Below are 119,175 nucleotides of genomic sequence, written 5' to 3'. Positions count from 1 at the left end.
CAGAAAAGATGAATGTGTATTTGAAAGGCGAGTTTGAATTGACAAATTATAACATGAAATAATGATGAAACGATGAAGCATCTTTTTGTAGATATTATGTGCATGGTACTCTAATTTTGCTTGTATGTCAGTCCCTAAGCAACAAATAAACAGTATTTCACTTTTAATGCATTAAACAGCACTGACATCGATCATGTCAATATAATCACAATAGCACACAAGAGACACAAAACTTTTAAGAAACAGTGCTGCGTTAACGCTGATGTGAGAGTTAGGAGAAGTGCTGTGTGCCAAAAAACTGTTTTCCCACAAAGAAGAAGTGAAGTACTTCAGGAAATCCTGATGCACATAACAGGTGGTACCAAACAGTATGAGGCTCTTCTTGTGAGTTGGCAGCAGCTCCGGTGTGAACAACTGCAACGCTGAGTCCAGAGTCAACAGTGAGCAATATTACAGCTTGGGTGTTACAGGATGCAATATAATACAATTGTAAAACAGCCTTTTTCCAGAACCAACTGGTCGAACTCTATGAACTACATGATTTATTTTTGTTTTTTCAGGACTGAATTTACTTGTTCTGGCATAATGATGGGAGAGAAGACGGGACTTTTTAAAAGACTTGAGAAGGTAAGTAGGTATCAGGTAAAGTAAATAAACTTTATGGACTCACTGCTGACTAGATGACAAGTTAACTATTACCCGTTCTCATAAGTGACTGTCAGAGATGTACAGTAACGTGTAAGAAGAAAATCGGGCATAGAGAGATGAGGTTCAACATGCAACTAACAAAGCAGGTTGGACCATGACATGAACCAAGAAGTTGCCAGTCATGAACAAAACCTAGAGCCAGCTAAAACGTGACTTCAGTATTTCTCTGTATAACCATTTTTAGATATTATGTATTGACTTGATCTGCTTTATCAAGACTGCGTGAGTGTGTGTGTTTTGATCACATTAGATCAACAGTGACTAAATCACCATCATCTGAAAGTACTGATGCATCACTATTGGCACATGACATCACCTTTCTCTAGCCAAGCCCTGCTGTGTCTAACCAGGATGAAGAGCACAGAGACAGATGCAGAAATCTCTCATGACAAATAGTTGATTCGTTTTCAGGCCTGAGAATGAACCATTTCCAAGAAGAAGATTCAAACAGACTCACCTATATCGTCACAGCAGAGCTCCATGGAGTCAGAAGAGCAGTCACTGAGTTCATCCAGGGAAGCATCTGTGTTCTCATGGACCTGGAACCTGAAGTAAATGAGATAGCGAAAAAAAGTGTTACTAAAAGTGGAAAGAAAATACTCTTTAAAACAGAGCTGGTGATGTATAGAGGAGATGACGTGAGCCAACATCATGCCCAATGCGTCCTCATATGAAACTGCAGTGTCTGTGCATTTTTCCCCATCTTAAAAGGTGAAACACTGCCCTCACCTGAACCTGAAAGGAGCGACAGCAGCCATGTTGACTTTTCCAGGCTCACTCCCTCTGCGAGGCATGTTGAACGACTGATAAAAAGACTTTGACTTGTCACTGGACGCCTCTACCTCAGAAGCTCCCAGCTCTCGGTAGGAAATGTTTCTGATTTCCTTTTGGAAGTTTCCCGTTCCACCTGAGGACACTCCTGATATCTCATTTCCATTTGCACCTTTATTGTAAAGCAGACGCGCTCTTCCCTGGCCTTGCTGAGCATTCGCCGAGAGCCTGCAGGCAGCATCTTGATCTGCATTGTCTACGCTCCTCAGACGATATTTTCCGAAAGTCCAGTTCTTGTTGACATTTCGTCTTAACTGGAGGTCGCGCAAAGCCTTCTGGGTCAGCGTGCTGGTGCGGAGGTCCAGTGTATCTTTAGAGCGCAGCACTTCTTTCTTTGGTATCTGAGGGCTGCTGTATGCTGAGCATGTTCCATCAGTTCGTGCTGTAGCTGCTGGGCTTCTATGAGAGTACATGCCAGCTTTTTGCTGCAGCAGGTGGTTCTTTAAAGCTGTACCTCTCAGCAGCTCTGCAGAGCCTGAGGAGACAGACAGCGAAGAATAGGACAGCCGTCCTTTGGCGACGTGCTGATACCGTACCGTGGGACTGGGGAGGCCGCTGTGTTGTTTTGGATCCATCTTAGAGAGTGGCATTATGCTTCGAAGTAAAGGGAGACTGGAGACGACACCGGCGCTCTGAGATATGACTGAGATTCACGCCACTACTCAGGACTGCAGAGTGTCACTGGGCTGAGATCTGGAAAGGAAAGCAGGAAATTAACATTTACGGGGAACAAAAAAAAATTCATTAGAGTTAATGTAGCTGCCTGGAACTGACTGATGGAGATGAGTTGTTAAGAAAATTTTGACCTTTGGAGAATAAGTGTATTATCATTTGTGTATGAAGTAGAAGCAAATATGCACTGGCAGCCTGCTGAATTAGCTTAGTACAAAAATATCTGGAAATAGAGGGAATCATTTAACAGACTCTTTGCAAAATGAACAAGATTCAACAACAAGTTCCTTGTTTCTAAATGTGGGTGTAAATATTTTTTTAGTAAGTAAGTGAATAAGTGTATTTTCCAACATTTCAATCATTTTAGAAAATACTGAGGGTTTGAAACTAACGTATGACTCAAAGGTCCAATATATTTAGTGTTGCATTACCAAAGTCTTTATATGAAGCTCTTGACACTGTCGACATTTATCCTGCAAGTACTTTATTCTATGCTGTAGAGAATATTGTTTGTCATTCCAGGATGTGTGCCTCACACAGAAAAGGTTTCTAACCACACACCGGCTCAATGTGGGCATGAGCGAGTGGGTAAGAAGAAAGAGGAGAAGATGGTTTAAGGGGAAGACCATTATACCATTACGTCTCAATTACAACATCAAAGTAGCTGCGAAATCTGGGAACCAATTTAGTCACCGGTTTAAATTCCTCGACTGGTAAAAAGACCGACATCAAAAAAATAAGAAAACTTTACTGCCAAATGCTGTGTAAGGGAACTCCAGTTGAGCCAGTGTAGCAGCTGATCTGAGGCAATGAGAAATAAAACCTTTACACAAAGATTAGAAATTAATCCTAACAGGAAAATTTGACTTAAAAGAAACCAAAATGTTTTTCTAGAGCAGCACATTTAAATCTTATGTTTAAAATTAGACTATAAACAGATCAAGCTGCATTGCACAAAATCAATCAACACATCAGTTGCATCTATAAAGACGGCATATGTTTCGACAGATTTGCCTAATGTATTCCTGGTCCTTTACCCACAATCTCTAGTGTGAAACATGCTGTGAACGACCAGTGGCAGACTGACACCACTTGGCACGCGAAGCAGGAGAAAGGCTCCTTTCAGGCCATGCCAGCACCGGCTGTCTGCACCTTGGCCTGCAGACAGCACCTCCAAACATATGATGGCAGGAGCTCTACCACCATCCATCCTGATAATCAATAGGTTAAATAGTACAATTATCTAAATGATCCTTTATATCAGTCCAGACCTCAATGCAACATGTTGAAATGACCTCAAGAAAGCCACAACAGAAATAAAATGCAACTAAATATGATGTTTATCATAATTCATAGATGAAAAACATCTAAAAATCAATCAAGAAAATAATCTGCTTTTTTTATCCAAACGGAAAATAAGATTTTATTAAGTAATCTTGACTTGACCATTTACTTTTACTAATAGTTTTAAATGACATATGCAGTTAAGTAGTAACATTTTTATCGCAGTGTGCACTTCAATATCTGCCTCCACATACCAGTTTAAAACAACAGCACAGTTTTATGGGTCATACAGACAAAAACACATGCTCACATCAAGTGGAAATGGACACAAGGTATGACTGACAAGAGTGGACAGGAGAAACATCAAAATAAGATAAAATGAATGCACATTTATTTCCAGTGTGGAAACAGAATGCACATTCACGTCGATTCATCAAATCATTCAGTACAGCCAGGTTTTCCACACATTTATAACAATATAAAACAACAAAAAGTCATGTTTCTCTCATTCTAAACGATCATATTTATATGAGTTTAAAGGTTTTTTTTTTTTTTTTTTTTTTGGTCTTACCTGAACTAAGAAGTGTCCAGCATTAGTCAGTCTTCAGCAGAGACAATAATGAGACAATGGTATGGTGCAGTGCAGACTAACTTGCTCCCCACAGAGACGAGCTACACTTAACAGTCTGATGCAGTTTACAGTAATATAATTTAGACCTATGTGCTGCGTTAAAGTGAGCGTGAGCAAATCGATGCTGGATGACAGCAGGCCAGGGAAGAAGCTGAAGGGGAAACTACATGTCTTCACATGTCTTAGTGCTCCTCACTCTCCAGGTTTTGCTTTCTCCCCTAAGGTCTCACTCACACAGACACAGTTACTTCACATACCATGAACAGACTTATTAGGGACTCATTTCGATCCGTCCCCGATGACATCATGCTTTGTTTCCCCTGGGGCTCATTTTTCTGTCACAGTTTGAGTTTGAGTTTGACCTTGAGTTTTTTCCCCCTCAGCTTTTCAACATGGCATCATCAAAGCATCCAGTCAGTGGTGGATGAGCTAAAACTGCCCCAGCCCTCCAAACCTATAATCAGCATCAGGGCCTGACAACATTGACCAACAACATGTCGGGAAAGGATCTCATTACTCTTGTGATGTCTTCTCAGTCTCCTCAGAAGCCCTGCAGCTGTAAGGGACTGTTAATCTGGTCATAAGATATTTGAGGAGTCATGTTCCTAAATGCTATGAAACGCCTTTTGAAGATAACAATATATTAACATATAGCATATTATAGCAAATATGGAAAACATCATAGTTCAGTCAACCAATTCAAAAGATTTAATGACTCCTTCTAAACTTGCTCTGGGCCAAATATTATAAAAACTATGTTTAATTTACATGAGTCTCAGTCTGTGTTCCAGTTTCTCTTCTTTCTAGTGGAGTACCAATATATAATAGAGGTGAATGAGTGCATCATGATCTGCATAATTTCCAATTTTCTCAAGACTGTTCCATCTAGTTTTCAATCTCATTTTTAAATATAGCACCAAGTCCCAGATTCCTGATTCCACTGCTCCCTCCTGTGCCCTACAGTAGCTTTGTTGGAGAGGGATTATGTCGACTGAGGTCAGTTCACACTGTATCAAAAGTATGGTGACACACGGGCATATGCACACAAAACAAAAAGTATTGTATAATAATTGTGTATAATGTACATGTACATTACATTTTCACTGTGCAGGTGCCAGAACTGAGATTATGAATGTTTCTTAAACAAAATAACACACTGTCACTATTTTAGAGATGTAACAACATAAACAGACAGTTTACACAGTAACGTGTTAGCAGTGCACGTTTCTTGGTACAGAATTTTTTTTACTATATAGTATCTGCAGCATTGATAATAGCCTAGATCTCTTCCTCAATCCATCACGGACCCTAACAAAGTTACAGCACTCTGCAGCAGCACTCAGCACTGTGCGTTCTTACAAAGGCATGTGCATCGTTAACCATGTTTGTTGTTTCTGTCTTGTCTCTGCCTACAAACCTTTCTTATGAATACCACGGGACCAAGGATTATCATAAACCAATAAACACTGACATATTGTCATTTTCATTATAGCCTACTGTCATTTTTGTGGCATGCAAGATTAGAGTGGGCATTTAGGCAAGTGAGTTAATCTGTTTGCCCATTACGGGGATTTGTCCGTTTTAAGTCACTTCAAGTGATTAACCACAGTCACTAATGCCATGACATCATCAACATCATCAAAATCCTGAATAAGGTTTCAGCTTCAAGCATCTGTGTTCTGCTAACTGAAAGTTATCCTACAGGAGGAAGTCCATACTGGATGAGATTCTGAAACACTGCCAGGCCCCAAGTCGGATTTAGACCTTTATGCTTACAATAGACTGTGTTGGATAAGTACTACAGTATAGCTTTATTAACTGTAGCTACATGGTTAAGATTAGGGATTAAAAAATTAAGTGGGCTTCAGACAGTTCAGTTTGCTTTAAGGGACCGTTTTACACAGGAACACCAGAGACAAAATAAAGTTCAATGAGCCAACTGCATCTTGGAGACAGTCACAGGCTAAACAGGCCCACACACTGAAGTTCAGGTTTGAGTGACGCACAATAAGCTTTCTGCATTTTTAACAACATCTTTTTTGTTTTTCAGTAGATCTAATACACCAACACATTTCAATCATGCAGTGACCCGATTTTCTTTTTACCAAAATACAAGCCTAGAGAAACTTTAGATTATTTCTCATTTCTGAAAATAATTTCTGTAGTCCAATTAAACAGACTCATTTAAACTTGCAGTGTCAGCGGGCTGACAGATAAATTGGGACAATTAGGCCTTTTTCCCAGCGTAACGTCCCAGGTTACTTTGCTGCTCTGATGTAAAACTTTTATTTTAACCTGAAAACACAAGTAGACATTGGCCCTTAAGGATCAGAAAGGAGCACAGCAGTACTGTTGCACTGTAAAATCCCTCATGAACAGAGAAACAACCTGCCTCTGCTGCAGCTATGCTGCTGTTATGCAACTGGCACAGATCTCTGAAGTGAACTGAAGCTCGTACAGGAATAGGAAGGCAGTTCACACAGCATACTGCAGCACTGTGATGAGTCAAAGTGTGGGCTGTTGTCTGTAGTGGACCATCAGTCTTTCTGTGGACTGCGAACTGGGTCATTAGAACAGACAACAGAAGTAGTACATTAGAAAAAAAAGACAAACTTGACAACCCTTCAAACTATCCAGCAACAGCTACTAAAATAGTACAAGTGATTCAGTTCATGCATAAAGAAAACACGGCTTTTTACTTTCAGCCTAAAGGCTCAGAAGTAAAAAAACTGCAGTAAGTAAAAATGTGCACAGATTCTGAACTCTGATTTAAACAAAAAACAAAAAAAACATGGGAGAAGATAAAATAAACACTGTGGCACCTGCCTTAAATTTAATCTTTAGGCAAATTAATAATCATCCTTACATTCTTATAGAATTTATATCCACATTTATCGAGGGTACAAGTACATTATGGCTCATTATGTATGTACTTTCAACTGCCACAACATGCCATTATATGTGGCATGTATAATCTAATAAAAACTCTGACACCATGATAAAGTGTGACTGGATATAGTTACTTACTTGAAAACATAAAGGACCCTATACAAGATACACATCTGTAAAAACAACAACCAACAGAGACAAGCATCATCTTCACTGTCAGAATCAGAATGACACAAGTGTTTCCTTCAGTTGCCACAGTCAAAGTCACAATTTATATGACCTATTGAGCATCTGCTCTTTTTACTCCTGCAAGCTGCCACCACTGTCAGTTTGTCTCAGCAGTGAAGTGGGCGTTAGAATAAACACAGGGTTTTTCTATTTTTTTCCCCCCTTCTCCATAGAGCAAAAATGGAAAATGGTATCATATGGCAGGGTGCTACAGCATGTGAAGGGCTCTGCAACAATGGGGTATGATCAGGCATGTTTTAATTTGTATAAAATTAATATAGCAGCTGACTGTAATACACACACACACACACGGGAGAAACTAATTCAGAAAAACAGTTTGCTTGGAGTGAAAACCTGAACACATATGGTTCACGGTGGGACCACTGAGCTCCATCTTTTAACAGAACAGACCCAAAACTGACCACCTGAAATGCTGAGCGTCTCCATCTGTCACTTTTATCAGCACAGGACCAACTGAACTGTCCTCTAGGAAGCACATTTGATTCTTGTCGAGTCATGTTAAGTCAGCATTTATTTACTAACTTGGAACCATTTTATCTGATGATGTGTGATCTTTGGCATTATCACACTAACACTGCTGTACATCTTCACTGCTGCAATTACTTACTCTTCACAATTCTTATTTAGTTTTTTAACTAGTTAACCAGATCCAATCAGATTAGTGGACAGTGTGCAGCTTTACTGCACCAATACGCCGCCTTGCTGTTCTATATAAACCAAACCAGAGTGTGCCGATCTTCCTCTAAGCCGCCTACAGATGTAGTGTCAGAAATCCTTTTACACAGAAACCATGCTGTTGTGGTGACAATGTGGCTCCTTCTTTAATAAGGTGCCTTTGCCCATTCACACACAGCCCGGTTTTAGCAGTCTGACATTTAACTTAATGTCCAACACGATGTTTAACACAGGTTTAGGTTATAAATCGCTTTCAAAACATTAGTGGTGGAGGAACCACAATGTGCTTTTAATAGATTTGCTCATTTAAAGCAAAACTAAATTCACTTTTTGGTCTTTTTTGTACATGTATGTGACTCTAGGGTGCATGTACACACACACACAGGTTTTATATCAACCAGTTCCTGATTGCTATATTTAAAGTACGGGCACCTAATGACATATTGTCGAGTCTCAGCAGTTCAGCATTGTTTTTCTTTCTAGGCCGTTGTCATCTTATGTACTGTATTACATGGACTATGCTAGAGGTATATTTGCCATTAGTCTTTCCCTGCAGGTACATGTTTTTGTTACAGGGTTAGGGCTGTAGAGCACTTTAGTGTGAATAAGGAAAAAACATTTTGTTTGGGTTTTTAAACAATTGCTTGACCATAAGATATCCGACATAATAACTTACCATACTGTAGATATAGGAATAAATTATTTAATTTGCCAGGCTGACATGCGGTGACCATATTTCTCAAGCACTCATTCAACATTTTTTCTGCCCCCTGGACTTGTGAACACACAGGCTTTCATAAGTTGTCTGACTTCAACAGGATTCAAGTGAGCAGCAGCTACAGCAACTAAAACGTTGTAACTGGGCCGTATCACAGCCTAAACCCAAGAGCTCAGTTCTGAAGAACCTGGACTTTTACTGATGCAGGCTGAACATTTCACATGAAACATAACATGAAACAGTTGTGCTTTAGCCAGATGTGTTGGGTTATTGCGGCGCTGTCTCGTGGTCTCTCAGCTCAACGATATTTCCCACATCTGGGTTTCATCTGTTGTGCTCATCTCCCACAAACTGTTTAATTTAGCAGAGTCAGCTGTTTTAGCCACATTCCCAAAAGAAGAGGACCTCCACAAGTGTGGACACACGTAGAAATGACCATGTTGTCAAATTAATCTGAAACACAGTGTAGACAGTGTTATTACTGTAAATAACTAATGTAGCTGTTTATTAAAGGAATATTTACACAAACCTACAGAGCCGACGTCAGTACTGTCTTCTAATCACATGTTCTGTTCTAATTCAAGTTTATACACCTCTACATCTCACTTAGGAGATAGGAGATAGGAAGCTTTAAGCTTGATAGAAATAGTGACTTAACTTATTTCAATACTGACTGATAAGTAAATAATGAGTGCAATAGAAATGTTGACTCTAGCTTGTGTACTTCATACACCTGTGTATACAATGTAGGATCTGTTAAATTCCTGAATCTCTGCCCCAAAGCCACTTATTGAATAACATCTACATTGATCTATACAGTGTTGTCACCACTTGTGGTATTGGTTTAATTCAGCTGCTGTTCACTGTGGGGGGGGGGCTGCACTGAAATGTCAGTTCTCCAGGGAGGAGCACCGTCTGCATCATTCACTCAACAGCTGACAAGACGTTCACAGTGACACAAATTGTAACCTGAAGTCTTAGGAACTACACTTCATTAGGTTTCTGCAAGTCGATGATTTTAACCTCAAAGCAAAATAAATTCAATATTTACTTTTGCTTTCGAATATTAAAAATGACAAACATCCTTCACCTCACTTGTCTTCACTTCATTCGTATTTAACTTGATGTTTGCTTTTCTCCCACAGACCAGACTAGAAACCAAACTTTACAGATCACCGTTGGCATTTTCACCCAAAATCACTAACGACATCTGAGCCTCTGGCAGCCTTTAGACCGTGCATAGCCAGCCCTCACATCTCCTTCACCTCATGTCACATGTTGCATCTGATCTCTCACCGTGCATGTACAACATTGTATAACAGCTTTATATGGAACACGTAAAATATGCATCAGGTTTTCCCAAGGCTGGCACACATGTTATTTTGGGTTAGCCAAGGTGGAATATGTCCGCCGCTGGAGCATGTCTGAGGACTAGACGTTCCAAATCATTTCAAACCACACACACACACACCCACACACCCACACACCCACACACCCACACACGGGGACAGTTGGGTTCAGAACACACTGACACGTGGCATTTATGTAGTTGATCTTGTTGGGCTACATGTGTTTCTTGTCTGTCTTGTGAAGCACTTTGTAACATATGTTTAGAAAAGTGCTCTATAAATACATTTATTATTTATTATTATTATTTACAAGAAAACGTTGCTGTTTGAACTTGATGCTCTCTAGCATTTGAAGATCCTAAAAATAGCACCACAGATGCATTATGATGACAATTATAATCATAGTCGTTTTGATGAAGCGTAATTTGCAAACAGCTATGAATTTACTGTGTGATCTCAATGCTTGCAGTTCACTGATGAAAAGGCAGCTACAAAAGAATCAGCTTTGCTCATGCTGAGATTCTGAAAGCATCCTGGACACGAAGCAGGCTGTTGGGAAGACAAAGCATTATGTATTCAGCAGCTTTTTCACCATCGAGTGACGTGGATTTCAAAGTGCAGAAGTTTAAAGTAGTTAAGTTCAACAGTGAAGCAGGCCGTGCACACGACAGCTCTGTTTTATTGGCAATGACATCACCCACCATTAGTGGTATTCCCAGGGTCATGCATGGACTCCGTATGTAGAACTGAATTACTTTATGGTCTGTGTTGTGTGCATTAGACCATGCTAGTATGGAACTGCAATACATTTTAGTACCAACCAGTATTTATCAATAGGAAAGTGCCAGAGTGTCAAAAACTGATTACGAGGGATATCTCAACATCTATTAGCCGGACTGTTTGAGATATCTGTAGTTCGCAGAGGATAAATAGCTCTTTAGTCATCATCTAGCGCCACCATTCAAGTGAAATTTAAATATGTGCATCTTTGATTTACAGTATACTGTAACGATAAAATGTATGATATCAGCCACAACTTTCCTTTGTATTTGCTGCAACTTGCAAATGTTAAACTAAAATATTAAACATCTGATGAACGTGTCAGTTAACAGCATAGGAGCACCGTCACTGTGAGCATGTTAGCATGTTGATGTTGGAAATTATCTCTAGCAGAGCTGTAGACTCTCTGTCCCGCATGATCGGACAGTTTCTGATCCAAGTCTTGCAGCAATTTTCCTGCTTTTGTGCTGCAATTTAGTTTTGGCAATGTTTTTGTACGAATGTTTCTTAAGACAACATTTTACATTTACCTTTGTTTTTTTTTTAAATCTGCAGCATCTGCTTCTTTTATCACTCCTGTCAGTGTAAATGTACATAAGTATCGTGAAGTAGCTTCATGCAGTGAAAGACTGGTACATGCTGGTATGAGTCAGCAGTACATCCTAGACAATTACTGGGCATACGACTCCCATCCAGGGCAGGACAATAAAATTCCAGCATGAAACCACAAAGTCTTTATAGCAGTTAGATCACCAGCCTGACTGTGCCCCATTTCCACCGGTCTCTCCTTTCTGCCTGTACTCGTACACATGACAGAAACACTTCAGTCAAACACAGGATTCTGTGTTGTGGTAAAGAAACTGACAACTACTCACATGCTCAACACTTATCTGAGCTGTCTTTGACAACAAGGTCACTGGGGAGAGTGGAAAGTTAGGATTCATCACAATATTATTATAAATTATAAAAAATAACTGCTGCTGACAAACAACTCACAAGGAAATTTTACATTCTGTCCTCAGTGCTCAGTAAATAATGCAAACTTACCTAAAAGGAGGTTGACATAACTTAGATTGTAACAAGTAAATTATCTTCAGGTGTCCATCAGTCCTTCTTGCTTGTGATCTAGCAGTGCAGAGAGGCTGTTCGTAGCCATGTGCTGTCCGATATGCAAATTCCCAGATGGGACAGCAAACAGCAGCCTCCAGCTCAATTAGCATCGAGGACTGAAGCATCCCAGCCTCTGTCCGATGTCTGGATCAAAGTGGAACTGCTCTCCCTTCCTGCTTGCATAACAATGCTCTAGACAGATCCTCTGCTGCAGTTGGTGCCTGTGGATCAGACTACTTAGCCGGCAGGCGCTCTCTCTGACTTGTAAATGGACCTGGCGCTGCTCCAGTCCAAGTCTCTTCGAACAAAAGTGCTGACCTAAAACAGGGTCGTACACCTGAAATACTAAAAACTGCTTCATACTCTGCACTCACTTGTCTCTTGCTCTGCCGTCTCCTGCTTGGCGGGTTGCGTATGCATCTTTTCTGCTTAGAGCTCAATGTCCCGAGTCACAGCCAGAGCCAGTGAACTGAACTGATTTGAATTGTCACTGCATGTTTGTAGCTGGCTGCCTACAGGGCACAGGCTACCTCAGCACGGCCCTCAGTGGGAAACTGGGCCATAGGAAGCCAACTCAGAGCAATCAGCTCAGGGGGGAGAAAAAAAAAAACAGGAGTGATGACATGGTGACAGCACAGGCTCACACAAACCCATCATATAATCTTTGAGGTGGGGATTACAAACTGTGACTAAGACAACCATTCTGTGTGGCCACATATTGCAAAATGACTCACAATATCAACTTACAAAGCAGAATATGTGCAGTTCAAGAGCATGTGGCACAACACACATGCTGGTGTAAAGATACAAGGCAAATACACATGATCACATCACGTGGTGCGATGATGGGATAGGTTTCATTCCCTCTTGCACATCTGAGAAAATTGCCTCTCCTTGAAGTTAAATCGCTCTGCAGGATGACTAAAGTTCATGAGGAGAGATTATAGACTGAGGCAGTTTGGAAATTAGAACCCTATCCTCTGTCGAGTCACAGACAGGAGATAAGTGCGGATTACAGTCAAAGATGTGGACTGGCTGGACATAGAAACACTCCGAAATGTGTGGTTAATCTGCATAGAGAGAGTGAGACTGTGCACATATGCTGTCTGACCTTGAGAGATACAAATTGCTATCTGCGTTATTAGATCCTGTGCACAAAAACGAGCATGGTCCAACCTTAATTAAAGGTGTCAAGATAAAGAAGCTGTGTTCACAGGGAGCTACAGAGAGCGAGCTGAACTGATAGCAAAGTCTTTCTGCCTTCACCCGACTGTCACAGCTCATTAACTGTGCACTTCACGTTGTGACACTCGCACGTTCTGCTTCAGTTAATAAGCCTCGGCACCTTTTTGCATCAGGAAGGCTTACAGCAGTAGTGCACACCATAACACAGGCAGGGAGAAATAAGGGTGTGTCTCAACATCACTCCAACATAATCTCTGCCTATATGTGACCTCTACTGACTCATTTGTGAAACTGCAGCTCTTAACCTCACATTATGGAGTCAGGAGAGTGCCCTTTAAACTCATTCAATCATCAAACCGCTGCTTGTAGAAACAGGCTTAACTCGGGGGTCCTGCCAAGTTTTCTCTCCCTTCCACCCGGTGACTGTATCTCACTTCTCACTTAAAGTTAATCTGTGTTTATTGGATGGATGAGGTTTGTATTTATACTGTATATCCGTATCTATCCTAATGACATTAAAGGAAAAATTCTGTATTTTCATTACTTGCTTGTCTATGTCCCCTTAAAAACAAACCTTGAAAGTCAATACAAGTTTAGGGAAAAACAGCGCTTAAAGTACTGAATTTAAATCAAATAATCAAATAATAAATTAGTAAAGTAGAACTGCTACTAAAGTTTTATTATAAATCATTTTGTCTTCTTTTGACCCCTAGACTTAAGAGCTGGGAGTCCAGGAAAACCTGCACATTTTTACATATCATGTAAAATTCTAGCATTTCACAAATAACATTTCTATCCACTAGTTTCTGTTGTAGTTTAAAAAATAGGTACACTTGGAAGCTGCTAAATTAGCCAACATGACATTATTGAAGTGGCACAACAACAACAACCATGCAACAGTGTGCACACAACATAAAAACACTAAATGCACTGACAGCCAGTTGCTAAGCAAACACGCGACAGCGTGGTCAACTCACCTCTTCTAGCCGTCCCTCCTCACCTGACAACTTGGGAAAGATTCTGTGAAAAATGAGACCATCAGCAGGAGAGGAGTCCTGTCTTTAAGTCAGGTCAAATATAAAAAGAAAAGGACGAATTCCTCCACAAGACACCAATGAGACACCACTCCTCCATACACTGATAGATGGACCACAGCCCAGCCCCGTCCCTGCCTCTGCCTCTTATCTTGCTTTTCCTCTTATCCTCTCCTCTTCCTCTGGATTTAATCCACTGACTGTCACTCTACTTCTCCCTTACTCTCTTCTCTCTCTCTGTCATGAGTGTAATCACATGCACACATTCTACACAAATAACCAAGGCGGATGTCCACAGAGCAGAAACAGAGGGCTAGTGTTGACCAATGGTGGGCTATTAATAGGCTTCTTCGGTTCATCATTGTCTCTTCCTATGATGGTGAAGAGCCTGGAGGGCTTGGAGAGAGGGAGGAAGGCAGACCAGGCAGCATCACTCTGCTGGCTTCTACTTCCCTTCTTGTATTATTACAATTTCACATTTCAACAATGCTGCAAGTGTTAGTGTGAACGCTTTTGCTGACTGATTTAAAAAAAAAAAAAGATAAATGCCGAAGGATGTACAAGATTGTGCTTTGTTGTGGTCAATAGCAGGATGACTTTAGTTTCACAGACCATGCATCCATCTATTATTGTGCAAAGGTCACATGTGTGATGTGCTGATAGTAAAGTGTGAAAGACAGGGAGCCTGTTTGTGCACCATCGCTGAATGCCACAGTTCACAAGATCACCAGCTAAATGCCAACGTTGTCAATAATGTAGGTGTAGGAGTATTATGCATAGATAATTGTTGTTGTATCCTGTGTCAAGTGACCACTCCACACACTCATAAGGCCCCAAAAATATTGTTATGGTACTAAAACATAAAAAAGAATTAAAAATCTACATACATACGTACATCGCAGCAACGTGTGTGTAAATAGACAATTACAACGTGCTCTATTAAATCATGTCTGTCCACTCCCATAGTCCAGTTATATACTCAGTTCATGAGTCCAAGCGAATGTTTGTATCAGAAATGAAATAGTAGCATTTGTAATGTTTAGTGTACTTCAGGCAGTCCAGAGATGGGACAGTGAGGTCACAGTGACCTTGACCTTTGTTACTTTGAAGTCATCTCCTCAAAACATTCCTGACACCGTGTTCTCCAGAATGGAACAGTCAGACAACCTGAAAAACAGGAAGAGCATGTTTATATGCACAGACCTTTGCTCTTCTTCTCCTCTTCTAGGCTCTATGACTACAATCTGCTTGAATTATAAATAATCAACTCACCAGAATAAATCATTGAGATAAAGGACATCTTACAAAAATTATATACATCAAGTTCAAATCGCTGCATCACCATCTGCTTACAGCTTTGCCAGATTCATGCAAAATATGTGTCAAGTTAACATTGTTACAAAGAAAAATGTGACTCTCCAAGTCGCACGATTTACATCAAAGAAGGTGTCTGGTCACGGCGAGTACTGTAATCTATGTAGAAAGGAAGTCATTCCATGCTTTCAGAACCACTTTCTAAGACAGCAGAGTTTCATCTTCATGAACAATGATATTAGCTGCCCAAACTTTCGGCTTCATCAATAGTTGTCAGAGACGGAGCAGCAGGAGTTGCACGCGTCCAACACACAAAGCCAGAGAGTAGTTTCATGAGGACATACATATCAGTCTGCATACAAATAAATAAGGACACGGGCAAGAATAGTTGGATGGCTGAAAGCAGAAATTACTTAAAACTGTGTCATAAGATGCTTATTTTGCTTCGAGCTTGACATCAATTATATTCTTGCCATCAATTACTTCTCTTGAAATATCTAATATGCCATAAATACAGTGTGACAGCTGGATTTAAATATTGTAGTTTAAACAATGTGATTAAAGTGAAGACTTTTAGTTTTTAGAGTTTTGACATTGTGCAGATCCATATTTGGTGAACAACTAGAACCTGTGGCCCATTTTATTTCACTGGGTCCTGGTTTTAAGCCAATTCATCAAGACTATGATACTAAGCAGAACTATGGGGGTTTTATGCCAAATAGAGGAATGCTCCTGACTTGCCAAATCAGTCATCTGACCTCAATCCAACAGATCATGTGTTTCACTTGCTTAAGACCAGACAGATGGAAAAAAGGAAAATTCCCTCAAAACAAAAAGTAAAGAAAACTACAGTACAGTGTTTTACCAGGTTACTTCCTGATTAGCTGCATGCGGACTGAATAGGATTTGAAATTAGCATTAGCTGCGTTTTTAGCCACTTAGGACAGCACAAACTTTAAATAGTGATCATCACCCCCAACCCTGCCTTCTTTTAATTAGCACTTTGTCGGTCTCCTGCTTGATGCCATGAACACATTTCTGTGGAAAACATAGTTGCAACTTGATTAAATTATCTCCTAACATAACGATCATAGGCCTGTATGTTCACAGTTAATGTAAATACTGTTTCCTCTTTTTACCATTTGGGGTCACTGATGTGCAGAATTACCTTGAAGCTCAAAAGCGTGAGTACCTTAGTAGGTATGACATGTCACTTTTTTTAATCCACCTGCTCCTTACATTTCAGTCTGAGCATTTTCTGGCAGGTGATTTGTGATTTCCCCAAGGTAAGTTGCAGATACATTTATTGTGAAGCTCTTTTTGTCCTCCATCCTCCCTGCTCATCATTAAACACTACATCTTTCTCCTCCTTTTCCCTCCCTACATCTCTCTCCCTCCGTGTCTGTGTCATAACTCCTCCCTCAGTTCAGCCTAGTGTCCATTCAGCTTCACTTTTAAGCCTCTTCAGACAATTGTCTCTTCTCCACTCTGTCATCTCATAGCATCGCTGAACCAGAGAGAGGAGCACCCTTTCACCTCAGTGCAGGTAAGAGGTCAAGTTATGTTGTCATTTGTAAAGATACAGGAAAGCATGAAACAATATATAGTTTATCTGATTTTATTTCACAACAAATTAAATAAGTCTTTTCAAAACTATAATTCCCTGAAAGTGAATAAATTGTGCTAAAATTCTTTATTTGACAGTGGACAACAAAGTTATCTTTAATCTAACATTTGTACAGTGGTGTTGATTAACTTACAGTTAAGTGGCCTGACTTTAAAGATAGGAAATATCCTGTTGTCTTTGATAGGAGGGGTTTATGTTGCAAACATTTTCCTTTTCAACAGGAAAAGCACGAGATACTGTAGGTAACAACCCTGAAAAGGTGCCGCTGCCACTGCTCTGCCAGAGTTTTGCATGTAAAAATAAGAACTGAATGCAGGTTTAAACTAACCTTTTTCAGAAAATTCCTGAGATTTGATATCTGAATTATTACAGTGTTTTTCTTTTGGTGATTACTAAACTAAAATGCAGGGAATTTCCTGTTTATCCAGAGTGATCTAACAGATTACTGAATTACTGAGTGGACAACAAGCACAGGGTAATGACATGTGAAACTAAAAACTAGTCACTGGTGTCTATACAGGATGTATTCTGCCAACATTTTACCTGTAGGAGGTAGTTTGGATGCTATCTGAGTCACACCACTTTGCATTTTACAACCAGGGAAGGACAGCCCTTCAGATATCTACCTATGCTGGTACACTGACACGAGAAGAGGGGAAGAATACCCAGTGTATCATAGCAAACTGGTACTTCTCCTTTTATAGGTATTCTATGTGAGTGTAGCAGATGGCCTCTTGTCTTTTGGGCGACACTGTTGTGAACTCCAGAAGAAACTATTATATACACAATGAATGCACCATGTATACAAGTGCGTCTCCTGTATGCTCACAGAATGCCTTTTGGAGGAGGAAACAAATGTGGCTGCTGCCAGAAAACCGTCTACTTCGCTGAGGAAGTGCAGTGTGAAGGAAAGAGCTGGCACAAATCCTGTTTTCTGTGCAGTAAGTGTTTAAGTTCTCAGGTATTCCACTTTTCTTTTTACTTTAAAGACTCAGAAATCACAAGAAGTACCAGAAAGGAATGCAGAGCATTTGGCATCAGGGCAGGAAAGTGAGCATCTGCAGGTTTTCACTCGGACATCTCAGCCCTTATTTGGATCCACTTGAAACATTTGACAAAGTATTGGTTCCTTATATGGCAGAGGAAGGTCCTCGCACTCCCCCTCTAGCAAGAGTTTATCCGAGTCCACTAGGCACATTGTGGGCATGCACTCTTCCTTACAATGTCATGCATAGTTTTAGTAATATCATACCAAAACAGGAATAGAAACAGGGAATCCAGTTTTCTTTGCAGCACTGTAGGGGTGAAAAGATTTATGGATTTAAACTTTTTGTTTTTTTTTCCCCCCTCCATTTTTGTTGTGCTAAGTGGTCTGTAAAAAGAACCTGGACAGCACAACAGTGGCCGTTCATGTGGATGAGATCTACTGCAAATCATGTTATGGGAAGAAATACGGCCCGAAAGGCTACGGCTTCGGAGGTGGGGCCGGGACTCTGAGTATGGACACGGGAGAGGGACTGGGAATCAAGCCTGAAGCGTAAGTAAACACCACCCTCCAGTTAGTCTAACAGAATTAAGTTTCATAATGTATATCCAAATTTATAATTTAAAATAAAAATGTGTGTGCAAACTAAAATGACTTCTTGTCCTGGATCAAAGGTTTACGCTGAACAATTAAAAATAAAAAAAATTATCTCATATTCGTATCAGCATTTCTTAATAAACTGAACATCACTGCCTTACTGCCTTCTTTAAAGCTCTGTTTTTTCTTGACAGACAAGCTCCTCATCGCCCAACAAACAACCCCAACAACTCCAAGTTTGCTCAGAAACCAGGAGGCTCAGATCTTTGTCCTCGATGTGGTAAAACAGTGTACGCAGCAGAGAAAGTTATCGGAGGAGGCAATGTAAGAAATATCTTTACTGCTATTTCAGTATTTTAGGGGGGTGGGGGGTAATGTCATCTGTACTCTTAATTTGAAATTAAAGTTTAAGCTTTAATTTAAGGGGTTTGACATAAGTGTGGCATTAACCATTCAGAAACACACCACCCATCCAAAAGTCACTAATATTTGTTTGGACCACCTGTAGCTTTGATTTCGGCACCTTGTCATCTTTTTTGTGTGAAAATGATGAGTAATGCTCCCTGAACCACTCTTTCACAATTTGAGCCGAAAGAAATCCTGACATTGTCATCTTGGAATATGTCCGTGACATCAGTGAAGAAAACATCCATTGATGGAATAACCTTGTCATTCAGTATATTCAGGTAGTCAGCTGACCACATTCTTTGGTCACGTAACGCTGTTGAACCTACACCTGACCAACTGCAGCAGCCCCAGATCATAGCACTGCCCCCACAGGCTTGTATGGTAGGCAAGAGGCATGATGGGTGCATCACTTCACCCTCCTCTCTTCTTACCCTGATGCTCCCATCACTCTGGAACAGGGTAAACCTGCACTCATTAGACCACATGACCTTCTTCCATTGGACAGTTCTTCAGTTTTAGTAGTGTCATCAGTCTCCTTAAATGTTTTCTTTGCTTGATTCATGCCAATAATTTGACCCTTCTAAAACACATTAACATCTTTTCCACAACAACAGGATGTATCTTCAGACATGGTTCTTTAAGAAATTAGAAGCTACTCACTGCATCAGTTAGGGTTAAATAACTTGTTGGCTGCTCAAACATAATCATCCATGCAGTAGTAGTTACCTATTTGCTTAGTAAAATCTAGGTGACTTTTTTTGGACAGTCAGTGTATTACAGATGTACAATGACAAGACTGAAGGCAGAGATCCCCAAACAGGATTGCAAAGGATTTTCATCCAAGTATTGAAGGCAACACTTACTGTATGTTTGTAATTGTGTTAGCTTGTTCCATTATTTATAAAAAGGTCCCCAAAAACCAGAGTGTGTACAAAAATGGTTGTAATTCCCAAATGGTTAATGCCCCAATTTTCATTTGAAATTCAATGTGGTGATGTACAGAGGACAAATTACCAAAATACATATCTTGGTTAAATTTCTTACAAACATGAATGTAACTAATAAGAAAAGTGGATAAATTCTCTCTCAGTTCTTTCATCAAATTCTTTGCTCTCTCCTCAGTCCTGGCATAAGGGCTGCTTCCGTTGCGCCAAGTGCGGCAAAGGACTAGAGTCCACAACCCTCGCTGATCGGGATGGGGAGATCTACTGTAAAGGTCTGTGTTGGTCAACCAGCGCTGAAATAATAATAGATAATATAGCAAGTGTGTGTGAAGTAAATGTATCAGCAACCATTTAGATAAAAACAGTGAGGAGGATTTTTTGGATTTTGGACTGTTGATCTGAACAAAAAGAAGATTACATTGAGCATTTTGAGCTTTCGTAGCTTAGTCATTAGTGCAAGAGCAATAACTACTGCAATATTTGTAGATGTTTCGGGATATGCTGTATTACTTGCAGACAGTTCAGATTAAGAGTGTGTGCAGAGTAGAAATATTTGCCCTGAATTACTTAAGACAGAGGCCCAATAGTTCAGACGGCCCTCTGATCTTTTGCCATTTATCATAATTTTTTCAAGAGAGAAATTAATATATAGGTCATAAAATTTATAAATAATAAACCCTCCAATTTTGTGATTAACTGATGTTAATCTTCACTCTGCTAATGTCTTACAGTGTTTATAATTCACTGTAATTTCATTCACAGGTTGCTATGCAAAGAGCTTTGGTCCTAAGGGATTTGGCTTTGGTCAGGGGGCAGGAGCTCTGGCTCATTCCCAGTAAAGCCTGAAGCTTCAGCACACCTGGAACTGCAGATATTCCTTCCCGGATCCTCCTGCCTATTTTAATTTGTCCTTTCACTCCAGCTACAGGCATCACAGAATCAAAGAAGCACACAGCTCACACGGCATTTTGTACATGTGCAAGTGGATTTTGCTCTATGCTGTATGTTGCATTGGAAACAGGTTAATAATCTTCTAGGTTAAGGCACATATGTAAAACATTCATACAGACTGAATTCTAACGTTGTTTAAATGTGCACATTGTTTGTAAACTGACACGTACTGGGGCGAGTTTCAGCTAAAAGACAAAACAAAAAAGGAATAAATTATACATATGTACAGTAGTTTGAATAGGAGGAGACACTCGTGTTGTAATAACGGAACTGACTTTGGCAAATGCTGAATTTGATTAACATCTAAAATAACTAAGGACAAAATGTTTTCCACGCTGTACTGACAGCTTGTATCACACTTCAGTTCCAGTCAAGATAAAGCCAGATCTACCGTCTTAAATGTCAAATGCTGTACATACTGTCTTAAAACATATATTATTGCCAAGACATACAATAAATATCAGGCAGCAAAAGCAGTGGAATTTGTCTTACTCTTCACTTGGCACGCTCTGCACAACTGCCATTGTTATTTTTGTGGTGCTGATCTGATGAAATCAGTGTGTGTGTGTGTGTGTGTGTGTGTGTGTGTGTGCACACGCTTATGTCTTGGACTTGTTTGCTACTGCTTCTAATCATCATCATCATCATCACACACACAGCAAAATGCCAGCTGTTGTGGTGAACAACAGAGTTGTAGTGTTCAGCCCCATCCCCGCCTGCACCGCGGGGCTGGCACACTGACTGGAGTGCCAGGCAGCTGTGGCGGTGACGGTAGTGGAGACTTGTTTGTTTTGACACCGATTATAACATGCATGAGTCACAGCAACAGCCACACTAGACCTTAAATCTATGCAAAGATGAATGCATTATACTCAAACCACAGATTGGTCCCAGACCTTTAATGCATTTAGATTTATAATAAATCAAAGAAAAATGTGTTTCATCTTCAAAAGTGTCAAATATATGAAAACACTATACTCCAGATTATAACCTGTGGTAAAGGTAGTTTCACGTCAACAGTCACAGAATGTATGTAACATGTATTATATAACTGCAGTGCCTACTTATTCTACTGCACTGCATCATTTACTTAACAGAAATTTGTTGCATGTGAGAAATGCTCTACTGTAAATTGCTATATAATCCAGTGGCATCTGAACACATGACTTTAGTTTCCAAGAGACGTTGCAGCAAACTCACAAAGCACTTTGTTAATCCTGCTGCCATATATACTGTGGAATTATAATCAGCTGCCACGAGTAAACACACTAGGTCTCGGTGTCGTAAATCAAATCAGCATCCCAGACTTTAAAGTCCTGACTCAGCTAAAATAAGAGAATAGCCCCCCCACTCCAAAAATAAATTAGTGTGCATGTGCAAATGCAATTACCTTAGACGTCTACGTCTACAGACTAATTTCACTATAGACACTGATTCATTGCTTTTCTTGATATTCTCTTAATTTGCACAGCACGTTACTAGAAATATGAAAATAAACAAACCAAATACAAGTGATTATTCTCTTGATTATTATCGCGTGACTCAACTCAGACACACAGACGGTCACGGAGACACCTCAATCTACTACTTTACTTTGTACACGCAGATTCACACAGTCCCCAAACACACCACATGCACATATTAAATCAAACCGGGACCCTGCATCAAAGAGTGGCAGCATCAGATGGTGCTGCGATTCGTCTATGTTTAGTGGCGAAGCCTTTGCCAAAAGTACATTGGAAAATGCATTCCTGCCTTAGAGCCATGGCTTAGCATTGTCTGCAGCTATTATCCTAATCAAGAGGCCCTGCAGTCTCAGAGGGGGTGCTTGAGGAGGGAAACGTCTCCAGCATCACTCTCAGAAAATCATCTACTGTACAACAACAAGACTCAACTTGTTAGTGTGTTAACATAAAGAGTAGAGATGATCCTGCAGTATGTAACAGTTAGATTGTTAATCTGTGTTTTACTGAACAACCAGCTGAAAACTGATAGGATGTTGTTCATCCTGTTGTGGCACAGAGAAAACAAACACACTCATTATTATTAAAATTAAAAAGCAGAGGGCAGCGACCTGTCAACAAAACATGAGCATCACAATCTTGTTATCCTGAGACCACCCCCTCTGACTGGGGAGGTGTGTGTATTTCCATTTAAGTCTTCTTGTGATACACAGGAGGGACAAAGGGGAGCAGGAGATTAATATCCTGGCGTTCTTCTCTCCATCACTTTGTGTCCGTCCAGATCGTCACAGAACAGCATCACACACACTAAGGTAAGGCCACATTACACTACAACCACATTCCTAATATTATCCAATACGAATGTAATTTTACTGGGTGAAAGTAGTTGCAGGTTGATCTGTTGTTTAAGTCACCAACTCTTCAGTTTTATCTGAATTTAAAAGACGTTCAAATGAAAATGAAACAATATTAATTATATTTCTACAACAGTTCTTTAAATCACTGATCATTGCATTTAATTATCACTTGATCACACGTCATTTAACTGTCCGACGATGAATGGATGCATGAATGAAACCTATCGTACAGCTACTGTAAAAATAACACCTAACAAATCAAGGTACATCATCACACTCATGCTAAAATATATTAAATATTACATATTAAATATACATAATATAATGTGATAATTAGAAATCATTGACAAAAATAATCTCCAACCAACTGCTAGTAATTATTTTACAATTACAATTGTAAAATATATTCTCTACTGTAATTCTAATATCATTTTTCTGTTTTCTCTTTCTAATATTCGTTATTTGGCCACTGCTGCTACAGTCAAGTTCAGCTCTGTTCCAGGAACCGGGCACTTTGTCTATATTTGTGTCTTTATCCAGTAGAAAAGAGGGTCAAAGCAAGAAATGTTATCTATCTGGAATAGCTGCCATGTTTTGAGGGGGGGTCCTGCATGTTTCTCCCTGTCTGCCATCACTTTCTGACGGGGACGTGTGCCATCAGCACTGCGAGGTGACTGCTGGATTCTGTGCAGCCCTTTGGTTAAGATGCAACAACGACTGATAGAAAACAAAGAACGTTTGTCATGTCGTGTGAAAAGTTACGCCCATGAATGATTTAATAAATAACATGTAACATGGTCACAGTTAACCCAAGATTACAGTTCATATCTATAGACACTGAATTTCTATTCTAGTAACATTGTGCAGTCGACTGTAGAGGAATGCATCTATAATGGAACCAAAATGGGAACCACAGAGTTAGGACCAACTGGGGGTCTAGACACAAGTGGTCCCCACTGTTGAGCACTTCAGAGGCAAACGGTTTTATTTTTGTCTTCCAGGGGGAATTGAAATAGTCAAGATGCCTGAGAAAGCGTAAGTCTGTTATTGTTTCCCCTTCCAAATCTGAGTATCAGTTTCATACAGCAGATGGGATTTATCTATAGAACTGCAGATGAAACAAAGATAATCACAGTTTTAATTTCTTTAATTCTTTGTTATCCACCGTTTGATTGTAATGTCTCTATGTTCTTTGTCCCTCTGACTTCAAATTATTTTCTATCCACAGGCCAGAGGTAAGATTTCTTAAGGCTCCATCAGCTACGAAAGATTATTTATTGCTGCCACAGAAATATTTAAATGCCATAATATTAAAATGCCAATTAAAAAATATATACTCCTGTTTTACAGAGAAAATCTAAAATCTCAGCATCTCGCAAGCTGATGCTGAAGGTGAGTCCTCAGTCACGTGCACAGACAGCATCAAATTTAAAACGAGGTAAATTAAAACCCCTGGTGGTGCTTTCTGTGGTGTCTCAGAGTCTGATGGTAGCCAAGGCAAAGGAGGAGCTGGAACAGGAGATGGAAGAAAAAGAGAACCAAAAGGCAAAATACCTGGAAGAGAAAGCTCCTCCAATCCAGACCAGCGGCATGTCCTTAGCAGAGCTGCGGGTATAATTTACATTCAGCATAAACATATTGAAAACTAAGTCTATTGAAATAACAACACGTGTTATTTCATCCAGGAAAGAGATCAAATTAATCTTCTCTTCATTTCTGTACAGACGTTATGCGACGAGTTGCATGCAAAAATAGACGTGGTGGATGAAGAGCGGTATGATATTGAAGCTAAAGTGTTGCACAACACCAGAGAGGTAACAGAAAACTGATGCAGATAATTCACATAACAGCAAATGGACATAAACTAAAGCTGAAGTTAAACTAACAGCTGCATGTTTTGAAGTGACTGCAAGTTTTTATCTCTTATAAGTAACTCGCTCAGGTGAACTTTCAAGGGGCATCAAACCTCCTCTGTTGTTTCCCCTCAGATTAAAGACCTAAACATCAAGGTACTGGACCTTCGAGGGAAGTTTAAGAGGCCCAACCTGAGAAGAGTCAGGGTTTCTGCTGACGCCATCCTGCGCTCTCTACTGGGCTCCAAACACAAGGTCTCACTGGATCTACGAGCTAATCTCAAATCAGTCAAGAAAGAGGACACGGAGAAGGTGGGAACTGAAACATATGTAGTCAGAGTTAAGACGAAGGCGTTTTGATGAAGATATAAATGCACTAAACTACTGATGGAACTGTAGCAGACCCAACATAAACTGATAAGTCTTAAAATGTTAAAGCACATGTGCCAACAGAGCTTATTTCTAATAACTACTGTAAGAATCCAGGTGAGCTACACAACACACTGAGAATAAACAGTTTCCCCTGTCTGCTCTGTGCTGCAGGAGAAGACAGTGGAGGTGAGCGACTGGAGGAAGAACGTGGAGGCCATGTCGGGCATGGAAGGCCGCAAGAAGATGTTCGATGCAGCAAAGGGCCCCAACCAGTAAACACAACAACTGGCTTTACAATTTATGCCGAATCCCACCACTTACAGTTCACCGAGTTGAATAAAGTACAAAACAACAACACCAACTCTTCAAGGAGTGAAAAATATTTTCTGGTTTTTCATATGTTTTTAGCTTAAATCTACATTTTCTGTGTTTTGCTTCATCATCAATGAGATAAATTAAAGAAAATGCTGTTTTTTTTTTTTTTCAAATATTTTCAATAATAAAAAGTAACACTTTGCATTCATTCACTCTCATTATTCCGATGTCATTTTATTAGATTTGACATGGTCTATGTCCTTTGGTCGACTGGACCAGTCTCTGCTGCGAAGAGCCAGTTTACACAGAAATGCAAAAGACCAGAAACAAATGAAATGAGAAAATCTAACCTGAGTTTGTATTAAAGAAGTTAGAGACACGACAAAAACAACCAGAAAGTGTAAAGTGCTCCTGCACAAGGCCTCAAGCTCCAGGTCAGTCCACTCAGCATCCATCCTACCTGGAGCCTGGAGGAGTGGAGCTCATACCTGGCGTCTCGGTCGGGGATCATCCTGTGACAAAAGGTCTGAACAGCGGGACAGGAAATCCGAGTCTGTCATATGCTGCATTTACCGTTTCCGTAATCCGACTGGATGTTTGCACGTTTGCTCCGTCACGACTCAGAGCAGCTTAAATAACCCGCCTCTCTGCGACGGGTGCGTTTGATCTGCGCTGCTACAAGTAGAAGAGACCATGTGACAGTGTAGCAGGGAGACAGCTGCTGCTCCATCACTGTCAAAGACATTGATGAAATGTTTATATTACAATGAATTAGTCTCATAAACTGTGTTTTATCTATATATGACTGCTGTTTTAAACCATTTCCACTCCCTATTTATCTGATGATACTTTTATTAATTGAATTGTTGATCATTTCTCAAATTGTTGCCATCACAGTTTTCCAGAAAACAAACACATTGTTTCATATTAATAAAAGAAAAACTACAACAAAATAATATCAATTAAATAATAATTTATAATTAATCAAATATCAAGTCTGTTTAGTAGCTTAATAATCAGTAGTTGATTGTTGTCTTAGCCATAATCTATAGTGTCTGAACACATTACAGTTACATTAAAAGTGAAATTACAGTAACACTGTGGTGAGTCCGTTGTTTTTATTTATGCCACAAGGTGGAAGCATCGGCTCACAGTCAGTTCACTAAGATAATAATTAGAAATGTTTCTGTGTCTCCACCAGGAGACTGGACAAGAAAACATGCACCAGAGTATTTTCTTTTACATTTAAATAAATAGAATCCTTATAGAAAAGTTTAGTATTAGTATTAGAATTAATGATGCATCCTAAAATGATGTATGTCAGGACAGGTGGCCAGTCAGAGATCAACAGTATTAGGAGGTGCAAGTGCTCCCTGGTGTTTGTTTAAGTTGAGTCACATGCCAGACGGGTGGAGTTTGCAACAATGCAGTGAGGAGACAAAAGGGTTATCAATCAAAGAAAAGTACTTGGAACTTACTGCTGTGATTGGCAGACTTCCTGACGCTGCATTACAGCCTGCATCCCACTCAATAGACAAAGGTAAAGTGACACAAGCTCAAATTCAGCACGAAAAAATCTATTTGAATTGTTTCATGAAGCTACATTGTGAGTATACGTCATGCGTCATTTTGGATAAGTGTGTCTGTCAAATGACTCCATGTAAACCTAAATGTAAATCCTCTGTGAACTCGCTGATTCAACTGATTGCTTCACTTCTACATAAATAAATCAGGCTTTGTCCTCCTTCCTCAACACCACAGGCTTCCCGCAGTAAACTAACATGCCACTTTCAACACTTGAGGGAAAAATCCTCCCAGAGGCATCAACTGTATGTTGATGTAATTGAAGGTGTATACACAGTGTTTTCTGATCCTCAGAACAGTGTTGACATGCTAATAATTTATTTTTTAATGTGCAAAACCTCTTTATTGCATCAACTATTATCTGGAGTTGCTCAACTCTTCATGTAAACGTCAAAGGCAGATGTCAAACCATAAATCTTAAAATCTGAGCTACAGACTTGAGTCAGACTTATACTTTATAAGCATTTGCTTGTTTTGTGCTCCTGATTCTAGACATGTGACACAGTGCACGCACTGCCTGCAGGTACACTGTTACATAATTGTGCTACTTAGAGAATTACATCTGCATTGAACAAACAAGTTATACACACATACATACACATGTACAAAATTCCTGGGCCTTTGTTTTTAAAATACGTCTTGGCAAAGGAGTCGGCAGTGTGGCAGATTCTACAGCAGTTTCTAGAAGCAACAGTACCGGGTCAAAACTAATCAACAAAATCAAGACCACCAACATATGTCTGAGGACTTAATTTCCTAAAGATGTAGTTTGAAAATGGAAATAATCAATTGATTTTGTAAAATATTAGATAATAAAGATAATGATAATGGCCTGTAGGATTGTTTGAGACTTATCTTGACTTGACTGATGTGGACCTGCCACAGAAACACCACCAGCTCCTCTAGGACCCCAAGTCAGAGCTGGGATGTGTGCAGGGGGACTCACATTTGTGCTTTGGCTCATGAGAGACAACTGGTGAGTCACAATCCCAAATGTGGGGTCAGATATAGTATTCACTGCAAACACTGGGAGTATCAAAGTACTTGGCAGAGTCACAAAGGTGTTGGTTGTTGAGAACAAGTCGTTGCAAGTGTGGTTGCAAGATTCAAGATTAAAGGCGAGGTACTGGAGATGGAGCCGGTGAAGGGAGGGAGATTTCTTATTCTGCCCTTTCGGTTGGAAACCTGTTGTGGGAACTTTTTTTTTTAATTGCACAACACGTCCAGTTTAAAGAGTAAACTTCACTTGTTAAATAATGCTGTAAAGTGTAAACTTCTAGTAACTAACATCTGTCCATTTTTGGAAACCAGAGGAGCTTAAGCTGTGTCTTTGTGCGTATTTGTGTCCAAACAGGAAGAGGATTATATCTTGCATTTCCCATATATGTCAGACCTGAGACACTGATAGCAGTAATCCTCTGCCGTTCAGTCTAGTCAGAGGAGAATGCGTGTTTTCCCATTCAAGTTAATGCCAGCTGCCAACTGTTTGCAGGTATGTGCCCACCCATTGTGCACATGGGCAGCTTTCCGCCATGTGATCCACTACTGGCTTTAAAAGCTTATGGGCCACAGAGAAGGGCACAAGATACAATTCCCCACTGAGCCACATCTGAAGCACACATAGCACTAACCGGGTGAGTCTGTCTTTCTCTTCAGTGTTTTAAACAGAAAATTAAGGTTTCAGTTTATATTGTCAGACATGTCTTTAAAGTAAAATGCATTAATAATAATCTCACACTGTTGCTGTTATAGTGAATTGTTCTTTCTTGGCCAGGTGCTGCATCCTAAACATGTCAGACACAGAAGACACCACACATGAGTGAGTAAAGGCATCGTCGTGTGTGAAGTGGAGACTGATAACACAGTGATGCTGCCACACACTGAATGAACTGTAACATTATTTTTTGTGTCTTTCTTTTTCATTTTTTTTTTCTCAGGGAACAACGTAAGTCACTTTATCTTTTCACTGAACCCATGCACTCACAGGTGGTATGAGTTTGCACAGCGTCGATTAGGTGCTATAGGTTTAAATCAGTGCAGGCTATAAATTGGGACAAGCTTTCTCCAAAAAACAAACAGATGCATGATGTTGATCATTGTGCTGCATGATTATATGTCAAATGCATTTACACCCCTGCTTAATGCAGCTGTGAAGTACACTGCCATAGCTGAGCTCGACTCTTTACTTCTCTAAGTGTGTGCGGTGTGAAGAAGAGCAGCATATTGTTGGCATGCACATCACTACACACAACTGTATTCATAAAAACTATGCAAACCTGCTTCTAGATGCATCAACTTTAAGAGGCTGGTTGTATTTTTTCTGCCATGTTGTTACCTGCTTTACACACTTGAGACTTGCATTTAAACATCCTCAGTAACTTAACACACTGCATCTGCTAAGCTGCTGGCTTCACCGCACAGCAAACTGTATTTTTGGCATGTTGGTGCAAGTGCAGAGGCAACTGCCGTCCTTCGGCTTTTCTGCCAGATTGACCTTTGGCCGCTCAGTCAGTCCTCTCTGGAGACAATTCACTCTGAATAAATATCCCAGTGGATGTGTCCTTTCATTTCAAATAGTGCAATGGGTCAGCATCACAAAGCTAAAGGGCTGTACCTCTATTTCTGTCTCCTTTGTGAGGCTCTATCATGTGAGCCACTATACAGCCCCACTGTCCCTGAAACTAAGCAGCACCTGTCTTTCTCTGTGTGGAGTAGGGTTGCTGTTGGAGAGCAATGTAGGTCAGCTAATGTTCTCCATAGAGGACCGTAGGGGAGATAGTGGTGGACGCACAATGCTCACTTTCATTTTTCTGCCTTTTAGAGGTCTCCTAAATGCAGATTGGCTTTTCAGGTGTTTGCAGTGGAAAAAGGTTGAGTTTCTGTCTGTGGCCAAAGGCACTAAAGGCTTAGTGTCACCTTTTCCCAGCGAACAAAGCAATGTTGAGAACAAAAAGTACAGCACTAAAAGTACTTTGCAGGTAGTGTAAATATTAAATACAACAAAAAAAAAATCACTTCCCTGCTTCAGTGAGGTCCAAGTTTTTTTCAGAAGAAGCTAAAACGTTTAAAATAAATGTAACAGCAGGGAGAAAATAACATCTCAAAATAACAAGTCGGACTATGAGAAAATGTCACACAACTCAAACTTTTTCTTCGCTTTTCAAGACACTGTCAAAAATACATGTAGATGGCAAAAATAATGTGGATCATATTGTTTGCTTGCTAAAGCTACATGTTTGCTTTGCACAGAAGAGGAGGAGGAGGAAGAGGTAGTAGAGGAGGAGGAGGAGGTGGAGGAGGAGGAGGAGGAGGAGGAGGAGGAAGGTAGTACTGCATGTGCTAATATGTTTGCATGCCAGCTATAAATAGACACGGCTTTGTCTTTAACACACTGTTGGAAAAAATTAGTGGACGACAGGTATAGATGGTGCCGTGAAAACTGTGAGTTGCAAGAAGCTGCTTTGCTCAAATTACCTCTGAGGCTGATTTTTACAGCACAGTCTCCATTAGAAAGATCTTAGTGTAAAACCCACTTTTACCTTAAGTCAAGACTTTTACGAGTTCTCCACATGTTGCCATGTCACTCGTTCTATTGATGCTGCCTTTACACTGATCACCTCATCTTTGAACAGATGCTGAAGAAGAAAATGAAGGAGGTATGTTCAGGTTGTTTCTTACAGCTTGTGTGACAGAGGGAAAGTGTTACTCTCAGTTGTCTCATAATCTCCCGATTTTATTTTGCTTTTTCTTGTTACGGACATGCAGAAGAGGCAAAGCCCAAGACAAAGTAAGAGCAGTTCTAAAATGTTTCCATAACTTAAACTCTCCTCTGTGGGAGACGAGCTGAACTCAAAGGATTCACTTCATTTCACTTCTCTGTCAGGCCAGGTTTTGTGCCCGGATTGGCGCCTCCCAAGATCCCAGAAGGAGAAAAAGTGGATTTTGATGTGAGTTCATCTCTGGACTGACAAACGTTCCACCTGCCATCTGCTCTTTGTGCCTCTGAACTCTCCAGCTCACATTTCAGTTTCTTATTATAATTTCAGGATATTCACAGAAAACGAATGGAAAAGGATCTGACTGAGCTCCAGACGCTGATCGAAGCTCACTTTGAGAAGCGTAAAAAGGAGGAAGAAGAGCTTCTCAGCCTCACAGATCGCATTGTGTGTTCATACCGTCGCTCCCTTTTTAGCTGCAAAGTCTGATGTGTCTCCAATTTAAGCCAAATCTGTCATCAAGCATTACCTTTAAGTCACATTTTATGTTTATAGGATTAGTTTTGTAACATTTGCTTCCTTTCCTACAAAAGGAGAAACGCAGGTCAGAGAGAGCAGAACAGATGAAAATCCGAGCAGAGAGGGAACGAGAGCGGCAGAACAGACTAGCTGTAAGTAAAGTTATTGATAACAAGAGTTAATGGTCACAAGACTTGATGTCTCTCAACAAAATACTATTTTTATTTCTTCAGGAAGAGAAAGCAAGAAAAGAAGAAGAGGAGGCCAAAAAGAAAGCAGAAGACGACGCGCGGAAGAAGATGATCCTGTCCAACTTGAGTTTCACTGGATACAAGGTAATGATTGTGATAATCATTAAAATGTCCCAGAGACATCCGACGCAGTGCACAACATGCTGCCACATGTGTCCTTTCCCTGTTCAGCAGACACAGACCGGGACAAAAAGGCAAACAGAAAGAGAAAAGAAAAGGAAGATCCTAAATGATCGACGCAAGGAGTTAAACATTGACCACCTGAGAGAAGACAAACTCAAGTGAGAGACACACAGGTCATTTATCTCTCAGTTCAGCACAAGTATTTTCCACTTTTGCACATGAAATACAACACTTTCATTTTTCTGTCTACAGGGAAAAAGCTAAAGAGCTTTGGGACTTGATGCGCCAGCTGGAGGCAGAGAAATTTGAACTTCAGTATAAGCACACGAAGCAGAAGTACGAGGTGAGATGACACATTACTGACAATCACACAGTATGTCAGCAAACTATCATTTACATGGACAGATTCTAGGAAGGAGGCCAAAATAAAGTGAGTAACTGTGCATCCAAAGAGAAGTTCTTTACTTACATTCGTATAGTGACAACCTGTCAAAAGACAGCACTTAAAAAGTAAGTGAACTGGGTGAAACCAGTAGACCCTATAAAAACAAATCAGATTACTATGGGAAATTCAGACACGCTCAGCCCCATCGACACCTTAACACTTCAAACATCTTTACAGATCACTGTGCTGAGGAACCGAGTCAGCGACCATCAGAAGATGTAAGTATGTTGGAAGCTGCAACATCACACTGCATTTCTGACATTAAATGCTCATCTGTGTTACTGGTTATATAATATTTTACACAACAAAGCAGCTTTTTCAGCAGGAAGACACACAAACTCAAAATAAAACAGATGTATGTAAGGCAGGAAGCCGCCGTCGAATAAGCAGTGCTCAGTAACTCCCTATTTACAGTCATAAATATGGCCGGATATTGACTCAGTGATGTCATTATGTTTCCACCGTTTTCCATTACAACCCCCCCCCCCCCCGGGTTTATCTTACACCTCAGTGTCAGTAACAGAGCTGGTTGTGCCAGCAGGATGTCAGTTTCCTGAACTAAACAGCACTGGAAAAACAAAAAGGTGTACAGGGTGCTCTGACAAAGGTCAGGCTGATCTGTCTGTACGACACGCTGGATATGCTTTCAGTCTCTAAGGAGAACTCGGCTGTAATAGAGCAGCTGAGAGATCTGCTGCACGGTGTCATCTGCGTACGTACTGTAGCTCACAATAAAACAGTGACCGGCCCCCGCTGCCATGCAACTGTTGTGAATCCTTTCTCTCACTCAGGCTAAACAAAGCTGTAAGTTTTCCTGCAAAATATGGTTTTACATTTGCAAACCAGAGATATCGTACTAGTGATAGATCATTTCCAATGAGTGACACTTTGAAATGCGGCATTTTAGACAACCACTATTTTTCTAAAAAGATCATTTATCACAGTTGAACTTTTGCTATTTTGCTTTTGTTTTAATTCATAGTGTAAACTGCAGGTGTCAGATACCTCGGTAGCAACAGAAGATAAAGATAGCTGTCAACTATAGCCTGGCAAATCCCCTTCCAACAACAGACAGCTGTGAAAAGCTTTCAGTGGCTTCAGTGTTTGAGGGCGGCAGCGTTTTGTAGAGAAGTGGTTCCCAATCTGGAAGTGAAGATCCCTGGAAGGCGTCATAAGATGATTATTTGGGTAGAAAACAGATAATATATATATAATATATACAATGTTAAATATGCATTACAGGTTAGGAAGTTCATATAGTTTAGAATTTCTGCTGACTTTCACTTTATTCTCAGTTCAAAAGGTAGCAGGAGCAAGCGTGGCCTGAGGAAGTAACATCTGTCATCGACCGGAGGAGAACTGGTTCATCTGACATGAATAAAATCACAGAGTCTGAGACAGAGTCTGTGATTTTAAATACAAAATGACAGAAATGGTATCTGTGAAATCAAGTGTAGTAGAGAGACAGTTTGTGATTGCAGCTTATATTGATTTAACAGGGATTTGACTGAAGTGTGATACCTGTTCTCATGGCTTTAACTACGACGGGATTTTCAATTTAGTCTTTGTCCAACCACTGAATGAGTCACTTACAAGCTAAACTGACACTGATTCACTGACTCTTGTGTGAACAATCGTGTGGCTACAATGGAATAAAAATCTTTATTTAACAAACCAAAAAGAGTCAAGTCTTTCTTTAACTCGTGGTAACTTTAGGATGAGTTTCCGCTTCAAGCTAATTATAAAATAAACCACTTGGGTCACTTCATCCTGGCTGTAAACCCCAGTTTTCTCACTATATAGGCGTTTAGCGAGCCCGGAGACATACCCACAGCATTAAGTCTTCTATAAATGGCGACGTATGGGCACATAAATCTATCAGCCGAAAATGAATTGATTATGAGCTCTCATAAATCTAAATATCAACCACGGCCCCAGAATTCCCTCATGGCTTATGTGGTTTGAACTGTGGAGGTTCAAAGTTCAAGCATTACATAATGCACAGATCCTAACAACAGCTGCAGTGTCTGGCTCTAATCACTCGCTCTTAAGCCTCAGAAATAAATCATAAGGGTGGATCCAACAGAATTGGAATGATGTACTGCTAATCTGCCCAGAAGCATTTCAAACTCTGGAACCAAAGCTCAGAGGGGTGTGACAACATGCGGGTGAGGTTTGACTGAAGCCTTTCTGCAGCTTTTGACCAATAATGAAGTCAAATATCCAGATGCAGTGATATATCGTCATGTATAAGTTGTGTTTGCAGCTCAAAGAGGAGATTTCTGTCACCTTTATTGCAAAAATGAATCACATACATATATGAAAAAGATGGATGAATCAAAAAAGAACATAAACACTTTACAAAATATAAACACACATTACTTCTTAAGGCAGTGCATACTTCTTATAGCAACCTCGCAACCTCTCACACAAACACAAAAGATGTTCTGTTCTTTATGGGCACTTTAAACAATCAAATTTATTTATTTTTTTTACCGTTTTTTTAGTTTTAAAATAAAAATGAAGAAAAAAAAAAGAAGAAGAAGAAGTCCTAGTGTTGTTTATTAAAGTAAAATCACTATACCAGTTTTCAGAATGCAAAATTAACACATCTCACCACAGTGAAAAAATAAAGAAAAGAAAAAGTTGCAGCAAAGAAGCTCCAAGGACATTTAAATGTAACCTTACAGCATGTACAGGTACAGGGCTATGCTGTTGTGTGGACACATACAGTTTCTCTTTGGGAAAAGGAGAAAGGATGCTGCTCAGCCTCAGTTCATATCCTGTAGACGGGCAGAAAACTTGCAGGCGAGTTGCTTTGGCAAATGAGTTTTGGAGTTCTCTTGAGGCCTTCGCGCTAATGGACGACTTGAACCGACTTGTGCGCCGCCATGGTGATGTCATTCATGAACGCGGCCTTACTCATCCCTTGCTGCAGGACAAATAGTTAAATATAAATCAGCGTCCCACCTCAGTAATTACACTAAATTTACAGTAAGTGACAGAGTGACAAACACAAATAAAACTATGCTGAAATGCGTGTGTGTGTGTGTGTGTGTTCACGCGGAGTTGTTAGAGCACACGCTGCCAATGTGCTTCTGTACATGTGCAAACAAAGTTCTGTGAGTGTTTCCACAAACCTGAGCTACTGGATTCCTCAGCCAAATCACTTTTAATGTCTCATTCACATTCAGTGGGCATATTCTGAGAACGCTGCCTAATCCTTCAACCTTTCTCCCTCTGTTTCTCACAAATACCTGAGAAAGGTGTGGACCTTGAATTGGCGGTAGGAAACAGAAAGGACACACCCAAGCCCTGACAGATCTTGGCACTCATGATTAAGCGCCTACTCACCTTTTTTAGGAAGCTTTGCAAGTCTTTCTCTGACCACATGTTGTAGAGCAACAGGGCTGCAGCTTTGCTTGATTTGGGGAAATATCTAACAAAGAGGTGAAAACAGTTGGTGTAGATTAGTTTTCACATAGATGCAAAAACAAACCCTGATCCCACGTTGGCTGATATTATCTATTCTTATCATATGAAGGCACATTCCCTCCATGCACACATGTAGCCTCACTTGTTTCGGCTGAGATCATCGAGTGAGTCTATCAGACTGCTGTCTAACAGGCGCTTGCCCATCTCAGGTTCCTTCATAAGTAGGCAGTTGGCGGCCTGACAGGTCATGGCCAGAGTGTCATCCGATTCATTCCCTTTCTTGGTGCCTGTGCGGAGGATTTCCAGTAGCTCGGGGAGGGCTTTGCGAGCTGCAGTAAGAAGACAAGGAAAACCCACAGGCTGTTTAATGCAAAGAAAACATAGAACTTGTAGAACTCGTAGAAATGACAATGACTGTTTCAGATAAGGGACACTTAAGATGCTTTAGATTACCTAAACACGCAAGTCTACTCTGAAACAAGATTTTTTGGAGGTAAAAAAAAAATGTTCTTTAACATAAAGAGAAAATATAAAGTCTAAATTATTTTATAAAGAAAAACAGGGCGACTTTCTTTGTTCTTCTTACCTATGGCATTGTGGAGGTTTCGGTTCTTAGTCAGGTTTCCCAACAAAGCCACTATGTTCTTCTGCAGGTTGACTTTGTCAGACCTCAAAAGGGGGCTGATGACCGACAGACCATTCAGTTTCTGCACAATGGTCTGGCTCATTACACTGGAGACCTGTGAGGACAGAAAATCAGATCAGCCCCTAAACACAGGAAACGAACTGTATGGATTTATCTGAATAGAAAAGTACAGTTGACATGTAAGACATCATTTCAATGGTTTCAGATTTACTCAGATGAGTTATCACTATCACTTTGTCCTTGAAAACTGAAACTGGGGTTGAATATCCAGGAGATGTTTTTGTTTCTTACAATGCCTTCATGTGCAGTGAGGTTCTGCATCGCTCCGCAACAGGCTTCCAACGTTTCCTCTTGCTGGCTGGAGCCGAGCAAAGACAAGTAACTCTGCAGAGTTTTGGAGTGGAAAAGCCATCCTGGTCCAGTAGGATGTTGATCTTCAACAACTGGGAAGTCAAACTGATACTGGACAAGAAAATAGAACAGAGTTTCCTCATCTTTCTCTGTGAATCGTATGTTTCACACGTGTGCAAATTGGCAAATGAAGACAAACACTGAAGCATTGCAATATAAATAATACATACATATTTAATTTTTACCTAATTATAATTCCTACATTTACTGCACACTAGCCTTTGCAGCAATAGTCAATACCAAGTGAATGAAGTCAACTCTTCCTTAAGAAATACAGACGTACACCGTGAGATTTAGGCTATAACAAAAAAAAGGAATGATTTATAAAACACAGTGTGTCTCACATGGTCACTCTAACCCCTGACACGACACTCTGACAGGTTCTGTCTAGATAAACTGACAGATACTTGTAAGTAATTGACAAGAGTTCGTAAAAGCATCCCCCGAGCTATGGTGAACACCTTCCTCGTCTTACCTCGTGTTCTGCTGATTTGTCCGGTGAAGCGAAGCAGCTGATCGCGCCGGCTTCGCCCTGGCTGTTGCTCCTGTTGACATTCTTGGCCAGAGCTGTGATCCTGCTGAACAGAGTCGGCGCCTCAGCCTCCAGCTGGAACGTCAGGTTGTGCAGGATGCACACGCTGTTTTCTACAGACTGTTTCAACAGGTCGATCAACACATAACATAAGAACACATTCAAGACTCTGAGTCCTGTGCGTTTAGATGCCTCCTGAGAAATACACTGAGCAAAATAATGACTTGAGCAAACATGCAGGGAGGGTGGATAGAGAAAAGGCAACATCTGTGTGATGAAATGCAGTTTAATAGGACTTCTCAATAATTTCTGCTGTTGTGAAACTTGCTCAATATTGGTTCATGCCAGTTGGATTCCATCACAGGATTTTATAGGATTTCTCGTGTGCATTTTATGTGATTTTTTTTCCAGAAATCACACAGCTTTTTGTTTTTTGGTTTGGTGAAGCTGTGACGTGCATGTGAGTGTTAAAGAATAATGAAGGTTGAAGAAGAACACATTACCTTATGATCGGGTTTTTCTACTTCCACACAGTCTCCAATGTAGCTGACCAAGGAGTCGATCAAACCCTGGCTTTTTCTCATCGCCTGTCTGTTGTTTTGCTTTGCACTGCTGAGGTTTCTGTTGAAAATGTTTTAATGACATCCAAACAGATACAGTTACACATACATACACTTTTATTAAAAGAGTAAAATAAAAAAGTTCTATCACTTTAATTAATGAAGGGTCTTTTCAAGCAAAGTGATTTGCTGTTTGCTCAGTAACAGTACAATCAGCGCAGTCTCGCCTTCCAGACGTGATTTAAAACGAAATCTAGAGCTTGTCTGAGATCAATTACACCCTGCCTTGAAAGTAAATAATACTAATCTTGTAGAGAAATGAATTAAACAACAGACAAAAGTCAAACAACAGCGGCTTTCTCAGAACAAAACAGTCAGACAGTCATGGTGGTGTAGTGGATAACAGATAAACAGCTGCCAAGCTAAGATCACCAGTAAGTGAGGTTTGACTCATGGCGATGTTACACATTAACATTCACCAGGGCCAGAATCGCTGTGGCCAAACAAGAGTCCCAGCCAGAGAAGAAGTGATATCAATGATGTCAGTTATAAATGTTGAAACAGTTCTCAGGAACTTGGTACAATAGAAAATCACAACCACAGACTCTAAAATAATGATGACCTTGAGTCACACCTCCAACAAAAACCTATAAAACATTATGAGGGAACTGTTCACTGTACTGCTCTATTGCACTAGTCTAAGCTTAACTACTAAACTGGCAACTGGCAAGAATATGTGCTTTTAAATATATTCCTGAGCCCCAACCACAAAACACACAGATGAAAACACAAATGGACTCGCATCAGTAGCAACGCTATTACTATTACTCACTAATACTAACAAGCTGACAGGATTGGTGGGTGTTTCAGTGCTCATCGTACATTTACATCTTTCCTATCACTCATTCACTCTACTTATAATAAGTCAGCATATTCACAAAATAAACCAAGTCTTAACCTGCTTATCACACGTCATATTTGTAGAGTAAAATATTTCTAAAACCTAAATTGAGTAATAGGCTGCTGTTAGAATAACTCCACTGCGCCAACAGATGAGCAACACACAGACAATAAGAGCATAAACCTTACGAAAGCTGAACAAAGGCTATGAAATGATATCTAGCGTATTTTGCTCACCTTAGACATCCGGTAGTGTGAAAGAAGACCTCGGAGTCTGGGTTAATATCGTTAGTCCGATCAGGATCTTTCGCGTAAGGTACGATTACACGCTCCACTAAGACAGGCAGAGCGCTCCGCAGCAAGTCTGGCTTCAAGTTGTCTGCAGAGGACAAGTTCCACAAGAGGCCTGGAAAGAAAATGGGAAATAAAAAAATCTTTATTACGGGCAAATCTGAGAATTCCCTCAGTCCCCTCATTAAAACTCCTGATAACAGTTTCTGTATGCATGTGATGTGCAGATGCAAACATGATAATAAATGATAATGATGGAATAAAACTTTAGTAGCATTACTAGAACAGCATCTGGTGGTTTTTCAGAAACCTTTCAGTGCAGCTTTGTAAGTATGTTCTAAACCACACGTGTCTCTTTGTTTCACTTGTTTACATGTTTAGGAGTGTCAGGCTAAATGTACCCTCATGTTTGTACCTGTCAGTTGTTTCTTTATCTCTACAGAGTTTGTGTCTTTGAGTACAGCCACAGTCTCTGTGATGCCACTGCAGCGCTGGATCGCCTCCTTGCAACTGTCGTTTTTAAAGGACAGATTACGGAGGGCGGCTGAAGCTGGCACCGCGACTTGTGAACTGGGGCTGTGCAGCAGATTCACCAGGGGCGGGATCCCATTGAGTTTTAACACCTGCCACACAAGAAGGCTTCAGGGGTTAGCACATGTGGGGAACACAACAACAGACCACAACACCTGACTGGTAATAAAATGACTAAAACAGTTATGTGAAAGTAATTAATTCATGTTTTTAATCATATTTAGGACCATTAGTTTACCAGTAAGGGCCTTTTAATGTGTTTTCTTCCTGTAATTATCTTATTGTTTAGCAGGTTTCATTGTTAGTGGCCACACCCACACATGAAGGACACAGGGGAAATGTATTCCTCCCTGACATCATCCTCCCTGTTTTCTGTTCTGCATATTAAGTCGCTCGCAATGGAAATCACACACTTCCTGTTGTTTTAACTTAAACCTTCTTTGATTTGCTGCACTGTCAACCAGCACCACAGATATTCCTCTTTTGTGTTTCTGACAAGCGGGTTTGCTTGGTGGTATTAAACAAAACACACGGTTACCACAGTAACCACCGCAAAAATACAAATACAAAACAATCTTGTGTGTCTGTATTGTACGTGTTTAATCCACTGTAATAAATATATCACATTGCCAGCCATAAACAGCCTGACAGTGTGATAAGAAAACAAGATGAATCACCTCCTCCTTAGCTTTGTCATCCATGTAAGCGTTGTGCTGTATGAAGGAAGCGCCGCAGTTCTGATACGTCTGGTCCTCGCTGGAAAGACACTCCACGGCCTCTTTCATAGTCAAATCAGTAACTCCAGTAGATCTAGAGCAAACACATTACAATCTAAATGGTATATTCACTTGGAAAGCACACACACTTTAAACGGTTTCTTTTTGCTCGTCTCCACTCACCTAGTATCTACTTTGTTCTTGGATGCACCCACAGTGACTGGAGGCTTTGAAGGAGTTTTGAATGAGTGGATTCGGCTGCATACGAACTGATTGTTAGATGTGTTCTGACTTGTGCCGTTCCCAGTGTACAGAGGGTAGTATCTGGTCTTTGTTATATACTCATTGATGGTCATATCTTTCCTGTAGTTGCCCATGTTGGAGGAGAATCTCTGCAGTGGAACAGAGCGTCTGGCCCTGGAGCGCTGCCAGGCCAGATCAGGCTCGCTGCGGCTGCTGTTGGGTTGATCGACGGCCATGGAGGGGGCAGAAACGTAACTCCTCTCATGCAGGTAGGTGGAGGCCGATGCGTTCCTCTTCACACCGGATCCCATGGAAATATTAACTATATTCCGGTTGGCGTTTCTCTCTACGTTTTGCTGCAGAGCCAAAGAAAACAAGCATTGATAATGAAAGATAATAGTCTGTCCTGAAGGCTCACTAGTGACTGAGCAAGTACTGAGTGATATCAGAGCCAATGCAAACAAACGACAGCTTGGTAAACATTTCTTGTGAAAGGAGACAGAGAGATTCTGGAGACTGGATCAGTATTTCCAAGAAAGGAGAAACGGGACTTCTGGCTTTGGAGCCTCTTTTTGTTATTGGTCAAATCAACAAACTAGCAACTAGCAGCATTTTTTCTTAAGATAAAATGCCTTAAAGGCAAAGGTCTAACAATAATTTGACATCCAGGACTAATAAATGATGTCTCCGAAACATTATTCTGTAAAAAGAATACATAAATAACACCGTTTATTCTAAACACCTAAATCAGCCTCACACAACAATGAGTCTTTCGTGCAAAGTTGTTCAATACAGTCAACAGATGAGCTGTGAAACTTACAGCTTTTGAGAAGCCATTCCCATAGAAGACACTTCCATTAGCTAAGCCCGACTGTGACTTCAAGGGATCCCCGAACACAGAATCACACGTAGGGCCTGAGGACGAATGTGGATTATCAGTTGTTATCATATGTACCTTACATCTGTCAGATCACTGCCGCTGATTTATTGTCTTTGACAAAGAAAAAACTGCAGATCACAGTCACACAGATCCTTTGTGGATCTTTGGTCTATATGCTGTTGAAAAGGGAATAACAGCTTTAAAACATGATGCAACATAGAAAACTGAGCAGAAATATAAATTATGGATATGGTTCTCTTAAACGTAATGATCAAATCTCAGTGTAGAAATACTTCAACATGGGCTCTGCTACCATTGCATTCAAATGATGGTTAAAATATAATTGTAGTATCAGCAGAAATTACTTGAAATACAAAAGGTAAAAGTACTTATGCAAAATAACTCGTTTTCAAAGTGGCCTACATTATAGTATTGATGCATTAAGGTTACATCACTGTGTTGTAGCTGATGAAACTCAGTTTATTTTATTTGTTTCATTGCTGATGTGTAAGTGAATATTTCCTGGGATAAACACCTATATCCAGATATACATTAATTACAACCTTAACCAATTTATTTATGTAATATCAACCAGAGTACCTGGCACTGTAGCAGTCAAATCAATGCAGTGCTGTAAAAAACACATTTCCTCCTGAAATCTAAAAGTAACAAAATGGAAATATTAAAGGGAACATACCTCAGACTCGTACTTAACTAATTACACTTATATTATTTCCATAAAACACCCTGTGTATTTCCTCTTGTGTATATTTATAAGATATATATTTATCATGATTATCGACCCCTCATCATCACCTCCCTGAATATTAACACTCTTACTGGTTGGAGATAAGGAAGCTGATCCACTCCTGCTGCTGAACTGCCTCGACTTCGTCCTCCTCACAGTCTGCACCTGTTCCCGGACGCGCTGCTCTCCTGATCGGAACTGGTTCACGGAGGGCACGGCCAGCGAGGTGTCGTCCACGTCCCCGATGGAAATGACGGATTTCAGCGGATCCGCACTCGTCATTTTGCCTTCACCCGTGTGGGAGGCCCAGCTACATCCGAGGGAGGCTCGCACGGGAAGCCCGTCAGCTGCAGACTGTCGGTGTCGGCGTGGAGCCGCGGAGGCGCACCTTGCCCTGCCCTGCCCCAGCAGACCGCACCCATCCAGGCACAACACACCTGCCAGGCCAAAGTCCTGGGAGGTGGTAACTCTCACTTTGCACGTTTCCTTTCTTGTCTGAACAAATAACTCTCGATTTTATGTTGGAGGTGCCACTCGACCTACTTGTTTACTAGTTGTAGCACATCTGTGGTCAGGCCCCTTTTAAGAGATTAAAAAAATAAGAAATAAACGATGACTCTCTGTGTGGTAAGCTGTTCTATCGTATGTTGTGTTTAGATATTTAATCTTTAAAGCTATTAGTACAGATTAGAACAACAATACAAGCTCCTGTGCATTAGAGCAGAAACATAAAGTAGCTCCAAGTAGAAATACTCAGGAAAGGACTGAACACCCCACCTGTGGATCATGTAACACACACATTCATCTGCATAATAAGTGCATCTCCTTTTTATCCTTAAGTATAGGGTTGTTTTGCTATTAACATTAAGTTCTTAGCTAAAATGATGTATGCATTGCATTCTGCTGGTACTTGCACCTCAGGTATCGAAGTACCTTTAAGTACAGGTGTAGCGAGGTGGTGCAGCTGGTTCACACGATCTAGGAGCCAACTCTGACCTTTACTGACATTTTCCAAGTGAATCTGAGCTTCGACATTACATTCACTATGAGCAGTGAATGTAATGGTTTCTGAAATTTTTACTGTGTGAATTTATTGTCCTGCACTGCCATAAAATGGAAATTAAAATGCACCACACCCATGTGTGATGTTGCCCTGAGGGTGTACTGGTGCCAGCTGGCACAGAGGATCCAGCAGATTTGGCTGTGGCCTCCTCTCTCATGCTCTGTCACCTTTATTCTGCGATTGCTTTTGAGGAGCCAGTTTGTGCTTCATTGTTGACAGGAACTTCTCATTTGCAACACTGACCTGCCAGATGCACTGACATTGCTCTCTAGTGGTGAACGTGTGAATCAGTGAATATTATCTGCAGCTCAACGTGCATATGAAGTCTTTATTGCTTTCATAATCATGCTGGAATGAACATCATCTGAAATTCTGAGAACCTTAATTAAAATTAAATTATTTTCCAACATCGACGTGACTGTTAATCAAATTAAAAAGTAATCAGTCACTGTTAGTCTCTTATTCATAAGACTTTTTTTCATAACATTACAATATGTATTAAGCATACATACTAGAAAGTGATTTACCTGGTTACTCTACTGGGTGCACTGCACATTAAATACATACTAAGCATCTGTTAAGTTTCTACAGTACAAGATGTTTAGTAAAAGTGATTCAGTCATATGACTGACCTGACATAGGTCAAAGTTAACAGTACATATTACAGAATATAGTACATTCCCACTGTTATAAGTGAGTGGAGTGTACATTGTCTGACATAAATATACTTTCAAGTGCAAGATAAACTAAACTGGTGCAACAGGATCCTAATGAAAGCTCTCAACCCACTGTTGTGCAAAAAAAGACTTGTTAAACTAAACATACAGTAAACCTAGCTACAGCCTCTTTCTTCTCTGCAGCGTTGACCACTTCTTAAGTATGTAAGAAAAGAAAAACCACTATGATTGTGTGGCGGACACTAAATCTCAAAGGAGAAGTATGAAATCAAAAACAGAAACAAGTGGCCCTGGTGAAACGACTGTAGGGTGGAATGCCAATTTGACCTAAAAACGGTCATATTTACTGCATAGCAGTAGCACAGACTACATAATAGGAAGTGTATTTGCGAAATGCATAGATGGAAATCTAGGAGTTAAAAAGGCTAAATTTGAGAATATAAAAAGTATAAAAGTGTTAAAGATTGATTGTGTCCTGCACTAATATTAGAATATTCAATTATAGTTAAACCTTCCTTTTGCAGTACAAATCTAAATCTCTGTGAAAACCACTGAAAGGAGAAATAACCTCTAAAAAACATTCATTTTAAAGCTCACTTCAAAAGATTAATTTCACTTTGGCCCAGTTGGCTCTGAGATTATTCCTCTGGTTCAAAGGCAATGGGCTCCTGAGCCTCAGGGGAACAATTGTGAGCTTGAGCTAGAGGAAAGCCCCTGAGCCTCTCTTGCAGACTTCCTAAGGCAAGCCTCATTTCATCTTCAGCTTCCTGAAGGGATTTAAGCTCCATGGTATAAAAAATGTACAGCAGAGAGGTTGTCACTAAGATGGCGAAGCACAGCGCAGCCAGCAGGTAGAAGGAGGTACGAGGGAAAGGTTGTTCAGCTCCCAACGCCAACCAGGGTACTGCAGCGATGGCCAACTCCAAAAACAGCAGAGCCAATCCCATCACTCCAGTGCGAGTCGCTGTGTAGCGCATCCTCTCAGCGCAGTGCAAGCCCACTTTAACTTCAGTACGGGCCTCAGTCACAGTGTTGACCAACTCAGCCACTTTCTCTGAAGATATAAAAGACAGAAAGGGTGTGTTTAATACAAATTACAGTGAACAGTGAAGTACCAACGAAAAAGAAAAGGATGCAGGCTGTGCTTCACGCCTGTTCAAATGAGATTATGATTACTTACAACATTATATTAAATATTCACAATACTCATTCAATTAAAGTCATTGTTCTGATCAGGACTCTAGCCATGAAGTAATTATAGCTTGTAACAATGCACTGTAATAGACATGGACATTCTGTATGATTAGCCAGAAGAGACTGGTGGTACTTATCTAAAGATGTTAATAAAACAGTCCATGGTGACTTGCTCTTGTGATAACTGTTTTTTTTTTTTTTTGTAGCTGTACTGGTTTTAAAAAGAGTCCTACTGGAGAAAGTAAAAATGAGTCTGGACTAAAATTAAGCCACTTAGCAGACAACCTCCAAGGTAGTATAGATAATAAAATACCTGCAGCAGAGTCCTGATCTTTTGATTGCTTGTGTCTTCCAGCTTCAGGAGGAGTGTGTGACTCCATCCGCAGTTCAACAGTCAGAGCCTCGTGGTCAGAGTATGGGAAAGGATGGCCAGGGACAGAGCCTTTGGTGGTGGACATGGAATCACAGTAAACGTTTGTTTTTGAAGATCCCTGCAAAAAACAGAAGTGAAATGTGCTTTAGGAATTCAACGAGCCAATAAAACCAAATCTTCCAGTCAACATGAAGCAGATACAAAGCCCACTGTTCACCCACCTTGAACAGGACGTAGTCAATGCGGATTCCCTTCTCAAATGGGACAAGATCCTTTTTATTGATAAAAAGGTTGTCTGCTATTAAAGTCATACCATTCTCACATCCCTGCAACACAAAACACTTAACTTAGATTGTACAAGTTCTTTACTTACTAGCTCGATTTGTGAGAAATGCAACCACAATGACACTGCTGGATGCAGCCTTGCAAACTAAATAAATAAATTTGCATTTATTTTCTGACCATGCATACAAACACAATTTCATTTTTTATTTAAGAGCTACCTCTATTTAATTGCTGGTCAAATGCAAATTCAAAACATAATAAATAAATAAATAACATCATTATTAATCAGAATTATGGGGAAAATACAAGAAAAGTTAATTCTTTAATTCCTGTATTTTGGCAGATAAATGAATCTTTACACTGCCATTCTTTTCACTACTCACATCAAATTGAGCAGTTTCTAAATACGAGTCTCTGAGTCCAGTGTAAGACCTCAGTAGTCTGCTGCCAAGGTCCTGAGGGTGCATGTTGAGGTCACCACCTAGAATCACCACATCTGCTCCAACAGAGGTGTTTCTAGTAGGCACGGAAAAACACATAATGTTTGCTGGATCAAATACTGTCAGATAAGGTAGTGCTGCTGTAAACATTTGAACTCAGCTACAAACGGAAACAGGTAGACTTCACCCGAGACAAACATAAGCAAATATATGCCAGAGTACACAAATAGTGGCTCACACTGTTCATGCAGATAACAAAGACAACATACCGAACAAACTGCTGCAGCTCCCAGGCCTGAACCACTCTGTGAGGTAGATAAGAATCTTTCTCTCTGCAGTACTCTGCATGCAGCTGAAATCAATCCACAATAGTGCACTAATCAATAACAGTTTACTGTACGTTACTGTGACATTTTATTAAATAGACTGGACATGTCATTGGCAATAAAGGACAGAGCAATTTGTATGAATTTGTTCTTACCTAGCAGATAAATTCCAATTTGTTCATGTTAACATACACTGCAGATCAAAATTAGAGGACAACCTACAATTTCCCAAATATCAAGGTCACTGCTTCGTCCTACTTGAATTTATTTAAACATAATAGTAAAATAGTAGTAGAAATATTATAGAAATATTTCAGAAATTACATATATTCTGACATTCTGTTCGTCCAGATGAAGGTCAAAGGGATGCTATCATAAAATTTAGTTGTAATCTTTCAAACACTGTTCTAGTAGCACGGTACAGCCACAATAAAAAATTCCTTCATATGCTGAAGATGAGATTATTTAAGGAAAAATCCAGTGTTCATAAACTGTCCTCTAATTTCTATCTCTAGTGTATATTCACTAATCACATAGTTACTCTGGATGTATAGCTTTGGCCAAAAGAACTGATGTGAGAAATCTCTGAGTTATTTTTGACCCAAATTTTTCTAGTACCTTGCATATAAAGGGAACCACTAGAACTGACTTCTTCCACCTGATGACTATTGCTAAAATACTTCTACACTGGACCACTGCAATTAACTTATTAAAAACCCTCCAGTTAATTCAAAGAGCTGCAAGCAGAGTGCAAGTTCTGACTGAAGCGTTTCTTATTGCTAAAGACAACTAGGGGATCTAACTTGCAGAACCACTGAGCTCCTCTCACCATTTAATTGCCACCATTGCATATCATCAACATTGCGTCTCTCTGCAGTAGCTGTGTTTCGTCATCTCTGCCTGAATCTACTGGACATTTCTTCCGCTAAAGACAGTTTTTCCTTTCAACCATCACCTAGTGCATTCCCAACCTGTATTTATCAGATTTTTTAAATACAAATTTATATAATCATACAAGTTTTCTATACAATGTCGTATAGAGAGCTGAAAATTTATGAAAACTTACATGAGTGACATAGACGTTTGCAATCAGGCTGCCAATGTTTAAGATGGCCATGCCAACAGCCTTACCTCCAAACCAGTCTCCATGATGAGTCTAAATGTCAGGAAAACATAAAAAGCCAATAAACACACAAAAAAGGAGACATATCAAACTGCAAATGGATTTCTGAGTGTTAGGTTAATGCTTTAGGTTTAACAACAACCTTCATCTTTCTGACACCTCACCAGAGATCTGTGTGAGTCATTGGCTAATAATAAGATTATTCTGCATATTCATACATACATTATGATCTAATGTTCTCATGTTCAAGTATTTTATGGCCGATAAAACTAGTGAACTGGAGATAAATGTTTTCTGTTGTGAACAAGATGGTTATCATGATCATCCTGCAATCACAAAGGCCAAGGTTCGACTCCTATTCAGCTCAGGAAAATGAATATCTGTGTCTGTGGTTTGCAGCAGCTTCACGCCCCCAATCTCACATGCAATTTCTAGAGAAATTGCACAACTGCTTCTACTTGCTGTTGACTTTATCACATTGTTTTTGGAATAAACTAAACCGGTGGTTGAAGTCCATTTATGCAGTTACTACACTTAAAAATAATGACAACTACATATTTTGTTGTGTTTCAGAACACACACCCACCAATCTAAATAATCATACTCCACTGCAACATTACATTTTTAGGACTCAGTTATTAGCAAAAATGACTTGAGGTTGAGGTTTTTGCAAAGTTATCACAGAAAAACTACAAACAAAATTACACAAATGGATAAATGTTTCTGTAATCCAGTAGTAACTTTTAACACCGTGAAAGGGGCCATTTATCATTTAAAGCACTTTAATTACATTTTGTTAGCAAATATAAAGTAAAGAATCTCTCCATTTATACAAAACCCAATTGTCGTGTTTTCCAGACTTACCATGTACGGATAACCATTCAGTGAGTAGCGATAAATAAAAGTATCATGGATTCTATGTTTGGAGAAAATGGCCAGCCCACTTCCTATAACTCCACTGCAGAATAAGCGGAAAAACAACACATGAGAAGAAGTTGTATGCTCCAGAGTAAACACAGTAAACAACATATGTAGTTATTGCTAAAAAAACATGAAGTCAAACCCCTGATTTTCCATTAGATCGTCATCATACTCTTGTAAAAAGCTGTCACCAGAAGATGTGAGAATACATCTACTAGATTTGACATTTCTGTGAGGTGGGTCCTTTGATTAATCTCAGTCTTGTGGTCTGGTAAAGAGGTCAAAAAGGAATTAAGCTCCAAAAGTTAATCCTTTAGGTAGAGGCTATGCTTCAGTTAAATTTTAAAGATGGATCAAAGTCCATGCAAGTACATTTTTCCTACAGTGGGGTACTTTGGGACCCCTTTGAAGATGTGACAACTCATGAATTTTAATCGCAGACTGAAAGACGGTCAAAGGTAATAAGTTGAGAAACCATTGTGTAGCAACCTTTGGATGAGAATACAGACATTACCTTTTGAAATAATGAGAGTGAGGATGACTGCAGGCAAGTTTCTTTTTCAAGGAGAGGTAGTCTTTCTCACTCCAAACCTGAAAAAAATGATACATAAATCAGAATCTCAGGTGTACGTACCTAATTAATATTATTCCATTCAGTTGTAAATTGTATTCATTTCCGCTACTGGTCGCTGCTGTTTTGTGTTTTGTGTTCTGTTTTTGCACTGTCTTCTGACGTCTGTCTGCACTTTTTCTTTGTGTTCTTGCACTGTTTGCACTAGGTTGCACAGGATGCACTTTATGTGTTTTGCTAGGACAACTTAGCAGTCCTCAGCCCCATGTTTGTCTTGTTGCCGTTTTATGTAGCACCATGGTTCTGGAGAAACGTTGTCTCATTTCACTATGTACTGCTTCAGCTATATGTGGTTGGAATGACAATAAAGCTTCTTGACTTGACTTGACTTGACTCCAGCAACTTTAACTTTGTATAATGATCTTCCACCAACCTCTTGTAATAAGACAATATCATGCTCTTCCTTACACAACATCTCTCCAATCATGGTAAAGCGCTCATGACAGTGTTTAGTAAGGTAATGGATCCCCCTGAAAAAAAAAAAAAAGAACAATTTATTTAAAATGTACTATGACATTAAACAATACATTAAAAGTCTCTATAAAGTGCATCAACTGACCAGCAGTTCAGAGAGAAAACCCGCACACTGACAGTGTCTGTGTTAGCCATGCTGTCAGTTCAGTGGATCAAAAGATGATGATGGAGCTTCAGATCAGGACTGTCCGATGACTGGAACAGCACGTGACACATGGAAGCAATGTTAGTTTTCTTTTGTCATCTAATCACAAATGGACACATTAAGCAGCCTCTATTGGAGCACAAAATGTTCGATATAGACACATAAGCAATGTAATAAAATCTGAATAATTCTGAAAGAGTTAGTGAACTTAATAATAATAATGATCCATAAATTAATAACATAAAAAATAAAACACAGAGTAATCAGTCTGTAAGAAGAATAAGGGGAAAAGACAAATATAAACTGCATAGTAAGCAGCAAAAGTGCATACCAAGCAGCCAGTAGTATGACTTTAGTTCCAGTTCTTGGACTTGGACTATTTTCAGGATCAGCAATTTTTCCCTTTTTAACAAATCATCTGTTCATCTGGAACTTCTATGACTATGCAAAACTGTCTTTGTGGTTGAAGTACATATATGATATACTGTATATGTAAGTGTTCTGTTTTGAATAATGTGTTATTAAAACAGAGCAGATGACCCTGGCTGCCCTCACTGTGTGAGGCCATTGGAAAATGTTGATTTTTATTAAAAAGGAGCCAAAGTAAAAGGTGGATAAATTCCCTCCTTTCTCCTGGGAGTGCAACAATATGCCGGCCCCAAACAGAGTGCTGACATAGCTTTGCTCTGTCTGGAGAGAAAACAGGGAACCAGCAATGTGGTGAAGAGAATCAAAGGGCTTTGTTGCCAGAAGTAGTAGTTATTGTGTACATGTAACACTGGCTATTCACGGAGTATCAACACATTTCCAACATTTACTTGCAATTAACACTAAAATTAAATTAAAATTACACAATGCATGTGTGTGAATGTGTAATCTCATTAGTGTATCAGTCACAAACAAGTGTTCAGACACACTTTTGCCTGCTAACACAGACAGTAGCACAAACTGTGGACTTTAAAATAAAATCAAGGCAAATGAATTGATTTAGTTCACATTTTGTCACGTCATGTGCCTGGATCTTTCCAAAGTCTAATTATTTCACAATAAGTACTTTGTTTTGTATGAAATATCATTAAACATAATTATTTAGGAAGCCACTTGCAGTCACTCATTTTAAGTGCCTCCATGGAGATTTCCACTTTACCATCATATAGAAGATTTAAATACTTTATTTACTATAAAAAAGTGGAGGTAAATGGAGTACCTTCAGGTTTTGGACTGTTAAGAGGACAAAATGTTGAGTTGGACTGTATGAAATTATAACAGAACATCAAGATAATGACCGACATGATAATAACAAATAATCAGTAATGAAAATAATCACTAGTTGGACCTCCAAATAAAATGATTATTTGATGAGCAGGTTAGTGTAAGAGAAATTAAATCAGCACTGACAATTAATTTCTTATTTTATAAAATAATGTCAAATAGCAGCTTTGATGCTGCCATATGATTTTAATATTTAATGTTTGTACAGGCTTAGATTTCAAACAAAACCTTTGCGATTTAAAAACATCACCTTCAGTTCAGTGATGTTTTCAGTGAAATGTATAATTTGTTTATTTATTTATTGAAAAATATAGATTTTTGATCTTATAACTAAAGGTGACTCAAACTATCCAGAATAACACTAACTTACACTAACTTGTTGACAATATGGATTCAGTTTTATAAAGTATTTCGACAGCTTTTAACCTTCTCAGTAGTTTGTTAGCTTAGAAAAACACAGTGTTTAAAGAAACCTCGTCAATGAACAGCTTTGAAGCTACAACAACAACAACCAGTTCCAGCTAGCACTTTGGCTAGTCTCAGCAACATGAAGTGTAAATATTGCACCGTTTTCTGTTGCCTTGCTCCTGAAATTATTAATTAACTAATTTAACTCACCTCATAAACCTGTTGACGTCGACTGAAGTGAACCGGACCGTTTGCAGAGCTCCTCTAGTTACACTGGCGTTGTGTTAGTTTTGGCAGCGAACCCAAATACTTCCTGTTAGCGTGCTGGCCAATTATTACTGTGACCTTAGTTAATTATTATCAAAAGCACACAGTGTTGATCTGTCAGCATCTCAGATAACGTTAACAAACACTAGATTACACTAAGTATTCTCTGCTCAGACACTTCCATCGCTGTGGCTCTTCCTGCCGGCTGGGATAAAAATAGATCTGACTTCCGGTTGTGTTTTCCCACAAAATAAAACAGGAACTTTAGTTAAAAGCGTAATTTAATGATAGGTTTCGTTAAAACACATGTGTATAGTACATTTAAATAGTGCTGGTAGTAATTCCGCATGATTCACAGCAAAAAGTCCATTTCAAATAGGTGAAACAAGCAGTTGTTTTAATGCTACGTTGTATTTTGAAGGCTTCCTTTCCGGTTTGACTCGCCCTCAGCCGCGATGAATTCTGGGACGTGAAGTTCTTTAAGCCAAATGCCGTGTGCAGCCGCTCTGGCAGAAACACAACGTTACCTGTTTGAGAGGAGGTAGAGCCAGTTCCAAGGCTGGTTCGGATTCATACCAGTCCAGAACTGGTTCCAGACTGGCACCAACAGTTTGGTGTTAGGGGAGCAACAAGAACTACAATGCTGCTGTAAAGATAAGATATAGATGCGGTGGGATTTATAAAACGTGGTTGATGCTACTTTTCTAGCTACAGGCTAAAGCTAACACGGGCTAGCACTAAAATCTGGGGCTCAGTATTAACTTGAATTTAATGCACGACAGACATATGTTTTTTTGAAACGACTTACTATTTTGACTGTTTCTTTAGTTAATTATTTGACTGATCTAATGACTTATAAATACCTTTATCAGCACTGGAATGAAACATAAGTTTCGAGGTCCAGTCCAAGAATCTGCTAACAATTTAAAAAAATGCTCCTGAAATGTGAGGATGTCGTACTTTTCATTGTCAGACGTGGTTGTAAACTAAATATGTTTAGATGTTGGACTGTGGGAAAGTCTCGCTGCCAAAGCATTAACTAACCTACATGACTTAAGGTCAGAACAGATTACTGAAAGTCGTTAGTGACTTGTTCTACTATAGATATAGACACAAAATTTGCTGCCATCATTGATTTCAAATCCTATGAGACCATTTCTGAATGTTTGAAACTCTATAATTTTATAATTTCAGCACTATTCCCACATCTGAAAATTGCCTAGTTAACTTGTTGAAGACCAGATTGAAGTGTTAAGACATTGGGCTATTTGGCGTCCCATGCCCTTTGTAAGATTGAGAAAGAACCACCATGGACGAAACAATTTTACAAACATGTTTAATACGTTTTCTGGGGGAAAATGGCCCCAAAGGCACCATGCTGTTTTTTTTTTATTGTTAGATACATTTGTTTGATTACATAGTCCAAACTCTACTTTGAAGTATAAAATTGCAATGCACAATGGTAACAAAGACAATGGTACACCACCTTAAACCAAAAACAAAACAACAAAAACAAAAAACCTTCCCACACCATTCAGAATATGATACATTAGATATCTCATTATTAATTATCAATTATCAGCACAATCACACATTATTTTCAGTGAAGCATATGGCAACCACCGAAAGTCAAAAGACAACATAATCAAAACAAAACATTAATCATGATAATGGCAACAACAACAACAACAACAAAAAAAAGGTCTGTATAAAAGATAAAGTGAGAAACCTGCTATTGGAGGAGTGTTATTGTGTCTAGCTTGTGAAATATGACATTCAAATCCAGGTGCAATTATTCTGACATAAAATATCTTAAATTTTAACTTTAATAGCAAAATTGTCCAGTGAACCACACAGAGTAGACACTCGTCTAGCAGGACCCATGGGATAGCAGTTAATCCTGTCTCTAGCATGACTCCTGCAATACTTAACATCTCCATTGTAATGAACACAGATCAATACATCTCCGCGACCCCTCCCCTGCCCTCCCGCTATATGCTTTACAACCCTATAAATAACAATCAATGGTCATACTCCACAGCACAGAGACGACAGCTCACATTCAAGACAATTATTTAGTTGGATTTTCAAAACGATTTCATGTGTAAAGTCAGTAAAAAAAAAAATGTCTTAAATATCAAAGCTGAACTTTTATCAATGAATGCTTCTCCACACATTACACGGAGAAGGGTGAAGCAAATGAACCGGCTTCACAGCATACAATCTCTTTTTTAAACAAAAGAAACAGTGATTAACTTCTCTCCACTTTAACCACGGTCTCTGTGCTGAGTTACTTGATCACAAATATGAACATAAAGCCCCACCCTCCATCCCCCCCCCCCCCAAAAAATACTCCTATGTAACACATATTCCTTTAGATTCCACTGACTCACAGTACAGAAACATTTGATTTTTTAATTAGGCTACATAACTCAAGGCAGAAAATAAGCACTGCTGTTGTTTCACCCCACTTTTTGATCTTTTAAGTGCAACCAAGCACACGTCTTCAAACAGAGAGAAATAACAGGGGATCTCCTAAGGATGGCAAAGCCCTGGCTTTATGTCAGGCTAGCAATGGCACGAGACATCCTTATTGTCAAACATCAGTTATAGTGTCAATAGATGCTTGTAAGACCTGATTTAAAAAAAAAAAAAAAACGTGTAATAAAACATAAAAAAGCAGAACCTTAATAATACGGTAACACAATGAACCTTCTTGCTGTACACTTTGACTGTAAAACTTCGTTTTTTTGTTTGTAAAACGACAGACTAAGTAAAAATTAGTTATTCCATCCCGTTCCTTTGTGTGCTCCAATACAAAGACTGTCTCAGAAGATCTAGATCTGAAAGGTTTCTTTCCAATTTCTTTGACAAAATACACCTTTTTTATATTCATGTGTTCATTTAAAAATAAGAGGTAGTAAAAAAGGCAATCCAAAGTGGCAGGCAATGATATCATCTTTGGAGAAAAGGCACTTTTTCTAACAAACCTACTGCAAGAACACCACTTGGCTCTGGTTTTCCTCTTCGGTGGTCCTGTCCTCTCTACTTGTTCAATCTTATATAAACTTCTCTAATTTCTCAGAGTGCATTCCCTTGGAAACCATATACATTTTTTTATCCTTAAACACATTCTCAGTCCCTCAATAAAACATTTCAGGCTCCATCAGTTACCTTGGCAAAAGTGACCCACTTCATCTAAAGCATGTTTAAAACACATGGAAAGTAGCTACTTGTTCGTCAAATCCGTAATTCTTCAAAAATTTCTTTGTGTGTCGGCACATTGAGATTCACTCTTTCTTTTCCTTGCGCACACTTTTAAAGCTTTAAAATGTGTCCTTGTTAGTTCGGTCGAGCATTGTTTGAGTGTTTTTGTAGTTTTTCCTGGATGGTTGAGCTGGTTGAAGAGAGATTGTGTCACGCTTTCATCTGGTTTTTCCAAAACCTCCCTGAAGAGCTGTTAGTCTTTAACAAGTCTGTAGACATGATACTGAGCTCCGTGTTCACTCGTGGAAACCTCAAAAACAAACGCTATACAGAGCAAGGTCTCCTGGGTGTCACGGTTCGTCACCACCTGAAGAGAAAAGATTAAAGGAATTGTTTAACAACTGAATTGAATAAACTTTCAGTTCCCTATCATACGTATGTACTGTAAATTTCCAATCAGTATAGATGACACATTGTAGTCTGAAGGGAGTTTACTGTATGTGTTGTGTTTCCAATGTTTTGTGCAAATGTAAGCTAACCAGCTGCTGGCTGAAGCTTCGTATTTACAGAAATGAGTTGTGTTGATCACATCATACATTATAGAAGATGTACATTTCTATATAACTGTTCTGTTTACAATCTGATAAACATGACTGTGTGTTACCTGTAGGATAGTGAAGTTTTCAAGAACACTGTTCATCATGTATTTTTCAGGCAAATGTTTGAGTTTGTGGATAAAGTTGATCATGTACTCGCACATAGGAGAGCGGTGGATCCTGTAAACACACTTTCCTCCCTCTAGACGGGCATACTCGGTCTGCAACACACACAGGAGAGACAGAAAAACAGAAATCAAGCTTGAGTTAGGCCAGCACCATCTACAATCTGGTCGGTCTTGTAATAATTGTGCTTGTGAGGATGCGTCATAATAGTTTGTGTTTTACCTCTACTTTTTCGACAACCTGCTTGCCAAATGAGCAGACCTTGGTCGAAACAGTGATTGTCATGTTCTCAATGCTGCCGTACTGGCTACTGACACCGTAAAAAGAGCCAGGACCATCCTGCATGCCGCTGCTGTTCAGGTCCGCCTGCAGATGGCACACATTTTCTCACATTAGTGATGATCATTACATGATTTTACACAAACTCTAACAAAAGCACCTCATGGCATGTGAGTCGTCAAGTTGGAAGATATAATGTTTGCTTCTTCTTGAGACTAGATGTTGAGGGACAACATATTGAGTACACAGTCTATGGGGCAGCACGATGTGTGTAGAGACAGAAAGAATGAGAAATCCAGTGGACATGATGAAGCAATACATTGTGAAATGACCCATCTAAAGATAAGTACCTATCTTATGAAAAGGAAGTGGCTTGCATAAGCTGCTACTGATTCTCACTTGCAAAGTGTGAAGTTGTGAATAAAAAAATAAAAAAAAAACACTAACTATAATAGCCTTGTTGTCAACCCTAACATACAGTATGTCCAGAAACTACTAGAAACCCTTAACATGTTTGGGTTTTTCTTTTATTTTGTCTGTAATACATCACAATTAAACATCGGTAGCATTTATTAAAAACTACATTTCTACAGTTGGTGATCTGATTTTAATGGTGGATGTTGGAACTTGGTTGGTTATTTTCTTCTATTGATCTACAAGATTGTGCATATTGTGGATTTAAAGTTTTCGTTTTGAAATTACATTAAACATTAATTTAGAAAAATTGGAAGACAAATGCACAATAAAAACACGAGGATGACAACCCACCCAGAATTTAACCAGGAAGAAAGCGTTCTGAGGGCCTTTCTCATAGAGCTCTTTGAGTCCACCCTTCTTCTCAGGGAACTTGTCGTAGATCTGCCGGATGTCCACAGCCTCAAGGAGTGGGTCACTGTAGGAGGGGTTGGTCTGCCCAATGTGGACAAACAGATGTTTGCTGTACTGCAGTGGACAGAGATAGAAGAGAGAAGGTGGGTCGATGTGATCATCAACTACATTATCGGTTCAGCACCAAACACCAACTAAAGATGCTGCTGTTTTTACCCTTTGTTAATAATTTTTCCCTTATCAGTGTCATTCATTACTAAAATTACTTTTAAAAGATTCTCTGTAACTAATAAGCTTCATAGCATTTAGTTTATTCCCATATATGAAGCCTTATTGTAATCTCTGACTCACATTGTCGGGGTCTCTCTGGACCTCCATGAAGGCTGAGTACTCCAGCATCCGCAGCTTAGAGGAGGCGATGGTCCGGTCCTGCCACACTGGCACTGCAGTGGCAGTTGGTGCAGGAGGAGGCGCCAAGGGCTCATAACCTGAATAGCACACACACAAGAGTAAATGCAATACCACCAACATATTGGTATTGGCAATTCAATCAGTCCACCCTTAACACAAATTACGGCTTATTTTCTTCAAGGTACTCTTTCAGATTTCTTCTTCATACTCACTTGTTATGGGTTGTGGTACTGGACCTGAAAGGCTTGGGTATGGTGGCTGTACAAAAGGTTTGATACTGAAAGATAACGAACGGCATCATGAGTCAGAGACATATAAACAATGCAGAGACATCATAAGGGCAGTAATCGTTTTTTGTGTTTGGCACAAATGGGTCTATTGTAGTTCTTTTCTGTTAGTATCAAAGTGTAAGCATGTGTTGCTGCACCAGCTAGGCGTAAGTCCACCTGCTTCACTGCTTGTTAATGATGCAAAGTAGCATTGTTTGTTTTGGATTTTATTGAAAAAATTGATTCATATTTGTATATAAGTTTGGTGCTTTTACACTAAGCTCAAGATGTCAAACAAAGATTTTTGTCCCTATTCTGTTTTCCTCAATCAACTTTGAAGCAGTTTATTTGCCTGGTGGTGGTTCATATCAGTGCAGGAAACATACAGTACAACACAGTGTAGAACAATAGTTAGTGCCGCTTTGTGCCCACTGTGGGACTTTGGCTAGGGGGAACTTACGCATGGCTGGTGCGGCCAAGCCCAGGAGTCCTTCCCGGGTTGAGATCTAGAACCAGCCTGGTGTGCAAAAACGTTATTTGTTAACCATGCCCTACAATATCCACGTGACATTAACCCTAACTGCCTCATTTACTCTCTCATTCAAGCATTTACTCATCTCACGTGACAGTATCTCTCTTTACAAATCACAGGGTTTCCCCACTGATAATCTTGTGGGATCAGGGTTTACTCACTCCTGAGAGGGTCCAGGCTGTCCTGGGATTGTAGCAGGCCAGAACTGGAGAGTAAATAAAAACAATAAATTGTTGACTCAAATTAAATGTTGCAAAATCCAAAGTAATATTTCATTATATTGAATCCAAGCAACAACCACAAAATGTGGTTACAGGCTGTAACTGTATGAACAATTAAAAGAGGTCTCACTCTGGTTGATTGATAGGGGGCAGGAGGCAGCGGTGGAAGATGATTCTTAATCATACTCGGAGAGACGATCTGAGCGGACGAGAGTGCTGCCATGTTCTGCAGGGCTTTGTCTTTAGAAGCCTGATCCTATAGATGGACAGGAACAAATGGCATCAACCACAAGGTGGAACCATAACCATACACAATTATCTACTCCTGCAGGACTGTAAGATCCTAAATTATCACAAGAAAAACTGTGTCTGAGTGGTATTCTCTACATATCACTACCACTAGATATGACAGTAGTAATATGTCTTTATTTGCAGTTGTGAAGCATATGAATTGAAAACATTTATTTATTCATTCATTCAAATTGAAAGAGCAGCTTAACAGACTACAGCAAAGAGAAGCATGGAGACAATAAAGCAGCATCACCCCAGCAGTATTTAAGCTTTGGTCACAAGACAAATTGAAGATCAGTGTGTTATTAGGATCACCACAAGGAAAAAGAGAATGATGAGAGAGCATTAGCTTAGAATGCAGTTTTGCATTTGCAAGTACCTCTCTACCTGGATGAAAGTGGCACTATGTATGTAAAATAAGTAGCACGTAACCGTGGTGCGTGACACCGTAGATGATTTACATGATTTACAAAACAAAGCAATATTAAACTTTTGGTTTAATATTTCAACCTTTTGGTGTAACTCATGTTTTTAGGGAGAATACAGTTCACCTAAATTAACTATGACTTTAAAGGAAAGCTGCCTCAGAAGGTAGACCCCCAATCAAAGAGCGAAACCTTGTGCAAAGCAAGTGAGAGTTTTTTTTTTTTTTTTGGCAAAGACGGAGGGGATTGCTCTACATAAGGCAGGATGTGCAGCAGTGTTGTGCTCAGAGCATATTTCCTAAGCATTGCTTCATTATAAGATAGCAATGTAATGGGACGACATGCCAGCAGGGGGCCATAGCAAGGGGACAGTGCACTGGTGGTGCCAAACAAAGGCAAGGAGGGAAGCATATTACACAAGTCAGATTCACTTACCAAATTCATCGCCTGAATCAAAAAAGAGAGAAACCATTAGTGCTGTGCAGTACTAGTATTTAGGATTTATTAAGTTTTTTTTTTCCATAGTGTAGACATGGTTTTCAACAACTCAAAATTCATACCACGAATGACAGTTTAATAAACGGTTTAATAGCTCTCAGGGATTGGGGCAAATGTGGGACAACTTTCAGGAAAAAACAAACTTCTGAAAACCAAATTATCCTCATATTTAGGAGTGGGTGTTTTCTTTATTTCATCAGGCAGCATCGGAATGATGACTATCTTTATATTTAGTATATAATAAAAGATTTTTTCTCCTAGAACTGGATGAAAACGATGCAAATAGGAAAAGTTCAAATCGCTAAAGGTGTATTACTTCACACACCTTCAACATTATAACATCACTGGATCATGTTTGTCAAATGTTGTGAGAAAGAGACATTGAATAAGGATGACAGTATCTGAAAAGAGTATTATAAAGAAGTTATGGAGGGAAGTTATGGCTCACTATGAATAGTTGTATAACTTGTGTTTAAGATGACGTTCCTTCTTTACTACGCTACTTCCTAGTCTATTACTCTTCAAAGTTTGTGGATGTTTATCAATTTCCTTGTAGGTTATCACACTATGTCCAACTAAGTGGACTAAAGTGCATATCGCATCTTTGAAAAGATGGATCATTAATGTATGGGAAATGCAGCTGCAGATGTTTACGTCAGTGTTTACATGCATCTGCATTATGGGCTCTATATGTGAATATGCAAAAACAGAGGCAGTCAAAACAAGTAAAAAGCAATTATATGATGATAACAGTGAAGGATTATTCTTAACTTGTGTTGTTTCATAGAAGACATTACACAATGACACATTAGAGAAACTAAGAGGAGCAACTAAAAAGTAAAGTCGAGAGAGTTTTAGGGGAAAGGGAAGTCTCAGAGAAGTACAGTATGCTGCAGACGCATTGCGGGTACAGATAACAGGTAGGGAGCTGAAGCATCATGCAGCTAAATGACTTTTCACTCAGCATGTCATAACAGCATGTTTAGATAAACTATAATACTAAGATTTTAGGTGTAAGATTAAATACTACTAATGCTCCTCAGGCTTACAGTACAATAGAAGTTAAGTGTCTGTTTGCTGCATGCACGGCACAAAGCAGGACTGTAGCTACTCCTAATCAATAAATGTTCCTCGCCAAGCTTCTGTCCACTTATCTAGTAGGAACTGGCCTTGCATCAAAGCAAAGACTGATAATATGCACAAATGAACTGGTTAGTGCAAAGCCAAGCTTTTACCAGCCCCGCTGAGCCCGCGGTGAAGCGCATACCTTTAGCTTTGACTGGATCTCGCGAGATTTTCTCCGGGCGAGAACCTGCAAGTGGCTAGAAACCTGCACAGAAGAATAGCCAAGAGAAGAGAAGATGAAAAGGAGACAGGAAGAGAAAAGACAAGGGAAGAAAGAGAAAAGCCGTAACCAAGGAGGAAAGAGACGCCCAGTCAGTGTTGCCGGGTGGCAGGTTGTTTACACCTACCTTTATACCCGCCTGGTATTCGCGAACTTTCTTCCGCGCTAACACCTGTATGTGACTAGACACCTAAAAGGGTGTGAAACAGTTTTGAGCATAAAAACACAACATGCTCTCAAATGCATGCACACAACTTGCCTCCAAGGACACACACATGCACAAAGTAGGAATTCTTGTGTATATGCAAACAATAACAATTTAGTGAGTTTAAGGCTGGAGATATTCGATATTTTTCTTATTAGGACCAATGTCCTGCTGTCATAAATACTCACTAGAGCACCAAATGTGTATTTATCTATGGATCAAAGCAATGCACTATTTACTCCAGCTGTACTAGAGTGGAATTGCCATTATACTGTCATACTGCTGTGTTCAGATGTAATGGTTTTAACTAAACATGAGGAATTTTAAATCCATTCATAAGTTGTTGTTGCTCTAATGGACAATTCTGTTTTTTCTTGGAGTATCAGTAACACAGGCTCAAATCAAGCATGGTTATTCAAATTCAAATCACTCTTTAAAACTAGTTTACCTGTTTTCTCGTGCGGGTCTTTCCTGTCCTCAGCTTTATGTACCTTGCTATCAATTCATTGCGACCTGCAAACCAAAAACATTAAATAAGGTCACAAAACAGACGAACAGAAAAACAATATACACACACAAAAAAACATTAAATAGAAAGTATCACGTCTAGATGAATGATTATACTCTAAACTGGACAGAAGGTGGCACTGTAGTTATACCACAAATTCATGTCTCATGTCAAAAAACCAGTGACCTTTCCCAGAGATCCCCAAATCCAATGCAAACACACTTTTGTCACGATTCACAGGCCACAATAACACCTCTGTTTCCTACGAGAGACCTGCATATTAAAGTGTATTTTATTATTTAAAATAAGATACGTTTATGTTGATTTCTTTTTTCCTCCCCTATAGTTGTCAATATCTCATTTCACACTTCCTTATTGTCTGCTCACATGGCCCTGTAGCCTAACTACAGAGAGTGCTTAGAAAACAAAACCATGTTTTTAATGACATAACATCTGCTCTCGACATTCTGCACAAACAGGTTGTGCAGAGAATAGACTTCTATTCTGGGCTTTCATAGTCCCCTTTACATTCAGTACGGAGCATGTGCTTCAACAAGCGCTGCCTTCTCAGCACAAGTACAGCTGGGATGAAGTGAAAATCATCTGTAGCCTATGAGAAGTGCAAAAAACATTATTATGTTGTCTCATGGGAAAATCAGTCCTTCAGTCTTTTTGGTTCTTTTTGTTGCCAAGTCACGCTTACTGGGTTTCTGTGGCTGAAAATTGGGCCAAAGGGAGAGGTTGAAGCGTTGTATCATTATTATGAATAATGACCTGAAGTCTTCTAAATATGCTGACAGAAATTTTCACCAACGAAAGCTGGTCGAGATATGCTGTCTTAACCACAAACAGATACACACAATAGACTGTGTGTCTAGGAAGTCAACAGTTTAACAGCTTTCAGTATCCAGACACATAATGACAGGAGAAACAAGCACTTGGCCTCCAGAAGGCCCTGGTTAGTGCAATTACCATAAAAGTACTGCAGGCCATCTCCTTGCAGCACTCACCGTACTCTCCAACCAGTCATCCCGGCGGTTGGCCAACAGAGCAGAGCTCTGAGCACTGTCTGCCGATACTGAGGTAGCCCCTCCCCTTCTTCCCTTGGCTGAGGATGGACACGCCTGCTCCAGCGCCTCCGCATTCCTAGCATTCCTCTAAGCCTGTCACATCTGTGCTAGCCAGTCTGATTGGCCTGGGCCTGCGAACACAGTCAGAGCTCAGGCGAACACACACATGCTCGTATGCACTTCCAGCTCCGGCAGAAGCAGAGGTTAGAGCCGGGGTGAGGGACGTTGGATTCGAGTAGGGGGGTTGTTGGTTAAAGGGGCAAAAGGGGCAGCTGATGCAGTAACTCTTGGAGGAAACACAAAGCCATCACTGTCTCTGCCAACAACTGCCACCTGGCAGCAAAGCAGCCCGTTTTCCCAAAACAACACCACTGTGTGACCCCGCTCGCAACAGACAGCAACACCTGCTGCCGACCATCCCAGCAGAGGATGGCAGAGAAAGAACAATGCCAGTTCGACCCCCACCCAACTGTCACCCTCAATCTCTTTAGCTGAGGTGCAGAGAGGGTAAAGCATCACACTGTCCCAACCTCAGAGCCCTGCTATCAGTTTCACAGAAACAGAACCTCTTTGCAAAGGATTATATGTTGAGATACAGGTGCTGCTAAATGAACTTGTTGATGAGGCAAGCCCAGGATTATCCAGAGCTGGTTCAGCCGTAGGTTCACAGCACACTTTCAAAATAAAATCAAAGTAAAACCAAACAATCTGTTTTTACAATTAAAGTGGCTATATATGTGATAAAATATAGGAGAATATATATTTTCTGTTGCTCATTTGTTGAATTGTGACGTTTTGTGGCTGTTAGCTGACGTGATATCTCCAGGTTTTCCACAACTGACTGACATTTGTGATATTTTAACCAGCAACAATGCATGACAGAAAATGAGGAGCTTTGCAGCACACAGGGCCAAAGATTTTTGAAGAACTGAGGTCACAAGCACCACATCCTTCATCCACCACCTCAAGATTTTACAGCAAACCATGAAAACCATAATATAAAATACTTTCTGAGTAACATAATAAAAAAAGCACAACAAAAAGAAATCCCACAACTTTATTCAGTGGAGGGAAAAATAAATAAATAAATAATGTATGGACATGCACATTTTATGTACGATTAGTATTTCTGCCTGGTTTGAACAGTGACCCAACAGGACAGGTTATATTAGTTGACCATATTTGAGACACACTGCTCTCACAAAGCCTGAAGGATAAAATATCAAGGACATGATCTCAGTGTCATCAGTCTACAGCCTGGCAGCCAAGAGTTGCTCAGACTTGACCTGGTGGGGGGTCAGAGCCACACAACAGGGGTTTATGACAGGTGCATACAAACAGATACAGACACACTTGTACAATCCCATACACAGCCTCAATTATTCCCTGTCTCTTATTTCACCCACACTCGCTGTCTTTCAGTTTCTCTACCCTCTTTTCGAGCAGCTTACGAGTCCCTAGTTGATTGCTCAACACCCACAGAGATTGCTGTAGGCTGCCATTCTTAACCTCTTCCCTGACAGAACACGCCTATCTTTTTCTTTTACTACATGTCCACTGGAATTTTCCACTTCCACGCTAAGATAATGAGCTAAAAGGTAATCTCTCTTCACCCTCCTGTACCTCTCCTCCCCCACCTCCACCCCATCGCTCGCCCGTCGTGTTTTCTGCTCTGCCTCTCTCGTGTACCCATTCTCCACCCTTCTCTGCCCTCCTCCCTTCTTATAACATCGAGGTAATCCTAAATTGCTAACACACTGCTCAGCCATGACTGAAAACATTCCTAACATCTCAGTGAGGGGGCTGACAGGGAAGCACCAGGCCTGCTCAGTCATCATTGCGGGCCTCTCTGTCCCGTCTGTTATACTGTTAAATACATTTTGTTTCACAACGCTCTACATGCACTGAACCTGGAGCTGATTCCTAATGTGACATTCAAAGGTCAGAACAGGCACAAGTCTCCCTCTAGCACTGAAATCTTTTTTTTTTTTTTTTACTAGTGATTTGCAGTCGTGACAGCTGCACGACCCGAGAGAGAGAGAGGCCGTGAGGTGTGTGCTTGGGGTTTGACACACCTGTCAAGTCTAGAAAACGCAGGTTGCAAGGCAACATGTCAGCACAGCCCTAAAGCAAAACAAGACAGGTCACATTTTTTTACTTATGCATTTTCTGAAGATACTTCCTGTGAACTTAGGTGTACAATGTGCCAACAGTTTGAGTCTACCATGACAAACATCTCTGAACCGCAGTAATTCTTTGGATGTTTTACTTTCCGTGAGTTAAACTTCAAAAGACACCGCAGATAATCACGCACTGTACCAGTGAATTTTAACTAGGAGTGTGCTAATTATCCTCAGGAAGAATATGACTGGAAAATCAAATAAATCTAAAGTTCACCATTTTGGGAAGCAGCCAATTTTATATTCTAGGTTTGTTAGGTGCAGTTAGCTTAGCTTTGCATAAATACTGGGGCGACGTGTAGCTCAGCTGGTCGAGCAGTCGTCTATAAACCTCAGGGTCAGTGGTTCCTCCTGGCTACATGTCGAGGTGTCCTTGGACAAGACACCGAAACCCCACAGTAGCGCTGTCATCTACTGCAGCTGTCCCAACAACTATTTCCCCAAGGGTTTAATAACGTTTGTCATTTTATTCACTCATTATGTGCTCGACAATTTCTCGGCTGAAGGCAGTAACTTCCTGGTAAAGCACCTAACAAACCTGTTCTAATGCAAGATATAACTTTTAATTTAATGAGCTTAAGAGGAACTTGCAAATGCATTTGTTTTTTATTTATTATCTAATTATTGATTAACTTCTGAGAGTTCTAGTACAGTTGACTAGTTTAAAACACTTAGCATGTTATAATATAATACACATTTTATAAAAGAGCTTTGACATCCATTGACAGATTTTCTTTAACATCACAAACTACAGTTTAGCCCCTTTAAGTGTTTTTCATGTTCAGAAACAACCGGGGTGATTATTAACATGTGTGAATTATTAAATTTGAGTGTTATTTTCCTTTGAACTCTTTATCACCCCTGAGCTGCGTAAATGACTGGCAACGCAGCTGGGAAGTCTAGACAGGTTTGCAGAGCAAAGAACACACATGTACTGCATAAAACAGTGCTCTCGCTAATGGGAATTTGCAAAGGTTTCCCAGCAAATAATAAAAAAAAAAAAATAAAAAAAAGAAAACTGGCAGAAAAAGTGGAATTCCCAATGGAAGCGATGACATGCCTGCATTTGAAGGCCACTGGGAGTCTGGGACTGCAAGGTAGACTGTGTTACATACAGTGCAATTGTTAACATTCCCCTAACCTCACGTCAGGGCAGTTTTGAGATGTCTGATGTAATCACCTTGTGAGAAGGCTTCTTCTGGGGCATGCCTTGGTTCTGCCAGCACAGCCTTAGATGACTTATTGTAAATAGAGACGGTGTTTAGTGCTCTAGAAAAAAAACAGGCCTCTTAAAGGGGTCCTGACAATTTGTTGCTAAGGGGGCAGGTTTATGCACAGACTGCTGCTTTGTTGACATTCTCATGTATAAGACACAACACTGCCCTGCTAAACAGGGCTGAGTTATTTAGTTTTAAATTTAGGCATAACTGCTCATTTATATTTAATGTACATAGACTAGAGTCATTTTGTACTTCTGTGTTCAAGCATGTGCCATACAAACCAAAATGGTGATAATTAAAATGTAATGTATGTCATACTCGATCACTACAGTAGTAGTCAAATACATCAGAAATGCTAAATCAATTCTTATCATTTGCAAAAGAGTTTAATCCATCTTTGCATTTGTTTTTCTGTTCTAGAAACGCTGCAACAGCGGCAGAGTTATCTCAGGTATGAATAACCAAATGTGCATGACGAATGAGAGGGTGAGATTCCATCTTGGATGCATCACGACAAAAGAATCCCATCTGACGCGAAGCGAAGAAAAGCCAACCCAAAAGCAGTGCTTTAAAAACAAACACTAATGCTTTTAAAAAAGACAGTCTGTCTGAGACTTTGGTGGCAATGAATGATGGTTTTTGCGGTTACACTGAAGTCAGAATTGATTTCAAGTTTTTCAGACAAGATGGACAATAATTAAAGGGTAGGAACTTCTTACAAAGCATGGTTTGAGTTACGATGGCGAAAAAAAAAACATAATTTCACAAAACCAAACAGAGGTTTGTTGAGGACAAGGCCAAGAAAAACAGTGAAGAAAGCAGCTCAATTCCCGTCAATCAACATTTATTACTGTTCAGCAAAATGTCTAACTTCAAATGCTAAATCTAATTAGCAGAGCGTGCGCTGTCTCAACAATAAGAACGGGAAAGCGGGTTCGAAATAATGAATCACAAATGTGTTCAATTTCTTACACCTGGATGCCAGTGAACCAAAGCTCCAAAGCACTTGCCAACTTATCCATATGGAGTTTTTTCAAGACATTAAGGGCTCAACACCTGCAATTTAATGAACACACTGCAGGAAACAGCATAACTATTCTGAAACCATGTGCATGTTTAAAACCTTTGACAGAACAACATCCCGATGGGGTGTTTTTGTTTTGAGTCTTGAATCCCGCTGTGCTAATTATTGCTGATTTAACCGAGCCATTCAGCATCAAACGCAACACTTCTCTAGAAACCAGCTTCAACCAGTCACCTAAAGGCAAAACTCTCCCAGTGTTATCAGTGTGGGAAGAAACAAACAAACCAAAAGAAAAAAAAAAAAAAAAACTAAGAGCAGGTTTTGCAACTGAAAGCGTCGTGAGGAAGAGAAGGAGCCATAAAACAGTGGGCAAGCAAACAGGCTGTAAAGAAAAAGACAGGTGTAAATCAAGCAGAGAGGAGCTGAGATGCTCTCAGAACAGCAATAACCAGCTCTGAGAGTGCTGGTGCGACTGGAAGAACCTGCTCCTGGGTCACAGCACAACAGGCTGAGACTTGTTAAGTAGGACTCTGCGTGGTAAGAAAACATTCACCTCTGTGTCGAAGCTGTGAAATCAGTGCAGTCAAAAAAAAAAAACCTGCTTTTCTCCTTTCTTTTTAGGACACTATGGTGGATGTTTGTTTTCTTTCAGCCACAAATCTTTGTGGAATGGCTGGTTTTCTCATTTTTGCGCATTCATTATAGAAGTGATTTCCATGTAATGGCTGTTCTCTTATTCTTCTGGCTGTTACCCAGTGTACTCACCATACATTTTTCCCTCATCTGACAGGATGATTTTCCTTCTGCCACAGGGTGGGTAGATGGCAAGGGCCTCCTGGAAGCTCTGCTCAATATCTGGGCTCCACACGCCCTCAGCATCCCCGTCCATGGTCTTGTCTTCATTGTCCCCGTCCAGCCCATCTTCTGGGCTACCGTTGGCACTCCACTCGTTGGACGCAATGGTGGCGGCTCCCCCTGGGCTCAACCCCGAGCCCCAGTATCAAAGAATCTGTAGGAGGATCTGTGGAAAACATGATACAAGATGTTTAGATGTTTTCATTCAATGCATGACACCGAAACAATGTAAGACACCACATGTGACGCAAGCCGTCAGCCTTGGTTGGCCTGAAAGCAAGTTAAAGGATAAGTTTGGTGTTGTTATTGTGACCAAAAAGAATTATCTGTGTAGCCAAAATCTGATTTAGTTTATTTCCCTGTGAAGTAATGCCCCGTTGTTGTGTATAAATGATTAAAACCCCATCAGTGGATGACTAATGACATTCTTTATGACAGGATAATTGTTATTTCTTTTGTGTTATATACACCATCATGCTGCTGTTAAAGCTTGTTTGCAGCAAATCGCACCAAATCCATAGCTCAAAATAGTCTCCAACAAATATTTCTAGTTTGAGTATCAAAATACTTCTATGCTATATTTGTCACTTATGTTTAAATATTTATGGCCCCGACAGAAAGGTTGTGGCTTTCAGTAATAAAAGCAAAATAACAAATATTATTATATTCCCTATACTTTAAGGATATATTGTTTATCCAAAGGGAAACAATCACAAAGTCAGGCCTCATTCAATATTTTCCCTAATCAAAAGCATTCTTATCTGCTTCAACCACAGTTTGTACAGCTGCCGGATATTACAGGTGTTGCAATACAAAGAAAGTCAGTCAAGAGAATAAGTAGCAGCCAGACCAAATTCCATCTCAGTTTTGTAGCCAGATTTATGCTGAATGATTGAAAATACCAGCACAAACTGGCCGTATACATTTTAGTGAGGTGGCCACAGCTAGAACTGCAGGTCATCGAATCAAATCAAGTCAGTTTGATATGACCCAAAATCACAAATTTTCAAAGGGCATGTTGAAAAAGTGTCACACCCAATAACTACAGACACTTGTACTGAGTTTGGCAAGAATGTGGAAACCTGAAAACCTTTGATGTTTGTGTTGAATGACCAAATTTCATTCATTCATCAGAGGTCTCAGCATTCATCTACAGCAGCTTTAGACAACAGGTCAGCACAGTGAATACATGTCTCACATTGTGTCCTTCTATTGAATTTATGATACAATGACCATAATATCCGGAAAATGTTTTTAACTGGTTGTCAGTAGGATCAATAGAATACAATTATTATAACTGTCTGTATTTATGAATAATTATACATCCAAAAAATACAATTATTTATGTAGCTGCAAAGAAAGTTTGTGTAAACTACAGTTAATGATCAACTTGACTTAAGAACATCATTCTTCTATAGGTCAAAGCTTTGGCTTCCTTTTACATTTTCTTTATTACAGTCGTTAAATTGGTATGAATAAACAATGCTAACTGTAATCATTACTATAATTTCCTCGATTTTATTTTTCTGAAATGGCCAAATGAATTCAAGATATTCCATAAAACAAAGTTTAAAGACCTCACTAATCAGTACTGGCCTCAAAAATTCTTGTGGTCTGGGAACTGTGTCCCAATGTGGTTGGCTTATGGCTGACTGCAGGCGAAGATCTTAAGTATTTTTCAAGCTGCCTTTTCAGCATTGTGTTGTTTCTGAAATGGAAGTCTATGAGGTAACTGTGAGACTCCGAGGATGCTCCTATTACTTCTTCAGCATTTCTGCAGATGTTGACAGATATCATGTAACAGATCAATATAGAAATGTGTGTTTCAGTGGATAAATTGCAATCATCCAATCAAATGTACAATTATTTTAACTTTACCTCTGAAGAAATCTGACAAATAATATTGAAAAATATTTTAACTCCCATGTGAATCAATAAACATGGCATGAAAGAAAACCTGCTTTCTCTGCTCTGTCCATCTGTTATTATTTGAAAACATTCAGACACGTGAATTGTGTAGTTACACCGAACCATCCAAAAACCACAAACTGCTGAAAAGGCCGAGGTGGAGGATTAGTGATGCTTCCTTTCCCTCCACATCATCGTTTAGAGGAATTTACAAGAGATCAAAGGCGAGTAGCCCGGTATTAGTATGTGCTTCCATAGAATTGAACCCAAATGATAGTTTGACAAATATCCACAAGTCAAGCTGCTAATTTTAGCTGAGAGAGTCGAGGTTAGGGTGGATGATTTTCAACAGGGTCATGGTGTGAAAGCTCAACACTGAAACTGAGCACTCATCAGTAGCTCAAGTGATCCATCTCAGTCCTCACAGATCCCACGGCTGGATCCCCACCCGTGCCTCCCAACTACATATGAATAGAGTCAGGGTTAGTTTAACTGTAAGAATAAATGATACTTTACAAAGTGTCCTCGGTGTCCCAAAGACAGAAACCAAAAAAGAAAGTATTTTATTAATGAATGCACAGGTGCTGAGAGGCAACAGCTACTGGAAAGATGGGAGAGTAACCAAAAAACTTGTGGCACAATGAGGGAGGAAAGGGCGGTTGCTCTATTGTTTATCTCCAATTATAGGAGAGAAAACACAGCAAACCTCCTCTGCACAGTGAGCTGTTAAGAGCAGCAAAGGACGCTGTGTGTAACACACAGATCTGGAGCTCCGGCGCTCCGAGTGCGAACAAGAGAATGCTCAAGTGAGGTACAGCAAAAAAAAGAGGCTCTCCTCCGATAGACGGGCCTGAATTCCAGACATGTCCTTATTAAGAAAGGGCTGTGAGTGCTCACTGTTTCGCCTTCTGCCTCCCTTGTGTCAACCCAACACCCTCCCTCCTCCGCCTCCCCCCTCTCCACCCAGCACTCAGAACGTCTCTACCCAAATAAGGACAGGAGACCAGGGGATGTGTGCATGGGAGGAGTGGGTGGTGGGTGGGTTGGTTGGTTTGAGAGCAGAGGGGGAAAAGGGGGTGTGTATGGGGGAGGCGTCGGGGCGGTGGGGAGGGGGGGTGTTGGGGAAGGTGGGGGGTGTTGTCCAATTTAGGCGTCCACTTTCGGGTTTGGAAAACAGTGGGATTGTTCCAGCTGGAATGCAACATCAGCAGTGAACATGCTCCCGCTTCGTGACGTTCAGAGCTCGAACTAGAGGGAGAGCATTGTCAGCGGAGCCGTTTTTCAATACATCCTCCAGTGGAATCACAGGATTCAAATCAGGACCACGCTCATGACTTCATGATGAGTGGTACATAAAGTTACAGGGACAGTTTTAAGGACTCAAATGCAACAACTAGTTTGACGATTGCACAGAGCACATTATTTGCAAAGAAAAGCAGTAAGCAACATTGATTAATTTATCATTTACAGTTTTCATTTTACAGTTCCAGCTTCTCAATAGTAAATATCGCTTACAAAGTTAAGAATTATGTCCCCATCCATTGGTTTTAGACTGGGTGATCAAACAAAACAATGGAAATTTCACTTTATCCTTTAAGAAAAACTAATTATTTTCTAAACCTGTCTATTTTATATACCACACAATTAGTCAAAATCACCTGAATGCAGGGTATTGAATAGTGCTAATAATTATCAGCTGCAGCCTTGGTTTCAAGCACAAACCTGTCTGTGACTCCTTCAGGCCTTTGTCAGATGGGAGAGTTTATTACATATCTTGACTGAATGACATGCAGCTCTCACATTTAACACAAAAATGAGGGACACACCTCCCCTCCCACTTTCTGGGAGTCAGGCCACGGGACTCTGAGACCAACATGCTACAGAATTCCAATGTGTAGCAGGAATGTAAATAACCCTGCAAAGCTATGCTCCTCTCGAGTTCATTCAAACGGCGCCATTCATGCCCCAGAATCCCTTTTCCCATTTTCCCAGCACAGTGATCACCTTGCAGTCTGTTTTCAGCAGTCGGCTTATCTCTGCTCCAGCTCCATCTATGAACCGAACTGAGTTTGTTAGCACCCATACTACATTTTCTTCTTTCTTCCCAGACGGGACTGTGTGTGGTGAAATGACCCAATGAATTCCAGTAATTCTACTGAGTCACTGTCAGGCCGCTGGGTCACATGCAGGAAAGCTGTCAATACAACCTAAATCAGGAAAGGGATTCCAACACCGACATTTGTTTAGGTGCGTCACAGAATGTAGGAAATCCCTTACAAACACCTACAGGCAAGAACACAAACACAGTCCTAGTGTTTCCGTAATATCAACTTCACATTTTATAGGTGAGGATTTCTATTGTTTTACACTGGTAATTTTTATTCCTCTATTTTATTATCCACTAAGCATGAGATCATTTTGGTACACTCAGATGGACCAACCAGATGGGTTTTTACTTACGCAGTGGAATTCAAAGACCTTGAATCAAAATGACTCTGTCATGTCTCCTATTTTATTTTTTTACGGCCTGATGGAAACATCTCTTCTTCAGTACACTGGTGGGAAAAGAACATTTGTCGGACCTACTGACGTTTAAAGACTAAACAGAATGGGTCATAGAAACGTATTCAGAGGCTAAACGTGGCACCATGAGAGCCATGCCACCGAGTTAAGGAAAAACCAGTTAGACACAGTGTGTGTGCACTAGATAACTAATAGGTGGTACATTTATTTATTTAAAATGTTGCTGTTCATTTCACATGTTATTAGTTTGATTCTCTAGTCCCACTTACGTGTTTCCCCACTTGGTCTGCGGTTTCTCACAGAATTTCAACAGAAACTGGCTTCTTCTCTTAAGCAACAGCCAGAGAAACTTTTATTTTAATGATGTCAAAATGCCCTGAGCTAGATGCGTAAAAGCAATCTTTTTGATGTTACTCGTTAAAATGCTGTAAATACCAGAAGGAACACAAAAAACAGCACATGCATGTGTTTTCTCAGGTCCGACAGAAAGGTCAGTGCATTTAACACTGTGGGACCTAAAGAATCAAATGGCATTTATATACATCTTCACCACTGGAATGACATGCTCTGTAATAAAGCAAAAATAACATTAACATTGGGAATATTTTGTTGAGGTGCTTTAAGAACTGTGCTTAGGTGCATCAGTTTTGTTTATTTTATTTTGTATTGGCTTTAATAGGTCAGCATGTTGACTTCTAATGACATTAGATAAGAAAGATAGATAGACGTGTCCTCTAGAGCTGGTAGTGGGTTTCAAATTTAGTTATAAATAGAAATAGATATTAGAAAAATCTAAATCTAAGAAGTTTTTTGTTTGCTTCCTTTGTTAAATATGTGCTAACACACTGAAACAGTTACAGCATATAATAAAAATTTTCTTTTTTAAATGTATTATTATACATTTGGGGTCATGTTTATGGTGGCTAATAATTTGTATCTTTGCTCTTAAGTTTCAGTTAAAGCTTCCACCAGACATCTCCTAACTTTGTCGATCTTCTTTTTGGAGGCAGTGAATCTGGGCTTTAGGGCTGAAAATGGAAGAGAGCTCAGGGCAAAAAGAAGATAAAAAACAAAACAAAACTGCAGAGTAGGTACGTATGATACCTCTCCACGTATTCATCATTACAAGCATCCTGTTCCAGATTACACATAGTCACGTTTTCTGTTATTAATGTAAAAATACTGATTAAAGCATCTTTAAGGTGACGATTGAAACACAGAAAAACAAGGAATTTCTATTACGGGTTTTGATAATACGTATTGTTTATATTATGTACTGTTTTCAGGCTAAATGTTGATTCGCACACAAACACTATGTGGAAATCAACTTCCTTCATCTGTCCACAACCTACCATGACTCAATTTCACTGACTCATGTCCTAAAGCAGATTGTTAACAGATTTCCTTCAAATCTGTCTCTTCCACTGTTGATCTATCAAGGCTGTTGTGTTTGCTTTTCTCTCCATCTTTGCCCGCTGGCAGTATGTATATATATAACCCCATCTGTTTGCTAAGTGATAAACAAGATTTCTTCCTGTCTTTAAAAAGTCTGACTTTGTAAAGTTGCTGCAAGCTTCATTCTCAGGGGAGAAAAAAGGCAGTTTTCATCTGGATGGAAAAAAGTCTCCTTTCTGACCCCCAACAATAAACATAATTTATGAATGCAGCCAGCTTAGCGTGGACATCATTGGTGTTTGGACACTTGTTGGCAAAGAACAGACCCCTGCTGGCAGTCAAAAGCCCTCCTGCTTAGCTGAGAGTTAAACATACCTTCACTGGACTGAACTTTTACACGCAGTAAAAAGAAAAAATCCACCGCCTAAAACTCACATCTTGTTAAGGCTGAAGGGTGCTCACAGATGTAGAGCTCTCTCTCTGTCACCCTGAAACCCCCTCCACACACCAACAGCCACACAAACACACACTTGACAGGGGAAACAACAGGACTTGGCGGCAGAAGGAGCAGCTGCTCTCTAAGGTCAGATTACAGATAAAGAAAACATTTTAGGTTCCAGTCCAGCAAAGCTGCTCTCTGACAAGAACTGGAAGTGCTGCCTTATACCTCCTGACACAAATACACACGAGCAAATGTACATGTTTATGAGTATATAGATCCTTTATGGTTTACGGGATAAATTAAATACAATGTGCTGGCATGAGAATGGGTCTGTCTGCGCAACATTTGCTGCAGACACCGCTGCCTTCCTCAGACTTATGAAAGATCGTGCCCCATCTCCCAAAAATCACAGTCACCACCCTCCCCTTTCCCTCCTGTGTTTGGCCCTAATAAATTCTCTCCAGCTCCTCCAATAACTTCCTCCTACTTCCTATCTGGCACGGTGCTCAGGAAACAATCAGAGCTGAGAGTGAGAGGAGGGACGGACGGCCAACAGCTCACACGGCAAGAGGCAGAAAGAAGTAGAGCAAAAAGTTGAGAGGCACACACACAACACATGCACCCCTTGTCAAGACAGATGCATGCCCATGAAAAACAACAATGCAAGGAATGAACGTTCTCTTTTTCTGTGTCAGAATCGTCCGACTTGGAAGAAATTTCAAGCGTTTACGCCATAAAAACCACCACATGTGACCCTTATTTGTTGTTTTCTTGTAAACAAATGACACAGAGTGGAAACAGACTAACACACTCTGAGGTAAGAGGAGCTTACTGGTTTCCTACGTGAGTCACGGTGAGGATCAGGCAGATAAATAACAGCACACGTCGAGCCAGAGTATGTAAGAACATAAGGCCTGATTCATTCATTCGTTGCTCTCTTTTAAAACTGGATGCTCCTGGCGATGCGGTCTACCTTGAATTGTCACACTTTCAGAGAATTAAGCCTTAATCCAGCTGAAGAGGGAAAGACTGACACAAAGAGACGCGAGTGTGCCAGAGTGCTTTTTTTTTTTTTTAACAGCCTGAATCAGCATTTTAATCGGAAAATTTCCAAGGAACATAGCGGAGAGGCCATTCTAGCCTGAATTGGTCATTTTGTGGTGAGGGGAGCGGTTTGAAGCCATAATCTGTGAAACCTTTAAGACATGCATAACTTTGCAGCAGAATGCACCAGCCAATAACTCATCTAACCATATAAATTGTGGAACAAGGCATTTAAAGCAGCCGCGGCTTTCATCAGGGCCACATAGAGGGGCTTTTTACAGGGGAAAAATACAATTAGACATGAAAATCTGAGCCAGGGTCAATACTTGTTGCGCTGTCGCACGTTCAACGCATGCACACGCACTCAAAAAGGTCCGACCATGCTCAAACTCACTTGGACACCTGTGCTGTTTTAGATTACTAACACCCAAAAGAAATAACTCTGTGCTAAAGAAGGAGATCAACCCACAGCTCCAAACACTCTGAGCACAGGGATTAAAGAGGTTTCACATGAGTGCCCTTGGGTCACTAGAGCTCTAGTGCGACACACAGGCCACACACGCATCTCTGAAACACCAGACGGGCCCAGTGTGAGAGTGAGTCTACTGTTATCTCTAATGGAGGCTGGAGTGGCCACAGACACTGACACACATACTCTCACTGACATTTCTTTCCGAGCTTCTCCTCTTTAGAACATTTTTATGTGGAACATCACTGAAAACAATTGGTCGCCACAGAAAGAACAACTGAAACGTTTTGCAACTTGGGGACAACTGACACAAAGACTACACTGTTCTAGGCCACTCCCTGGCTCCTCCCCTGAGTGGTCTGAACAGGAGGCCAGAAAGCTTATGTGTGAAAACCGCATGGTTTGGAGGATATGTAAGCATGTGCAGTGCATTAGCGTGAATACAATGTTGATAAATGGGACTCTGAGAGCAAAGTAACCGGTATATGTTTAAAGATATACTTGATTAAATTGGGTTGCAACCCCTTACAGTTTGTTTTCTTCTTCATGAGCTGTATCACTGTAATAAATCTCTCAAGGCACAATACGATCTTCATCGCGATAACTGCGCTCTTTAGCCCAACATCTGCTAGTGAGGGTCAAACTGCATATTGTCATCAATGTTCTTCTGCTGAAAGCTGCAGGCTTTTCTCTGAGGCCTCCTGTGTGCTCACCACACAGTTATAAGTGGTATTTGTTCAGATCTGGGTTGACAGAGGGCTAAGTGTCCACCATTTGGACTAGCACTTGTGAGGATGGTGCTAAAAAGCAGGCTACACAAATGGGCAGAAGCTCATTAGCCATTCTTCTGTGGGTTTAACACAAACGGGTGAAGCTGCCGCTGACAAACGGTCAACAGACCTGCATCCAAAGTAAACACTCTCCAGTGCAAAGAAAGGATGTGCCTCAGGACCGGAGTGAGCAGAATACTACATGTTATCTGGAAAATCCGCAGCATCTCTACAGTTTGATTACACATCTTTAAAAATCAAAAAAACATCATAAAGTTAAAGACTGTTTAACCCTCATCAAGAGAACACATGCTCATTAACTCTTCTCTCTGACAAACAGCCTGAAGGAAAGCAGCTGGAGAGAAAAAAGAAATGAGAGAAAACGACCACTTTGAGGGGATATTACCCCAAGTAATCTAATTGACCTCCGTGACACGGGTGAGGTTGTAAAACTTTCTCCTTGAATTTAAATCTCACACAAGCATTTATGCTGAGTCCACAACGACTGAGAAACATGAAGTATGTTCGAGGAAAAAAAAAAGACCACATTGTACATTCGAAGGCCTGGTGCGTTCATGCTGCATGAAAACAATGAGGGGGAATCTGTCGGAGCAGCAGAATTCTTAATCCTTTCCAGACTTACCCATCAGCATTGAAATCTATTATTAGGCATCTTGGCGTGTCTCATTTACCAAGAGCACATTGTTTGGTTGTACTGGCTGCTTGTTTCATTTCAGAACATCGTTTCCACATGTTAATAGAAAGTAGCTCATATGAAGGGCTCAAACTGTAGATTTGGCCTCTCAACCGTGACCCAACATGACCAACTGGAAAAAAACAGCTTGGCCTAAAATATCTGATCATCCTTTTAATCAGAGTTGCACAATAGATTGTGACACAAACAGACAGTTTCTTGCTTCAAAAACCTCATTAGGCGTCTTTAAATTTACCAAAAACAAAAAACCCACCCGTCTTCTTTAAATTTACGGTCACATGGATAACAGACGGAGCAGTAACAACTGCTGCAGAGCTTTGTTTCCCCACAAATCTGGTGAAAATCTCTGAGAATATATAAAACATTTACCGGCATGATATTTCATTTCATAAGTTTAGGGACCGCTGCACAAACCCACACTAACAGTTACCAAAAAGAACCATTAACACATTATTCAGCTTGCTGTAACTAACCTGACGGACTGCATTCTGCTGTTTAGACAAACCTGTTGACTAGCAGTGATTTAAGGCTGCAGCTCATGTGACCGTACAAATTTAGGATGAAGGAGGTGCTAAAATGTCGTCTCTAACCGGCTGAAACGTTTGGCACTGTCAAAAAGTTACCAGCGCCTGAGCTAACAACACAGCCCGAGAGCAGGTGTGAGCTGAGTTGGGCCTCATGTAATTATACAATTAGCCTGCATACATATCCATGCATCTCAGATCCTCACCTATGAATTATGTATTTAGTGGGACTTTGCAGAGTATCACCACATGTCCTATGTGTTGGCTCAAAATAACTTGTAAAGGAAATAAAGATATTTAAACAGATGCTGTAAAGTCATTTAAATGTTTATATATGTATTATAGAGTTTTAGTAATGTACATATTATTACACAATAAAATGTCAGGTGAAAGATTTTAGAAATTAAAATATATCAACTCATACACATTCCTGAATTTACCTGAATTTTGTTCTTCTTTAAGCTGTAAGTCACATTTACTCCAGTTGAAATGTTAAAATTATGTGTAATTTCCACCCTGTATTTACTTTCTATTTGCCTGTACCATTGTAAATCTGATGGGTTTAACTTTGTGCTTCATATTGTTCAATATATCCATGTGCATGTGCAGGATGTGTTCATAAATAAAGTCTGTGTATGTATTAAAAAATTGAACAAGTAGATCTAAATGTGTGAAAGTGTTTTATTTTCTAATTTAAACTACATAAATTTAAAAATGAGGAATTTTCAATCCCCGAGTGCCACTGTTTAAATATTGAACCCACTCCTGATTTTAAAGCTGTAAAGAAATTGCAGTTGATGTTTTAGTCTTATTTATGTCCTTCTAGCAGTTCTAGTATTTTCTCATTTATTTCTTTGAATTTATTTTTCCCTGTCTTGCTGGAAACCAGTAAACCTGCTCTGGACTTCTTTGCGGACGAACAGCAGCTGAACTTGTCTCACCTTTGGGTGATGCACAGGTCCAGACCAGACTGTGGAAGTTGTGTGTATTCCTCAAAATCGCTGTTGTGTGCCTGTCTCCGTGTCTGTCGGCAGTCTCTACAACTGTTGAATTCCCCTTGAGGAGCGACGCTGGAGGAGCTGGATCCAGGTATGAACTGTGCGACACAGAAAACAAACATATTGGCCCAGATCTCTGCTGTCAAAAGAAATGCTATTTTTCAGTGAGCGCTCTGCGGCTGGAAACAGGATTGTATAGAGTGTGTCAAAGATATCCCTGCACCCTGGGAAAGTCAAACACAATAGACTATCAATCTGCAAATGTTTTCTTCCCTCCCAACGCAGGGAGCTCCACGGAAAAATGTAAAAAATGACAATGATCTGAAAACTTCACCGAGTCAAGCGGCATGAAAAAACTCCTCAGGAAAAAAAAAAAAAGAGGCTCCAGACAGAAAGAGGAGAGATTTGTGGAGAACTCACCTTTTTATTCTGGCAGTCACCTTCTTCTGTTCAATGAAGGCAGCTGGTCAATTTAGGAACTTTGTTATAATTTGGCGCCGAGCAGTTTTCCGTAATATTTCTCAGAGGTTTGACAGTATAAGTGGAATGTTAAGTATGACTTTGGTATGAAATCAACGCACTACACTGGAAAACGAAGGGGGAGGGAGGAAAAGACAGAGGAGGAGCCACTGGTGCGCGTCAATCAACAGGCTTGGGGGGCAGGGACTTCACTGCAGGACCCGCCCCCCACCCCCACCCCCATCCCACCACCCCCCCCACCCCCAACCAAACCATAACCAGTAAGTGCAGCTTCCTGCACCAAAAAACTGTCCCAGTGCTGTGAAATGATCATGTTCCTGTGAGACAAGGACGAAACAAAAACACATCCATACTGAGGAGAAGACTGACAGCCGCTGGAAGTTTGTGTTTTACTATTCTGCTGCAGTTTTGTAGTGAAGTTTTGATAACAACGTCAGGAGCTGAAGGGAAACATGACATTACATCGTTACAGCGAGAAATGATATGGAACGGGATTGTTAATGAGTCCTGCGTCTAGATCGAAACACTAAGCTCCTGCCAAGCAACGATCAGTTCAGTTTCATTCTGTTTGACTTGTGTCAACCCTAAGTGCTCGGCTCACGCAGGCTGACAAGACACCATAAATATAATAATAATAATAATAAACTTCAACATTACATTACATCAAAAAACATCACTTCCCATGCTGTACAAATAAACTTCTCAAATCACAATTCAAGTTTCTCGTAGTTGTTTTTAATCCAATTCTACAACAAACCAACAAACTTTCAGAGTGATCACTCCAGTTGTCATAGTCTTTCCGATTCCAAACCGTTTTCATAGAAAAGGGAAAGAAAAACATATAAAATATCTATGTGTATGCATTGGACTAAACACTCCTAATTAGCCTCTCTCCACTGGCTCCAATTTAAAATCCTTGTTCTTACCTACAAAGCACCAAATAATCAAGCGCTATCATATCTTAAGGAACTCATATCATCAACCGTATCATCCAGAGCACTTTGTTCTTACAGTGCAGGTCTACTTGAGGTTCCTAGAGTTCCTAAAGTGTAGAACGGGAGCCATGACCTTTAGTTATGAAGCTCTTCTGCTGTGGAACGAGCTCCCAGTTCAGGTTTAGGACGCAGACACCCTCACTGCTTTTAAAGAGGGTTTCAAACTTTCCTTTTTGATTAAGTTCCCTGGACACATGAAACTCCTCCTTATTGAGACCTTTATACTTCTATGTTTTTTATTTTTACTTTAAATTCTTCAGAGGGTTCCAAAAACAGTCTACTAAATAGTTCATTCTAAGTCATACTTAGTGATTATTTATTGAATAAAAGCTTTACGTTCTTGAAAATGTGTGCATGACAGTAGAGAAAACTTATTCCTTGAACACATCTCCATCCAGCAACAGCTCCTTCTGTTGGACAACAGCATGGTTGCATTGTTTAAACAGTATATGTATTTATTCACCACTGGCACAATGGAAGCAGAACTACTGTATATACAGAAACTGGCAAACTTACACAACACAAGTATTAGTGTGTACGAATGACAACAATAATCTTGGAGGTTGTTAGGCTGGAAGTCACGTAACAGAAAAAAAAACAATGGGGGGAAGAAGAACTCATCCTACAGCATCTGTCCTGATGAGCTGCCAGCTTCAGGCTTCATTTAATTTGCGAGTTTGGACAACTGCCTGAGCAGGTTCAGGCAGAATACACACCTCTCACTTACTCCGAAGGCCCTCAACTCAAACAGGTTTTTCATCCTAAGTAAAGCTGCTCTCGACATGTCAGGTTACTACTAGAGAAAGGCGTGGGTGTCTCCCAAAACCTGCGACTGCTAGAAATCTTTCTGATTGTCTGCCAGCTGCGTGCTCACAGAAGATGATACTGTCAAAAACATATTTAAGGGCAGCTTAGAGTACAGCACAGACTTAAAGGGGGTGATTGTCTGCAAAATCCAAGCACTTTCAGGGTTAACAAATTTAATTAAACCAGAGACACTGTGTTTTGTTTTTTGATATGCGTCTACACTACCTGGCTGCTAAATGTCCCAAATCCATGAATTCCTTCTATAACAATGTAAAGTTTAAGACTTTTGGGCCACAGACACACACACAGTAAGTGAGAAACAAGGAAAGACAGATATTATTTAAAAAATAAATCCTGACTTAAAGGTAACTCAGTTTGCATGCTTTATTAAACATGATTATAATGATAATATCCTCGAAGTGCAAGAAATGGCAGTGTTGAGAAAAATAAATACATTTTACACGAAACTCGAACCACAAATCACATAAGTAGAAAAATCTACAGGAGGTCAAAACAGACCCAGAAATTAGAGGCTGATAAAAGTATGAACTAAATCAGGCTGAATATTCTGTAAAAACATTCTTGTTAACAGTAGCTATCAAAAACTAAAAACATATGTACTTTTGTTATTTTACCAAAACCTAATACCTGGAACTGATCTTTCAGTGTCACTAAACTGTGGCCAATTAATCGTTTGAGGTTCAAGCTTCAAATAAAAGTTTTATTTTATCAGACTAACAGTGTGTCGCTTGTACAAACCGATGTCTCAGATAGTGTAGCTGTAATTTCATTTTTGGTGTTTTAAGTATAGTTAAATACACAGAAAAACAATGCAGTAACACAGCACATAGTCCAAACATGACTTTAAAAGATGTTATTGATCTTGGAACACCTTCATCAACGACGTGTTCAACCATCCTCTAAACCTGTAACACCGGGTATTGGAGTTCTTTCATTTCTCACAGAAATTCAGATGTTTCCTGGACTCTACTGTGCCGTTCTTTGTCAGATCAGATCATGACTTTTTTTTCCTGGAGGGAATCACACCCATAAAAGCAACAACGCAACAGCAGGTATTGTCACATTCAAGGACCCACTATTAGTTATCGCTGCGTATAACAGGAAGCGTTGAAGGCATTTTCAAACACATGGGCTGGTCTGATGGCGTGTGGGTGTGTTGCGTTTCAGTATGAACATACAACCGGGAAGCTTTCTGTTATTCACAGGCGATTTTGCCATCAAAGCTAGAGAGTGCGATGGCGAAGGCCTGCACGGCACAAAGAGGGTAGTTGAAGTCCAGCGTGAAAATGTCATCAGCTATCCGTCCAAACTGCATCACAATGTAGTCCACTGAAAAAAGGCAAGAGGGCGTTTCAATACGGTGTCGATCAGAGATGACAAAACATGTGACTGTTATGATAATTTGACTGTTAATTCAGATTTGTACAGTTTCACAGTGGAAACAAAACCAATAGATCTGACAGACAGATACTCACAGTCTTTGCTATGGACGATCTGGAAGTTCTTGATGGAGGCCTGCGTGACCCTGCCATTGAAGTTGAGCACATGAGACGAAGTTTCGTCGTTCCACACAGGCGTCTTGTTGTGGAGCTCAATCAGATTGTCCAACCTTCTGTTCTGGTATCTTATCAACAAGCCGTCACAGTCCTGCAAAGAATTGGCATAACAAAGTCAATGAACACCAACAAATAATTGTTTCCACACAGTTTCCACATTGGGCATGTGTTGCTCTCATAATAAACAGACAACATACCATAAATCAAGCTGTGGGCAGTATGGATAGCATTTGTTGACACTCTGCATATGAAGAACTTCTGATTTTCCTAATGAGTCATCTCATAGTTTAGAAGTATATAAACATACAGTATCCACTTTTTTGTTCAGCATTGTCCTGACTGAATGCTTAGGGACACTGTTGAAAGGTAAACTGTCCTCAGTCTCATGTGGAAGAAAGATTTCTTCACACATCTTTCTATATTTTACTTTTTCTCCCTGTCTGTGAAGCCTCACAAGCACGATGCTGCCATCATCAAGCTTCTCTTTGGGCATTGTAATATGTGTGGCATTGTGCCAGTCCAGGGGATCTTTTTCCTTAAGCTCTGAGTCCTTTAAATGTTGTTTATCAAACTCTAGTAAGTAAGCTGTCATCTGCCTTTTAGTCAAAGTGGCTGCTGTCTAGCCACTCGACCATAAAGTCCTGATTGATGGAGTGCTGTTGAGATGGCCATCCTTCTGACTTCTAAGGCTCCTGGCTTCTGTTTATCTCCCCTACTGCTATAAGTTTGGTTTTATACACTATGTTCTAGAGAAAGCATTAAAGTAAAAATAAAGTCAAATAAAAGTAAAGTTTTACAAATGAAGGATGAACGAACAAACTGAAATCTTACAGTTCTTGGTCGGAGTGGGACTCGCTCACTGTCCTTGTTCATTCCTGGAATGATCACCGTCATCCTACGAGGCCCTTTCATTCCTAAAACATTTGTTTCCTGATGCCAGAAAGAATGAAATCAGAATTCCACTTTCACACTTTCAGTTTGTTTATAAAACTAAATGTAGACTAAAACACTATTGATGAGCAGCACCACAGATTATTACCAGCTGTAAAATGACTTACATAGATGATGCCTGCTAACTCCTGCCGTGCATTAGACATGTCTGGAAGAGCTCTGTCTGGATTCAGTGCATTGTCAAACACTGTGAATTTAGTCCCCATTAAATTTGACCTGGGTCACAGATAAAAGAAATTAATGAATTGAAAACTTACAGCATATTTATTAGATAACTTTGAACAAACTAAATAAATTTCACACCGTACCTCAGTTTTCCAACAAAATTCTCTCCGCCTCTTGATAAGTCTGTGGCATCAATTGAGATGAGGTAATTAGAAGTAGTGCTTTTCTTCCTTTTCCTCCCAGCCAACAAGAATGTCTATGATAAATAAATAAAAGAATAAAGAGTAATCAAATGCCCAGCTATACTGGAAACTGTCCACGTTAGCAGGAGTTTTGTTCTCTGTTTGATCTGAATCTAGCTCTCTGTTGACTTATACTGCTCACTTATACTTCTGCTAAAGTTAGAATCAGTCAGTAACTATAAAGTCTAACCTTTTTTTCATTGTCTAGGTGAAGGTAATATATAGGGTAGAGGCTCTTATCCATTCCTCTCTGGTCTCGTGTCACTCTGCATTTGACGGTGATGCCCTGCGGAGCTGGCTGCAGTACAAACTTCTCCAAGTTGTCAAACTCGATGTCAGGTGATGGAGATCTTGCCTAAAGTAGATTTTGATTAAATCCATTAATGTTTGCTGCCTGGCTCATTCACAATGAAAATAAATATTTCATTGTTTTCTTTCTTGTTCTTTTGTGGGTTGGATTATACCTTTTTCTTCTTCCCTTTGCCTTTTTTCTTCTTTGATTTGTCTTCTTTTTCTGAGTCAGAATCATCACTTTCTTCCACCTTTCCTGAAACAGACAATTGATTTATTATTTAATGATCAACTTCTCAAACAGAGGAAAACATTATTGGAAAACTTGCCTTTCTTTTTTGTTTTCTTGTCTTTGTCCTTCTCTGCTGATGCTTGGAACATAGATGAAGAGTTAGCAGTGGATTTCTTCTTCGATTTGGTCAACTTTGTCTCCTCTTCGCTGTCGTCACTGTCTGATTTCACAGCTGCTCAAGAAACAGATGTGAATATATTCAAATAAAGCACACTTTATATATTCTTTGATTTATTTAAGTATCAATTATGCAGTAAAGGGCAAACTTTAAAGTTTATCAAAGATGTTATCACCTTTCTTCTTGCTTTTTGAGTCTTTTTCTCCATTTATCTGAAACATCGAAGCAGGTTCCTTCTTCTTATCCTTCTCTTTCAACTTAGACTTTTTTTCTTTTCCATCAGAATCTTTATCCTCTGAAAAATGACAAACAAACTTTAAAATCATACTATCTTTGAATATGACTAAACTGTAGAATCACGTGGGAAAGATTTTTTTTTCAAAGGCAAATGGACTTGGAGAAGAGTGTGAAGCAAGCTCCAAAATCACCATGCAAAGATTTGAGATGATAACAGAAACATTCTAAGCATGCAATCCTCATTTTGTGTGTGCTCATTGTGAAATAACTTTTCACTATTTCTCCCATCTGCATTATAAAATTCTAAGACTGTGAGATTGATTAAGGCGTCACATCTAGCTAGTAGGTTAGGGTCACGTCTTTTATCGCTGGCAAAATACGTGGCAAAAAGCTGCCAAAGCACACTGAGAAGTAGACTGATATCATCTGCAAATATTTTGTTTATAGGCAGATGAAAATTGGAGTGAATTACTTGGAATGTATCACAGAGATACAGTGGCAAGAAACATCCAAAAAATCATGATGTTTCCTCCATCATATTTTACAGTTAAGATGATGTTTTCATGAAGATGTGCAGTTCCCTTTTTACATCAGATGTACAGCTGTGTGTCCTTTCCAAATAGTTTAATCTTAGTTTTGTCAGTCCAAAATAAAACATTTTGCCCATACTGCTGTGGAGTGTTAATGTACTTTTTGGCAAACGTATGCCAAATTCCTCTCTCAAATCTAGTGGCACAAGTATTGTGCCGTCCAAACCTCACTTCAGTCATGCTACTATCAGCGCTTGCTTTTCCAGTGTCTCTTGTTATGACAAATATGTCCAAACGTTCTCTCACATCATGGCTTTGGGCTGTTTGTGTTGTCTGTATAGCTTTGGCATCAATGAACTAATGGTTTAAATGCACAGTTAAATAAGAACTTCGGCATGTACTAATTCCTCAAAAAAGATCTAGTAGCTGGTAAATATTGTATTGATTAGCCCTCTTTCATCTACATGTACAGTGTGACTATATGCTTTTATATGCTATTATAGTAAGTCTTAAGTTATATGCCTGAATTGGCCACTTGGGAGCAGCAGAAGCACATTTTAGTCTCTAATTTTGGTCTCCACCAATCTGGTTCTTTTAAAACTCAGGCACCTGACATTCAGGTAGTGACATAAAGTTTTTAACACTATTATGTATTTCTGTGGCTTTGTCCAAGAAAAGTAGTCATGTGACTCATTAATTAGAGAAATATCACTACCAAATTAATAATTGTTAGTGTTTTCTTTGCAGCAAATTCAGATTTTTAGTTATACTTACTAACATACATTAATTTAAAAAAAGCAAAGTAAACCTTCTAAAGTAGTTATAAAAATATTGACATAGCTCAGTGCATAAATTAAATTATTGATATAATATAATGTATTTCTTTGGTTACCATGAACAGAGCAGGGAGCTACAAACACAAGTTTGTGCAGGTATTTCTGAAATTCACTTCATCTGCAATCCAGTGTGATGTAGGTTGAGAGAATCTGTCTTGAGAAACTTAAGTTACTGTTTGGATGCACTAGACCACTTGAATTTCATTCATTGTAATTACTGGTAAAACTGCTGCTACAGAAATCTGTAGATACGTGCATAAAACAGGGAGTACAGCTGTAGCAGCTCTACAAGGCTGTATTATGGCCAATGTCAGCATACTAACATTCACAGTAACACCGATGTTTAACAGGTATGTTTAAAAAATCCATCAACATTTGCTAACATTTGTTAATGAACACTAAACAGAAACAGCTGAGGCTGATGGGAATGCTATTAGTGTATGTTTAGTAGGTACCTTTTTTCATAAACCAACGTACAGGACAGGTTTTGATCTGATAATAACGCAAAATGAAAAAAAGTTTATCTGTTGTAAATGTGATGACAATTCACCCAAATGCTGTAACGTCTCACTCGAAACCAATAATCTTTAAACCAAACCTAGAATCAACTCCCACTAAACTATTAAGTCTGTTTAGACAGCGGTTGGTGAATTAGCCAGCTGGTTTGTTAATTAAAGTTATGTTAAGTGAGAGTTTGTTCTACTGTTTGGAAAAACTAATGTTTTTCTCCAGTAAAAGTGATACACAGAACAGTCCATCCAGCCAAATGATCTTTGTAGATTTAACCACAAATGTTAAACAACATTAAAGAAAATTGTCAGTGTTGCAGTAGGTGTAATTACACTTTCCAGAGTTAATTATTTAAGGGAAAGGTAGTCACTGCTACAAAGTCAGTGTTTCCATTCACTCACCATTACACAATAAAATCATCTAATCCTCTTAACAACACCGTCTGGTCTTAAAACCGTTGTTTCGGGTACATTGCTAATGTCATTAGAAAGCTGTTTTCTACTTCTCACTGTACCTTTAGATTTAGATTTCTTTTCTTTGGCAGAACTTGCAGAGGGAGAACTGTCCTTTGTGGTCTTCTTCTTAGTTTTCTTTTTGGGGGTGTCCTCATTGTCGTCGTCATCATCGTCATCATCAGTGCCTGAATCTAAAGAAAGAGAAACATTTCCATAAAACTAGTTGTAGTCTGTTCGTGGGTCGTTTTTAAAATCTGTTCACATTTAGAGATGAGCTATCTCCAAGCTCTTCACACAGCCTGACATCAACAAAATGCCTTGAAAACTGTACCATTATTTTCTTTGATGGAGAAGCCTTCAACTACTTACCTTTCTTTTTTTTTGGAGCACTTTTGGCTTTCTTTTTAGGCTCTTTCTCTTTTTCCTTTTCTGGTTCTTCTTTTTCCTTTTCTGGTTTCTTTTTCTTCACTTTTTTTCCATCTATAACGTTGATAATTGCAAATAGCAATATAACCAAATTATCATCTTATTAGCTGTATTCTTTCAATAAAATGCTTAAAATTTCACAGTTTGATTCTTCAAAGTTCCTCACTTTGAATTGCTGGGCTGTCGTCTTCTGAGACATCTTCATTTTTCTTGGTCTTTGTTTTTTTGGGCTTCGCCTCAGTTCCATTCAGTTTAGCGTCCACTGAACCATTGGCCTCCTCTTTCTTCTTTTTTGGCTTCTGTGGGAAATGTTTAATTTAAACATCTTAGTAAAAGATAACTCACTATTGCAAAGTCATGTGCAAAGGAAAGTACGGACAAAAGGAAAACAAGAAGATTAACGAGAATTACCACTGCAGTAAGACAGTCATACCGTACTAACAAAGGCAGTAATTATGTAGCTTCTGGCGAAGCTTTACATTAAGCTGCTAATATCAGCTTGTACTTACAGTACTACAAGTAAACTGACTTAAAATGTCATGTTTATTTACACCAAGTGACGGGTAATATTGGTTACAAAGAATGATGAATGTAAATCGTACATTTCTGGAAGTGAATAACTCACTTTACTATTTTTGACAAAACAGTTTTGTAACATAAGACAGAAAGAAAAAACAAAACAAGTTTTGTAACAATTTTACATAACTTGTTCTTCCAAGAAAAGTATGATTTGTATGATCACCACAGTCACATATCACAAACACACATTTCATGTATTAGCGGATGTACTGCAAAATTATGAAACACAATAAAAAAATGAAGGAAACGACAAACAAGCCAGCTGAAATGGCTGAGGAGAACAAATGAAATTGTTGCACAATGTTGAATGTTTTGGACTTAGGCTGTTGTATGTATAAATCATAACTCTTTGTATGTTCAATGCCTATAAAATTATTATTTATAATTATAAAAACAAGCCAAAAGTAGGTGCATTTAAAAATGAGTAAAAATAGAATTCAGTTTTGTTTTTACTAGGAATTTTTTAAAGCATGAAGACACTGAAGACTAAAGCACTGACCTAAATAAGTGGAACATGCTTCTGTCAGTGTGATTGCACTCAGCAGAGACAGTGAAGGTAATCCTATTACAGGTAGATCCTGTATTGATGGAGGCCTATTTGTGTCCACAGACAATCCACAACCCAGAGAAATAAGTGAAGCTTTGACATTTCATTTGACATTTACATCATCCTACTGTAATCAACATTTGACAAAGATTATTTTTGTTTGTTTGCTTTTGGAGAATTACTGTTTGACAACAAGTTACTAATACCCCAAAGTCAAAATGCTGCTGGCCCTGGCTACTGCAGGCATAGAGGAATACAATTAATCATGGGATGTAATTAACATAGTTTAAAGAAAACTTTATATTGCTTTGTAAATACAGGAAGGGCTGATATACTGGTTAATTATAGCAGCTCACTGAGTATTTACATGTAGTGTTATGACATATTTTGTAAAAACAACAAAGAAGCTATAGCTTATATTTTGATGGTACACAATTTGCTCGACTGTAAAGCTAGAGGGGCTAAGGAAAGAAGCTGATGGGAATGCTCAGTAGCACTGTAAGTGGTTTGGGTGGTTGGATTACTGATTGCCTTCAATCCCTGACGAGTGTTCTCACACGCATTTCTCAGCAGACAAGCTCCATAAACTAGATAGATAAAAATCTATGCTGTGATGTGAAGACAACTCATACTGTAGCTGCTTACAGAGATCATTTCCAGTTTTGTCTGAATATTGTCTCAGTTAGATGAATTGTCTCCCTGCAGTCAAATGCTTCAGTATAGAAATCAGTTACCTCACATCTGGGTCAGCGAGTATTTACATATCTATGTCCTCAAGACAGGAAGTCTTTGATCTAAACCTAAAAATACTCAAATATTCCACATCACAAACAAAAATTTGACACAAAAACAAAACTATTTAAAAGTCACATGAATACACAGCAACCCAGCAACAGCCAGCTCTAAAGACTGCATGGGTAGTCCAAATGTAAATATTGCAAAAGTGTTAACAGACTCTTATTAAAGTAATTTTTGTGATCCGTCAGGTCTCACTCTCAAAATATCATTACATGTGATTACTAGGCAGCTGAATAAACACTGAGAAGTAATCTTATTTGAAAGTCTATAAAAAAAAAATCCACAAAACCACAACCCCACCCTTTTACCTTCTCTGCAGACATGGTGTGGTCTCCAACTTCAGCTCTACCACCACTTCTCTTTAGAGGTTAGGAGGCTTCTCTGTGGAGATAATGAAAGAGTGAGAAAGCCCTGTGCTCACTGCTCATCTCCATCAGCAGAAAGTTGTTAATAGGATTTATGTGTAAAGCCATCTGCTCTGCAGAAACACGTCAACGGGAGAAACCAACAACCTCCTGGAGGAGGGAGAAGACTTGTTTATCATGTTTCCATTATGCAGAGACCTAAAACTAAATGTGAATTTTTCATGCCTTTTTTATTTATACTCATGCCATCCTGTCACAGCATGTGACAGCTGTGCTTCATGCTAACGGCAGCATCTGTGGTTACATTTAACATATTTACTGTTTCCAGTGTAAACGGAACCAATGAGATTTTTAATATTTACCTGAACCTGCAGCTGCAGTGCTGAGGGAGAATCTACACCCTCCTCAATCCTGAGAAAACGTGCAGTAGGCAGAGGCGTCTGTCATACAAAGTATCACAGTTACGTTTACGGGTCACACAAGGTATAGGAGCTGGGCCTAAGCAGGTCTGCCTGACAGCAACGAGCAAAGCTTTCCCTTGCTGCTAATTGGTTTAGCACCACTTGGCTGTCAATGACGGAAAGTTGGTAGTAAAGCAGTAATAACCATTCAGAAAATCACAAGGCCACAGATAGGGCTGGTGGAAGGCAGAAGCAGACTATTCAGCATATATGAAACCTGTTGCATGCCACTGTAAACATATCCACATACTGGGCTTATTGAACAATCACAAGAAAGAGAATGGACTGGGTGAGAGTTTTCTATGTGTAATGGCATGAATATACAGTAAATATAAGTAATAATACAATCTCTCACTAGGAAGTGTGATTACTAGTCTCCATCCAGTTAATAAACACTGGAGTAAAGCTCCATACACATCCTGAAGCCCACAGAGAGCTCACATGACCTGACTTCTAAGAGGATTTTTAACAAAGCAGCAAGTCCCCCATCGGCTACCACACAACCAGGATACCCTGACCCTTCAACTGGGATTACTCTAATCAGCTACCCACCATCTGTGAACATTTGTAGGGTTTTTAGAGAGAAGGTGAGGAGGTATCCAAAAAAATATGTGTACTGTGTGCAAATCTGGATCTGAGGAAATTAAAATGTCCCTAAAAGTTAAAGAATAGTTCATAGCTGATCTCTGGTTGAAAATCCTGGACAGCTGAGGAAATCTAATAGTAGAAGAAAGGAAGGCTCCTTTTACTGGGAAATTTGCATTTATACTGTGTGAGTAGCAGGAGGATGTTGAAATGTGTGAACCTCCCTAAATCAACAGATGAAAAAATAATTCAAACAGCATGTATGTTACTTCTCAGTCAGCCACCAGATGCTGCTGTTCCCCAAGAGACACAAACACAAAGCAAGAAGCAGCTGTGAGGCACCAGGGGGCACACGGAGGTACAGTAATTTCATTTAAACATGCCTATTTTGAAAATGACTTTAATGATTTTAAAAATAAAATAATCCATAGACAATGTGGATTTCTACAGGCTCAAAGCTGTCTCAGTCCTGCCTTACAGTAGCCTGACAACTAAGAGAGATGGGATAATATGTGTCAGGAAATCAAGAGGGTTAGGGTTAGTAGTCTTAGGTAGTTTTATAGGGCCGGACCCTTTGTGTCTCCGCATCAACGTACAGCTCACAGTGCCCAGTGTGCGGTCTGCTGAAAAGGGTCTAGACTAATAGCTTTGCTGGCATTTCTGCAAACACTTGACAGTAACATGGCAGTTGGCCGGCGGCCTAAGGAAGGCCAGCGAACTCGAGGGAGCAGCTGAGAAGCCATCAACATCTTAAAGAGACAGAAACCGCTGTGTTTCTCTCCATTGTGTCTTTAATCTATTTCAAGACAGTATACAGAGAGGCTGTAAACTCAGCTCTTACTATACCAACAACTGTAAGAACAGGTCTGAATGAGGTAAAAACACATCATTCAAAGTTATGGTAACACAGGGACCATTCAAAGCTACTGCACTAAGCCAGGAGGAATTATGGTACATGTATAAAGGTCGAGCGTATAGTGGCTATGACCTGTGTTTGAGGAAGGGGTAGGATGATCATATTTTAGCTCACTCATGGGTTTAGTTCTGAAACAGCACGTTAGTGAGATCGTGAACCCAGTGGCACGGTAAAGCTGGGTGAATCATCAACTCAGTGAGGGCTCATATCTCAGGAAGGACAAACAATGAAGACGCAACAGGAAAATCTGGGTTAAATAAATCTATCCCCAACGGAGGGATTGTTCAAGGAAGGTGGAGGTGGAGAAAAGAAGACAATAGCAGGAGGTCTCACACATTCATTGCAAATGCAAAGATGCTATTCAGGAGCAAAAATAGTCTCTTGTGCTGGGTTATAAAATAAATGAAGCTTTCAAACTGAACACTTATTAACAAGGTCACATCACCTGTTTCATACAGTGCCCCAAACTTAAAACTCTTAGGATTAAATAAACTAATAACACTAATGATGACGCTGCAATACTGATAGCACAATAGAATGAATGTGGTTGAAAATGTGGAGATTGCTTTGCTATTCTTAGATTGGAATCACCACTGGTGGGAAAATATACTGCATAAACACCAGTTTTTGGCATCAAACATGTCTGTCTCAGTTCTACATTGTTAGATTTGGCTCTGCTTTTATTAGCTGTACTTTGTCTTTGTATTTTAAGTTCTTCTAATAATATTGTGCTGAGCTCCACATTAACAGGCCATATAATATATATATGTGTGTAAAAGCAATGGATTTATATAATAAAATAAGTTAGGGCATCCTCCATAGATAGTGCACTTTCTCTACCTGCTTTCCGGCACTCGCATTTTTAAGTAAATGGTGCGATCATTGATCTAAGGTGGTGATTAAGAGAGGATGTGTAACATCTCCTGACAGCCCTCCAATACATACTGTAAAGATATAAATGTTACTGTTTGCAGGAAAAAAAATATTCAGGACCTCTGTAAATTAAATATATTCCTTCTTGGCTCTTTTTCATTGAACTAAGTGCTTTCATAGACTTTTCAAGAACCGTAGCTACACAGCTATTCACGTGCAGTAGTTTGCCCCGAGTGTGAAAATAAACTGTCAACAGTTTCATTTCTATGGCTGTCTCAGGAGCATCTATTACTCTCAACATAAAATGATCTCTTTATTTGCACATGTGCGGTCCTTAATGGACCACCAGAGTTGACCAGATTTCGACAATATCAAGAGAGATGATGCTGAAACAAGAGTTCTGCATGAAGGCTCAAGCAGCAATGAGCCAAATCTAATAAAGAGCCAATTGAAAACACTCCTTTACTCAGAAGCATATCTGATATCGCTTCCTTGATAATAAAATCCTCTCAGCAGTGTAATATGGGATCATGTTATGACTATATAACACACAGTGCATTGCTTGCCCTTATTAACCCATAAAGGGTAGAAAAAAACTGGAGCTGAGAGCGGTGATGTGTACAGTCCACAATCAGTAGGTGATGACATCATGCTGTATTGTAAGCAGACTCTCAAATGGATGACCCAGTGGAGAGCCAGTGGCGCCATGGAGACTATTAAGGCAAACTCAATCCTCAAAACACAAAAACAAAGGCAGGCAGATGCATACAGATGTGCAGGCGAATGCAGTGCACATATAAAGATACACTTCCACCAGGAGATCTGCATAAGAGTACATTTGTGTTATTGTCACAGCCTGTGGACTTGTTCTTGACTTGTTCAGATACAGTTTGTTTTAGCAAGCAGCTTCATAGTAATAGTACTAGTGTATGTCCTTAACATGATCCCAGTAGTACAGACAGGTTTTACAGTAAAGGAGAAATCTTACACTTAGATGATGATGATAACTGTTGTTCTTGGTTTCCTACATGTGAACACAAACCTCTTTTGTGGGTTTCAGAAAAAAACATGCCAATTGTAAAATGCTATAAAGTGTCAGACGGGAAACAGCGATGAAGATTAGTTGAGAGTCCCTGAGCCACTCAGAGCAGAAATGCAAAGCAGTAAGACCCTGTGTGAACTGTAACACAAGCAGTGCTGAGTCTCGTGAGATCCTGAGATTTGAAATGGAGGGCAAAGTATCCAGGAAATAGTGTTGTAGCTTGCATTTCCTGTTCAGTGGGTGTCTGTGACAGAGACCGGCCTCCCCGGAGATCCAGACTAGTGTCAGTCCTAATACATGAACAGATGCCTTAACGACTGAGCTGGCATGAGAAGGCATTACCCTGACAGCAGAGAGTAAAAGTCCTGAGAGCGGTCACTGCCCTGAGTACCCTGAAAGCGAGAGAGTGTGGCGGGAGGGAGAGGGAGAGAGAGAGAGAGAGAGAGAGAGAGAGAGCAACAGCATGCCCCTTGCAGACTTGTCCCCTCCGCTTTTTCTGAAACAGGCAGTGCTCTTTTGAAACAGTGCCAGTGGAGGCTGGCCCAAGCCTTTGCAGCTGAAACTTTTACAAGCTCAGTGTTCGTAAGCAGGAAGAGAAAGACACAAAGTGAAATTTGTAAAGGCAGTTTGCAGATCCTCTTCTCTTCTCCAGCCTGCCTGAGATGTGAGCACCACAGTTCATGTTGACTTGTTCATTTACACCTAAAACCCTTCAAGAAAATGCACAAAGCGATCTGAAGAGAAGACTGCACGGGGAGAGGAATGATTTAAAGTATATGCAAGGACATAATTGCTTATAAAAAATGAAGAGTGTGTGACGTCACACAGAAAGCTGTCTTGGATATTGCCTGAGAAATAGTGTGCACTGCACTCTGTGGCACGGGCACACCACAAATTATAGTGTTATGCCCTTTTTAAGACTCAAACATCGGATTATCTCAGTGATTTTAATTTCCTGGTGATGATCCGTGTGATGCATTATCTTTGGATTTCTTGTTCCCCGAGGGCGACTCTTCCCTTGCCCTTATTTTCACTTCAGAGCTCCATGACTGATTTTGTTACTTGAGGATGTGTTGCAGTAAATATCCCGGGCCACTTGTTTGGTCTGTTATGTTGACAGTAAACACAGCTTTCCATTCACTACTACAACCAATCAGAACAAATCAGAACCTCCGTGGTTACAATTTTCATCTATCTGCTGTGCAACAAATCTGAATAAAAACACAGGCAGGTGCAGAACAACTAAAGACGTCCGGAGTGACTACCGAAAATGGGAACTGTGAGGCATGTACTACCTGGGAATGATGCCAACTGCTGACAAAAGGCTTTACTGCACGGCTCTGAGAGAAGCCTTTAACTCATTTGCTCTGAAATAGCTTTAAGAATATCTGGCAATGAATTGTTTGCCCAACTGCACATAAATCTGTCAGACCTTTTGGCTTTGTTACAAGACAGCATGTAAGTACTCACTTCTGATTCCTTTATCTGAGCTTATATCTCTGTCTCTGTTTCTTTCTCCCGTCCCAGCCCTAATCCCACCAAATGAGATGACACATAATCTACAGTTCGTGTAACTGCTCCCCTGGATTCGCACACTGTCAAAACTGCTACTTCCCCTCAAAACCAAAGTCAGTCGTCTTTAAAGCGTATTCTGCATGGATTGCATATCTTTAGCAGGAGGGTGTACGAGCAAAATTTAGTGACTTCATGATTTCTTTTCCTGCCTCCCTTTCTCCTTGTTGTCTCTCCCTCTTGGCAGCAGGGTAAAAGTGGGCAGGGAGAGAGGAGGGCATGTTCGAGTGGGGTTGCTCGCTGGTACACTACTCAGCCTTTCCCTCGTCTTGCAGGCAAAAGAGAGGGATGTGGAAATGCATTCTTGTCTCCTTCCTAACACTCCTTTTTTTTTTTTTTCGCCGCCACCATGCCCTAATTCTCTGCGGGTGAACACTAGCCTGACCTGTGCAAAAAAGTGATCACCTACAGGTATTTCAGATTTTTGATTCTGCTCTTGTTTGGGCCTTAATATGCCTCTTTGTAGTGACGTCTCCCTTTATATGTGTCTGTTGCACTTTTGCTGCCACCTTCCACTCTGTACACGTGTTTGCTTTTCTTGCACCGAACACGATGCCTAAATCTCCACCATTTTCACTCGACTGAGACCCGCTGGGATTTGGTTGCAAAAAATGTTGTATCTCGGGTTAAATGCATTATGGAGTAATTACTCCGTAATGTGTTCGCATTAACAGTTTGTTTACATGACACCGCTCGTTATGCACGTGCCCGAAGTAAAAAGATAATTTAGTGGTTGTGTATTTGTCTCTTAAAGTACTAGAAGTAAAAAAGTAACACTGAGTCAAAATTTACAGCATAAAGACACATCCAGTCGCTTGCTAAAGACACATTTCAACCCATCAAACGCGATTATTACCTTAAAGTTTCAAACAGGAAATTCTCTGAGATATAATCTTCAAGCATTTTTATTAAACATTTTGGTTTCTGTGTTGTAGGACTGCTTCGTAGTTGCGAGAAATCACATGCAACATAAAATCTCTGCTGTAAAGTGGCTACTGTTTGCCATCTCTTCTACCACAAAATTAAAAAGTAAACCACACTTATAGACGAAGTATGTTGAAAAATATGTGTTTTCTATCTCTTACAGGAAAACCATATAAGTCCTGAAGTCTTCTCGAATGCTGCTGTTTCATAGACCTGTTCAAAAACCAGAATGAACCAGATCCGTCTGTAAATAGCATTGTTCTTTACATGAAGGGGCTTGTATTGTAAGATTGCGGGGTCTCGGTTTCAGGTCAAGCCTTTTCGGTTTGTTTGAGTTTTTGTAGCAGCACGAGAAGCACGAGAGCCGTGTACAACATTAATATTATTCCTTACGTTTACGAAAACAACAGCGTTTTCACTCTTCAGATTAAACTCACGTGAAGCAAACTGACCCAACTCAAACACGTAAACATTTGGGTGTGTGCTAGATGACGTGCAGCTGTTTATGGTTTTGTTTGCATACAGTCGAGTCAGCTTTTGGGTTCATTTTTGAGACTGTGATAACGACAGAGTATGGCACACTCTACTGTACAGAAAGGGTGAATGAAGAAAAAAAGAAGGGGTGGGGGAGGTGGGCAGAGACACACAGAGAAAATGAACTTACTGCCTCCTCCCCCAGTTCTCCTCAGATGAACTTGCTATGCTGCTTGATGACATGTTGTTTGGAGCCACTTCTTCCGCTATTTGCGTTTCTCTCCTCCCCGTGGTTATAGTGACTCTGTGGTTACCAGGATCAAAGTCTCTCTTTTTTTTTTAGCTGTTGCTTTTATCAGGTCACTCTGTATACACACATTCAGCTCTTCATTTTTGTCAGCAAAAGGAATTCATGGACTCTTTACCATATCATGAAACAACTTCTTAAGTCCATTCTAGTTAACAAATGCAAACAAGAAAGAAAATCTATGTAGAGAATGACATATGGATGGTCCAGCTGTTCCATGAGTGTCTTAGCATTTGTATTAGACTATGTGGGAAAATTAGATTGGCTGGTTTCCTATGACAGGATACAGCTGTGTATGATACTAGTTAACTAAACCAACACTGAACTTTCTGGTCCTCGTTGTACCGACATCAAGCAGAATCAAAGAAACCATAAAAATTAGCTGCAAAGATTTCTTCAGCTACGGCTAATGAGAATGTGACTGTGTGCACAAAGACCTATATCTGTTGTGGTAAATACAGCAGGATGTGAGTATACTGGCCTCGAGACAGTCGTCTAGCCTCACTGTGATATAAACTAACCCAAAATGAATGCAGAACGCTTTGCATAGCATAAAAAAAGTGACAAGCAGTGGTGTAAAATGCTATTTTATAGCCTATTTTTAAAACACTAACCACCAATGCTCAATAAAATATATATATATAATGGATTAAATAGATAATTGTAGAATACAATCAAAAATAATAATAGTAACAGTTACGATATTTAATAGCATTACATGTAATGTGGCATTCATATTTTGCAATTAGTAATTTAGACACAGATACAGCACATCTACAGTATCGTGTCCAATGTTAAAACAGTGCCAAAACCTTTTGTCAATTTGTAAACCAGTTTAGCAATATTTGTCAATGTGTCCGACACATGAAAAATTATTTCTTATATAGCAAACGGACCTGTAAAATTATTCAAATCAAAGCTCTACGGAGTAGAAATGAGTCTTTGAGCTAACTAGGAATCATGCAACCTGTGATAAGAAGTCACATAAATTGGCTTGTATTAATAAGTCAGAAACAAAAAAGATTGGGAATCACTGGTGCAGAACAGTTGCTAACCTTAAAAAATTTATATTTCCTTATCCACAACTGTGCTTTTTTTGTAATTTGTATTGTTAAACCCCCAACGTCTAAATCATAGTTTTGGAAGGAAATGCTACAAAAAGAGAATCGAGCCAGACACCAAACAGGAACATGGCAAAACAAAGAAGGAACTTAAAACTAAAGATACTGTGCTACTTTCTGGGGCCCAATGTAATCAAAGTAACTGTCTCAACAGTTCAAACAGCTGACTTTTGTAAGGAAATCTAGAGAGCAGGTCAGTTATTTGATGCTTCATTGATATTAATATGGAATTCATGTTCTAAATAAAGCTGTCAGGACTGTAGCTGCCTTTGAAGCTGTATGGCAGAGAGAGTCGGCGAGCCAGATGGATGTAAAGTCCTGCTGACCTGAGTTTATTAAACAGGATGTGTCACAGATGATGAGATTGAACTGAAGCCTCGGGCTCATGCAAAACATAACCAGTTGTCCGACATATGGACGAAGTCTGCTTATGGAACAACGAACCTTTCTCTAAATATGTGTACACCTAATTTACATTGCACAGGCACGCAGTGAACATCTGGCAGCACGCTATGCCATCACACCGTACTGTATGGTGTCATACCCCCTTTCTGACATGGCATCCTCTCATTGCTTGGCTGCCAGTGTTCTCCTCCCCCCCTCTGTGGTGGGTTCTGCCATGCTGCAGCCACATCACCCCCTTTTTGTCTCATTGAGATTCAGCTTGGCACACAGACAGTGCCCATTTCTTGGCACCAAATATTGGAGAGAGCTGCATAAGAGAACCAACCGCAGTCTTTTTCCCTCACAGTCGTCCCCCCTGTTTTCCAGCGATCATCAAGGACCAACGGCAGCTTGCAATGGGTATTTTTTTTGTGCCTTTGTCTACTAAATTCTTAATTTGTTTGGCACCTGGGCATGTGAAACCACGGATATCTTTGATAAGTTAAATGTTTCTCACTGTAAGACGAGCAGCTCCATGCATTTCTGTCGGAAGAGTCTGTGAATGACTGCGATGGGCATGTTGATTGTTCTGTGTGAGTCGTAGATGAATGATCACGATTCAAGATTCAAAATCTTATGGATTACCAACAGTTCTCCTTCAGTATACTCTGCCACGGGGCAGCCATTTTCCCATTAGCAGCAATTTGGGCAGATGCTAAGAAATCAAATAATCACTTTTGGGTGTAAAAACAAACAAACAAACAAACAAAAGAAATATTTAATTTAGTTCTCGGTTGTAACACAACCCACCTCTCCATATGAATCTTAATGGAGGAACCAGTGTTTAACTCTAGCGCAATATTTGTTAAAAGTTGAAGCATAATCACTAACAGGATATTTGGACACAATCAAGGTAAGAATGAAAAATCAAAGTGCAGTTTGCATGCCGTACTGGCCTGATGAAAGATGTGATGTGTTTATGAATCACAACCTATAACTTCAGCTATTATGGCACTTTAGCATTTTTCAGATCAGATCACATAGGTTACTGAAACGTGTGAAGCTGATAAACTGCTCATATTTTGATATTATGGAACAGTGTGAACACTTATTATTGGTTATTTTCAGTTTGTTGCTAATTCTCCTCTTGGCCAAATCCAACCTCATTCCATAAATTTGTTAAACTTCCTTTTATTTATTTCCTGCATGTTTATTTTTAGCAGGGCTTTAAGGTGCAGACACTGAATTATGATGACAGAAAACATGCCCATGCAAGGAGAAGTGGTTTGTTGTGAAAACGTGAATTGAGATCCGACCATTCTAACAGTGGTTGTAGAGCCTCAGATAGGAATTAGATCTGGGAGTAAGTACTGTATAAATAACCCACATCTGAGGAAAAACAAAAACAAAAAGGTTTTCTTATGCAAATGTTGAAAAAAAAAAATCTGATCTGAGTCACTTATGGGGACATTTGGGCCTCTTCAACAATAAGAAACAGAGAAGTGTTTTGCATCATGTGAAATAATGCAAATGTGGCTGTGGTCTGTGAATACACCACAGACCAAAGCTCAAGGAAGACAACTGAGGAGTATGGTGGTGTAAGCATCGCCATAACTTTGCTGTGTAACAAGTCAGTTAATAAGCAGGTATGAAGTTATTAATGCTTCACCAGTAAGCAAGTTAAGTCAGTTTTATTTATATAGCACTTTTCATACACAATGACAACTCAAAGTTCCATTTGCATAAAAGCAAATTGACCAATTATGTAATTAATCAACATTGTGAGACTAAATCAGCTAAAATTAACCTCACAACATGATCAAAACCAGCCACGATTTGTTTGTGGTACACTCAATTTTTCTTTTTCTATATAAAAAGTTTAATTCAGTCCTGTGTTGGCCAGCCATTTAGAAGAGTTTGATACCATTTACTGTCTAATTAATTCAACATCTCAATTAAGGCCTCCCACTCTCTGATGCACTGGTGTCTTTTCATTCTGGCCCAACGAGCTTGCCCTGGCACCACAGCCATAGCCTACAGTCTGCCAAAACATTTCAATCACTGTCTGCATTAATTAGGACAAAGAGGAATTCAGAATGTTAATGAACCGCCTAGCCAGTTTTCACTGACCATGGTTCACATGCTAATTTATGTAAAGCGCCCAAGTCTTTGCATGGATTGACCATAGTTGCCCACCGTAACAATGTCTGGCCTGAGTCTAGGTTGTCAAAGCATGGTTCTTTTGGGGTCTAGACAGCTCTACCCAGACCCTAGCTGGACTCTGGTTCAGACTTTTCAATAGACTGGAAGTGGCGTTCACACTGGGTAAAAAGACAACTGAAGTCAATCTTTCAGGTTCTGTTTTAAAAATGATTTTTTGGCATTTATTTGTGAATCAGTAACATAGGTTATGTACAAGCTGTTGCCTTCTAGTCACTTTTAACTTCCCAAGTGCTCACTTGGAGAAAAATAAACATTACATCTTATGGTTGAAGATTGTAAGGAGGAGGCAGAAGTTAACAGGTTGCACCACAGATGTTGGGTTCGGGTGCCAAACAACTCCCTAAAATGGCAGAGGCGCTGCCATTTTCCATTTTTCTTGTCATTTGCTTTGCTTTACTTTCTTGTTCAAGAGACAGAAGACTCAGAAATGGGAGAAGACATTATTTAACTCATCGGTTTTCTTTTGGTTAGTCGACCTGGAAAGACATTAACTAAGTTTGAGAGTAAAAGTGGCACTAATTCCTACACATTCTTTAGTAACAGAAGTTTCTTTAATGTGCAGATTATTTGACCTTTTCCAGTGAATGTTAATGAAAAATCATCATCTGAAAACACACATATCAAAATACATTTTTAAGAACATTTCCATTTAATAAAGTAAATTCTTTCTGGACTACCTCACTCAAGAGGGCAGGGGTCACTTGAATAATGTTTTTCTCTTTGTTTGTCTCACAGTTTGACCAACAAGTCTCTACTGCTTCCTACAAAAAATATCTGTCCTTAAGGCTGAGGTAGTAGATTGAATAGTTGTGGGGTTTCTGTCCCCCCATTGAGATAACTATACAATCTACTGTCTTCCCTAAGGAGACAGGCTGATCTTCTGCAACGCCAAAGCTTGTGTGTACCATGGGCAACTCCATGGATGAAGGCGCTCATGGACAGAACAAATATTTAACAGATTATCAAGCTCTCACGTCTAGGCAAGAAATTCCAGACCTTATAGATAAAGACCTTTTATATTTACCAGACCCAACAGAAGAACCGGTCCAGTCAAACGACATGTTACAAATTTTGTAAATGTTGATTGAAGTCTTGTTTTTAAGAATACTGTGCTTGAAGTTGAGCCTAGCAAGGTGAGGTAGTAGGTTGTATAGTTTGGGGGATGGAGTAAATCCTACTCAGGTGATAACTATACAGTCTATTACCTTCCTTGAGAGGTACAATGAATGCTTGGAAGGAAGTTCACTCACAAAGGCTGAAAAGTGAAGCAGCCACTTTGATGCCATCTTGTGGCCAAAGTTAGAGGAATTACAGACCAAGATCTATTCACTTTCAGTATTGTGTTTTGTAAAAGGATAACAATCGATAGTGATTAAAATGTACCCCATAAGCTGTATGATGTTTTTGTTTTATGAAGTCAGCAACTTATAGATTTCATATTGGGCTAGCAACAATTACTTTTGAAGAAAAATGAAAGTATAAAAGGAAAGCATTGATAACTTTATTGACATTAGTGTGTTACAAAACACACTACTATCAATAAAGTTAGCCTTAATGTTTAAGAAATAATTTAATTTCTGATAGAAACTTTCCCCCAAAGTCAAAGTGTTGCATATGTGAAAATAGGAAATGAGTCATTGTGGTTTGAGTCTTTGCGATTAAAAATCAGTCACATCACATGTAACTCTATGCTGCCTATTGGGAATTGTTTGAAAGCGTAGTGTGTTGCAGACTAAAAAAATATGTTTATGATACACTTTAACAGGTACTGGCCATTGATAAATCTAGAACTGCTGCTGAAACGGCATGGAGAACAGCCACACATCCACTTTAAGATCTGGTGAAACAGCAGTGTATTCACCACATCCTCTTCCTCAATTTAAACAATTACATTTTGTGTAATAGTTTTTCTGTTTTCTGTAAATTTTGCAGATTCTATTTACCATCAGCTTTTTAGTGTAAGTTGAAACACCATAGTCACAAACATTAAATCTTTTTTTATTTAACTTTAGCATAATTACATAAAGTAAGATAGCAAGAGGAAAGGGAGGAAATGTAACTTAGAGATTAACACAAGCACATCTCATAATGGATCTGATTCATTTACAATACAAACCAAATTAAAGAGGAACAACTGATTTTAACAAAAATGTAAGACAATCAAGCATACACAAAAACAAACAGCTGTAAATTAATAGAAATGGTCAAAGACCTGTCAGACACAGTCTCATGACATAAAATAATGTTAATTAAAAAAAAGAAATAAATAATTGTAAAAATTGTTGCAGCGCTCTTCTTTTGGAATACTTTCATTGTACACATAATTTAGTTTTCTAAAACACGTAGAGCTAGTTCCATACACTAAATAATTCCTTATCACAGGCGATCTGCACTACATGTCTAGTGTAAAATTTGTACACATTTATGTAATAGCCCTTCTTCTCTCCAAAACAATTTATAGACAGAGACACATGCTAACCCACTGAAAAAGGGTACACAGAGATTCCTCAACTTAACAGATAACAGTGATTTCAGTGCCCTTTGCTAGATTTGTTAACCATATCTCTAAAAATGCATCTGATCACTTTTAGTGCACTTCAAATTTTGCAACTGGCTTATTTTAACATTTGCACAGTGTTTTATACAACATTTTATATAAAATTATAGACATCGCTGTACCTGTCCTGTCATACGGAGTGCCTTTCTCAGTTGCTTGCTCTGGCCTTGTAGCCACTGGCTGTTATGACTGATGCACTCATGTGAGGTCCTCTCATTGTTTGACTGCTCGTATACTCTTTTGAGTGATTTAGTTTGAAGTGGTTAAAAAGGTTTGTTGGGTTGCCATCCAACGTGCAAACAGTTTTTTGTGTTGTTCAAACCAGTTCCATATTACCAACACTGAATTCTTTTTAGAGACCAACTCCTCATCCGTGGTGTCATACATCATGACACCTGCTACGTTGCCATGTAGGCAAATTAAGGTTGTCACTTTGCAGATTTCATAGGCCGTCATTCATTGCTGCCCGCATTAACGTTGCGGGCAAGATTGCTGTCAGTCTCCTGACTTGTCTGCGATCCTTGATTTTCTTCTCCACATGTAACATACTGCCTCCATATCTTCAAGTATGCAGTCTTGATCTTTTCTATTTTGAAAGCATAAATAACTGGGTTCACAGCTGAGTTCGCGTGAGAAAGCACAATGCCAACATGGACAGCCTCCTGTGGTACAGCATTCTCTTTACCAAAGTAAGCAACGCAGTTCATTATGTGGAGAGGGAGCCATGAAAGGGCAAACAGGGCTAAGACCAAAGACAAAGATCCTGCAAGCTGTTTCTCTTTCTTTAGGTAGTTCTGAGACTGTTTCTGGAAATTGTTTCCTGGTTTCTCTCGAAGGTTTCCTCGAATGGTACAGAACACAAAGCCGTACAACACAGTCATCACCAATAGAGGTGCAAGGGTGCACAGGAAAAAGTTGAAGTAAACCAGGTATGACATGGGGATCACAGTTATAAACTGGCAGACAATGGTAGAGTTGACAGAGTTAGACAGGGTTTCATGGTTGTACCATCCAAGCATGGGAGCAAAACTCAGTGGTATTGCAACAAGCCAACACACTGCCACTGCAAGCCATGAATGTCTCTGCGTTACAGTCCTTTTGTACCTGTAGAGAAAAACACTGGTTATTGATAAAATTGGTAGCATCTTAAATAAAAACACATAAAATGGTAAAAAACACTCAATTGTTGTGATGTACTGTAAATAAATAACTGTGTAGCGCAAAATAATAGCAGATTACAAAAATGGGTAAATTATAAAACTTGACTGAAGAGTCTACAATTCAATTCTTTCTTACCCAAATAAAGCATAAAACTAAAATCTTACCTGAGTGGGACATACACCCGAAAGTAACGGTCTACAGCAATAGCTGCAAGACACAATACGGAGACCAAGGTTAAAAGGATGACCACACAAGCTGATGAAGAGACAGGTGTGGAATGAAGTCCTGACTCGTGCATCCACGATCACAGCCAACGGTATGGCCACGCAGCCAACCAAAAAATCGGCCACAGCCAGAGACATAATAAGACAGAAGGTGGGCTGCTTTAGGCTTTTACTGATCCACACTGCTAAAATAACCAAGATGTTACCCAAACAGCAGCTAATAGCAATCAGCACCTCCACCAATGTGTAGATCAGGTCCATATTCATTGTAGGTTCATTTTCTGGCGTACTGTCTGGATGTGAATTTTAGTCTGAATGCGCTGTGTATCTATCATTCATCTCACTCTTGTGAAACTTTTGAGGAAGTCCTTAGCCACTCTCAACCAGTGAGACCTTCCTGTAAGTACATTTTCTGCAGCCTCATCTATTAGTTTTTACTTGCAAAACATTTTATGGGTGCAAAAAAAAAACCTCTTTATTTCTATTAAGAAGAAAATTAGACTTAGTGTTCAGGCAAACACAACACTGGATCATTTATATACTAGTGCTTGTCCTATCAAGTAAGTAATTATAGCTGCAGTTTCAAGTTTTGAGTTGTGCAATTTTCAACAGAAATGTGTCACCGTGTCAGGGACTCCTTGTTTTAAGTACTTAAAGCACATTCACACTAAGATCAAGGTCAATAAGTATAAATGGGTTTGTTCACTGGCTATAGTACAGTCAGTTAAGACTGAGTTGACAGGACATATCATAGATATATCCTTTGTGTGTTGCTGATTACATTAGTTCCAGTGTGTTAACCTAACACAGGGTAGGAGTATGCAGAGCAGTAAGAATATAGACGCTATAATGTAACTATACTGTAATAACAACCACTACAGCCTGCATAATTCAAATTTCAATGGTCACCTAGAGTATGGGTAAATAAACTGTTTTCAACTATTTTAAAATGTGCAATACTTTGTGGTTTATGTTTTTCGTTGTCACGTTATAACAAGATGTTGCTTTATTACATATATGTTAAAAACTGGCAGGAAACACATGATGTAATAGTTTGCACATAATGTTGGTCTAACAATGCAGTTACATCCTGATTCTAAACCAAACATGACTGTTCATTTTTGACTTCACTGATGTGGTTTCTTGTGGTAATCCTCTGGTGGTTTTTAGTGACTTACAAAAGCGACTTGAAAACATCCATAGAGGTCTGTAAGAGCATTTTTGATTTGGCTTATGTCTCTATATTGCCTAAGAGATAAGCATAAAGCTATTTGCTAAATGTTATAACTGAACAAGTTTATAAGGGTGACTAGAAAGCATAAGTATTGCATGAAAAGCATAAATATAGCCCAGGTTTTTTGGAGGCTATGTATTTAGCAGATATAACAGGTCCCTGAAGTCCCCAAAATGTGCCTTTACAGTGTCAAGCTGAAAAACCGTGTAGGTTAGAGTGAGCGGTCAGACTGAAATGTGCATGAACAGACCCTGTTTGTGTAACTAGCCAAAAAAAATGTTCCTGTTTCTGTCTGAGTCTGAGAGAAGCTAAAGTTAACCACGTTAGTCGTTTAGCATTACTGTGCAGCTAATGTGGCTACATTCAACAAGCTAACCCAGTAAACAAATAAAACACTTATAGCTTGAAACTCAGAATAAGACACCGGTTTAGGTCAGCAACAGAGTAGAATCGGCCTTCTCACCTTTGAGTTTTAGTCCTGACGTTAATCCAGAAGCCACAAACTGGTTGGAACTTAGCATACACACAATTATACTAGGCCTTTCTGTCAAAAACAAATAAATCCACAGTTTGTTCAGATAGGATCCTGATTTCTCAGTTTTCAAGATGTAACAGACAGAAAGGTGATAATTCTACTATATGTTTATTACTGAGATCATAGTCAGTGGTGGGGTGGTACATATGAAGTGCATTGTGTTAAAGGGAATTTCAATGTTTTGGCCACCTCACTCACTTTAAATAGGTTGGCCAAAACATTAGAAACATCTCCTATTAGAATACACTACAGTACATCACCACCAGCCAGTGTGACCTCAATATAACACTACACACAGTAGAAACAAAACACATTCTAAGACAGCTGGAGGTAAAACTGATGTCATGATACTGGAAACTACAAATGTGATATAAAAGATACGCACTGTTCTCCTGCTAATTTACACAGTTTATAATGAAACTGATTGCCATGACATTGAGCAAAAAATTACTCACTTTTCTGATGTAAGCTGTGCACGCCTGGACAGGTCTGGAACTGAAACTTGTTGATGCATCAAACACTATTTCTGGCTGTTCCAGATGAAAGATCACCAGATGTAGCAATATCTCTGGTGATGGCTCAGAAAAGTTGTCCTATATCGATTGTGAGAGAGGTTCAAAAATGCAGATTGTCACAGTCTTGCAACAAATGATAACCTGCAACTTAAGGTAAATTCACATAAATTCTAACTAGCAGACTAAAAGGAAAATAATTTTTTCAAAGCTTACTTTTTTTTTAAAGAAAACGTGTCAGTATCAGACTTTAGGAAAGCTCTTCATTGTTAACAACTGTAGCAGTGCAGATGGATCACACTCTGAAGACATTTTATTGACTTGTGTCATAGCCCACGATTCAGTAGGTTATGATCAGTCTACATACATGAACATTTATGTCGTTTGTAAGTTTATTAGATCATTGTCTCAATGTGGCATTCAGTAAACTTAGAAGATTGCTGAAATCACACAGTACTTAGGCACCTTAAAGCACTAAAAATCAACATAATTAGACTTTACAGGCAACACAGTTGGTCTGTTTCAAAACAACAAATGCTGTCAAATCCAGCCAAATATAAACTGACAATATAAAGGAGAGAAAATGCATTTAGCAAATAGACCAGATTGACCAAAGTCTTTGGCAGCAAAACACAGCAAAAAATGCATTGTTATGCCAAAACTTGCATTTAGCAAAATGAGTGACGGTCACCATGACCAAACCAAGCTAAGTGAGCAACATGACTCCATATTTGAGCCTCTAGTGACACAACATAATAATATAACAGTCCTCCGAAGTGCAGTGTTTGTCTGTCAATAACCAGTTCCCTTGTTTGTTTTTTTGTTCGTATGTTATTGTATGAAGCTAACTAAGAACTAAAAATACAAATGGTACATGACATTATTGTTTGAAACCATCTTCACACTTCACAAAGCGTTTTGATTTTGCATGGCATTGTATGTCAGATGTATTTTCATTGATGATAAATAAAACCACATGACAAACAAATGCAGTGTGACAAAAGGTGCCTGTGTTTGTTCTGCTCCACAAAAATGAAAACATAAACAATTTGTACAAACAAAGAAACTGCATATTTAAATTTTTCTGATCCTAAAAAAATGCTTTCTGCTTGAACTGGTACTTTTCAGAGTGATAAAGGTCTGGAGCTAATTTTAAAGGCCGTACCTTGTTGATGCTGTCCGTGTGAGTATAATGCCAGGAGTAAACTGGCTGGATTAAACAGTTACAAACCAGTAATGTTATAAGCTTCTTTTGTGTTTCTCGTGTAGGCTGCTTTTAATGCATATGATGCCTTTTTCATATAAAAATTATAATCTGTAAAACCTCAAACATTCTTTAAAATCTGAAAAATTGTTTAAAAATATTTCTCTTGTGGGGGTCTGTGAATGGACGGGAGGTGTGGAGGTACAATATTAGAAATGAGAGATGTGAAGAACTGCACGAGGCTATCAAAGGAGAGGCAGTGTTTTTAATGTGCTGTATGGAGCCCATCAGGTGTCATGAAAACTGCAAAACTACTTAACCTATTGCAGTAATCCTGCTGTCAAATCAATAATCAATGTGTACATTTAAACAGTCCAACATAGGTCTAATGGCTTTCAAACTAAAAGTTAGCTATCCATGGCTGCTTTGCTTGATTATTTTGCATAACATCAATTCAGGCAACACAATGACGTGCACATGATAGGCCTGATAGTAACCAAAGTTGCTATTTCTGGCTTTACTGATTTGACTTATCATGTGGCCTCATAATAACTGGCTTTGTGTGAATGGGAAAGTGCTTTGTTATCTCATTGCATCAGAATTTTCTGAAATTTATCAGGTGAATTGATTCTCCAAAAATAAAAAGAAGTAGATCTTATTTTATGTACCAGTGTCTGGTACATAAACATACACAGTACTAGATAGGGACCAGACACAAACTTAAAGCCACCACAGTTTTTCTTTATTCAACTCCATTTGATTTATTAATTTCTCATTCATGTCCTTTTGGAAACCTTTTAATATAGCCACAAAAAGACAGCATATGTCACAGTGAAATCAATTTTGTATTCAACTGGTTTACTGGTGAGGATGTTAAGAGAATAATTTTGTTGACTGAAACCGGTAATAGAAATTTCACTCTCTCATAATCCCAATGGCACAGACTCAAGCGGATCTCTGCATGACCATAATCAAATCTCATACTCCTGTTTATAATTAATGATTTGTTGAATGTCTTCTGCAGAATAATATGAGTCGGAGAAATGATGGTGGCGCACTTGCTAATGTGTGTGTATTTTTGTGTGGTGTGCGGAAACTATAGACAGTAAATCTACAAAATGTTTTAATCTGTAGCAATTACATGGGATTATATAAGGGCAATTGATAATCAGTGACTAATAGTAGAAAATAATCACATTTCTCATATTATATTAATTCTTAATATATAACCCCGCTGCCGTGTGAGAGAATTGTGCCTTACTGAATTACATTTTTAAGCCCCAGGGTGCTGGAAGGTGTGGCTTGCTCATCAGGCACTAAAATTAGACCAGACAAACATTGTTGGGCAAACTACATGTGAAGCATTGTTGTGGTTGTGTTAAGGCTTTATCTTTTTAAATAAAAAGACAAGCACAGCATTTAATTAACTTTTGACAGGCTAGTATTTGTAGTACTTCATTGCTGGACATTGTGTACAGTCTGTAGGGTTTAAGAGGTGAATTAAGATGATGAGGAAAAAAAAACTAAGAGCAAAAAGTCTTCTGGTGGGTGGAGCAATATATATGTTTGAGGTGATCAGTGAACCAATTCAGGGGGATGTCTTTGTCACGTTCAACAGTGCTTGAGAACAGCATGTACAGCAGATTCCGTCTAGATCTAACGAGGGCTGATGACAGAGGCCTAATAAAACTGATTCAGTGTCTGCTGATGAACACTCTAATGCGTACACCAGAGACTGGGATCATAGGCAATGTCCCAAAACAACATCCTGAGTCATCACGTTCTTTAAAAGTGATCAAACTGAATATTTACAGGCGGATTGAATCTGCTTCCATAGGCAACTGAAGACCATCTCAGTGATTGCTTGTTCAGTGATGCTTACTGCCAAAGTGTTTTCAGGCTTGGATGGACAATACGTTTTTGTAAGTAATTGGATCTAATTCCTTCCTGCAGCTTACTCTGGAGACTCCAAGTTCTAGAAAGAGAACAGTAGTGTAGAGAACAACGTACAGCAAGTCTTTAAAGTTAAATGCAAGCCTATCACACCTACAGTGACATTTATTACAGTATATTTTTTTAAGAAAAAAGACTTAAATGTGGACATTCTATTAACATTAGCCTACTTCACACTGCTCAGTAATGACAAAGGAATAAAATATTTTTGCAGAAGTTGAGTAGAATTCATTATACCTGTAATTACATAACTCCTATTAACTGCAGTCTTTCATTAATTAATGTTGCATGATTAAAGTGGAACATATGCATAATTATATTATACATATGACTGGATGCACCTGCTGTGGTGATACTAATGATGTGTAATAATGTATTCTAACAACAACTGAACCACATGACACATGCTACAGGCCTAAAATCAGGATCCATCGTTCATTACATCAACAAATTTCAGCATTTAAGAGTGATAAGGATATATCCAATACACAGTCTTTTTAAAAGCTTGATATTACCAGAACTGTCTGATATATAAATTATTCTGTGTGATACCACTCCCACTTCTCAAATATTTCTGTGAATTGCACTCTTATCCACTCACATACAGGACATGTTGATAGTGCTATTATAATAAGATAAAATCAGCTCTAATGCACAACTATCTTCAGTTGAGCGCTTGTTATATTTAACCCTCTCAAAAACCACATGCATACAGATACACAAAGGAACATTGAGTGTGAGCAAAACTAGTGCTGCAGGGTTCTGCAGAGTAGAAAGTCCCTCCCCTCGATTTTATGACTCGTTTTTACTGGACTGCATAAAAGAGAGAGAGTAAGACTAAAGGGTTGTGATGCACTGGTACCCAGTCTTGTGCAGAGCTTGAACAATATGCTGAAGATTGATCATTCACTATGCTTTAATGAGCACAAGAGGCAACTTTTGTGTAGATATGGGAGGGCGGACACTTTTTTCAGTTAGTAAATATTCAAATGGGAATTCTGACTCTGAAGGAAAAACCCAAGTGGAGGCAAATAGTTCCAACAACTAATTTAAACTTTTTTACAATCTGAGCAAAGGTAAGCCACAGCTGTGAAGAGTGAAAATGTCCTCCTCTCCTGGTATCAAGCCTCAGGAGCATGTGGACATGGTGTACATCTCCATTGAGACAGCTATTGCTCTGGCTTCTGTGGTGGGGAATGTGCTTGTGGTGTTGGTGGTCTGTGTGAACCGGACTCTCCGCAATACCACCTTCTCCTTCATTGTGTCTCTAGCTGTGGCTGACATTGCTGTGGGAGTTTTGGTCATCCCTCTGGCTATTGTCATCAGTTTGGGATTAAATACTAAGTTTTACACCTGCCTCTTCTTCTCCTGCCTGCTGTTGATCATCACCCAGAGCTCTATCCTTTCCCTGCTGGCTATCGCCATCGACAGATATCTACGCGTGAAGATTCCTACCAGGTGAGGAACTGTTGTTAAACCACAGGAAGACCAATACGATATTAACTCAGAAAAATAGGAAGTAGGTGTTGAGTCAGTTTGGTTGGTGATATTATTTCTTCAGTCCATTGCAGGTTTGAGTAGAAATCAGCTGACACTGCATCTCTCCACTTTGCAAGTCAAATTAAGAAAAATAACTTTTACTTCTGTTGCCCTAATTAAAAATTTGGCTCAAGCAACATGTTCGTGACAGTCACTGAATTTATTGTCATTCACAGCAAAACCTCCTATTTGGCTGCTAAAAGCACATTTACAAGAATTTATTAGTATTGTTAATAATCTGTGATTCTAATGTATTTATTGCTCTGATCATCAGATATGCTTTTAGCCTCAGAGACTCTGTCAAGAGGAGGTTCCCAGGGTGATGTCTGACATGGCACCATATAGATCTTTGTCTTGTTTAATGCAAATCAATGGACTGGCCATCAAGCCTTTTAAATAAATTGAAATGTCCCTGTCTGCCCAAATAATTGACATAGGCATGGCTTGTTAAGGAATTTGGCAATCACCCACACTAACCTTTGTTTGCCAGTTTGATCTTGATGTCAATAACTCTTTCTGAAGAATGATCTGTAGCCTGGCATTTGTTGTGCAAGTGCTATCACAGCAGTAGAAATATGTGTATTTACAGTAAGTAATTGGCAAGTGGTCTTTATATTTTTCTTTTTTTTTTCCAATATCAGGTACAGTATCATAGTTACCCAAGGAAGGATATATGTAGCAATTTGTTCGTGTTGGATCCTCTCCTTCGTCACTGGATTAGTTCCAATGTTTGGCTGGAATACGCTTGATGCACATGGAAACCTCAGTAGTTCCAGCGAGATTGTCTGCAAATTCACCACGGTCATAAGGATGGACTACATGGTTTACTTCAATTTCTTTGGCTGGGTGGTGGCACCACTCACCATAATGATCGCTCTATATGGGGAGATTTTTAGGGTGATCCGGCAGCAGCTTAACCGTCGTGCTGAAGCCACTTGTGACGCAGACAAGTACTATCGAAAGGAGCTGAAGCTGGCCAAATCATTGGCCTTGGTGGTCTTTCTCTTTGCTGTGTGTTGGCTGCCGATACACATTATGAACTGCATCACTTTCTTCTGCTCAAAGTGTTACATACCCGAATTTGCTACATATGTAGGGATTTTCATGTCCCATGTGAACTCAGCTCTTAACCCAATGGTTTATGCATTCAGGATAAAGAGGTTCCGTGTAACACTGATCCAGATCACTCGACGTTGCATGTTATGCAAACCCTCAGAAACCACCTCATGCTCCATCAGCACACCGGCCATAAAAGACAAAGTGGATGTAAACCTATAACAAGGACTACACTATACCTGTGTAGGTGACTTACTGTGCCGTGGAATTTGGTGCATTGATCTATGGGACATCCCTGATATAACAGTGCACTTCAATTTTAATTTTGGACCGCTGCTATTCATTGACATGGACATGGAGATTTGTTTTCACTCATTGCTTTCTTAACTAATATCGAATTATAATATATAGAGGATTACATTAACATGGCATCTTTAGAAAGTTTATCAAAATAAACATGTGCACCTTGCTGAGCTTATATTTCTTATTTCATACCCACAAGACTGGGATCCCTGAATGGTACAGGTATCAAATAGTATATTTATATGAATGTCCCAAACCCAAACCAGGTTTTCCAAGTGGGACAGTAAAAAAAACTGACAGGCATGTTTTCACAACATTATAGCATACTGCGATATGTGAATATACAACATTATGTCATAAGCACAGTATGATGACAACTGTCAACATTGTTTCTAACCTTAATTTTGAGGTATGTAAAACCTTTGTCACTGACCTTTGACTGGACTTCACAATAATGTATGGCATCCCAGGTGAGAAGTTGCATGATTTCAGTTGCTTGAGTCACCACATTCGATTTTTCAGAGCTAATCTGTGAAGAAATAGTTGCATTTGATCTTAGATGACGTATATTTGACATTGTCTCACATTATAGTAAATCACCCTGTAAAGAAAAGTGCAAAGGAACTTTCTGAAATGCCAATTAACAATAAAGCCAATAACCCAAATGAAACATAACTCTGGCACCTTTAAAGCAACTTGGCCATTAGTCTTGCTCACAGTGTGCAGGGAGCTTTTCAATTAATTCATCTGGTTTGAGCGATATTTTAAGAGTTGAGGCAGCTGAGAAAGCTCTGAAGCATTTGACTGAATTATCCATAGAACATTTTTCTAACTCCAAAGTAAAGGCTTCTGCTGAAGCTGCATCAGCTCTGCATTGACATAGGAAATGGGTCTAATCTGGAGTATGCATGTTAAAATGTTTTAGAACATAATCTACTTACAAAGAGTTCTTGTTTTCTTTCTAACTTAATTTATCTAAAGACACCTTTCAGGTACAGTGTAACTGCACCTGTGTTTGGCATGAACAAGCCAAGAATCAGAGTCTTCTTTATGCATCTTCACCTTAGAGTAATCATCTGTAAGTAAAACTGCGTCTATCCTTCTATAAATCTATACTTTAATCTCAGAAACAGCCAGTGGTAGTGTGGAAGGTGGAGTGGTTCCAACTACATTGCTCTGTGCAGTAGCTCAGGTGGTAGAGCAGTTGTCTACAAACCCAAGGGTGAGTAGTTTGATTCCCGGTTCCTCCTAGCTACTTAGTTCTGTGACCAAAGCCTGTGACCAATGTCAAGACTCTGTGGTTTCAAACATATTGCCAGCATCCAAGGGGGACCAGACATCTGAGAACACCATTGTCTGTGCCTAAAAAAAATTCATCCCTTTAGACATTCAATCATAAGACAAGATTTTGTTAATCCTCAAAGGGAAATTTAGGATCAAGGCCAATTCAATTTAAAAAAAAGGGTCATTCATGTCAAAAACAAATCATACAAAATAATCTAAATTAAATGCTTTTCACTTCTGGACACTTTTGTTTTCCCACTTCCTTCATTGTGAAAGAAGTTGGGTCAGGTTGCGTGGGCATTATGGGTGAAGAGCCCTTTTACTGTTTCAAATTCTCACTTGGAAGCCCTAATCTTTCCTGGTCAACCTGAGAACAGAATGCATTCAGTTTTTGTCAGGAACAATGGCTCAGTTTTATGTGTTCTAAAATTTCATATTGAATGTCAATGCTAGTGCAAACATTGCATGTTTAGTTTGACATTATTCTATTCTACTGCATGATTAAATAAAGTACAAGTAACTGGGTAAGAACTATTTTCAAAAGTGACTGCTATCAATAACTGTCCTTCAGCTCCTAAAGTTAAGAACAGTGGCAGCAGATGTGGCAATAAATAGTTTCTTTGGGTCTTTAGTTTCTTCATTCACTAACATACCAACATACCAGAGCTTCACTTCAGAAAGTAGCAGAAATAAACAACCTGCCAAGAAACCACAAAATACCCAGAAATGCAAAGAAGAGTGGAAATATCTTCACATATATAAACAGGCCAGCTCTGCAAAGTAACTGACCTTTATTATCTACAACCACAGTTTAACACCTCTGCAGCTGCACTAGAATTAGAGGGGGTTCTTGACACTTTGCCAATGAACAAACAATCAGATGTGGTAGGTCTGACAAAACAAAACATAAAGTCACGAGAACTAGACAAATCTAAAAAAATTATACTGTAGATCAATGTTGTCATTAAACAGCAAATCTAGGTATTTGATAGTCTGTATATTTGCTGATGAAATGACAAATTGCTCCAGTGTTCACACTTAACATCTTGTTGGTTTGCTGTAGATGTTTGTATGAACATGTGCATCAAAGTTGTCAGGACACACCTAAGTAAAGGAAATGGGCTATCAAAGCCCTAAGCAATCCTACTCTGACATTAAAACAAATTAGAATTAGGGTGAATATGTTTGAATACTACAGAGGTAAAAGAAACAGGTTATGTCCTACATCTTATCCTGAATATGGCTAAAGGAGGATAACACATAATTAGTATAGTATGCACATAATAAGAAAAACATATAAATAAACAGGACATGATGCACACCTCCAGTGAGATGTCTCAGCTAAGCTCTGGCTTCTGTGGTCAGGGAATTCGCTGGTGGTGCTGTGAAGGTGTTTGTGAACTGGACTCTTCACAATACCAACTTCCCTTTTCGTCATGTCTCTGTCTGATGTCCGTCACATCAGGATTACTCATTTACATCTGCCTCTCCTCCTCCTGATCACCACCCAGAGCTCTATCCATTTCCTGCTGAATATCTCCACTGACGGATTCCCACCAGGTGAGGAACAAAACAATATGTTTACCCCTTGAACAGTTTTATTTTATTATATCATGACTAAGTTAAACAAGGGATAACAAAGAATAGGCTGGTTCCAGAGAAGTGTCTTGGAAATTGTAATGGCATGGTACAGTAAAGTATTACAGTATCAATTTACCAACTGTGGGTCTGTTTACAGGAAGACCAATAAAATATTAATAACTGAGGGAAATTTGAAGAGGGTGTCAACATCATCACTGGCTGGTTGCATTTTTGTTCCAGTCAATTGCAGGTTTCTTCAATAATGCTATTGATTTAAGTGCATTTATTCATTCAGCCTGATTTCATTAGAATTCAATTGATACCTCATCAAACCATGTATAAGTCAAATTAAGATAAATTACTATCATTTATGTTGGCCAAGTAAAAAATAAAATTATATTTTGCATTTACTGTTAGACCTTCCCCAACAGCAAAATGCCTAAATTTTCTGATAAATCACACATCACGTCCCATATGTATTTTTGATTGGTTTAAGGCAAATCAATGGACATCAAGGTTATTAAATAAATTGAAATGTCTAGGACAGTTCAGGAGAGAAATTTCTGCTAAAAGACCTAAATCACCTTAATTCATACAATAAAACCAAAGCGAAGGCCTATGTTGAAACAGTATTGACATTCCAGTGTATCTCTCACAAAACCTTTTATGTCTTATCTATGTGCATGTGAAATCAAACAATATGTCAAACAAGAACCAGACCATAAGTCAGGCATTGATAATGTTGATGAAAGTAGACAATTAAAAAAACATTGAATTAAAAACACCACTCAATTAAAGAAAAACTGAATGAACACATCAATATCCACACTACGATGATCCACCACACAGCCATAGTTATTGTATGTATGTTTTCATACATACAATAATGTGTCTTTCTATAAAAGCTGAAGAAAAAAATCCTAAAAAACATCACAACACTGGGACAAGTATTGGTATTAAATTCGCCCAATTTAAACCATGTGTGTCATTATTGTCAATAAATCAATTTGATGTGATAACATATTTTGATCATAAACATAAGACACAAACACCTGGCAACACCGCAACATCATGTGAGAATTACAAGTACTTATAATTCAGTTTCTATGAATTCTGTGTTGCGGACCTCCGATCGAACTACCCAACAATCTATAGCATAGCAAGTGTGAAGCCATGACTCATCAGATTTAGTGTATGAATAAATTTGCATTTGTTTGCCGTTGCCATTCCTGGAATACCACTTATCAATAAAGCCAATAACCTGAATGAAACAAAACTCTGGCCCCGTCAGAGCAACTAAACTATTAGTCTTTATCACAGTATGCAGGCACCTTTTTTTAATCTAATTCAGCTAGTTTGATCTGATTTTAATACTTTTGGCAGCTAAAAAGGCTTTGAATTGACTGAATTATCCACAGAACATTATGCTGAGAGATTTATTCTAACTCTAAAGCAAAGGCTTCCAATGCAGCTGCAGCAGTTCTGCTTGTTGACTTTGACCTTGTTTCTATCACACTACCTCCACTCACTATACTAAAGTAAAAAGGCTTTTTCTGAGTTAGAATATGTATGTTTAAATGGTTTTACATGTGCTTTATAACATCAGATTTTAGTTATTTACTTAAAATATGCACAGCTAGGCATTCCAAGAAGATATTTATTTAACTCAATTTATGTAAATCCACATTTCACGTATATTGTGAGCTTTTTATAATATATAAGGTTGAATAGTTCCACATGAACATGCTGTTATCTGAAATCTTTACCCTCTATTTATCCGTCTGTCTCTCCCTAACATACACATTAACACATATTTTACCATCTGTCACCTTCATCCTTGCTGAGGGATTTGAAACTGCTGAGTGCGGTCTAATCCTCAGCCCTCATCTTAGTGAGGTAGGTGCTACATACTCAATCTGGCATTTACAGGCTTTGTACCACGCACTCCTAGCTGGAGGCCTACAGAATTTAGAAAGGGCATGGTGTGGATGCGGAGACAAAAAACCAAGACTGTTTTTTTTTTCTGCATCTTATCTTCAGCCTTAAGCAATCTTCTTTAAGGTAAGACCCTTCATTCTAAAACAGCTGCAACAAAGATTTGTGAAGCTTCGTAAAATATAGTGTTCGTACATAAAACTCTAAAAGTGATGGCATTACTTTTATTATTTTAATATCACACAGCTGAAGTTTTAGTCTGTAAAACCAATCCAGGCTACAATGGCTGAGGCAGAGGGAGCAGAAGGTGGCTTAGACCTGGAGGCTCCAGAGGAAGAGCTGGATGAAGAGCAGGACGCCTTGCTTCACTTCAGCAAACACAGTGAAGCACGGCAAGCGCTTTCTTGGGAGCAGTGGACCTTCAGAGAGAAGGTTAACTATTATATCGATCGTATGTTCCTTGGGTTGTTGTTGATTTTTTTTCTCGTGCTGCTGGGAGAATTTAGCTATAAGATATGGTATGTGACAAACGTGAAGAAGATTGCAGAGTTTGTGTTGGATTCGGTGGTCTTTCTGCTAGACTGGCTCTTCACCCAGGAGAGGCAAGAGGAGCTGATTGAACTGTAGTTCATTAAAGCAACTGTTAAAATGTTCATTCTAACCAACGCTGCTGTGAATCCATTCATAGGCTCATTTAGAAATAAACTAATGTATTATTGATTTTGAACTCTATTTTTAATGGTGAGTTAATGGAAATAAATTATGTAAGCAATTAACTGAATCATTCATATTTTAAATGATAATAACATACTTAGTATACTGCACATGGGCTATGTGCAGTAGCAAGAAATAGTATGTGATCCTTTTGAAATGTTGTGGTTTTCTGCATTCATTTCTCATAAAACCTGATCTGATTTTCATCTAAGTCAAGAGTATTAACAAATATGATGTGCTTAAAATAATAACACGAAAAAGTCTGATCTTTCATGAGCCGACATACAGACATTCTCACATTATCCTACAGAATTTTTTGATGCACTTGGGAAATTATCTTTTCCCAATCACTGCAAGCTGGCCAGGCCCTAATGCAGCAAAGCAGGTCCAAATCATGATGTTTCCTCCACTATACTTTACGATTGGGATGATTTTATTATGATGATATGCAGTGCCCTTTTTAAACCAGATGTAGTGTTGTGTGTTCTTTC

At 39.4% G+C, this 119,175-nt stretch overlaps 8 protein-coding genes and 1 pseudogene across 11 annotated transcripts; 4 read left to right on the top strand and 5 right to left on the bottom strand.

Moving 5' to 3' along the window:
* Window positions 1-16,856: 16,856 nt before the first annotated feature.
* csrp1b (cysteine and glycine-rich protein 1b) lies at window positions 16,857-21,417 on the top strand. Its single transcript, XM_026346787.1, has 6 exons — window positions 16,857-16,975; window positions 17,888-17,997; window positions 18,425-18,593; window positions 18,833-18,962; window positions 20,169-20,262; window positions 20,753-21,417. The coding sequence occupies exons 2-6, from the start codon at window positions 17,889-17,891 to the stop codon at window positions 20,827-20,829; spliced, it is 579 nt and encodes a 192-aa protein (XP_026202572.1). The 5' UTR covers window positions 16,857-16,975; window position 17,888; the 3' UTR covers window positions 20,830-21,417.
* Window positions 21,418-21,749: 332 nt separating this feature from the next.
* Window positions 21,750-25,762, top strand: LOC113155405 (troponin I, slow skeletal muscle-like). Its single transcript, XM_026350102.1, has 6 exons — window positions 21,750-21,769; window positions 24,614-24,653; window positions 24,741-24,872; window positions 24,986-25,075; window positions 25,250-25,426; window positions 25,658-25,762. Exons 1-6 carry the CDS (start codon window positions 21,750-21,752, stop codon window positions 25,760-25,762), a joined length of 564 nt encoding a protein of 187 aa, XP_026205887.1.
* A 2,817-nt stretch (window positions 25,763-28,579) lies between these two features.
* Window positions 28,580-34,104, top strand: tnnt2b (troponin T type 2b (cardiac)). Of its 2 annotated transcripts, none has more exons than XM_026350101.1 (13): window positions 28,580-29,019; window positions 29,160-29,204; window positions 29,323-29,330; window positions 31,018-31,041; window positions 31,151-31,172; window positions 31,269-31,332; window positions 31,432-31,548; window positions 31,695-31,772; window positions 31,854-31,955; window positions 32,046-32,152; window positions 32,247-32,337; window positions 32,617-32,657; window positions 33,735-34,104. In XM_026350101.1, the coding sequence occupies exons 2-13, from the start codon at window positions 29,176-29,178 to the stop codon at window positions 33,772-33,774; spliced, it is 723 nt and encodes a 240-aa protein (XP_026205886.1). In that variant the 5' UTR covers window positions 28,580-29,019; window positions 29,160-29,175; the 3' UTR covers window positions 33,775-34,104. The 2 variants fall into 2 exon arrangements, with proteins under 2 accessions (XP_026205886.1, XP_026205885.1); XM_026350100.1 differs by having other exon boundaries at window positions 32,043-32,152.
* Window positions 34,105-34,714: 610 nt separating this feature from the next.
* Window positions 34,715-42,772, bottom strand: LOC113154356 (plakophilin-1-like). Its single transcript, XM_026348504.1, has 13 exons — window positions 42,425-42,772; window positions 41,525-41,619; window positions 40,645-41,060; window positions 40,423-40,555; window positions 39,630-39,837; window positions 39,161-39,329; window positions 37,967-38,084; window positions 37,407-37,583; window positions 36,812-36,982; window positions 36,461-36,614; window positions 36,017-36,203; window positions 35,794-35,878; window positions 34,715-35,371 (listed from the first exon to the last, which is right to left on the bottom strand). Exons 1-13 carry the CDS (start codon window positions 42,612-42,614, stop codon window positions 35,297-35,299), a joined length of 2,178 nt encoding a protein of 725 aa, XP_026204289.1. The 5' UTR covers window positions 42,615-42,772; the 3' UTR covers window positions 34,715-35,296.
* A 937-nt stretch (window positions 42,773-43,709) lies between these two features.
* On the bottom strand, window positions 43,710-52,127 carry smpd2b (sphingomyelin phosphodiesterase 2b). The gene is made up of 11 exons (XM_026348505.1): window positions 51,875-52,127; window positions 49,925-50,034; window positions 49,739-49,835; window positions 49,249-49,325; window positions 48,678-48,771; window positions 47,757-47,846; window positions 46,634-46,716; window positions 46,308-46,440; window positions 45,861-45,965; window positions 45,580-45,757; window positions 43,710-45,126 (listed from the first exon to the last, which is right to left on the bottom strand). The coding sequence occupies exons 2-11, from the start codon at window positions 49,972-49,974 to the stop codon at window positions 44,711-44,713; spliced, it is 1,323 nt and encodes a 440-aa protein (XP_026204290.1). The 5' UTR covers window positions 49,975-50,034; window positions 51,875-52,127; the 3' UTR covers window positions 43,710-44,710.
* Window positions 52,128-55,323: 3,196 nt separating this feature from the next.
* Window positions 55,324-79,388, bottom strand: LOC113154223 (transcriptional enhancer factor TEF-5). 3 transcript variants are annotated; one of them, XM_026348292.1, is made up of 15 exons: window positions 79,230-79,388; window positions 78,753-78,907; window positions 67,932-68,187; window positions 61,613-61,677; window positions 61,087-61,149; window positions 59,552-59,563; window positions 58,531-58,656; window positions 58,341-58,384; window positions 58,108-58,164; window positions 57,591-57,655; window positions 57,319-57,455; window positions 56,908-57,081; window positions 56,083-56,226; window positions 55,803-55,955; window positions 55,324-55,505 (listed from the first exon to the last, which is right to left on the bottom strand). In XM_026348292.1, exons 3-15 carry the CDS (start codon window positions 68,053-68,055, stop codon window positions 55,392-55,394), a joined length of 1,278 nt encoding a protein of 425 aa, XP_026204077.1. In that variant the 5' UTR covers window positions 68,056-68,187; window positions 78,753-78,907; window positions 79,230-79,388; the 3' UTR covers window positions 55,324-55,391. The 3 variants fall into 3 exon arrangements, with proteins under 3 accessions (XP_026204077.1, XP_026204079.1, XP_026204078.1); XM_026348294.1 differs by lacking the exon at window positions 58,108-58,164; XM_026348293.1 differs by lacking the exon at window positions 59,552-59,563.
* Window positions 79,389-81,511: 2,123 nt separating this feature from the next.
* Window positions 81,512-90,504, bottom strand: LOC113154645 (tubby-related protein 1-like). The gene is made up of 14 exons (XM_026348954.1): window positions 90,373-90,504; window positions 89,954-90,026; window positions 87,888-88,020; window positions 87,665-87,775; window positions 87,355-87,486; window positions 84,903-85,022; window positions 84,647-84,781; window positions 84,491-84,573; window positions 84,217-84,381; window positions 83,928-84,040; window positions 83,727-83,835; window positions 83,500-83,598; window positions 82,588-82,759; window positions 81,512-82,441 (listed from the first exon to the last, which is right to left on the bottom strand). The coding sequence occupies exons 2-14, from the start codon at window positions 89,966-89,968 to the stop codon at window positions 82,308-82,310; spliced, it is 1,521 nt and encodes a 506-aa protein (XP_026204739.1). The 5' UTR covers window positions 89,969-90,026; window positions 90,373-90,504; the 3' UTR covers window positions 81,512-82,307.
* An 11,264-nt stretch (window positions 90,505-101,768) lies between these two features.
* Window positions 101,769-108,293, bottom strand: LOC113153147 (annotated as a pseudogene).
* Window positions 108,294-109,508: 1,215 nt separating this feature from the next.
* Window positions 109,509-113,340, top strand: LOC113153426 (adenosine receptor A1). The gene is made up of 2 exons (XM_026347048.1): window positions 109,509-111,730; window positions 112,453-113,340. The coding sequence occupies exons 1-2, from the start codon at window positions 111,375-111,377 to the stop codon at window positions 113,087-113,089; spliced, it is 993 nt and encodes a 330-aa protein (XP_026202833.1). The 5' UTR covers window positions 109,509-111,374; the 3' UTR covers window positions 113,090-113,340.
* Window positions 113,341-119,175: the final 5,835 nt, after the last annotated feature.

Source organism: Anabas testudineus, chromosome 5 (assembly GCF_900324465.2).
Source record: "Anabas testudineus chromosome 5, fAnaTes1.2, whole genome shotgun sequence".
NCBI lineage: Eukaryota > Metazoa > Chordata > Actinopteri > Anabantiformes > Anabantidae > Anabas > Anabas testudineus.
The sequence above is the reverse complement of the archived record's forward strand: the minus strand, read 5'-3'. Positions and strand labels throughout refer to the sequence as shown.

Bases quoted from the DNA above. Each gene is read 5' to 3' on its own strand.
- tnnt2b (XM_026350100.1), top strand. From the start codon at position 29,176: ATGTCAGACACAGAAGACACCACACATGA. The intron at 31,333-31,431 runs GTGAGTTCATCT...TTATAATTTCAG, and splicing joins GAGAAAAAGTGGATTTTGAT to GATATTCACAGAAAACGAAT. The intron at 31,956-32,042 runs GTAATGATTGTG...TTCCCTGTTCAG, and splicing joins TGAGTTTCACTGGATACAAG to CAGACACAGACCGGGACAAA.
- LOC113154356 (XM_026348504.1), bottom strand. From the start codon at position 42,614: ATGACGAGTGCGGATCCGCTGAAATCCGTCATTTCCATCGGGGACGTG. The intron at 39,838-40,422 runs GTGATTCATCTT...CTTGTGTGGCAG, and splicing joins ATGACAAAGCTAAGGAGGAG to GTGTTAAAACTCAATGGGAT. The intron at 36,983-37,406 runs GTAAGACGAGGA...TTTCTTGTCCAG, and splicing joins ACAAATCAGCAGAACACGAG to TATCAGTTTGACTTCCCAGT.
- LOC113155405 (XM_026350102.1), top strand. From the start codon at position 21,750: ATGCATGAGTCACAGCAACA. The intron at 21,770-24,613 runs GCCACACTAGAC...TGTTTTACAGAG, and splicing joins ATGCATGAGTCACAGCAACA to AAAATCTAAAATCTCAGCAT. The intron at 24,873-24,985 runs GTATAATTTACA...ATTTCTGTACAG, and splicing joins TGTCCTTAGCAGAGCTGCGG to ACGTTATGCGACGAGTTGCA.
- LOC113154223 (XM_026348292.1), bottom strand. From the start codon at position 68,055: ATGGACGGGGATGCTGAGGGCGTGTGGAGCCCAGATATTGAGCAGAGC. The intron at 58,385-58,530 runs GTGAGACCTCTT...TTTACTCTCCAG, and splicing joins CCCCCTATCAATCAACCAGA to TTCTGGCCTGCTACAATCCC. The intron at 56,227-56,907 runs GTGGGTTGTCAT...TGCCATCTGCAG, and splicing joins TCTTCCTGGTTAAATTCTGG to GCGGACCTGAACAGCAGCGG.
- csrp1b (XM_026346787.1), top strand. From the start codon at position 17,889: ATGCCTTTTGGAGGAGGAAACAAATGTGGCTGCTGCCAGAAAACCGTC. The intron at 18,963-20,168 runs GTAAGAAATATC...CTCTCTCCTCAG, and splicing joins AAGTTATCGGAGGAGGCAAT to TCCTGGCATAAGGGCTGCTT. The intron at 20,263-20,752 runs GTCTGTGTTGGT...TTTCATTCACAG, and splicing joins TGGGGAGATCTACTGTAAAG to GTTGCTATGCAAAGAGCTTT.
- LOC113153426 (XM_026347048.1), top strand. From the start codon at position 111,375: ATGTCCTCCTCTCCTGGTATCAAGCCTCAGGAGCATGTGGACATGGTG. The intron at 111,731-112,452 runs GTGAGGAACTGT...TTCCAATATCAG, and splicing joins CGCGTGAAGATTCCTACCAG to GTACAGTATCATAGTTACCC.
- smpd2b (XM_026348505.1), bottom strand. From the start codon at position 49,974: ATGGCTAACACAGACACTGTCAGTGTGCGGGTTTTCTCTCTGAACTGC. The intron at 46,717-47,756 runs GTAAGTTTTCAT...GATTGATTTCAG, and splicing joins CAAACGTCTATGTCACTCAT to CTGCATGCAGAGTACTGCAG. The intron at 45,966-46,307 runs GTGAGTAGTGAA...TTTGTGTTGCAG, and splicing joins TAGAAACTGCTCAATTTGAT to GGATGTGAGAATGGTATGAC.
- LOC113154645 (XM_026348954.1), bottom strand. The intron at 84,041-84,216 runs GTTAGACTTTAT...TATTTATCATAG, and splicing joins ACCTAGACAATGAAAAAAAG to ACATTCTTGTTGGCTGGGAG. The intron at 83,599-83,726 runs GTAAGTCATTTT...TTCTGGCATCAG, and splicing joins AGTTAGCAGGCATCATCTAT to GAAACAAATGTTTTAGGAAT.